This window comes from Puma concolor, chromosome B1 (genome assembly GCF_028749965.1).
Source record: "Puma concolor isolate L17-30 chromosome B1, mPumCon1.1.hap2, whole genome shotgun sequence".
NCBI classification, from domain to species: domain Eukaryota; kingdom Metazoa; phylum Chordata; class Mammalia; order Carnivora; family Felidae; genus Puma; species Puma concolor.
In genome coordinates, this window is record NC_141670.1 from 35,227,098 (window position 1) to 35,336,227 (window position 109,130).

General features: G+C 44.9%; 2 protein-coding genes and 2 long non-coding RNA genes across 6 annotated transcripts; 2 read left to right on the plus strand and 2 right to left on the minus strand.

Annotated features, from left to right (window-relative positions):
• Positions 1–8,635: 8,635 nt before the first annotated feature.
• CHMP7 (charged multivesicular body protein 7) lies at positions 8,636–21,869 on the minus strand. The gene is made up of 10 exons (XM_025933049.2): positions 21,319–21,869; positions 19,157–19,328; positions 13,216–13,401; positions 12,946–13,079; positions 12,033–12,081; positions 11,655–11,774; positions 11,270–11,368; positions 10,979–11,039; positions 10,314–10,493; positions 8,636–10,081 (listed from the first exon to the last, which is right to left on the minus strand). The coding sequence occupies exons 1-10, from the start codon at positions 21,615–21,617 to the stop codon at positions 10,029–10,031; spliced, it is 1,353 nt and encodes a 450-aa protein (XP_025788834.1). The 5' UTR covers positions 21,618–21,869; the 3' UTR covers positions 8,636–10,028.
• Positions 21,870–21,947: 78 nt separating this feature from the next.
• LOC147581567 (uncharacterized) lies at positions 21,948–80,482 on the plus strand. 2 transcript variants are annotated; one of them, XR_015250036.1, is made up of 5 exons: positions 21,948–22,125; positions 58,587–58,723; positions 62,673–62,776; positions 75,794–80,243; positions 80,355–80,482. It is a non-coding gene; the product is annotated as an uncharacterized LOC147581567 (long non-coding RNA). The 2 variants fall into 2 exon arrangements; XR_015250037.1 differs by having other exon boundaries at positions 80,038–80,482.
• LOC147581568 (uncharacterized) lies at positions 62,785–72,355 on the plus strand. Its single transcript, XR_015250038.1, has 2 exons — positions 62,785–65,666; positions 71,607–72,355. It is a non-coding gene; the product is annotated as an uncharacterized LOC147581568 (long non-coding RNA).
• RHOBTB2 (Rho related BTB domain containing 2) lies at positions 80,414–108,851 on the minus strand. Of its 2 annotated transcripts, XM_025932967.2 has the most exons (11): positions 108,831–108,851; positions 102,161–102,283; positions 94,348–94,549; positions 93,565–93,668; positions 92,860–93,045; positions 91,210–92,231; positions 90,784–90,902; positions 88,976–89,126; positions 85,388–85,476; positions 84,470–84,575; positions 80,414–83,163 (listed from the first exon to the last, which is right to left on the minus strand). In XM_025932967.2, the coding sequence occupies exons 2-11, from the start codon at positions 102,214–102,216 to the stop codon at positions 82,946–82,948; spliced, it is 2,253 nt and encodes a 750-aa protein (XP_025788752.1). In that variant the 5' UTR covers positions 102,217–102,283; positions 108,831–108,851; the 3' UTR covers positions 80,414–82,945. The 2 variants fall into 2 exon arrangements, with proteins under 2 accessions (XP_025788752.1, XP_086559579.1); XM_086703453.1 differs by lacking the exons at positions 102,161–102,283; positions 108,831–108,851 and adding an exon at positions 98,580–99,194.
• Between the last annotated feature and the right edge of the window lie 279 nt (positions 108,852–109,130).

Consider the following 109,130-nt stretch of genomic DNA (forward strand, 5'->3'; position numbering starts at 1 on the left):
TTCCTGGTTTGTTGTGGGTCTCTCACTCACAGGGAAGTGACTCCCCTTCTGAGCGTCACCTTGGAACTCTGGCCTGAAAGGTTCATTAACTTACAAAGTTCTGACTATCGAGCCTACCCTCTGATGGTTTTACCCCTAGGTCCACCCAATTATCCTTCCCCTGCCACCATTGCCATCATCATCACCACCACTGCCACCACCACCACCACTACGACTAACATCATCACCATTAGCACCACCGCCATCCCTATCACCGTCACCACCACCACCACCATCACCACCACAACTACCACCATCACCGTCATTACTGTCACCACCAGGCACCACCAATACCCCTACGACTACCACCAATTACCGCCAATACTATCATCACTATCACTACCACCCATCCCCAGTGGTAAACCCAGTTTGCAGGCTACACCCCAGCAGCAATGAAGGAAAGAGGCTGTTAGGCAGAACCAGCTCCCGGCCAAATTATAAAGTTTTTTTATCAGGGTCTCAATTCACTTGCTTCTCCGCCCTGTCTGCTTACACGCACAGACCCTTTCTTTCACGTCATCCTGTCCACTTTCTCAGTCTTTAGTCATTTACACTGTAGTGTAAATATAACACAGTGCATTGCCGCCCCCAAAGAATATTTGCATATAAAGCTTATGTGTTCGCTGTGGCACAAAAGACTTTGACTCCCTTCAAGGCCTGGAGGCATCAGAAAAGATATTTTTGATCAAGGGCTATATGCCTCGTCCAGCAAGACTCTGGAGTGAGGACTGCCTTGATGCCATATAATGAAAACTGGTTACAGCAACAAAAGGGAAAACTCAGAGATAGTCTTGTGATTCAGAGTCCAGAAACATGATACCAAAACGCCCTGTAGAACCCACAGGGCATCCCTGACACTGCAGAGGTGACCATAACTTAAGCCTCTCGGTTCCTCAGCTTTTGGTCTCCCAGACTCCACATGCTGGTTCCATGGCTCGCCTTATAACATCCTGCTTCGGCCTTTTGCTCAGAGCATATGGGAGTGCAGGAGGTGAACTTCTCCAGGAACAATGCCCTCTTCACTGAGGACCCTCCTCCAGGCTCGCTGTCAACTCATCCTCTAGAACCAGGGGATCTGGTTACAGAATGGGGGCCCCCACTGGAGAAGCAGCAGCCCTCTCCTTCATGTAGGGCATGTCCCTGCGCTAGGACACCGGCTCATCGCTGAAGATGACCATCTCCACCACAGCTGAGAGAACCTGGGGCAGCAGCCACAGCCCAGGAGTGAGACTCCCCGTTAAATGCATACGCCACAGGAGAGGGCTGAGTTAGCCCAGCCCACTACCCAAAGATGCTGAAGGTGTCTCCCCAACAAGCAGGGCGGGGGGGGCAACAGGACAGGTGCTGATAAGGGCCCCGTGCCCCCCCCCCCCCCTTACAGCCAGGTGCACTCACCAGCTGCAGCACAGAACAACAGGTGAGGTGGGAAGTGTGACTATAGGTGACCTGGATAACTAGCACAGAGATATAGAAGCTGGCCAGCGAGGAGGCCACCACATAGGTGTATCTGAGGCTGGGGTTGCATCTTCGCATCCACATAGGGGGCTCTGTATGGATAGGCGAGGTTCCACCCTATGCCACCTGCCCCACCTGCTGATGCCAGAGTGCAGCCAGATAGAGATGAAGGAGATAAGAACTGACATCAGCCAGGCTAAAGCAATGGCCACTAGAGCATCACCGGCAAAACCACCATAAGGTCCAAGATGACCAGGCAGAAAACAAGGACACTGGTGACCTTGGAGCACAGGTAGCAAAAGTTCAGGGTGGCAGCACACACAATGAACATTTCTCAGCACAATAAAAGCAATGAGGAGCCATAGGAGGCCTCTTCACCCCCCTGCTTCACCCCTGCCCCTACCCTCTGCTGAACGGGGACCTCAGTCACCTCTGGCACCGCCCTGAAGACTTAATGGCTGGGAGTTCTGGAGACTCTGGAACAGAGCTGAATTGGGACAAGGGTCAGGTGGTGAGGCCAGGATAGAGGCACCAGCCTTCCAAACCAGACAAATACCCCCTGGCTTTCTGTAGGGGTCTTTCTCCCGGCGCTGAAGAGGTGCCAGGGGCAGGATCCCGCCACTGGAAGAGGGGACGGGTCTCCGCATAGGGCAAAGATTGGATGTCCCAGACTTTATCCTGTGAAGCTAGCGGGGAGGTTTCGGTCAGTGGCTCCCGGGCTCCTCCCAGCGTCGGAAAGGGGCGACAGACAGGCCACAAACAGTGACTAAGGAAGGGCCCAGTGTCTGTGCCTGTGGACGGAGGTGAAGACACGAAGGATCTGGGCGCAAGAAACCGGCTGGAGAGAGAAGCGTTATCTGGGACGCGTGGAGGCAGAAACCCAGCTAGGAGATGCAGAAATCCCGTAAGACAGCGGACGTGGCGTCCTCCCCCGACTTTATCGCCGGACGGCTCTCAGCGCCCGGCACCCCGCGCTCCCGGCTCTGAAGCCCTGCGGCCAGGCGTCCACCCGCCGGCTTTCCCGGGGCGCAGTAGTCCCTCTCACCTCCTTCCCCCGGGGGCGCCGACCTTTGCTCCCAGAGGCCGGAGCTCCTCTCCCAGCCTGCGTAGACACAGTCCCAGAAAAAGCGCTAGTAGGAGCCAGAACCGGATCTCCCCGAGGGCCAGCGGCGCGCACTGCAGCTCTCAGGAAGCTCGAGCCCCGCCCCGCCGAGCCCCGCCCCGCCGAGCCCCGCCCCCGCCGAGCCCCGCCCTCTCCGGGCCTCCTGCGCAAAGGAGGCAACTGGGGTCCGCAGCACCCACTCTCAACAAAATCTCCGAACCGTATCTCTGAAACCTTTCCTTCTCAAGGGTCACTTTTCCCCTCCGCAGCCCCTCGCTGGTTTCGGAAGGACCAGAAGAAATGTACTCTTGCTGCAGTGGTGTTTCTGAGATGAAGGCGGCATCTGCAGGGGCCTGACACCTGAAAGCCATGTCTGCAGTATTTGGCGGCGAACTAGAACTATGCTATAAGGACTCTCACCTCAGCCCCTGTCGTCCTCTCATTAATGGCCAGGATGATGCCTGCCCCTCGCTTCCAATCCTGGAAGCTGGTAAAGACAGCTTGGATTTGGATCCATCCTGAAAAGCCACCCCCCGGCCCGTTTCTAAGCTCTAGTAAGTGCTCATGGTAAATAGAAAACAAAAACAAATTCAGTTCTGGTTTCTGGAAGTTTCTCTTCCAGGGCTCTCCTAATCAAAGGGACTTATTCATAGGAAATCTGAAAAGCTGCAGTCAACTTACAAGAGTGGAGACTGTATGTGTTTGAGTTTCATAAATTGGTAAGATGATCAGGGTGAGAGCCAACCTTCACCCTAGCTGGCATAAGAACAGAAAGAGGAAAAGTAAAAGAAAAATGCAGAAATTAGATGTACCTAGCCATCATTAAAACGGGTTCTACCCCCAATGCACTGTGTGGGGGCTTGGGGGAGGGTTCCTCACACTATTCAGCAATTCATGGACACCAGCTGGGTGTTGTACAATTCAACTCAATTCTGACACTGCATAGGTGGAGGTAGTATCTGATTCCACAGGTTAAAAGCTCGGTCCAGCAAGGGTGACCACCCCATCCACCGCCCCACTTCAACTACCTGTATTTCTCCCCAGCAGGCTATAAATCAGAAGTTTCCACGATACCCATCTTGGATTTGATTGATTTGCTAGGGCAGCTCACAGAACTCAGGAAACCCTTTGACTCGCTACACTATCAGTTTATTACAAAGGATATTAAAGGACACGAATCCACAGTCAGGGCAAGGTCCTGAACGAAGTAGCTTCTAGCCTTGTGGAGTTTAGGGCCCGGCATGGTGACATGTGGAAACATTCTGATTCCCTAACCTGGAAGCTCTCTAAATCCTATCCTTTTGGGGTTTTGTGGAGCTTTCATTACGTAGGCATGATTGATTAAACCATTGGCCATTGGTGATCGCATTCAGTCATCAGGTCCACTCCCCTTCTCCGGACAGGGTAAGGACTGAAAGTTTCAACACTCTAATCACAAGTTTGGTCCTTCTGGTATCTAGCCCCCATCCTTAGGTGCTTTCCAAAAGTCATCTCATTAACATAAACTCAGGTGTGGCTGAAAGGGGGTTGGTTAAGACACCTTTATTGCTCTCAACAGTTAGGAAATTCCTAGGGTTTTAGGATCTCTGCACCAGAAACAGGGATGAAGACCAACTATGTATGCCTTCTTATAAATCGCAATATTACAATCATCCACTGCTAACTTTGGACCATTTATTTACCATTTCTAAGCCTCCATTAACTCATTTGTGAAATAACTGCCCATCTCATTGGAATATTAGATCCATTCAAAGAGCCTAGCACAGTGGTGCCTGGGTGGCTCAGTCAGTTAAGCGTCTGACTTCAGCTCAGGTCATGATCTCACAGTTCGTGAGTTTGAGCCCCGCATCAGGCTCTGTGCTGACAGCTCGGAACCTTGAGCCTGCTTTGGATTCTGTGTCTCCCTCTCTCTCTGCCCCTGCCCCGCTCATGCTCTGTCTATCTATCTCTCTGTCTTAAAAAAAATAAAAAGAAAAAAAGAAATAAAAGAAAAGAAAAAAGAGCTTTAGAAAACAAAACAAACCAAAGAGCCTAGCACAATGTGGTAGTCATAGAGATGCACTGCCCAGGCCTCCCTTCAAGGTTTGCTGCCCAGCTGTGGTCAACCATCAGCCAGCCAGCTGTCAGCTCCTACAGGGGCTGCCCCAGCTGCAGAGAGCCACCCTAGCTGAGGTCACCCCCTTTCCAGAGGAATCTGATAACTGAGGGAGAGGGGTGATGATGGATGAAGTCCTGGCCATTTCTGCCTGACATGGGACACTAATGGGCAATACTCATTCTGGAATTCCCTTCCAGAGTGGCCAAGGCTTTTGGGGGGCCTGCATTGTGGATTAACTTCTTCCTCTCCTTAATCTTCTTCCTCTCTTTTCCCTTCATGGGTGGTGATCCTTGATACCCCAAACTCTTTTTCCAGGTCTGCTTCTGGAGAACCCAGTCTGTAATACATAGTATCCAGAAGACCATAAGTACCCAATAAATGTTAGCTTTTGCTTTTTTGTTACTGTTGTTGCATTAAAATAGGAGCTAGAGTCTAAGATTGGGCGTTCTGTTCCTGACCCATCCAAGCCCTGCTCTGTAAATGCTTAGGGCAGTACTAATCCTTCATTATGCAAACATCTTGGGATTTCTCTTTGTTATGGACTGAATGTTTGTGTCTTCCTGAAAACTCATATGTCAGAATCCTAACCTCCAGTATACTGGTACTATGAGGTCGGGGAGTAGGGGGAGACTTTGGCAGGTAATCAGGTCATAAGGGTGGAGCCTGCACGGATGGGATTAGTGCCTTTGTGAGAGAGACAGCAGGCAGTTCCTTTGCCCTCTTTCCACCAAGTGAGGATACAAGAAGGTGGCCATCTGCAACCAGACGAGGGCCCTCACCGGAACCAGACCATGCAGGCACTCTGATCTTGGTCTTCCAGCTTCCAGAACTGCAAGTGATAATATCTGTTGTTTATAAGCCATCTAGCCTGTGTTTTGTTGTTGTTGTTGTTGTTGTTGTAGCATTATCTGAACTAAGACACTCTTCCTCTGTACCTATACTAAGATACTCTTCTTTAAGTACCTGGAGGGCATGGAACCTGTCTAAAACGTCCTTCTTCCCTCCACTAATTTGTTAGCTCACACCTAATAGACACACCCTTTGAGTCTGTTGATTAATTTTTAGCTTTCCTGGGTTAAGGACTTCAGCATGATATTTTTGAATAGCTAAGTTTTCTTTCAACATGTATAATTTAAAGAAGTTTCTATTATCCTAGTCTACCTCACTATGTGCTAACCCAGTAAGCCAACCTACATTCATTATACCATTCACAGGGATAAAAATCCACTAGCCGAGGTTAGATCTACACTGCAGTTCACACTGTACTTTTGGGGGTACCCAGTCACCTAATTGCAGCATTGGCTATCTTACAAGGATTCTAAGTCTGGCTCCTTCGGAAAGTGCTTGGGATTTGTTTTCTGCACAGTTTGATGTGCTGGCTACAAGATATAAGTCAGGAGAGTTACCTCTGCGGTCACTATCAGCAGAGAAACGATGTGAAGACTGTCCTTGGCTTCCGTAAAAATTGGAAACTGGCCAGCCGGTATCTCTCGAGAGGCAACTTTCCATCGATAGTAGTCTGTGTAATTGTAGCACTGAGAACTGGAGGACACTCCTCTGCCAACCCAAAGTGTTAATACACACCAACCAGCAAACACAGGAAGTCCTTTTGGAGTTATGTGGTTTTTGAAAGTGTGCTTTTAAGGGTAGCCTGTTCTAACCGGGAGCATTCTGAATTGGAAGTCAACAACCTAAATTCCCCTGCCAGCCCTGTGTCCTCGGGCAGGTCACCCAAGCTTCAGTGTCCTAATCTGTAAAACAGAGGCTTTGCCTACAGCTGTTGAGGCTCCTCCAGCTCCCCTGTTCCAGGTGTCTGTGACTGTATATCATATCTGTGCAGGAGGAGAAAAGGACCCACGCTTTCCCCGAAGAGTGGCTGCAACTTGAATAAAAAACGAGACGTTGGCAGGGAAAACAAATACTTTAAAAGGAAGGGTTGCCAAGCTTACCTACAAACCTCAGAGCCATGCTTTGGTTGGATTCCTTGTGAGTCAACAGCTTTCCCAGTTGCCTCATCTTTCTTACAGCTTTGTTGTTCTTTCTCTTTTTGGATTGCCTTGATGACATTTACAGCAGATGGAACCACGATATCGTGACCTCTTCCTGGGAGCAGGGCAGGGGGCAGGAGCTGCTCGACCTTGGACTCTCAGCCATTCAGGCAGGCAGTGGTAAGTCAGGCCTCTCACAGTAGGAGTCTGACTTCAGAGCCCCCCCAGGTCCCAGGGCGCAGGCTAAGAGCCCCTTTCAGGGAGGCCCAAGAGAGGCTGAGGCCGTGCCCGCCCCCTTCCTCCCTCCTCCCCCAATGTGTACTCTTCCCCTCTCCTCATACCTGCTCTCACTTTGCACACTGCAACCCTGTTGCCCAGCTGGCAGTGACTGAGAACTGTCTAGTCACTTCTCCAGGCTTGGCTTCACTGTGGCACCCACTGCTCAGACTCCTGTCACCAGGCAGCAGGTGTGCAGGAGAAAGGAGAAGCAGACCATACACAGGGAGACTGAGACAATCAGAATTTCAGGAGCCATCTGGTCTGTCTGCTCTATCCTACAGATGGGAGATGAGAGGCTCGTGTGTCCAAAGCCATACAACTAGTTTGTGGCTGAGGCAAGAACCGGAACCAGGTTTCCTAATTCTGTCAGGACCAGTCACTACCTGGTTCGTATTTTCTCTCTGAACTTGATCTCAGCGGAATGACGGGTGGATGTTTCAGCACTCCTAGATTGCTTTACAAGATTTTGAACGCCCAAGAAAAATTCAAGGGACATGAAAGCTTGAATGTCCCCTCTTCAATGAAGAGTCCACCCGCTTGAAGAATTTATTCTGAGAACTTCCTCAGCCCTTTATCTGTACCCTGAAGGGTACTCCACTTTCAACAGGGCAGTGTCTGGCCTGATTCATCTGGGTCGGACATAGCTCCACGTATAAGAAAACTCACCAGTTCCCTTAATAAACCAAGCCCAGGGGCGCCTGGGTGGCGCAGTCGGTTAAGCGTCCGACTTCAGCCAGGTCACGATCTCGCGGTCCGTGAGTTTGAGCCCCGCGTCGGGCTCTGGGCTGATGGCTCAGAACCTGGAGCCTGTTTCCGATTCTGTGTCTCCCTCTCTCTCTCTGCCCCTCCCCCGTTCATGCTCTGTCTCTCTCTGTCCCAAAAATAAATAAACGTTGAAAAAAATTTTAAAGAATAAACCAAGCCCATTCCTCCAAGAGAATCTTGATGCAAGACTTGGGCCCCCACAGGGACCTCGTGTGGAAACACAGCCACCGCCAGCCCATGGCTCCTTGTTTTTACTCTGAACCAACCCAGACTCAACATCTTGTCATTTCTGCCAGCACAGCAGCTCTGGTCCATGAGAGGGAAAGAGTAACATGAGACCGGGTAAGACGAGTGGCACAGAGTCCAGCTCATTCAGTTTGACCGGGGGTTCCCTACGACATGCCTCCCTCAGAGAACTTGGCCTTATCTTTATCATGTTCTCTGTTCAAGCTGTTTCTGCTCTGGGTGTGTTGACTCACCCACAGCTGTGAACCCAGTGCTGTGGTAGACCTTCTAGCCTGTTCCTAGCTCTGCACTCGGCCTCAAAGCCTGTGTCCCCCAGGGCCGTGGCAAACACCAGGCACGTAACAGGTACAGGGCTAAAGTATGGTACGATCACACAGGCAGAGGAATCGGGCCATTAGAAGAGAACAGGCAATGGAAAATAATGGCAAACATGATGGCACAGGCCCTGAACCCAGGCCATTCAAACAATGCCTCCTCCCCAGAAGGGCATCCGTGTGAGAGCGGCCAGGCCTCCTGCCCAGCTTATGGCAGCTCGGTGCTCACACGGCAGCTACTGCACATTCTCCTGCAGCCTGCAGCGTGTGCGTCTGCTGGAAGTGGGAGCAGGGAGGCGTGACAGCACAAGAAACGTCATACGATGTAAAAAGAGACAAGGACAAGCACTCGGATTTTTTCTTTTAATTATTTACCAGATAAAAAAGAAAAAATAGTGATTGTTTCTCTTCACCCCCAACATTTCAGTTTACCAAGGTCAAGTAGGAGAGAAAATGCTGAACAGGAATTCATGCTCCTGGCCTGGAGCAAATTCCCTTGGCTCTACAGCACCTCAGGGAGGAGGGACAGGGCAAAGGGCTCCAGGCAGAAATACTTGTACTGTGGCAGCAGAGTGGCAGCGTGGCTGTCCTCCTTTCTCCTCCCCGTTGCCAGAACATTCTGACCTTCCTGTCTGCCCCCCTGCACCATCCTCCCCAATGCATCAAAGGAAGTAGGAAGACAGGACTTCAGGAGGCAGGACAGGTATAGCGCAGGACCGGGGAAGCACACAGCAGACATGGCGGAAGGCCACAATCTTCTGTTTCTATTGCACATCCTGGCTCAGATCCCCTGCCCTGAGCAGTGGGCTACAAAGTGAAATGCTTCTGAAGTTCAAACCAAGAACCCATGGTTGTGTGCCAGGCTCAAGAAGGGGAGGCGTGTGGTTGTGTGGTTTGTTCTGACACACACATGTAAGTTATATGAAAGTTACTCCAGGATGGGGGCAAGGCAAAGATTATGCCTCATTAAAAGAACATATGGAGTTTGGACACCTGGGGCCCTACGGTCACCTGGGCTTCTCCCCCTCAAGTTCAAAAGACTAAGAATAACTCTCCAGTCAGCAGATCATCTGCGTAAGACGGAAGAGGCAGCAGCATCCACCAACTACACAAGCCCCCTCTCCAGCTGTCACGATTCTGACACTCAGGGGTGACCTCTTTCTCTGAACACCTGGAGAATTTGGCCAGTGACCCCACAGGACAACAACCTTTCACACTGTATGTTTCTCCACCAAGTGGCAGCTATTAGATTCTCATTCTTCTCAATACCAAGGAAACCAGAGGGAGACTGGAACACGTTGTTTACCCAACCTTACAGAGTCCTCGAGAAAACAGTGGGGCAGGGAGAAGGGACTGATTTTGATTTGGCAAGGCTGCAACTCTTTCACCTTCATTGGCTGGAACAAAGCTGGTGGGTGAAGACAAACCTAACGGAGCCAATGGCAAGAACTGCAGGCTATGAGAGACGACAGGTCAAACACAGAACTGTATAAATTGTGGCACTATAAAGATGAGAAGGCAGGTCCATGACACCAGCTGGGAGCACGCCTTGGGAGCACGCTTCCAGAAATTACATCTGTCCTGTAGTAAGCGGTAGCATCCAGATAAATCAGAGTAGTTTTCCTTCCTCCTCTTCCCAACAAATTCTGAGAGTTTCTCATTTAAATAACTATGTACACACACACACAAGCCTGGTCTCTCTTTTACATGAGGGTCCTTCACTTGAGGGTCCTAGAATGGCTTTAGAGAGTCGGTTCCAATTGCCTTTTTGGAGATTTACTGCTTGGGACCAAACCTGCAAGGAGAAGAAATGACTGAATACTCTGCCAGGTGGATCTTTAAGGTGAAAGCATCCCAGTGTTTAAAGGATTGAGTCTTAATATAAATAATGAGCCCACAACTCCCTTATGGGGTTTGGCACCCTGGCAAATTGAGCAATTGGGCTGCAACTCACCAACCCCGTGCCTGGCTACCGTCAGCCAGAGGGCCCTGTGCCCACCAGCAATCCTGGGAATACAGTTCCCTACCTCCCTCTGATAAGGACAGTTTCTCAAGTTCGGCTTCAAGTTCAGCGTCCGAGATCCTAGGGTTAGGCACACTGTTGGTATAAAATGTCTCAGGGGGGTTTTCAGGCAGATCAAAATGTTCTTTGGTGGTATCCTGAAGAAGGATGTCCAATTCCTTCTCCAGTTCCTCACTGTCAAAATCTGCAAAGAAAAGATGACATGAGAACACATAAAGCCAAGGGAGGATGAGTCAAGGATTGAGTAAAGGCAAAACTAAGCTCAGCTTTGCAAAAACGTCCAGGCCTCCTTGTAGGTCAAAAAAAGCCTGTGAGTTGAGAGGAAGAGGGTGCCTTCAAGCAAATATTCTTCCCACACACAGAGCTAAGTCACCTAGAGGGTATATTTTGCTAACACCACAGAACTGACCCTGCTTTCCCTTGCCCTTGAAGAAGGATCTTCCATTCAGAAGTCTAATGAGTCAAGATTACTGCAGTCCAGAGGGGTCAACAGTATAGCCTACCAAGGGGGATGACAGTTCCTTCTAACTACTGCCACCAAGGAGCCCCAGAGAGAGGAGAGTGCTGCCTGCACCAGGAAAAGTGGATCTGTGATCAAAACTATCACAGCACACACAAGTGAAGGCCTCTTAGGAAGGAAGAAAGAAAAGAACTGTCATGTCAACTCACCTAAGCCATTGGTCACCCCACCCGCCAGAGTCTGAGAAACTTCATCCTGGGTGTCACACAGCTGTAAGAGAAAAGCGTAAGGCCTTGAACACTGAGCAGCATCTTGAAGGTCTGTCTTTTGGTCTCAATGTTCAGGGTTACCAAGTAATGCTGCCCCATCTGAGAATCAAAAAATCTTCCTCAAATTCACAAGGTAAAGAGTTAAGTCTGGGAAAGGATGAAGTATAGCAAAGTCACACCTGCCCTCAGTTACTTCCTCCTGTGATTTTCCTCCCTGGCCCCTTCCTGTACCTCTTGGATCTGATCCACAAGGCTCTCTGCCTTCTCCACTGTGACATCCTTCATGGAGAGTTTTAGCGCTCCTACCCCGGCCTGATAGGCATTGAAAACCTAAACAGAAAGCAAAGTTATCAGTGCAAATGAAGAACAATGGGCAAAATACATACAATAGTGTTGCATCTCCAAAAGATAATTTGGGGGTTTGTTTGTTTTAAACATCCACACTTGATTCCTCCCATGTTCACCGAGGCCAAAACTTTCCAACAGGAGAAGCAAAATCCCAACCATATCTTGAAAAAACCCAGGCCTCCTCCAAACATCAAAGCCACAGTGGAGGGAATGAGGAATGTATCCCGGAGAGACCACCCAGGTACTGGAGCAGAGGGGCAGTGACTACCATCTGATCTGTCTGGGAGGCATAGATCCGGTCCAGGATGCCTTGAACAGTGTCTAGCTTGGCATGAAGGGCTTCAATGCGCTTCTCTGTCCGTTGCTTGGCCTTGAGAGATCTCAGTGCCTGGATGGGGGAGGTGGGAGCATGGAGACTTGGTCAGGGTCAGTTAGGCAGGCCAGAGGGCCAGAGGCAGGCTTTCCCACATTATAAGACCATCTCAGGCCTCCTCCTCTCTCACTTGTAAAACAAGCTGTGGTACCCAGACCACCTGCAGACTCTTCCCCCCGAGACCCAAGCTCCGCTCTGAACCGCTGGGACACCACCTCCCACTGCCAGCCTGGGGCACAGGTACACAGCTGGAGGGGAAAAGAGAAAACTCACCAGTTGTTTCTTTCCTGCTCGGCATGCCCGGCGGGCTTCTTCTTTACACCTATGAAACACAGGGGACAGATCAAGATGACCATGGCATAGGATGGGGGTGGTAGTGTCCTGAAAAGTCCCTAAGAGCCCCACTTAGGTAAGGTAGTTTCAAATCTGAAAATCAAATCCATTCCACCCAAAGGCTAGAAAAATAATGCCCAACAGCCCACTGGCACACTCCTGCAGCAAGCTGAGACATAAACTTGAACATATGCGTGCAAGAAAGGCAAACTGACTAAGGATAGGCTGTTTCAGCCCACGGGGAGAGAGAATGTGCCAACAAGACACCTTAACAACAGATTCCCATTTCGGAAGCCAGGAGATAAGGAATCAAATCCTAACACCAACAATGACCTTGGACACAGTCCCTGGTTGTCCCACAATGTTGGGTTTCTCTTGCTGTAAGAAGGAGACAGCATTTTAATTCAATGTCCATATAGCCTACTTTTTGGAGAAGTGTTCATGTGCCTTTAGCAGGGATGCCTTGTATGGCCATCCACGGGGAAGAGCAGGAATCCCTCAGAAAGACCCTGGAAGGCAGAGACCTGTCTTGTTCACTACTGTATTTCCAAGTCCCTAAGTTAAGGCCTGGCTCAACGAACACTGGTTAAATGGATACCAGCATGGAAGTGCATAAACATAATGCTAACAGATGTAATCTCTGGGGGAAGAATAAAAATTCATTTTTTCTCTTTTATGATATTCTATTTTGCACAATTGCTGCATTGAGCAGTTAGTACTTTGTAATTAGTAAAAAAAAAAATAACCTTTCTCAAAAAAAAAAAAAAAAGAGCCCACAGACACCAATGCTTTGCTGGCTCTGAGGGCCAGCCAGGGGTGGGGGTCGGAGGGTGCTCAGCTCAGGGGTAGTTACCTCTCTGCTTCCTGGGATAAGGACTCCACTTTGCGTGAGAGCAGCTGTTCACTCTGCATCAGCTGGTATACCCCAACATCTACGTCGTTGACAGGAGAGACCTTGGCATGTGGCCCTCGGGCAAACTTCACAATCTGAGGGACAGGGACAAATTACTAGGGCCCCTACCATGAATGCTGAGAAGTCCCAGGCAGGAATGCTGGTGGGCATGTCAGTATACACTTAATAAGCCATTGGGGAGTCACTGGATGAACAACTGGACTTCCATACCTTTTCCCCGTTCTGCTCGAGAACCGTGACTCTCTTCTCTTTCTGCAGCTGCAGCAACACCAAGTAGAAGGTCCTCTCATCCGGGCAGGAGCCTGCACACAGGGTGCTCAGCTCGGACAGGGCCACCACAGGGTGGGAGGAGAGAGGGGAGTTCTGATACAGACGATACACCTCCTCGGCCTTCTCCTGCAGGGAAGGCGAATGTGCTTATGGGCCTGGCCACTCCTCATGGAGCCCAGAGAGTCCCGACCCCATGTTTCCAAACCGTGATCGTGCAGGACAAGAGCAGGGAGCGCTGGTCCTGCCCTCCCTGAAGTAGCAGCTTTGGAAAAGGAAAAAGGATTTGTGTTTTTTAAACCCTGGAGGAAATTTGGCGTATATGGATGAAACGAGGTACGATATCTCTGTCCTTGCACATCCACTTGGGACTTTATGTTTCTGTGTCTCCCGAGAGGCAAGGGAAGGAGGAGGAAGTGTGGTGTGCTGGCGCGGCCATGACCGAGACCTGAGGCTTGGTTTTAGGCCCTGCCTATCTGGCCCTGCACCAGTCAGTCTCACGGGTCCTCAGCATCCCTCTCACAAACTGAAGAAGGTGGATGAGATGGCGTCTGTGTTCCCTTCCAATGCTGGTCTTTCCATTTTTATGCCAACTTCTGACACTACAAACAAGAGCATTACTGAGTCTATAATGCGTCTCAAGAGAGAAGTATGTGACAACCAGGTAGGACAGGGTTTTTGTGAATAGCCTAAGAAATAGAAGTTTCAAGAAACAATGCCACCGTGTTCCTCCTACATGGAAATTACTCTCAGTCCTCTGCAAACAATATTTACTGAATTAGGCACAAAGTGCTATGAAATGTAGGGAAGGAATACCCAGGAGTTCAGAGATTGCTTGGGGGAGAAAATGGTTGTTGAGCAGAATTCTGAAGGGTGAGTAAGTCCCTAGGTGAGGTAGGTGGGAAGAGCATCTTAGGAAGAGGGACGGTCATGAGCAATGGCATAGAGTAGGAGTCAATAAGGTGTTTATGGGAGGGGACAGGAAGGGGAGAGACAGCAGAAGCACTTCTCTCTTACAGAAGGTGCAGCAGATTCTTTGCTGTCCTTTATCTGCAGATGGTGGGTAGTCATGGAAGGGAAGTACCAAGGCTGGAGTAACAGATCTAGCTGACAAGTGGGACAGGGTGGGTTATAGGAGGTAGGCTTAGAGGCAGAGAGACCATTTATGCAAGAGACTAGGAGAGACTGAACAGGGCAATGCCAGTAGGGACAGAGAAGGGATGGGTTCAAGAAGAATTCAGAAGATAAAACAAGCAGTCCATGGTACCTGGGCATGGGGTGGAAGGAGAAAGACGAGTCTGGGATGACTCCTGGGCTCTGGCATGAGTAACAAGGTGGATGTGATGCTATTAACTAACTAATAGCAAGAACACAGAAGGAAAAGCATATTTTACAGGAAAGACAAAACATTCCATTTTGGACACGTTTTTTGGGATGCTTGAGGTACATTCAAGAAGATACATACAGCAGATAATTGGGTACAAATCTGAAGCTCAAGGGAGACACCAGAACAGAACATATATGAAAGGACTCTGAAGGTCCTCAAGCATATAGAAGGTAATTAAAATCCCAAGTGTAAATGAGTTACCCAAGGAAATTCAGAAAGCAAAGTAATAAGCTGAACGAAGACCAATGTTTAAGAGATGAAGGAACTCATAAGAGCTACCCAGAGCACCACCAAGAACCCATAGTGTAACGACAACAAAATCAAAGAAATGGAAAATTTTAACAAGCAAGTAGTCCATAGTGTCAAAGGCAGCAGAAGAGTCTAATAAGATAGAAACTAAAGTTTTCATTTGGTTTACCTGCCCTGTCAAATAATAATGCTTACTATAAAGCTACATAGGAAGAACAGTGTGGTATCCAACCAACAGATTAACAGTAAACAACATTAATAAAGGTTAAAACTGGCTATCCACTTGGAAGAAAATAGTTTTTCCTCACCAGATACACAAAAACAAATGCCAAATTACTGAAATTTAAATTGAGGAAGTTTAACCTTGGGGTGCCTGGGTGGCTCAGTTGGTTGACTGTCCGACTTCAGCTCAGGTCATGATCTCATGGTTTGTGAGTTCAAGTCCCGCATCAGGCTCTGTGCTGACAGCTCAGAGCCTGGAGCCTGCTTGGATTCTGTGTCTCCCTATCTCTCTACTCCTACCCTGCTCACTTTCTGTCTCTCTCTTCTTCAAAAATAAATAAACATTAAAAAAATTTTTTTAATCTAATTAACCTTGAAGTAGAGGATGACTTTGTAAGCAAGACCAGAAATTCAGCAGCCATAAAGGAAAATTTTAGAGATGTGACTATAGAAATATGGAAACTTCTATATGGTAAAAGACATCATAAATAAAAACGAAAAGCAAACAAGAGACTGGAAAACAATATTTACATCCTTAATGCTAACTATATTATATCTACTCCTAATACATAAAAAATCTCCTATAAATATAAAAGACAAACAATCCAATATAAAAACAGGCAAAGGATATATATAGGCAACGCACAGAAGGAGATACATAAATGGCCAGCAGATAGGGGAAATGATGCTCAAATCCGAAATAGGAAATATCATTTTTATTTGTCGTACCGGCAAAATGTAAAAGACTCATGTTATCCAGTGCTGGCAAGGATGTGGGGACACTGAACACTTGAATGAAAGTGTCAATTAGCACAAACTTTTGAAAAGTAATTTGGCAATTTCTGTGCATAAGCATTTCTAGAAATTAATCCATAAAAATAAAAATGGAAGTACTGCACATAGATGTACACACAAGGCTGTCAAAGTATTTTTTTTTTGTAACAGAGAAATTAGAATAACTTAAATGTCCATCTGTGTGGACATAACTATTGCATAAACTGTGGCACTTCTATAGATTTTTATGCAGCCATCCAAAGGAATGAAGTACATCTATATTATATAGGGAAAGATACTTACACTAATAAGTGTAAAGAAAAAAAAAGGCAGGCTGCAGACCAATAAATAAAGTAAGATTCTATTTCTGGAAAAAAATGGAGCGTATGTGCATACATATTTTTGTACGTATGGGCATGTTCATTTATTTATTCAACATATGTTTATTGACTCTCTACTATGTAGCAGGCACTGTTCCCAGAGTTCCAGGGCCAATGGAACATCTCCTATCTGGTAGGAGAGACAGATTATAAACAAGTAAACAAGTAAATAACATTTTTAGAAAGCATTAAATGCTAACAATAAAATAAAACAGAAAGTAACGGTGTGGGGGCGCCTGGGTGGCTCCGTAGGTTAAGTGTCCGACTTTGGCTCAGGTCATGATCTCATTATTCATGGGTTCAAGCCCCACACTGGGCTCTGTCCTGACAGCTCAGATCCTGGAGCCTGCTTCAGATTTTGTGTCTCCCTCTCTCTCTGCCCCTCCCCTGCTCACACTCTGTCTCTCTCACTCTCCCTCAAAAATACATAAATGTTAAAAAAATTTTTTAAAAAGAGAGAAAGTAACAGTGTGAGACAGGATCAGTAAGAAAATATGTGAACATGCAAACACACGCATGTGTGTGCCCACACGAACAGAAAGGAATGTACCCAAAGAGACAGAAATGGGATGAACAGAAAGGAAACATTCATTTCCTTTTTATTTTAAATTATTTTTTAAATAGCAAAACTTATGGGCAATTTTTACTTTTTGGTTATTTTTATCAAATCAAATATAAAGTTATTGGCTTTCTGTGGCCAGACTTGGGAAAAATCAATTTACCTCAGAAGTAGACTTTGTTTTAAAAAAAATATCCAGATAAGACCCTTCAGTTTCACACATTAACACAAGATTCCACCCCAGGAAAAGACAGTGAAGTTACCATATATGTCACGGAATGAGCTTAAGTGTTGAGTGCTCTATTTAGTGATGTAAACTGGGCATAGACTTAACAGAACCAGGTCAGTGCGGAGCTAGATTTATTTTTCTACTTAAGTAAGATTAAACGGCACTGTGGTTAAAAAGTACTGTTGGTTCTTGGAAGATCTAGGTTATTTATTCCATTCCTGCCCCCTTTTCTGCCTTTGCTCTCAAAAGACTATGAATCCTAAACCACATCTGTGGGGGTAAATGGGTCTACCTCCCTTTACTCCAGTTGTAAAACACTTGAGGTAAGAGCCTGCAAAGAGGAATGGAGCTTGGCCCAGAACCACGCAAACCATCCTGTGGTTTCTGCGTAGCCTTGGCTAAGTCCTGGAGGTCAGGGCGCTGGGTGGGAGGATAACCATGTGGGTGGGAAAGGAGGAAGAGCCCTTCCTTTGAAGCATGCTGCTCGGTCCAATGGTGAGAGACAAGGAGAGGTGGCAAATTCTGGAAATCCCCACCTCAGTCTGAGGCAGAGAGGGTTGGGAGTCTGTCAAGGTGACAAGAAATCAGAGCCTCTCTTGGGGTAAGGGATGAAGATCGAGAGCTGGCTCCGGCTGTGTGGAAGCCTCCGGGACTATGCAAGGGTCCCGAGGTTGGGCTTGGTCTGTGAGTTTCAAAAGTAAGTGCTGTCGGGGCGCCTGCATGGATCAGTTGGTTGGGCGTCCTACTTTGGCTGAGATCATGATCTCACGGTTCGTGAGTTCATGCCCCGCGTCGGGCTCTGTGCTGACAGCTCGGGGCCTGGACCTGGCTTCGGATTCTGTGTCTCCCTCTCTCTCTGCCCCTCCCCCGCTTGCACTCGGTCTCCCCAAAATAAATAAATATTAAAGAAAAAAAAAAAAGTAAGTACTGTCTACAGCATACTTCTGCTACCCGGTGTTCAGTCGGTTTCGGTGGAGTGGTGTGCACTGCATTAAAGAGCGTGTGGAAGGTGAGGAAGTGGTGACAACAAAGCTTGGTCAAGAAGGAGAGAGACACAGCACTAACTAGGCAGCGGCCGGGTCCCACACAGGAGTCATTCTGTGATTGGAAAAACCTGAGCGGGTTTCGAGGCTGAGGAAGAAGAGGGAGATAGGAGACAGAATGTACAGATCAAGAGGCTAGCTGATGGGACAAGGGGACAGCAGGGTAGGGACAGACTCAAGAGCACATGTGGAAGAGAGGATGGACACTTCATCCTCTGAGCTTAGGGAGAAAGAAAGGCTCAGAAGACCATAAACTGGATGTAGGACAGAAAGCTGAAGGCCTGACAGGAGATCCTACCTTCTCAATGAACTGTCAGCAGAGTCGCAGAAGGGGAGAATGGAAGGCACGTGAGTGCGGGCTGGGAAAGGACTAGTAAACTGGGCTGAAGAGTGGCTGTGCGGGCCCTCCTGGAGCTGGGGACTGTGAAGGGGACCCCAGTCTTGGTGACAGCGTGATTCTGTCTGGCAGGGATGGCAGACTGCGGGGTTGGTCTAAGGCAGTACAAGTGCTGGTGTCTCTGGGGTGGACCAGGGGAGCCGCAAGAAGCTGGGTGCGTGCTGTAGGCTGGTTAGGGAAGACAGGCCAGGAGGAAGCTGACCGACCAAGAGGGCATGAAGGGACCACAGGCCTGGTGGCCTCTTCAGTGACCATCACTAAGGCCATCAGTAAGCTGGAAGGGGAAAGGGTGTAGTCACAGAAGAGGAAATCTGAACTTGGTGTGCTGATTTAAGGGAAGGCAAAGCTGAAGTCACAAGGTCCTCAGGAATCCTGAGAAACTTGCCAGTAAACTACAGAAGGCAAAGAATTTTCTACACTTTAGCTTATCACTAATTCACAGAAAATAATCAACCGTATGTTATGGACAATTCCTAGACAGAGTATCACCCTTGAAATGCACAAGTCCAACTAACAACTAAATAATGCTACAAAAGGTCAGTTATCAACTCTGTCATCATGTAAAAAAAGATATGCTCTTTTTCTAAGGATAGACACAGGAACGTGGAGGATCCGGTCATCACCTCTCCCTTCTGAGCACCCACCTTCAGCAGCTCCACAGCCACGAGCACCTCTTCAGCAGGAACCTTATTGTCCCCTAGCATGTTGGAAAGAGTCCACTTGAGGGGCTTCAGCAGGAAGACTCCAACCCCCCAGGAGATCCAGCTGCTGTCTACACTGGCCATGAAGTCTGACTCCCGCTGCAGCTCCCCCCGGCTGCAGGCAAAGAAAGAAAAGGACACGTAGTAGGCTTGATGCAATGTCCCGTTCCAGTCCCCACCTACCCTCTTCCCCCGAGAGAGAAATCTGATCATCACCATCATAAATACCATTATCAGGTACCTACTCCGTGCCAGCTATTATGAGCAGCATTGTTTCTGCTCCAGCTGTCAGCACCATTGACGACTCTGTGAGATGGATGTCGTCCTTGGCATTTTAGTTCATGAGAAAATGGAGGGACCGAGGTGAGAGGGGCCAACTCTGAACTATAATTTGGCTCCAAAGGGCAAGTGCTCCACTAAGGCTGCAGAGGCACAGCAGGCTATGAGGCCTATGTTGAGACCTTCGTTTACAAATGAAGTTCAATATGATAAAATGACAGTAACAGTAATGGATTACTGTCAATGCAAGACATGAGGAAATACACAAAGATGTTCAGAGAAAAGGTTTTCTGCTATTCCTGAGCTAGGGTGGAGATACGACCTAAGCATTCTATGGTACTGGTAATAAGCAGCTACATTTACTGAGCCCTTACCATGGGCCAATCACTATGCTAACGGGCTACATAAGGAATAGGATTTCAAATCCTCATAAGAAACCTAACTACAGATATCATCACCATCTTATACTTGGTCAAACTGAAGCTTTAAATAGAGGGGTACATAATTTAGCAAGTGGTACAGCCAGGGTGTGAGCCCAGAACCCTTGGCCCTCAAGCAAAGCTGTTAATTACTGTTATGCTGCTTCCATGGAGAGTTATCTTCCTCAAAAATTCTCTGGATGCCAGACCCCATCAAGCACCAGGAAACGTCAGCAGAGTGCCAGTAGCCAGGAGAGAAGATATCAAGGTCTTAAAGGTCTCTGGATGGGAAGAGGCAGGGACAGGTCCTACCGCAATAAAGAAGTCCAGACTGTTCTTGTCCCTCACCAACTTAAGCTATGTTCTCCTCCGTATCCTGCTTCAGGCAGGAACTCAAACTTTGCACAGTACGCTTTCTCAGAAAAAAGAAGTTTCAGAAACGGCTCGTCCCGCCAATGTCAGCCAATGGAAAGGTACCGGGGAGATAAATCAGGAAGTGCAGAAAACTCAAAGCAACATCAAAACGGACTTTCTTCTTCATTCATTGAAGGAGGTACTACGCTAGCCAGGCTGCTCTCAGTATATGCACCATGTGATGTGCAAATTATTTAGAATCAGGAGAGTAGGGGTCCAGTCCTGGCATTTCATCGAACTAGCTGTATAAACCTGAGTAAATCGCTCGACCTCAGTCTCGGTCTCCTGTTCTGTCTGCTGAGGATAATTCTATCATCTCGCCTGCAGGACTGCTGAGGAGGTCAGATGAAACGGGATGATATGCAAAGTATCTGCATACTATTAAGTGAGGTACCTTAGATATCCATGCTATCGCCTCAGGTATCTCCCAAACCCTGCACCTGTCGCACAGGTAGCACCTACAGGCCCTTCTCAGAGCACCAAGGTACTCGGTGAAGCCCTCAACCTCCTTTATGTCCTCTGCTTCAAACAGCCCGTGCCAAGGACAAGCCAAGACAGGCCAGACACATGACCTGTGCTGGGGGCTGCTGGCAAGATCCCCCACAGACCTCTTCCCCACGACTGCCTTCTTCTTAGTCCTGCCTTCCTTAGTTCAGTAAATCCTATCTCATAGACCTTCTGTCCAGGGTAATTCAAATTTGGAAGCCCCTACAAAATAACTACACAACGGGATTCCACTCCAGACAAGTCATTGTCACTTCTGCCAGGTAGGTTTCTCCTCCCACCGTCTGGATCTAATCTAATCGCACTATCCTGGACCCCCAATTTGCCAGATGCCCGTCTCCCTCTCCCTCCACACCCCTAACACAGCCTCCTTCTCGTCCTCCTTCGCCCACTGAACACACACAGACCTGCTTCTGCGGGCCAGACCCCGGCATGGGCGCGGTACCCTCAGGGAGCCACCCCCGCCCCCTTGCCCGGGCCCGCCCTCACCGTAGTAGGTCCTGCAGCACGGTGGCCAGCCCCAGCGGGACACTGCCCTTGCGCTGAAAGGCCTCCTGCAAGTCCCGCAGACGCAGGCGCACCACCCCCTGGCGGCGGCTGTGGCTCAGCACCAACGGAGCCCAGAAGCCCATCTTGCTGTCCCAGTCGGTGCTGTTCACCTCGCGACTCCTTTTGAAAGCGGAGAACAGAAAGGACATGCGCTCCTCATCCTCCTCCCACTCGGGGGGCAGTAGGCCCGCCGGGTCTCCCCCGGCTGGGGCCTCGGCCTCCCGCTCCGGGGACCACATCGGAACCCCAGCCCCGCCAAGGCTCCGAACACAACCCCGGCCCTGTTCCCCTTCCGCCCTACTTCCCTCCCGGCTTCCGTTCCTTGACTACCTCCTCCTCTGTCATTACGTCATCGCCACCCCTAGCGTGAAATAAGTCCCGCGCCTTCTCAAGCGCCTGCGTCTCTCTGCCCTCCCTGCGCCAGGAGCCGTGATGATGACCCTATTTTCTGAGAGGCTCAAAGCGCTTGCGCCGACCCCTTCTCCCACAGTCTTTGTGCGGAAAGAAGGGCTTCGCGCGTGCGCGGCGGGTAGGTGCGCGTCCCGCCCCCTACTGATCATAGAGTTTGGCGAAACATTATAGAGAGGCTAATGCTTATGCATCTAAATTGTGGTTTCAGGTAGTGGGACTGTAGAGTCCCGCTAAGGGGCGCCAGAGGCGTCAGGATCGCTGGTGAATCACAGTACGCCGCTCCTCGACCAGCTTCTACTTCAGACACTTAAACTTCCAAGACAGCTTCCTTTTACGGTAATATCAGCGGATGCACAATTGTCGGTCACTCAAGCTCTGTGACGATGTATATACTGATTTTGAAAGATATATGAGCTTCTATTACTCTTGCTTCCCACCTTCTGCCCTGGAGTGCCCTTCTTTTCTTTCTCAGGGCCAATATCCTGCTGATCCTCAAGATGGAGCTCAATTCTAATCTTCCCTGAAACCTTCCCCAACTGTCCTGACTCGTTGTTGATCTCTTTCCTGGATTGTACAGTTAGCATTTACTATTCTGTAGCCCGTTCCCTAACTCTCTCAGGACAATGGCTTAAATATGGTGCTACGATACATAGCGGTGCTGAAGAAATACTTCATAAACTAGAAGGTGCACAGCTTGACCCTTGCCGTTTAATATCTCAGAATCTTGTTGGAATGAATGAGAGCTCACATGCATGATAAGATTCTTACAAAAAAATCTTGTGAGCAATGAACATGTCCAGTGTGTTAAGAATATATAGATTTTCTTTTTAATTGAACGGTTTGAAAGATGTAAGGAGTTTCTTGTTTAATGGAACTGGGTAACAATCACTGGAGTTGTGTATGATTCTTGGCTCTGCCACTCATTGGCCGTGTGACCTTGGTCAAGTACCTAACTTTTCTGTTTGAAGGAAATATTATGATGTAGGTAAAGTACCTAGCACATAGTACATAGAATAGGTGTTATCACCAAATGGCAGGATGTTTAGTAGTTGGAACATAGTTGTAGGGAAGAATTTCAATAAGCATTTTGAAGGAGAGGAAGGGATAGGATTGGTTATATGAATTAAGGTGTCAACTGATATTGATGTGTTATATTTCTTCAAACATTTTCAGGGCAATATCTCATTTGGTATTTATAACAACTGACAAGAAGTCTCTCCCTGACCACACTCTAGATGGGTTCTTCTGAACCCTCTTCTTGACTAGGCCTGTCACCCTTGGCCTACAAAGGCCTCAACAAACATAGTTTCTAACAGCTCAAGGCCATATCCCTAGGATAAACCTAGCCCCCTTCAAAGTGCTGCCTCAGAAAACACAAGGTTGTCAAAAATTTTGACTGTCTGACCCTGTCTGCCAGCTTCTGCGGAAAGAGGAAGGCTATTCTAATTTCTACAAGTCAGTTGGCAAACCCAGACGGGTTTCACAGGGATCATCTCCCTTTCTAGCTTTTTGTAACTTATCACTGCCCTGACTCTACTGAGACCCCCTCATTCTCTTGCCTATTCCCTTATTTTCCCTTTGAAAGGCCTAGTCACCTCTGTATAAGGAAGGTAAGTAAAATTTGCACTGGACACTTTCCCTATTGTAATAGTATTACTGGTTAAAATCTATCCTTACCTCTTTAGTGCCCAGTTGTACCCTAAGAACCACATCTCTGCTGTGCCATCATGCTCAGTAAAATGGCTGGTTGGTTTGTGTCATGAGAGAAACCAGGTTGTTTTCTCATCTAGGTCTCTGAGTCTAAGTCAAAATAGTCCCGCTCCTAAGCATTTTCAGGAGAGCAACATTACGTACCTGGGGCCACCTGTACCTGAAAGTGCCACTGGGTTCCTGACACCTATAAGCCAAGGGTTCTCTGCTTCCACCTTTTGGAGATTGGGGGGCTACTGGAAGTAATGGAGAATAGAAAGAAAAGCTCCGCCGATCCTGAGGGGGTGACTAGGTATATGGCAAGCTCTTTCTCATCTCAGGGCCTCCAGCTGCTACACTCCCCTTTACTCTGCACAACTGGCTCCTTTTCATCTTTTAAGTCACAGCTTAAAGGTCACTTCCTCAGAAAGGCCTCGTCTGAACAATCTATCTAACATGGCACCTTGGAATTTTAGAATGGATGGATCAGTCTGGCAACACCTGCTGATTAATCGTAACATCACAGAAAGAGAACCAGACATTAATTACATGCCTCCTAATATGATAGCAAGTACGTAGAGCCACCTGTGAAGTATTGTCAAAAAATTGAACCTGAATGTGATCAAGCTACTAGATCTAAGTACTAGTTTATGGAAGTTAAAAAAAAAAAAAATTGAAAGGTAGAGGTACATGTTCAATGAAAACTAAGGTCACCATCAGCAAAATCTAGACTGGAGAATTCTACTAGCTAAAGACCTTATTTCCTCAACAAATAATGATAACAAAGAAACTTTTATTGTACAATGTTTTCTATCCAATTTGGATCCAATTTGCATAAATAATCATAAAAACTCATTTTGATGACTAGCACTTCCAATATTAACTGGATATTTGATGGTATTTAGCAAATTAAGGAATGATATGTAGGTTTTATTAAAAGTATTTATATTTTGAAGACATTGAAAGTATTTCTGAGTCAAACTGTATGATATTTGTGGTAGGAGGTTGGGTGGGAGAGAGTAGGGACGTATTGATGAGTATAAGTTTCTTACTCTGTACCTAGCAAATAGCCTGGGCACTTAGATTTCATTTAATTTTTTTTTTTTTATTAAATTTTTTTTTTCAACGTTTATTTATTTTGGGGACAGAGAGAGACAGAGCATGAACAGGGGAGGGGCAGAGAGAGAGGGAGACACAAAATCGGAAACAGGCTCCAGGCTCCGAGCCATCAGCCCAGAGCCTGACGCGGGGCTCGAACTCACGGACCGCGAGATCGTGACCTGGCTGAAGTCGGACGCTTAACCGACTGCGCCACCCAGGCGCCCCTCATTTAATTTTTTTAATGAATAAATAAATGACCTAGACCTGCATCCTGGTCTCTTCTCAGTAGTAGCCTAATGACCTCAGGCATGCAGGTTTCCTTGCAGATTCCTCCTCTGTGAATTAAAGGTTCTACATGCTGATCTTGACTTTTTTTCTAGCGCCCACTTTCTGATTCTAAATGTAATATCCGCTGTAGCTATGTGAGCGATTGCAGAAGCTCTTTAGTCCTGGAAAGTCTGAAGAACAGAATGCCACCGAAACATCACCATATCATTTCATGGCAGTGGTATTTATTTACTGGTGCCCCAATATGTCTTTGATCAGACGCCTAAGCAGCCTTACTCCTGCTATAATGCACAAACGTTGCAGAGGCTTTAAACCCTGCAACACCTCTATAAAGCTACATGTTACCTCTCCTGCTTGCTTGCGGAGGCCTCATTATTTCTGTAGAAAATATGCCTGCCTTCCTACATTATCCAGTTATTTCTAGTTCTCATCTCTTGAATTCACAGCCTTTAGAACTTGGCTAAAAGAGGAATAGAAAATACATTATTCATAATCTATGAGATTTATAGGAGGAGTAGCTAGACTTGTTAATATTCTGTTCAGGTACCACTGTGTTCTAGAAGCCTTTCTTGGTCTCTTTCTTTCCTCTTCCTTCCTTCCTGCTCCATACTATATCGGGTGTCTTTTCTTATCTTTCTGTACCCTGTGTACCTGTCTATCATTCCATGTCCCACATTGTTTTCCTAAGTTGCCATTTATGTGCCTGGCTCTCTAACTAGGTTAAGTGCCTTGCTGGCAGGGACTGTTCTTAATTGTGTTTGTTTCTAGCACAGTGTGTGCACATCTTAAGGACTCAGTTTGTTGAGTGAATAAATGAATGAATGTAATCAAATCATGCGTTTGAAGAAATAATATCATCAAGATCTATCCTTTATATCATAACATTTATCCAAATATAATGTACTAATACAGTAGTTGAACCTTTTATTTATTTGAACGATTTACTTGTTTTTTAGCCAGTTTGAGCTGAAATGCCTCTAAATTTAATTGCCAACATGCTCAGACAGAGTGGTTAGAGCAATTATAGCTGTGGGAACTCCCCTGCTTCTCTCTTCAAAGCATGCAAATCACAGGAGACTGTTGCTATCTACCTGTTGATGACTATAATCTTCTAGAATGCCTTAGTAACCATTTGTGAAATTGTTCAATTTTGCTGCAAATAATTTATCCCTTTTTAAGCTCATTGTCTTCTCTTCCACTCTTCCATTTTATTTATTTATTTATCAAAAAAATTTTAAGTTTATTTATTTATTTTTGAGAGAGAGAGACAGAGAGAAAGAGAGAGGGAGAACGAGTGGGTGAGGGGCAGAGAGAGAGAGGATCCCAAGCAGGCTGTGCACCAATAGTCACAGTGCAGGGCAACACAGGGTTCGATCCCATGAACCGAACCATGAAATTATGACATGAGCCAAAATCAAGAGTTGGATCCTTTACCAACTGAGCCACCCAGGTGCCCCAAGCTTTGCTTTTCTTTTTCAAGATTGCTTTGGCTACTCGGGGTCTTTTGTGGTTCCATACACATTTCAGGATTGTTTGCTCTAGTTCGGTGAAAAATGTTGTTGGTATTTTGATAGGGATTGCATTAAATGTGTAGATTGCTTTGGGTAATATAGACATTTTAACAGCCTTCCAATCCATGAGTATGGAAAGTCTTTCCATTTCTTTGTGTCATCTTCAATTTCTTTCCTCAGTGTTTTATAGTTCTCAGAGTATAGGTCTTATACCTCTTTGATTAGGTTTATTCCTAGGTATCTTCTTTTTAGCGCAATTGTAAATTGGATCATTTACTTAGTTTCTCTTTCCACTGCTTCATTATTCAGTGTATAGAAATACAACAGAAGATTTCTGTACATTGATTTTTGTATCTTGTGACTACTGAATTTGTTCATCGGTTCTAGCCGTTTTTTGGTGGAGTCTTTAGGGGTTTCTATATATAGTATCACGTCATCTGCAAGTAGTGGAAGTTTTGCTTTGTTACTGATTTGGATGCCTTTTGTTTCTTTTTGTTTTCTGATTGCTGTGGCTAGGACTTCCAGTACTCTGTTGAGTAGAAGTGGTGAGAGTGGAACCCTTATCTTGTTCCTGACCTTAGAGGAAAAGCTGTCAGTTTTTCTCCACTGAGAAAGATGTTAGCTGTGGGTTTTTCATATACAGTCTTTATTATGTTGAGGTATATTACCTCTAAACCTAGTCATTGAGGTTTTTACCACGAATGGATGTTGTACGTTGTCAAATGCTTTTTCTATGTCTGTGTAATGATCATATGGTTCTTTTCCTTTCTTTTATTGATGTGACGTATCACGTTGATGATTTTTGAATATTGAACCACCCTTGCAACTCAGGAATAAATTCCACTTGATTGTGGTGAATGATTTTTTTAATGTATTGTTGGATTTGCTTTGCTAGTATTTTGTTGAGGATTTTTGCATCTATATGTGTCCATCAGAGATATTGACCTTTAGTTCTTTTATTTATTTATTTATTTATTTATTTATTTATTTATTGTAGTGTCTTTATTTGGTTTTGGTATCAGGGTAATGCTGACCTCATAGAATGAATTTGTAAGTTTTCCTTCCTTTTTTATTTTTTGGAATAGTTTGAGAAGAAAGGTATTAACTTTTCTTTGAATGTTTGTTAGAATTCACCTGTGAAGCAATCTGGCTCTGGACTTTTGTTAGGAGGTTTGTTTGTTTGTTTGTTTTTTAATGTTTATTTATTTACCTTTGAGAGACAGAAGGAGACAGAGCATGAGCAGAGCATGGGCAGAGAGAGAGGGAGACAGAATCTGAAGCAGCTCCCAGGAGCCTGATGCGGGCTCAAACCCATGAACCATGAGATCATCATGACCTGAGCCAAAGTTGGATGCTTAACCAACTGAGTCACCCAGGCCACCCCCGGAGCTTTTTGATTACTGATTCAATTTTTTTGCTGGTTCAAATTTTTTATTTCTTACTGTTTCAGTTTTGGTAGGTTATATGTTTCTAGAAACTTATACATTTCTTCCACATTGTTCAATTTGTTGGCATATAGTTTTTCTCTTATATTCTTTTATAATTATTTGTATTTCTATATTTTTGTATTTATCCTCTGTCATTAGTGACTTTATCTATTTGAGTCCTTTCTCTTTTTTCTTGACAAGTCTGGCTACAAGTTTATCAAATTTATTGATTGTTTTTGAAGAACCAGCTTCTGGTTTCATTGATCTATTCTGTTTTTGTTGTTTTGTTTTGTTTTGTTTTTAGTTTCTATACCATTTATTTGTGATCTAATCTTTCTGCTGTTTTAGGTTTTGTTGGTTGTTCTTTTGGTAGCTCCTTTAGGTGTAAGTTTAGGTTGTTTATTTGAGATTTTTTTTGCTTCTCAAGGTAGGCCTGTATTGCTGTAAACTTCCCTCTTAGAACCACCTTTGCTGCATTCCAAATGTTTTGGACCATTGTGTTTTCACTTTCAGTTGTTTCCATGTACTTTTTAATTTATTTTTATATTTCCCTGTTGACCCATTCATTGTTTAGCAGCATTTATTTAACTTTCATGTATTTATGGCCTTTCCATATTTTTTTCTTATGGTTGACTTCTAGTTTCATACATTGTGGTGTGACCTTTATCTTCTTGAATATGTTGAGGCTTGTTTTGTAGCCTAATATGTGATATATTCTTGAGAATGTTCCATGTGCACTTGAAAATAATGTGTATTCTGCTCTTTGGGAATGGAATGTTCTCAATATATCTGTTAAGTCCATCTAGTCCAGTGGGTCATTCAAAGGCATTGTTTCCTTGTTGATTCTCTGTTTAGATGATATGTTCATTGATGTAAGTGGAGTGTTAAAGTCCCCTAATATTGTTGTATTATTATTGATTAGTTCCTTTATGTTTGTTACTGTTTTATGTATTTGGATGCTTTTATGTTGGGTGCAAAAATATTTATGATTGTTATATTTTCCTGTTGGATTGCCCCCCCCCTTTTTAACAACTATTTTCCTTTTAATAAAGTAAATGTAATGACACTGAAGAATAGGAAGGTGACAAACACATTAGTATATATTTTTCTTTTGACCAGCCTCTTCTTTTGCTGCACCCGGGTCAACAATCATGCAGAAACACGTTTTTCATATTCCTGTTTGTTCTCCTGGTACAGGTGAGCAGCCTAGTTGTTTGCTGGACTATTGGGATTGGGTTCATCCAATAGCGACTGTATGGATGTTAAACTAGAAGACACGTCATAGGTTGGACTCCAGTGGTTCTGAAGTATGTCCAGACATACACTATCATCTGCATAGACATTTGGATAGAATATCTCAGTGGCGGGGGCACCTGGGTGGCGCAGTCAGTTAAGCGTCCGACTTCAGCCAGGTCACGATCTCACGGTCCGTGAGTTCCAGCCCCAGGTCAGGCTCTGGGCTGATGGCTCAGAGCCTGGAGCCTGTTTCCGATTCTGTGTCTCCCTCTCTCTCTGCCCCTCCCCCGTTCATGCTCTGTCTCTCTCTGTCCCAAAAATAAATAAACATTGAAAAAAAAAATTAAAAAAAAAATATCTCAGAGGCAAATCTAACGAGTGGCTTATTTGGATATTATTATATTGTCCTTTTTGTCTCTTTGTTTTATTTATTTATTTATTTATTTTAATTTTTAATTTAATTTTTTAAAAATTTACATCCAAATTAGTTAGCATATAGTGCAACAATGATTTCAGGAGTAGATTCCTTAGTGCCCTTTACCCATTTAGCCCATACCCACTCCTACACTCCCTCCAGTAACCCTCTGTTTGGTCTCCATATTTATGAATTTCTTATGTTTTGTCCCCCTCCCTGTTTTTATATTCTTTTTGTTTCCCTTCCTTTATGCTCATCTGTTTTGTCTCTTAAAGTCCTCATATGAGTGAAGTCATATGATTTTTGTCTTTCTCTGACTGACTAATTTCACTTAGCATAATACCCTCTAGTTCCATGCACGTAGAAGTTCCATGCACGTACCAAGAAGATGTGGTATGTATGTGTGTGTATATATGTATATATATATATATATACATATATACACACACATACATACCACATCTTCTTTATCCATTCATTCACCGATGGACGTTTGGGCTCTTTCCATACTTTGGCTATTGTTGATAGTGCTGCTATACACATTAGGGTGCATGTGTCCCTTCGAAACAGCACACCTGTATCCCTTGGATAAATGCCTGGTAGTGCAATTGCTGGGTCATAGGGTAGTTCTATTTACAGAGTTTTGAGGAACCTCCATACTGTTTTCCAGAGTGGCTGCACCAGATTGCATTCCCATTGTCTTTTTGTTTTAAGGTCTGTTTTGTCCAATATAAGTATTGTTTTTCCAGCTTTCTTTTGACATCTATTTGCATGATTGATGTTTCTCCATCCCCACACTTTGAATCTGCAGGTGTCCTTAGGTCTAAAATAAGTCTCTTGTAGGCAGCACATAGATGAATCTTTTTTGTTTGTTTGTTTTTATTCATTCTGTCACCCTATGCCTTTTGATTGGAGTGTTTAGTTCATTTATATTCAAAGTAATTATTGATAGATACCTATTTATTGCTACTCTATTACTTGTTTTGTGATTGTGTCTGAAGATTTTCTCTGGTCCTTTCTTGTCTTTCTCTCTTTCATGGTTTGCTGGTTTCCTTTAGTGATATATTTGGGTTTCTTTCTCTTATTCTTTACACATTGATTAGTGGTTTCTGATTTGTGGTTACCATTAGGTTTGTATATAGCATCTTCTGCAAATAGCAGTCTATATTATAAGTTATAGTCATTTTAGTTTGAACTCACTCCTTACTCCTCTCCTACCCATGTTTGAGATATATATTGTCATATTTTATATCCTTTTATTTTGTGAGTTCCTTGACTGATTTTTACAGAAATATTCATTTTTTCCAATTTTATGTTTCCTATCTTGATACTGTTACTTGGGTCTTTCCACTCAAAGCATCCCCTTTCATATTTCTTACAGGGCTGGTTTAGTGGTCATGAACTCCTTTAGTTTTTGTTCATCTAGGAAACGGTATTTTCCCTTCCATTCTGAATGGATAAACCTTGCTGGATAGAGTATTCTTGGCTGCAGATTTTTCCCATTCAGTACTTTGAATATATTATGCCACTCCCTTCTGGGTTAAAATGTTTTTGCTGAAAAACCTGCTAATAACCTTATGGGGTTTACCTTCCTGTGTTACTGTTCTCTTTTCTCTTGCTGCTTTTCAATTTTTTTCTTTATCACTATATTTTGCCAACTTAATTACAATATGTCTTGGTGAGGATCTTCTTTTGTTGATTTGGTTGGGTGTTCTCTGTGCCTCTTAAATCTGGATATCTGTTTTCTTCCCCAGATTAGGGAAGTTTTCAGCTATTATTTTTTGAAGTATATTTTCTACCCCGTTTTCTCTCTTCTTCTGGGACTCCTAAAATACCAGTGTTATTACATTTGATAGCATCACTGAGTTCCCTATGTCTATTCTCATTGTGCATATTTTTTCTCTCCTTCGTTCAGTTTGATTACTTTCCATTACTCTGTCTTCTAGATCATTAATTCGTTCCTCTGTTTCTTCCATCCTGCTGTTCATTACATCAAGTGTTTCGAAACTTGTTTATTGTACTCTTCGTCTCTTGTTGGTTCTTTTTTATTTCTGGGTTAAGGGTCTTACTGTTGCCTTCCACTCTTTTCTCAAGTCCAGTGAGTATCCTTATGATCATTGCTTTAAGTATTCCATCAGGCATTTTACTTATATCTGTTTCACTTAGATCTCTGGCTGTGGCTTTGTCCTGTTTTTTCACTTGGGACTAATTTCTCTGTCTTCTCATTTTGTCTAAGTCTCTGTACCTACTTTTATATGTTAGGATAATCAGCTACATCTCCTGTTCTTGAGGATAATTGTCTTATGAAGAAGAGGACCTGTAGTGCTCTGCTGTGTAGTGACCCCTGTTTCCCAGGGCCTGGTGCTTCAGGAAGTGTCTCCAATGTGTGCTGCATGTGCTGTGCCATTGTGTTTTGGCCACTTTATCCTTCAGGTCAGTCATCTGCAGAGGCTCTCTTTTTAAAAAAATTTTTTTTTCCTTAATGTTTATTCATTTTTGAGAGAGAGTGGTGGGGGGAAGGACAGAGAGCTAGGGAGACACAGAACTTGAAGTAGGCTCCAGGCTCTGAACTGTCAGCACAGAGCTGGACATGTGGCTCAAATTCATGAACCATGAGATCATGACCTGAGCCAAAGACGCTCAACTGACTGAGCCACCCAGGTGCCCTTGCAGAGGTTCTCTTTGCTCTCGTGGGCAGTGTTTGGTTCCTGGCCTGAATGTGATGGGTTTTAACTAGGTGTGCTCTAGTCTTCTTGTAAGATGAGACGTGTCACCGCTGCCACCAGAACTGAGGCCCTGCAAAACTTCTGCATTAGGAAATGTGTTGTGGCGGGGATTTGGGCGGGTCTTTGGAGGAAGGAACCTGCTGCACTGGGACTCAGGCAAGCCTAACTGGGATGGGCAGTTTCACCGGAGTGTAGGGAGGTGGGGCTTGGTGTAGGCAAGGAGTCTTCTCTACACTAGTTCCTGCAAGTGGCCCTGTGCTTATGCTGAGAGGTAGGGGAGGGAAATGGTGCTTGCCAGTTCCTTTGTTCCTGGAGGGGGCCTCTCTGTAAATGCTACCTCTCTGGGACTTGCTCTGAGCTGAGCAAATAACCTACCCACTGTATGCCCCAGGTGCTCTTCAGATTGCTGTTTCCATGCTGTGTGTCCGTAGGCTCTTTGTCCTGCCTTCTTCTCCAAGAGCAGTCCCAATGCGCTATGGGCTCTATCTGAGCTTTAAAGCTCCAGGCATTAAGCATTGCTGGTTGTAAGAACTCATGAAATTTGGCCCTTCTCACTTTCCAAGTCAATTGCTATGAGGATTTGTTTCCCCTGTGCACTCTTCTGTGTGCTATTCCATCTCTTGCCCTTCTCCACAACCATGTTTCCCTCCCCATTGTGGTAGCCATGATCTGTTTCTCTCCCAAACTGTATCTCTATGCTTCCTACCTTCTTTTTCCTTTTAATTTTTTGTTTTTATTTTATTTTTGAGAGAGAGACAGAGTATGAACAGGGGAGGGGCAGAGAGAGAGGGAGACACAGAATCCAAAGCAGGTTGCAGGCTCTGAGCTGTTGGCACAGAGCCTGACATGGGGCTAGAACTCACAGACCACAAGATACGACCTAAGCTGAAGTCAGATGCTCAGCCGACTGAGCCACCCAGGCACCCCCCTATGTTCTTTGATGTAGCCTCTTCTCTACTTTTAGTTGTAGAGCTTGTTCTGCCAGTCTTCAGGCCAATTTCTGGGGTATTTAAGATGATTTGATAATTATCTAGTTGCATTTGTAGAATGAGGTGAACCTAGGGTCCTCTTACTCTGCTGCCATCTTTTCCTCCCTTTTAAATAGCTCTATATTTTCAGTCAGCATGTAAGTAACTTGGCAGTCATCACTGTATCCTAACAACATGTAAAAAGCTGAACAAACTAAAACTCAACAACTCTTCTTAGATCCATCAGAGAATTGAGACCAAAGGACAAACTACTACAACAAAGTTTGGAGAAATGGACAGATAGAAAAACAGAATCACAACATAGTGGAGCAGAGAACTACAAGCAAAAATTTCCTTGGGAACCAGTACCAGAGTAGGACATTTGACTGAAGTTGTTGTTCTCTTCTGTTGTTTTCTGAAGCACTTCTTTCTCATGTTTTACCCTCTCAGCAAGCTGCTTCAAGACTTGAGCTTCATGGGACTTGCATTTTTCTTCTACACCTTCTCATTTCTTTTGAATTCCTTCCAGGGAAAGATTATTCTTCTTTGGAAGGAAAAGAGGACATTTTGAGATTATTCTTTTGATCAGTTCCTGGCCTGAGGCACACTTCTCCAATATTTAACCTAGATATCAGAAGAAGTTATGGTGAACAGAGAATAAGAGAATGGTAGTATATTCTACACAGTCCACTGACAAAGAAAATCTGCTTTGTCGATGTTTATCATGGTGGAAAACAAAATGGTCAAGCTAATATTCATCAATAATGCTGAACTCCTGTTGTTCCTGGGATTTAAGCTCCTGTCCAACAGTGGGCAAAATTAATTTTACAAACCTCTAGACTTTAGATTGTAATTTTTGTTGCCTTATATCATGAAAAATTATACATCCTTTTCTGAATTTTTTAGGGTCATGATTCTTGTAGACCCTGAGAACTGCTGGAAATTACACAGCTTGAAATTTTGCTGCAAAGCTTGAACTTTGCTGGAAATTCACAACAGCTGGAAATTAAAATTAGAGGTAGTGGAATGGTCTAATCCCAGCAAAGCATTAGATGCAGTACCAAGCCCAGGATAGGTATGATCCTGCTCTAGGCTGGGAAAGTTGGGTAGAGTCCCCACCCCCAGTCAGAGTATGCCTTGTGTTCTGGGTCCAGCCCTTCCTTCCTGACTTTACTGGATCTCCCCAAACTGTCAACACCCTAGAACCAGCCACAGTTTAGAGACAGTATTTTCCCAGAACCTATTCTATTAGGGTTTTATTAGCATTGAACTGACTTGGAGGAGGAAAATACCCAACTTGCACTTCCTCTAGCCATCCTATCCCTCTGAAGGTTGGGAAGGGGGCTACTGAGAAGCACTTGTGAAGTTTATAATCCAGAGGCACAGATTCACTATAAAACTGAGGCCTAATCATAGGTCTATGGAACAGTTTCCTCTCCTCCCCACACCTTATCACCACATTACTAAGGCCTATTTACCACATGTTATTTCACCTTGTACATCATGTCTTGCTTTCAACAAAAAATTATAAGGCATGCTAAAAGGCAACCTAACAAAACCCAAAACAAAAACACAGGTTAAAGAGACAGAGCAAGTATCAGAATCAGAGTCAGATATGGCAGGGATTGGAATTATCAGACCATCAATTTAAAGTAACTAAGAATTCTAGTAGAAAAAAAAAACAGACAACATGCAAAAACAGGTCAGTGATATAAGCAGAAAGATGGAAATTATAAGAAATAATAAAAAAGAAATGTTAGAGACCAAAAACACTTAACATAAATGAAGAATGGCTTTGATGAGCTCATTAGTATACTAGATATGGCTGAGGGAAGAATCCTTGAGTTTAAGGATATGTCAACAGAAACTTCCAAACAGAAAAGTAGAGAGAAAAGAAAAACAAACAAACAAAAAGGAACAGAATATTCAAACATTATGGGACAACTACAAAAAGTATAATATACGTACAATGGGATGTAAGAAGAGGAAGAAAGTGAGAAAGTAATAGAAGAAATATTTGGAGTAATAATGACTGAGTTTCCCAAAACCAATGTCAGATACCAAACCACAGGTCCAAGACTCTCAGAGGACACTAAGGATAAATGCCAAAGTAACACTACAACTAGGCATATCATATTCAAACTGTAGAAAGACAAAGATGAAGAAAAGATCTTACCTATAGAGGAGCAAAGATAAAAATTACATCTGACTTCTTCTCAGAAAGCATTTAAGGAAAAAGAGTGGAATAAAATATTGAACATATTGAGAGGAAAAGAACTATACCAACCTAGAATTTTATGATGTTTATTTATTCTTGAGAGAGAGGGAGAGACAGAGAGTGAGTGGAGGAGGCGCAGAGAGAGGGGGAGACACAGAATCCAAAGCAGGCCCCAGGCTCCAAACTGTCAGCACAGAGCCAGATGCAGGGCTCGAACCCACAAACCACAAGATCACGATGTGAACCAAAGTTGGACGCTCAACCGACTGAGCCACTTAGATGTACCCCAACCTAGAATTTTATACCCAGAAAAATTATCCTTCAGAAGTGAAAGAGAATAAATCTTTCTCAGGCAAACAGGAACTGAGGGTATTTGTTGCCAGTAGACCTGCCTTGCAAGAAATGTTAAAAGAAGTTATTCAGAAAAGAGGAAAATGATACAGGTCAGAAACCCAGACTTACATTAAAAAAAGGAATAGTATTAGAGAAGGAAGAAGTGAAGGTAAAATTAAAAATTTCATTTTTCTTATTCATTTTTAAAATTTTTTAAAGATTTTATTTTTAAGTACATCCAACATGGGACTTGAACTTACAATCCTGAGATCAAAAGTCACATGCTCCACTGACTGAGACAGTCAGGTGCCCCTATTTTTCTTATTCTTAACTATCTAACAGGTAACAGTTTGTTCAAAACAGTAAATTCAGTGACTGCAGCTTATGTATAAGAGAAATGAATGACAGCAATGATACAAAGGAGAGGGTTAAGAAATTAGAAATACTCTGTTATTATAAGGTACTTTCACTACCTGTGAAGTAGTATAGTGTTATTTGAAAATGGATTTGGATTAGTTGTAAATGTATCTTGCAAATTTTAGGGTGACTGTGAAAAAAGCAAAAAAGAAGTATAATTGATATACTAAGAAAAGAAAGAAAGTGGAATAATATAAAAATAATTAAAACCACAGATAGAAAAAATTGGAAGACAAAAATAGAAACAAATAACAATGGCAATGAGTAGAATACAGTAACAAATATGGTAGGTATTAACTGTATCAATAAACATTGATAGTCTAAATACACTAAGTAAAAGCTAGAGACTGTCACAGTGGATTCAAATACAAGACCCAACTATTTGTTTGTCTACAAGAAACCAACTTTAAATATAAGGACACATATAGGCTAAAGAGAAAGGAATAAAGATATAACATGTTAATATTAATAAGAAAGAGCAGCAGTATTTCAGACAGACCAGACTTCAGAGCAAGAAAAATTATCAGGGATAAGAAGGAGCATTTCATGATGACAAAGGGATCAATTCTTGAAAATGACATAACAATCTATAATGTGTTTGCACCTAGCAACAGTGTCAACATATGTGAGGCAAAAACCAATAGAAATGCAAGAAGAAATAGATAAATGCACTATTATAGCTGAATACTTCAACAGCCCTCTACCAGTAATGGACAGATCCATTAGGCAGAAAATCAGTAAGGACATAGTTGAAGGCAACAACACTATCAATCAACTGGTAGCTATTATGAATAGATACTGACTATCCACCAACAGCAAAATATACATTCTTCCCAAGCTCACATGGAACATTCACCAACATAGACATGGCCTGGCCATAAAGCACACCTTAACAACAACAAAAACGTTCCTTGACAAATTTAAAAGAATAGAAATAATACAGTATCTCCTCTCAGACTCGATGGAATTAAAATAGGAATCTATAATGGAAAGCTATCTGGAAAATCCCCAGATACTTTTGAGATCAACAACACACTTCTAATTAACATATGAGTCAAAGAAAGGATCTCAAGAGAAATTTTAAAATATTTTTAACTAAATGAAAATGAAAAAAACAACTTACCAAAGTTTGTGGGATGAAGCAAAAGCCATGCATGGAGAGAAATTTATAGCATGAAATGCATATATTAGAAAAGGAGAAAAATCTAAAATTAATTCTCTAGGATTTCATCTTAGGAAACTAGAAAAAGAAGAGCAAATTCAATCCAAAGTAAGCACAAGAAAAAAAATAGAGCAGAAATAGGTGAATTTGAAAACAAGATATCAATCTAGAACATCAACAAAACCGAAAGCTGGTTCTTTGAAAAGATAAATGAAGAGATTTATTTTTATTAATCTCAAACCAAACTAAGAAAAAGAGAGGACACAAATTACTAATATCAGAAATAAGGAATACCATTATAGACCCGATGGATATTAAAAAGATATGAGTGACTGCTATGAAAAACCATATGTTCATAAATTGGGTAATTTAGATAAAATGGATCAATTCCTTCAAAGAAACAATCTACCAAAACACACACAAGAAGAAACAGACAATCTGAATAGGCCTCTATCTGTTTAAAAGAATTTTTTTAAATTTATTTATTTATTTTGAGGGTAGAGGGGTAGAGAGAGAATCTCAAGCAAGCTCCCCACTGTCAGCACAAAGCCTGACACAGAGCTTGATCTCACTGTGAGAGATGAACTGAGCTGAAATCAAAACTCAGGCGCTTAACTGACTGAGCCACCCAGGCACTCCAGGCCTAGATCTGTTTTAAAAATTGAATCAAGGGGCGCCTATGTGGCGCAGTCGGTTAAGCGTCCGACTTCAGCCAGGTCATGATCTCGCGGTCCGTGAGTTTGAGCCCCGCGTCGGGCTCTGGGCTGGTGGCTCGGAGCCTGGAGCCTGTTTCCGATTCTGTGTCTCCCTCTCTCTCTGCCCCTCCCCCGTTCATGCGCTGTCTCTCTCTGTCCCAAAAATAAATAAAAACGTTGAAGAAAAAAAAAAAATTTTTTAAATTGAATCAAAATTAACTTTCAAAAACATAAGACATCAGATCCAGATGGTTTCACTGGTGAATTCTACCAAACATTTAAGGAAAAATTTATACCAATTCTTTGCAATCTCTTGTGGAAGATAGAAGCAGAGAGAATACTTCCTAACTCATTCTATACGGCCAACATTAATATCAAAACCAGACAAAGACATTACAAGAAAGACAACTATAGACAATTATCTCACAAAAGATGCAGAAACCCCCAAGAAAATATTAGTAAATCTAATAAAAAACACATAAAAAGAATCATACACCACAGCCAAGTAGGATTTATCCCAAATATGCAAGGCTGGTTCAATACTTGAAAATTATTAAATGTAATCCACCATACCAACATACTAAACAAAAAAAAATCATATGATTATATCAGATGATCCAGAAAATGATTTTGTGAGATTCAGCACCTAGATAACCTTAGGGATGTGATAACTTTTTAGATATAACACCAATCCATGATAAAAAAAATAATAATAAGCTGGATATCATTGAAAGAAAAACTGTTGATCTGTGAAAGATAGTCAAAAAAATGAGACAATAGGCCACAGACTAGGAGAAAATATTTTTAAAGGACACCTCTGAAAAAGAACTGTTATCTATGGAAACCAATTTGACAATAAACTTCATATATTGAAAAAATTTAAAACAAAGAAAAAAATTTAAAAAAAACCAACTTATCAATATATACAAAGAATTCTTAAAGCTCAACTATAAGAAAACAAATAATACAGTTAAAACATGGGTAATATATCTGGACAGACACCTCATCAAAGGAGATATATAGATGATTAAATAAATATATGAAAAGGTGTTCAATATCATATGCTGTTAATGAATTTCACATTAAAGTAACAATGAGATTTCACTACACATCTGTTAGAATGGTGAACATCCAAAATACTAGTGACACAAAATGCTGGTGAGGATGTGGAGCCACAGGAACTGTTATTCATTGATGATGGGAATACAAAAATAGTACAGCCATTTTGGAAGGCGATTTGACAGTTTCACACAATACTCAACATTCTCTTACACAATCCTGCAGTTCTTGGCATTTATCCAAATGAGTTGAAAATGTATGTCCCTACAAACACCTGCACATAGTTATTTATAGCAGCTTTATTCATAATTGCCAAAGTTTAGAAGCAGCCAAAATGTCCTTCAGTAGGCGATTGGATAAATAAACTGTGATACATCCAGACAATGGAATATTGTTCAGCAGTATAAAAAATGAGCTATCAAGCCATGAAAAGACATGGAGGAAAAAAAATTTTTAAGTAAGCTCTACATGGGCAACTGGGTGCTTGGTTTGTTGAGTGTCTGACTTCGGCTCAGGACATGAACTTACCATTTGTGAGTTCAAGCCCCATATCAGTTTCTCTGCTGTCAGCGGCAGAGCCCACTTCAGATCCTCTGTCCCCCCCTGCCTCTCTACCCCTCCCCAACTCTCTCTCTCTCTCAAAAATAAAATATTATAAAATAAGTACAAGTAAGCTCTACACCCAACATGGGTGGGGTTTGAACTCACAGGCCAAGATCAAGAGTTGCATGCTCTACTGACAGCCAGCTAGGTGCCCCAGCATGGAGGAAATTTAAATGGCATATTACTAGGTGAAAGAAGCCAATCTGGAAAGGCTACATAATGTATGAGCCCAACTATAGGACATTTTGGAAAAAGCAACACTATGGAGATGGTAAAAAAGATCAGTGATTGCCAAGAGTTGGGAGGGTGGGAGGAATGAATAGGAGCACAGGAATTTTAGGGCAGTGAAGTTATTCTGTGTGATAATATCATGGTGGATACATGTCATTATATATGTGCCAAAACCCAAAGAATGTACAACACCAAGAACAAACCTTAATGTAAACTATGGACTTTGGTTGATAATGATGTGTTGATGTAGGATCTTTGATTGCAACAAACAGTACCACTCTGGTGTGGGAGGTTGATAGGTGGGGAAGCTGTGTGTGTGTAGGGGGAGGTATATGGGAACTCTGTACCTTCACTCAATGTTGTCGTGAAGCTAAAACTGCTCTGTTCTAGGAGAAATCTTTTATTTCCTATAATTCAGTGCTTAGGAAAATGAACAGGGAGTTTCCTGCAATCATTTTCTGGCCTAAAAACATTCAGCATGATTCACTGCTCTGGAATTACAAAGAGTCAGAACCATTAAAATCACCTCTTCAAGCAAGGTACAGACTAGTAGAGTATAAACAGGAAAAGTAAGTATCTCTGAAAAAGTCTTGAACCATCTTTATGCCACCTTACCAGAAACAATCACTCAACAACAGATACCCATCCAACACATGAACCCTGATGGAATTTTACACTTCAGACATGAAATTGCCAATGAGTTCTTTCCATTTGGACTACGTTCATCCTTTGAGAAGTGAGAAAATTAACCTTTAAGAAGTGAGGAATGGAATGGTGTGGGAGGAGAGAAGAGAGAAGTATTCACCAACATAAAAGCTGGTTCTGGTTATCACCACATGTTCCCTGACTGGGAATGTTTTTCCATATTTCAAAAAGGTGGATCCTTGTGTCTCGGTCTAAATCACTAACGGTTTGTACACCAGACCTCTAAGGAACAGGTCCAGGTGTGACAGCTCACAATCTTCAGCTTTTTTGCATACTTTGTTTTGGGTTTACCTTTTAGACACAGTATTTATATAGTAGCTATATCGTTTATTTTCTTTGTATTCTACTTTTTAGTTTTGGCAGTCTCAGAGGAAGTGTAAGCAACTGCACGTGGTGCAATGCCAGCAATCAGCTTGATTCATGATGTGGCTTTTTCTAAAGTAGACACTGTCTTAGTCTACTCTGGCTGCTATAACAAAGTATTACTGGGTGGCTGTGTGGCTAACTTTGCTGGAGGCTAGGAGTTCCAAGATCAAAGTGCTGACAGATTTGAGTCTTTGCGAGGGCCCTCTACCAGACTCATAGACAGCTGCCTTCTCACTCTGTGCTCACATGGGCTTTCTTTGGTGTGTGCAAATGGAGAAAGGGAGCTCTGGTGTCTCGTCCACCACTTGTAAGGACGCTAATCACATTACAAGGGCTCTACCCTCATGACTTTATCTAAACCTAATCACCCCCAAAGGCCCCACCTCCTAATACCATCACATTGTGGTTAGAGCTTCAACATACGAATTCGGGGGAGGGACACAAACATCCAGTCCATAACTTTGCTGGCAAGGTAAGAAGCTTTACATATTTATATACAGTATTTACTGATTCTCATGGAAATATGTTTTTTTTCCTTTAAGACAATAGAATTTTATTCTTTCACAGTTTGGGAGGCTAGAAGTCTGAAATTGAGGTAGTAGTAGAGCCAGGCTCCCTCTGAAGCCTCTAAGGGATCATCCATCCTTGCCTCTTCCGCTTCTGGTGGCCCTAGGTGTTCCTAGGCTTACAGTAGCATAACTTTGATCTCTGCCTCCATTTTCACTTGGCAAACTCCCTATATTCTGCATCTTCATAAGGACGGCTTCCTATAATAAGGACAGTGGTCATATTGGATTAGAAGCCCAACCTACTCCTGTATGAGCTCATCATTTTTTTTAAAAATTGTGGTAAAATGTACACAAATGAAATTTAACATTTTAACCATTTTTAAATGTATATTTCAGTGGCATTAAGTACATTTATATTGTTGTGCAACCAGAACCTTCATTTATCTTCATAACTATTTTCATCCTCCATATTGAAGCTTTATATTCATTAAACAGTAACTACCCATTTTTTCCTCCCACATCCTTGATAACCAAAGTCCTCCTTTCTGTCTCTCTATGAATTTGGCTACTTTAGGTATCTCGTATAAGTGGAATCCGACAGTATTTTTCTTTACCAGTGGTTTATTAATTTAGCATAATGTCTCCAAGTTTCTTCCACGTTGTAGCGTGCGTCAGAATTCATTCCTTTTTAAGGCTAAATAACATCCCATTGTGTGTTTTTGTTTATGCATTCATTTGTTCATGGATATTTGAAACACCTTTTTGCTTATGTGAGTAATACTGCTATTAACATGGGTGTATTAATATCTGTTCAGTTCCTGCTTTTAATTCTTTTGGGTGTATACCTAGAAGTGGAATTGCTGTATCATATGATAATTCTATTTTAAAATTTTTTCAGGAACTGCCACATTATTTCCTATAGTGTCTACAACCATTTTACATTCTCACCAGCAGTACAGAAGTGTTCCAGTTTCTCCACATTTGCCAACATTGTTATTTTGTTTTGTTTGTTTTAAATAATAGTAATCCTAATAGAAATGAAATGGTACATTGTTATGGTTTTGATTTGCATTTTATTAATAATTAGTGATACTGGGTTTTATCATGTGCTTATTGGCATTTGTGTATCTCTTTTGGAGAAATGTCTGTTCAAGTTCTTTATCTATTTTGGGGGTCACCTGATTGGCTCAGTTGGTAGAGTATGTGATGCTTGATCTTGGGGTTGTGAGTTTGAACCCCATGTTGGGCATGGAACCTACTTAAAAAGAATAAATAAATTTAAAAATTGTTTTTAATATTTTTTAACCACTTTTAAAATTGGGTTTTTTTAATTGTTGAGATGTAAGAGTTTTTTTATTTTTTAAAACATATTCTGGATATTAGCCCCTTATTTGATATATGATTTGCACATCTGTATTTTCCCATTCAGTGAGTTGTACTTTCATTCCGTTGATGGTGTACTTTGCTGCAAAACTTTTTTTCAATTATGATAAAGTCAATTTATCTATTTTTTCTTATGTTATCTGTGTTTTGGGTATCATATCCAAGAAATCATTGTTAAATCCAATGTTATGAAGTTTTTCCCATTTTCTTCTAAGGTTTTAGTTTTTATGTTTAGGCCTTTGATCAATTTTCAGTTAATTTTTATATATGGTGTAAGGTAAGGGTCCAGCTTCATTCTTTTGCACATGGATATCCAGTTTGCTCAGCACCATTTATTGAAAAGCCTGTCCTTTCCCCATTGAATGATCATAGGACTTACGTTGAAATATTTTACAGTATAAATGATGGTTTATTGGGGGGGCTTGATGCACTATTCCATTGGTCTATATGTCTTTTTCTGCCAGTACCACCCTGTTCTGATTACTGTAGTTTTGTGGTAATTTTTGAAATCAGGAACTATGAATCTTCCAACTTTGTTCTTCTTTTCCAATATTATTTTGGTTATTTGGGGCCCCTTGAAATTTCATCCATTTTACGATGGGTTTTTCTATTTCTGTGAAAAACATTATTGGGATTTTTCTTTTTTTTTTTTTTTTTTTTTTTTAATTTTTTTTTTCAACGTTTTTATTTATTTTTGGGACAGAGAGAGACAGAGCATGAACGGGGGAGGGGCAGAGAGAGAGGGAGACACAGAATCGGAAACAGGCTCCAGGCTCCGAGCCATCAGCTCAGAGCCCGATGCGGGGCTTGAACTCACGGACCGCGAGATCGTGACCTGGCTGAAGTCGGACGCTTAACCGACTGCGCCACCCAGGCGCCCCCATTATTGGGATTTTGATAACAACCACATTGAATCTGTAGATTGCCTTGAGTAGTAGAATTCAGTAGTAAAACCTTGTGGTCCAGGTCCTTTCTTTGTTGGAGATTTTGGTTACTGATTCAGTCTCCTTACGAGTTCTAAGTTTATTCAATTTTTCAATTTTTTAAAATAAATTAATGTTTGCAGGTTTTGTGTTGCTAGTAATTTGTCCATTTCACCTATGTATCCGATTAGTTGGTGTACCATTTTTCATAGTACTCATAATCATTTTTATGTCTTTATAATCTAATGTCCCCACTTTCATTCTAATTTTGGTAGAGTCCTCTCTCTCTTTTTAGTCAGTCTAGCTAAAGGTTTATCCACTTTGTTGATCTTTCCAAAGAATCAATTTCGGGTTTCATTGATGATTTGTTTTTAATGTTTCTCTGTTTTCTACTCTTTTTCTATTTGGGGGGCTTAATTCTTCCTTTTATAATTTCTTAAGGTGTGAAGTTAGAAAATTGATTTTAGATCCTAATGTTTTTATAGTAATAGTAACTTTACTATAAATTTACTATAAAATTTTACTATATTTGTAATAAAATGTAGTAAAAATATTTTACTATAAACATTTACCACTATAAATTTTCCCCTCAGCACTTTCACTGCATCCCGTGAATTTTGATACATTGTGCCTTTTATTTAATTTGTCTCAAGATATTTTCTAATTTTCCTAGTGATTTCTTCTTTGACCCGTTGATTGTTTAAAATTGTGTTGTTTAATTGTCATTTATTTGTGGATTTTACAGTTTTCCTTCTGCTATTGATTTCTAGTGTCCTTTCAAGTGATCAGAAAAGATATTTTGTATGATTTCAGTCTTTAAAATTTATTAAGACTTGTTCTGTGGCCTAACATATAGTCTATCATGGAGAATGTACCTTGTGTTTTTGAGTATTCTTCTGTATGTGGTGTTTTGTGTATACTGATCTTTTTATAATTTCTGTTTATTTGTAAATATTTTTATTTTGTTCATGTATTGATTTCCTGATTTCCTTTAGATCTTTGTGTTTTCTGAATTGGAAACAACTGATATCTTGACAATATAGAGTCTACCTATCCGTGCACATAGAATATCTCTCTATTATTTGGCTTTTATATTTTTTTCATCAGAGTTTTGTAGGTTCACTTATGTAGATCATACTGTTTTTTTAAGATGTATATCTAAGTATTTTCTTTTAGGGGGAGTTGCTAATATAAATGGTATTGTATTTTTTTTATTAAAAAATTTTTAATGTTTATTCGTTGTTTTTTGAGAGAGAGACAGAGATAGAGTGTGAGTGGGGGAGGTGCAGAGAGAGAGGGGGACACAGAATCTGAAGCAGGATCCAGGCTCTGTGCTGTCAGCACAGAACCTGATGCAGGGCTCAAACTCACAAACCACAAGATATGACCTGAGCTGAAGTCAGGTGCTTAACCAACTGATCCATGGAGGTGCCCCAGTGATATTGTGTTTTTAATTCACATTCCATGTATTCATTGTTGGTATCAAAGAAGACAATTGACTTTTAATATTAACCTTATATCCTGCAACCTTGTTATAATCACTTGTTCTTCTAGGGATTCTTTTACTGATTCTATTGATTTGTTCAGATTTTCTATGTAGGCAATCATGTCATCTGTAAACAAAGAAAATTTTATTTTTTCCTTCTCAATATGTATACCTTTCAATTCCTTTTATTGTCTTATTGCAATAGCTAGGATTTCTTGTACCATGTTGAATATAAGTGAACATTTTTGCATTGTTCCTGATTTTAGTGGGAAAGTATCTAGTTGTTTGGTTGATGTTTTTTGTTAAGTTCCCCTCTCTTCCTAGTTTGCTGAGAGTTTGTGTGTGTGTGTGTGTGTGTGTGTGTGTGTGTGTGTGTGTGTGTGTTTTAATCATGAACTGGTGTTGGATTTTGTCAGATGTTTTTTTCTGAATCTGTTGATACAATCATAGGATTTTCCTTCCTTAGCCTGCTGATGTGATAGATTATAGTAATTGATTTTCAAATGCTGCTCCAGCCTTGTATACCTGGAATAAATTTCACTTTGTCATGGTGTACAATTCTTTTTATAAGTTTATGAACTCAATTTGCTAATATTTTTTTGAAAAATTTTACATCTATGTTCATGAGAGATATTGTTCTGTAGTCTTCCTTTCTAGTAACATGTTTGTTTGATTTTGATATTAGGGTAATGCTGTTCTCATAGAATGAGTTAGTAAGTATTCTCTCTGCTTCTGTCTTCTGCAAGAGATTGTAGAGAATTGGTGTAAGTTGTTCCTTAAATGTTTGGTAGAATTCACCATTAAACCCATCTGAACCTGTTGCTTTCTGTTTTTGAAGATTATTAATTATTGATCCAATTTCTTTAATAGAAATAGGCTTATTTTGACTTTCTATTTTTCCTTGTGTGAGTTTTGGTAGATTTTATCTTTTAAGAAATTGGTCCATTTTATCTAGGTTATCAAACTTATGGGCATAGAGTTGTTCAAAACATTTTTTTATTTTGTTAATGCTTCTGGAATCAGTAGTTAGAGTCCTTCTTCCTTTTTTGATATTTGTAATTTGTGTCTTCTTTCCCTCTTCCTCCTTTCCCACCCCCCCAACCTCCCCCTCTTTTTCATAAGTTAGTGTAGCTAGAGGTTGTCAATTTTATTGATCTTTTCAAAGAACCAGCTTTGGTTTTGTTGATATTCTTTATTGATGTTATATTTTCTTTTTTTAAAAATGATTATTTATTTATTTTGAGAATGAGAGAGAGAGAGTGAGGAGAGAGAGGGAATCCCAAGCAGGCTCTCTACTGTCAGCACAGAGCCTGACACAGGGCTCAATCTCATGAACTGTGAGATCATGACCTGAGCAGAAATCAAGACTTAACTGACTGGGCACCCAGGCTCCCCAATTGATGTCCTATTTTCAATTATATTGATTTTTGCTCTGATTTTTATTTTTTTCTTCTTACTTTGAATTTAATTTCCTCCTCTTTTTCTCATTTCCTAAGGTGGACTCTTATTCTATTGTTTTAGATTTTTTTCTTTTTAATATCTGCAGCCATTGCCATAAATTTCCCTCTACGCACTGCTTTTGCTGCATACCACAAATTTTAATACATTTTATTTCATTTACAACGAGTTTAAAATATTCAATTTCTCTTATTAATTTTTTTATCAACCATGTGTTATTTAGAGGTTATTGTTTAATTTGCAAGTATTTGGGGGTTTCCATTTATCATTCTGTTATAGATTTCTAGTTACATTTTATCATTGTCTGAAAGCAGGTATGTATGATTTTTATTCTTTCAGATTTGCTAAAGGATGTTTTATGGCCCAGAATGTGGTCTATCATGGTGAATGTCCATGTGAGCTTGATAAAAATATATGTTCTGCTGTTGTTGGATCAAGTAGTCTATAGATATCAGTTAGATGCGGTTTATTGATCTTATTGAGTTCAGCTATGTCCTTACTGATTTTTGCCTGATGGATCTATCCATTACTGTGAGAGGGCTGTTGAGAAATTCAACTGTAATAGTGGCTTCATCTATTTCTTCTTGCATTTCTATTAGTTTTTGCCTCACATATGACATTATGCTTCACATTAAGGATTGTCATGTCTTCTTGGAGAATTGACCTTTTTTTGTCATATATTGCCTCTTTAACTTGGAGTCTGCTTTGTTTGAATTTAATAAAGGTATTCCACCTTTCTAGTGTTAGTGCTAGCATGATGTATTTTTCTCTATGCTTTTATTTTTTCTGTGTCTAAATTGCCTTTCTCTTTCTTTCTTTCTTTTTTCTTTTTCTTTTTCTTTTTTTGTGAAGACATAATATAGTTGGGTGTTGTTTGTGTTTACCCACCCTGATAGTCTCTTTTAGCTGGTGTATTTAGACTACTGACGTTTTAAATTATTGTTCATATGCTTGGATTAACATTTACCATATTTGTTACTGTTCTCTATTCATTGCCTTTGTTCTTTGTTTCTTGTTTTTGACTTCTACTCTTTTCCTGGTCTGTGAGTTTCACTGAGCATATTATGTGATTTCATTTTTTATCCTCTGTTAGCATATATTTTACTTACTTGTTTACTTTTTTTAGTAGTTGCACTTAAGTTTACAATATTCACTTAAAATTAGTCCAAGTTATTTTTCAAATAACACTTTGTCACTTCACAGGTACAGCAAGTATAGCAGTGTAGTACCATTTCCTCCCTCCCATCCTTCATTTATTTCACTCATTAAAAAGTTATCATTACTGCTGAACTTCTTTTTTTTATGAAGAGATTTTTTAAAATGTTTATTTATTAGAGAGAGAGAAGCATGCTTAAGTGGAGGAGAGGCAGAGAGAGAGGGATACAGAAGATCCAAAGCAGGCTCTGCACTGACAGTGGCAAGCCCAATGTGGGACTCAAACTCACAAACTGTGAGATCATGACCTGAGTCAAACACTCAACTCACTGAGCCACCCAGGCCCCCATTACTGCTGAATTTCTGACCTAAGTCATTTTTGTTCTTTCTGAAGAATTTTTTAAAGTATGTCTTGCATGTCAGTGCTATTGGCAACAAGTTCTCTCAATTTTTGTTTGTCTGAGAAGGTCTTCATTTCTCATTTCTTCTTAAGGATAATTTTGCTGGATATTAAATTCTAGGTTGGTGGGTTTTTTCCTTTCACACTTTAAATATTATACTCCACGTTCTTTTCTTTGCATGGTTACTGAAGAGAAAGTCATCATAATTCTTATCCTTCCTCCTCTATAGGTTAGACAGTTTCTCCCTCAGGCTTCTTTTAATATTTTTTCTTTCATATTCTGCAGTTTGAGTATGATAGGCCTATACATAGAATTTTTTTTTAATCCTGCTTGGTGTTCTCTGCGTTTCCTAGGTATGTGGTTTGCTATCTATCATTAATTTGGGAAAACTTGTTTCCCAAATTAATATTTATTATATTATTATTATTATTATTATATTGCTATTGTTATTACTGCTTCAAATATTTTTTCTGTTCCTTTTCTTTTTCTTCTACTTCTGGTATTTCCATTATGTGTATGTTACTCTGTTTTTAATTGTCCCACAGTTCTTCAGTATTCCATTCTGGCCTTTTCATTCTGTTTTTTTTTTCCTCTTGTTGCTTTGGTTTTAAAAGCTTCTATTGACATTTCTTCAACCTTACTGATTGTTTCCTTGGTCATATCCAGTCTATTCATGAGCCCATGAAAGGCATTCTTCATTTCTATAACAGTATTTCTTATTTTTAATTTTTTTCTTAGTTTCCATCTCCCTGATTACATTTCCCATCTGTTCTTGCAATTTGTCCAATTTTCTCCTAGAATCATTAGCATATTATTCATAGTTCTTTTAAATTCCTGTATGGCAATTCCAACATCTCTGCCATATTGGTCTCTCATTCTGGTGCTGGCTCTATCTCTTCAAACTCTTGCTGTTTTTTGTCTTTTAATATGCTGTCTTTGATTTTTTTGTTGTTGAAAACTGAACATGATATACTGGGTAAAAGGAACTGAGCTAAATAGGCCTTTAGTGTGAGGTTTTATTTTTATCTGGCTAGGAGTTAGAATGTGTTTACTGTTTGCTATAGCTTTTGGTGTCAGAGGCTATAATTTTCTTTCTTATCCTTATCTTTATATCCTCTGTTGTTTTTGGGTTTCTCTTAAGACTTGTTTTTTTTTTTATAGATAGTGAGGACAGGAGTAGTGGGGGGAGAGAGAGAAAGGATGTGGGGCTCAATCCTACAATCCTGGAATTATGACCTAAGATGAAATCAAGAGTCCAATGCCCAACTGACTGAGCTACCCAGGCACCCCCCCCCCCCTTTAAGACTTCTTTATAAATAAAGTGTGAGACATTCCTGTGTTCATTTTTCTTCCCTTCTCCTTTCCCACATTCTTCTTCCTGGTTATCCTACTTTTTCTTCTCAAAATAAAAAACTCCTTTGTGATATGAGCATTTAAAAAATTTTTTTAATGTTTATTTTTATTTTTGACACAGAGAGAGAGAGAGAGAGAGAGAGAGAGACAGAGCATGAGCAGGGGAGGGGCAGAGAGAGAGGGAGACACACAATCCAAAGCAGGCTCCAGGCTCTCAGCTGTCAGCACAGAGCCCGACGCAGGGCTCAAACTCACACTGCGAGATCATGACCTGAGCCGAGGTCGGACGCTCAACTGACTGAGCCATCCAGGCGCCCCTGAGCATTTTTAATATGTCACGTCAATACCACATTTTATTATAGTTGTTTTACTGTCTTCCTACTAGATTGCAAGTCCCTTGGAGCAAGTGCAGCATATTTTCATCTTTGTATATTATGCCTGGTATATAATCAATGCTTAATCAATATTTATAAAGTTATTATGTGCAGTGCTAATAAACATTTTAGCATTGTCTGCTATTGATACTCCCCATTATATATCTCTTCCTTCCAGATTGAGTTTATTCCTATCCAGTGGTTCTTAACTCTGATTCATAATAAAATCGCTTTTAGCGAGAGATTTTAGTTTAGTTTAGTTTAGCTTATTTATTTATTTTGAGAAAGAGAGCAAGAGAGAAGAGGGGAGGGGCAGAGAGAGGAAGAGACAGAATCCTAAGCAGGTTTCACACCATCAGCAAGGAGCCTGTCATGGGGCTTGAACTCACAAACCGTGAGATGATGACCTGAGCCAAGATAAAGAGTTGGATACTTAACCAACTGAGACACCCAGGTGCCCCTAGGAAGAGATTTCAAAATATATGTTCAGTCTATAGAAAAGATTGTCAATATGATTAGAAAATAGAATATCTCAGCACAGAAATGGCAAGTATAAAACAAGAATCAAAATAGAATAGAAAAGATTGTCAATATGATTAGAAATAAATAAATAAATAAATAATAAATAAATAAATAAATAAATAGAAAAGATTGTCAATATGATTAGAAAATAGAATATCTCAGCACAGAAATGGCAAGTATAAAACAAGAATCAAAAACAAGAATCAAGATTTAGAACTGATAATTCCATTATCTGAAATGAAAAATTTAGTTGGATGTTATTAACAGTTTGAACATTGCAGAAGAAAGAATGACTGAACTTGAAGAGAGATCAATAGGAACCATTCAATCTGAAGAACAGAGGCAAAAAAGAATTGAGAGATAATAAGGAACAGAGTCTTGGTGACCTGGTTGGGGGGGGGGGGCAATATCATGCAATATATGTGAATTTGGAGAGTTAGAAGAAATGGCTTAACAAATGAGAAAAAATTGGCTGCAATTTTATCAAATGTAGTGAAAAACATCAATTTACATATTCAAATAGCTCAGAAAACCCCAAAGAAAGATAAATATAAAGAAAATACCACCTGTGCACATCATAGTCAATGACAAAGAGAAAACTTTGTGCATGAAAAAATTTTTTTTGCATTCAGAAGAATGAAAACTGACTAAAAAAACCCCTGAAGCCCAGAATCTTCAAAGTGGTAAAAACAAAACAAAACAAAACCCTATTGCCCCATTATTCATTTACGTCCAGTGAAAATATCCTTTAAGAAAAAAGCAAGGGGCACCTGGGTGGCTCAGTTGGTTAAGTGTCAGACTCTGATTTCAGCTTAGGTCATGATCTCACAGTTGTGAGATCAAGTCCCACATCAGGCTCTGCACTAGGCACGAAGCCTGCTTGATATTCTCTCTTTGCCCCTTCCCTGCTTGCACATGCACTCTCTCACTCTCACTAAATACATACATACATACATACATATATACATATCTGTGTGTGTGTGTGTGTATATACATATACATATATATATATATATATATATATATATGAAAAAAGTAAAATGAAAAATTATGGCAGATCATATTTTCCAAATATGGCCATAACAATAAATGTAACTAGAATAAACACTAATTACATGACTAAAATTCTCTGAAAAAAAATAGCAAGCTGAAATTATAAGCTGTCTAAAACATACACACTTTAAATACAGAGTCCCAGATAGATTGAAAGTAAAAGATGGGAAATGATATACAGTGCAACCAGTAAGCATAAGAAAGCTTGGTGTGGCTATCTTAATGCCAAATAAAGTAGATTCAATATAGGGCCTATATTAGCAAAGGTAAAGAGGGATAAATACTCATAAAAGGGTCAATTCATCAGAATGACGTAGCACTCAATATGTATGTGCTTAATAACAGAGTAAAGAAGTGAAGCAGAAATTGACAGAATTAGTGGCAGAAATAGACAAATCTACAGTCACAGAGATTTTTAATACCCCTTGCACAACAATTCATAAAACAACTTGTCAGAAAAAAGATCGGTAAAGTCATAGATGTGAAGAATTCATCAATCACCTTGATCCCACTAGCATTTATGGAGCACTATACCCAATAACTGTAGAATGTTTATTCTTTTTAAATGCACATAGTACATTCACTAAGGTAAGCCATATTTAGACTATAAAGCAAGTCTCAAGTTTAAAAGAATTAAAATTGTACCACAGTACATTCTCTGATTGCAATGGAACTGAATTAGAAATCAATAGCACTAAGATATAAATAAAAGACCAGCATATTTGGAGTTTAAAGAGCATACTTCTAAATAATCCCTTGGGTCAAAGAAGAAACTTACATGGAAATTAGAAAGTATTTCCAACTGAATGATAATGATAATGTAATGTATTAAAATTTATGGGAAGCAGCTAGAGCAAGTCTTACAGAGTGTGAATGTTTAAATTAGTAAAGAAAGGAATATAATCAGTTATCTAGTTTGCTACTTAAAAAGCTAGAAAAAGAAGAGCAAAGTAAGCCTAAGATAAGTAGAAGAAAAGTAATAAAGAGAAGAAATCTATGAAGTAAAAAACAGAATAAACTGAAAAACAGAGAAAATTAACATAGGTAGCATAGTTATTTGAAAGATTAATAAAATTTATAAATCTCTAACAAAATTCATCAAGAGAAAATACAAATTACCAAAATCAGAATAAAAAAAGGATATCACTATGATCATTAAAGATAACAAGGGAATAGTGTGAACAACTCTATGCCAATATATTTGACAACTTAGATAACGAATTCCTTTCAAAACTTCACTTGTCAAAATAGACACATAAAGAAATAGAAGATGTGAATAGCACCACTTCTATTACAGTATTTGAATTTGTTATTAAAAATTTACCCCCACTGGGGCGCCTGGGTGGCGCAGTCGGTTAAGCGTCCGACTTCAGCCAGGTCACGATCTCGCGGTCCGTGAGTTCGAGCCCCGCGTCGGGCTCTGGGCTGATGGCTCGGAGCCTGGAGCCTGTTTCTGATTCTGTGTCTCCCTCTCTCTCTGCCCCTCCCCCGTTCATGCTCTGTCTCTCTCTGTCCCAAAAATAAAAAATTAAAAACGTTGAAAAAAAAAAAATTTAAAAAAAAATTTACCCCCACCGTCTCTCTCACACACACTCCTCCAAACAAAAACGACAAACTTCTAGGTCTAGCTGGTGGCATTGGTGAATGCTGTCAAACGTTTAATGAAAGCAAGGAAGAAATAATACCAATCTTATACAACTCTCAAGAAAATTGAGCTTATTTTATAAGGCCAACATAACTCTGATACCTAAACCTTACAAAGACATTAGAGAAAGAGAAAAGTATAGACCAATATCCCTCACAAAAGATACACAAAAAAATCCTTAGGAAAGTGTCATCAAATCAAATCTAGCAATATGTATAAAGGACATATTGGCAAGTGAAAATCTCTCCATCCATGTCATCCCAAATGGCAAAACTTCATTTTTTATGGCCAAATTAATATTTCATTGTATATATATGTATATACACCACATCTTCTTTATTCACTCATCATTGATGTAAATCCATCAATTTGATTTATCATTTTAGTAAAGGACACAAGTCATATAATAGCTCAATAGATTAAGAAAAATATCTGGCAGTAATCAAGACAATGCTATATTGATACACATAATAGATCAATGGAACAGAATACAGAGTCCAGGAATGGACCGTATAGATGGTCAATTGAATTTCAACAAAGGTGGTAAGACTATTCAATGGGGAAAGAAAGTTTTTCAATAAATGATGTTGGAGCAACTGGATAAATGTATGAAGACAAACGAACTTGAACTCCTACTATCCTGGAACACACAAAACTGATATGAGTGGAGCTGGAAGCTTCCTTGGGTTCCCTTCTCTCCTACCCCCTGCCCACCCCTTAAATCACTCTGTGAGCATTACAAAAGCAGGATCTAGACTTGTGTGGCTTTGAGAATACTGGACCCCACCACCCCCACCAACTTGGGCCCAGCAGAGCGCTGAGTGGGGACAACTAGTAGAGACTGACCCATGAGGGGACTCCCCTTCTTGGCCCACTGAGTTTCATATGGCAGTTAGTCACCAGCAGTTCTACATTCCAAGAGCTTTAAACAGTCTAACAGGGAAGGAAATCCAGAAGAAAGGTGGAAGTGGGTTTTTCCAGTTTGTTTAAGCAGGTGCTGTAAGGTTGAGATGAGAACATGAAAACCTGAAAGACAGATGATGGACCTGGAAGTACCCAAATGTGCAGAGTGGTGATTGGGGAGATGTGAAAGCCTACTGGCCATCTGAATTCCTAACCCACAAGTCATTGCCTCTGTGTCCATTCCAATCACCCATCTGCTTTATGCCAGGCAACTCCTATTGAGATACTAAGATCAAGCCTCTGACTGAGAAGCCTCACACTGGGACAGAGCTGCAAAGTGACTCTGGATAAGTGACATCCATGCACCTGGTCAATGAGGAGCAGAAGCTGAGAGTGAGCAGAAAATGGTAGAGGAAGGGAGGAAGTTCAGGGTTTATGAACAGGTGAGATATTGGCCCTAGGAAGGGGTCTAGAACAGGAAGGGCCTTGAATGCTGACCTTGAGCCTAATTTCCCTGCTCAGACCAGAAAGTGCAGCACCTCCAATTGGCCCCACACTGACTGGGTAATACCAACTGGTGTGAAAGTAGGTGAGGCCAATGGGCTCCTGGCATTCACAGAGAACAGTGCATGGGGATAGAGGCAGCTCCTGACTGCCAGGTGCCTGGTGGCTGAGTGGCTGGGACAAAGAACACTCCTTAAAGGCTTGGAGCAGTGGGGACTCAGAGCACACTGACAGCCTTGGACACCCAAGGAAAGGTGAATCCAGATGCCATTGCCAACTCAGGAGGGTGGGGGGCAGGCCTCCACATTGGGGCGCCAGGACCGTTGTCTTCCTCGTTTTCAGTGTCCTGCTGCTGGTGAGCCCCCACCGTGGTTCCTGGCCCAGGAAGGTGGGCCTGGTGGCCAGGAGCTGGCAGGGGGAGTGGGGGACATGGTGTGGTGGCAGTGCTTGCCCCAGTCATCAGCAGCAAAGGCGAGTCAGGGCAGGACCAATAGTGGGCAGACCCTGGGGAACAGCCTTCTGGGCAGCAGAACCTACCTGGACCCATAGAGAGAAGAACTAACACCCCTCCTCCCCCTCCCCCCCCCCCATCCTGGTCCCAAGCAGGTCTGGCTGCCCCAGAATGAATTCCAGAATCCAGGAAGACTCCACTGTGTGAACGGTGAAATAAAATGGAGTCCCTTATGTCAAGGGGCTTTAAAATGGAGTTAGAAGGCCTTTCAGGAGATGCACCTCCTTATAATCCTTAGTAGGTAGAACCATGAATTTTTTAACTGGAGCAAATTGCAAAGATTGCAAGGATTCTGCAAGAACACCTACAACTTGTTATAGTAAAGGACTTTTGCTTATTGATAGCCCTAGGAACCAATTATGTTTAGCCAAGATTAGCTTTCTGGCACCAACACTGTAGCTGTGGCCCAAGGGTGCAAGATTCAGCCACTCCCTGCGAACAAAATCCAAAGGCAGAGAGACCGGGAGTGGTGAAACAAGAAAGGAATTTATTTCAGTGAGACCCAACACTAGGAAGGTAGTGACTAGTGTCCCCAAAACAGTCCCCAAAGTGCTTAAAATTCTGTAAAGAAAATGTGGGACAGGGGCGCCTGGGTGGCGCAGTCGGTTAAGCGTCCGACTTCAACCAGGTCACGATCTCGCGGTCCGGGAGTTCGAGCCCCGCGTCAGGCTCTGGGCTGATGGCTGATGGCTCAGAGCCTGGAGCCTGTTTCTGATTCTGTGTCTCCCTCTCTCTCTCTGCCCCTCCCCCGTTCATGCTCTGTCTCTGTCCCAAAAATAAATAAACGTTGAAAAAAAATTAAAAAAAAAAAATGTGGGACAAAGGTTAGTGGATATGTTCATGTCTGTGGTAAAGGTCAAGTCCATCACTTTCTTGGAGTCAATCACATGGAGTCTTTATTGCTTGAGGGGTAGATTGGTTTTTGTCATGGGATGCTTAGCCAGTGGGGTCTTTTGCCTGAGTTAGAAGATAAGCTGGGGCAGAAAAAGAAGCTGGAAAGAAATTAATCAATTAGAAAGTACAGACAGAGGTAAAAATGGAGTTAGTGGAAGTCCTTTCAACACAATAAAAATTCTTGTAGGCAACAAACACAACTTTTTCTTTTTGTCTTTAGAAACCCCTAATTTTTGCTCCCTAGTGGGACATTATTGGGTTGTTACCCAAATATGTGTACCCCGAATGGCAATTCTTTGATCCTAAATAAATTCTTTTGCTTAAATTATTGCTTCTTGACAATTTTAGGTTGACATTAGCAAGACTTGATGTGGCCTTTCTCTTCCTTTCCCTTTCCTTTCTTCATGCCTCTGTTTTGTGAAAATTAATAAAGGGAAACCTCACTAAAATGGAGTCAGGAGGTTCAGCCAGAAAAACTCTCATGCCCTACCACTCCTCCTTAACTGCAGACTCAACAGGAAGAGACAGACCTTGAAGTGGATAGTAGTTCACTATTCCAGTAGGAGGATGGAAGGCAGCCCACCAGCCTAGCCAATGAGAGCCACAACTGATGGACAGCCACTATACTTTCAGCTCCCAGTTTACTCCAGTAGTCTTTGCATTTATAAGAACTTTCCCAGCTTCCTGCTTTCCTCATAAAAGAGCATTCTCCAACTTTGTTGGGGGAAGCTGCCTATGGTTTTACTCTGGCTTTCTTGTTCTGGATTGCAATTATCTGTTATCCTCAAATAAACCCAGCTTTTGCTGGTAAAATAGCTAATAGTTTTATATTTAAGGTTAACAGTTTACATTCTAAAACATGCAAACTGTGTCTATTTTTCCAATCAATTTTTACAGAAAAGCAACTTTCCCACCTACTTTTGATTCAGTTCCCCTGAGTGGCCACTGTGAGCAACTTACCGATTTTTTTCCAGTCACTTCCATCCATAGGAATGCATACAGGGCTCACAAGGTAAACCACCAATAATCATACAGCAGGACCCAAGATCTATCTTAGTTTAGGAGGCTGGTGTGAAGCTCTTGTTTTGATTTTGATTTTGATTTTGAGAATGAAACTGGTAAGGATGTGCATCCTGAAGACACTTATTATGGAAATATATGCATACTTGGAATTATTTTCCAAGTTAGTGGAAACTCCAGCCAATTACCCTTTTCAAGGTTACTTTTACGTTAAAAAAAAAAAAAAAGACAAACCCAAATCAAGGATATAGAAATCATAAAATTGTAAATGTTTTCATTGAATAAATCAGCAAAAAATTCAGAAAAGCAGTAATATTTCAGAATTTATTTTTAAAATATCAGTTTATATTAGGTAGGGCCTGTGTTTACACTGCATGATGAATGGCTTATTTTAGTAAGGCTGTATTACTCCAGGATAAATGTAAGGATGACCTATGTAGACAAGGTCAAAAAATCTGGATTTGATGGTTTGGGGAATGTAAGCCCAAACACGCCTGTTAGCCTCCCATAAGTCTTGCCTTTTTCTATGCATTTAAGATGCACTTCTTAAAGCTAATAACAAATTACATTAGCTGTTTTATGTCAGTACATTCATATTTATCTTCATTTTTTAAACAGTGGTATTTTATTGCATGATAGAACCAAAGATTATTTTATTCTTCCCTTTTATGCATAGCTGCTTAGATTATACACTGGTTTTGGTTTTGCTAATTCCAACGTCATGATAGTAATTACACTTGTATTGATATGAAAAATGATTTTAGGATTTTGTTTTTATATCGGTAAATTCTTCTCCAAAAGAAAGTTGTTCCAGTTTTACACTCACATCACACATGCATAAGTGTAAGCATCCAGATCGAGGAAGCACCGAGAGCCCCCAACAAATTTAACCCAAGGGGGTCCACACCAAGACACATCATTAAAATGGCAAAAGTAGTGATAAAGAATTTTAAAAGCAGCAAAGGAAACAGTTACATACAAGGGAAACCCCATAGGGCTATCAGCTGATTTTTCAGCAGAAACTTTGCAGGCCAGAGGGAGTGGCATGATATTCAAAGTACTGAAAGGAAGAAAAGCCACAATCAAGAATACCCAGCAAGGTTATCCTTCAGAATAAAGGAGAGATAGGGTTTCCCAGACAAACAAAAGTTAAAGGAGTTCATCACCACTGAACCAACCTTACAAGAAATGTTAAAGGGACTTATTTGAGTGGAAACAAAAGTTCATAATCAGGAGTAAGAAAGCTATAAAAGGAAAAAAATTCATAGGTAAGTGCAAATATATAATGCAAGTAGTAGATTAATCACTTATAAAACTAATATGGAAGTTAAAGCACAAAAGCAGTAAATTCAATTATATCTACAAAAGTCAGTCAAGGGATCCACAAAATAAAAAGAAGTAAAGTGTGACATTATATACATAAAATATGATGGGGGAGTAATAAAATTTAGTGCTTTTAGAATGGGCTCAAACTTAAGTGACCATCAATTAATATAGACTGCTATACATTATATATGAATCTAATCTAACCACAAACTCAAAACCTATAATAGATATGCAAAAATCAAGGAGAAAGGAATCCAAGCACGATAAAGGAAGCCATCAAACCACAAGGGAAGAGAGAAGAAAGAGAAGAAGAAAGGAACAGAAGAACTACAAAAGCAACCATAATACAAGTAACAAAATGGCAGTAAGTATATACCTCTCAATAATTACTTTAAGTGTGGATAGACTAAATGCTCCAATCAAAAGGCATAGAAGGACTGAAATGGATTAAAAAGCAAAACCCATCTATGTGCTGTCTCCAAGAGACTCACTTCAGACCTAAAGATCCATGTGGATTGAAAGTGAAGGGTTGGAAAAATATTTGCCATGCAAATGAATGTGAAAAGAAAGCCAGGGTAGGGGCGCCTGGGTGGCTCGGTCGGTTAAGTGTCTGACTTCAGCTCAGGTCATGATCTCACGGTCTGTGAGTTCAAGCCCCACGTCGGGCTCTGTGCCGACAGCTCAGAGCTTGGAGCCTGTTTCAGATTCTGTGTCTCCCTCTCTCTCTGCCCCTCCCCTGTTCATGCTCTGTCTCTCTCTGTCTCTGAAATAAAATAAATAAAATAAAATAAAATAAAATAAAATAAAATAAAATAAAATAAAATAAATAAAACTTAAAAAAAAAAAAAAAAAAGCCAGTGTAGCAGTACTTGCAACAGACAAAACAGACATTAAAACAAAGACTGTAATGAGACAAAGAAGGACACTACATAACGATAAAGGGAACAATCCAACAAAAAGTTGTAACAATTGTAAATATTTATGAACCCAATTTGGAAGCACCCAAATACGTGTAACTACCATTAACAGACATAAAGGAAGAAATTGACAGTAATACAATAATAGTAGGGAACTTTAACACCCTACTTACATCAGGGGATAGATCATCCAGGCAGAAAATCAACAAGAAACAGTAGCTTTGAATTTCACATTGGACCAGGTGGACCTAACAGCTATATCAGAACATTTTGTCCAAAAACAGTGGAATACACATTCTTTTCAAGTACACATGGAACATTTTTCAGAATAGATCACGTTAAGCCACAGAATAACTCTCAATTTTAAAAAAAGGAATGCATAATTGTGCCTGATTCCTTTTACCCTTGTTACACTAAACTTCATTCTTTGCTAGTCTAAGAGGTACAAAATGATGCACTACCGTTGTGGTTTTGATTCCTTGGTGCTAACAGAGGTTTACAAGGATCCATGAGATTTCTGGGAGAAGATGATCAAGATACCTTGATTAGGTGGCAGGGGAGTGGAATCCCAGTCGTTCACCTGAACTATGTCACCTGGGGCCAGTTACTGGCCACAGCTCTGCCTGTAATGAGATGTCACCCATGTCCTGGGGCTGTTGGAAGGATTACATCAGTTGGGACCCAATGCTGAGCTCTTTCCTAACCCTGCGTCTTTACTCTGCATGTGCTAGAATGGTCCCACTTCTATTCTGGGTCTTTTCCTTCCAGCTCCCTCTCTCTATGACAGTAGGAATTGTGAGCTTCAGAGGCTCAGAAGCTCAGTTAGGCTGAATGGGCTCTGATATTGGAGCTGGACACAGTGGCCCTGCTCTGCTCCTTTCCAGCTTTGGGAGCCTGGTGTGGCCCTGCTTCTTCAAGTGTAGAATGGGGAGGAGAAGAAAGCCTGCAGGGCCCTTTGTTAACTGCTGAGGGCTGTGTGGGCACTTCTGTGAGGCTGTGTGGGAGTTCAAATCACATCCTCAGGGAGGTGTCAGTCACTATGATGTTGACAGGGTCACAGGGCCACATGGTTTCCACCCCGGCAGTGGCTGCCACCTGCTTGTATTGGCCCCTTGGTATGGGCTCCCTGAGGTGGAGGCAGGAGCTTCTGAAAAGCTTCTGAGGGCTGCAGATGACTGGTCGCCAATTATGGCAGCTTAAAAGTTTCACAATCTGATGACAGTTAACTAGAGAACCAGGAAAGCAAGTGGTTTAATTCAGTCAGAGTTTGAAGCCCTGAGAACCAGAGGAGCCAATATGTAGAGTCTAGTTTAGATTGAAGGCCTAAGGACCAGAAGTTCCAAGGGCAGGAGAAGACGGACATCACAGCTTTAGCAGTCAGGACCTCAAAAGATTACATGATGCTCACCCACTTTGGGAGGGCAAACTGCTTCACTGAGCCACCAATTCACATGTCAGTTTCGTATGGAAACACCCTCACAGACACACACAGAAATAGTATTTAGCTGAATATCTGGACACACTGTGATCCAGTCAAGATGACACATAAAATTAACCATCAGAGTGTGGTTTTCTTTATATTGCAGTTGGTTGGATTTCTTAGACCTTTGGCTTTATAATTTATATCCAATTTGGAAAAATTTTGACCATTATTTCCTCAAATATTTTGCCCATTTTTTCTCTTTACTGGGTCTCCAATTGCTTGTATGTTAAATCCTTGATACTATTTCAGAGCTAATATAGGATCTGTTCATTTTTCCCTTATTTTTTCTCTGTTTCATTTTGGGTCTTCCTATTGCTCTGTCTACAAACTCACTGACATTATGCAGTATCTAATTTGCTGTTAATCCCGTTCAGTGTATCTTTAATTACAGACAGTGTACTTTTTTAATATCTAGAAGTTTCATTGGTGTTTTTAATACCAGCCATTTCCTCCTGATCGTATTCAGGAGATTTAATACACTGAAGAATATTAAAAGATTTAGATTAGCTGTTTTAAGTTCTTCATTTAAATTCCATTATTTCTCTTATTTTTTTTTTATTGTTTCTATTGATTGAATTTTTCCTGTTTGTGGAGTTTTTTTTTTTTTTTGCCATTTTTGATGTCTGGTAATTTTTTTATTAAATAGTAGACATTGTTAAATTTACTTTGTTGGGAATTGAACTTTGTAATATTCATTTAAAGAGTGTTGGGTATTATTGTCATCAAAATTAAGAAAACTGAGTATCAGTTGGATCATCTGATAGTGCCTTTTAAACTTTATGGCTTGGGATACAGTTACCTTACTTGGGCTAATTTTAACTACTAAGACTCTAATAATAAACTTCTGATAACCAGCTGGCATCCCTTTATGCAGTTCATCCATTCTGATGAATGGGAGCAAAAACAATTCCAAGACCTGGGCAAGCCTCAACCCTTGTCCAGCCTGCTGATTTCTGATGGTCTCTTCTCTGCCTGGGTGGGTCCCTGTCATGCATGCACAGATGAGCACACATCCAGACACTGGACATCTGCAGAACACTTTCTGTTCAGCATCTTCTCCAGCCCTCTGCACTGCATTCAGCCTCTTGGAACTTCTGCCTGTGTCTCCTCAACAGAAGTCACAGGGCTCCCTTTGGGTCCCCTCCCTGTGCTGCAGCCTGGAAACTTTCCTTAGGGATTGCAACAAGGCCATCCCTAGGCTCACCTTCTTTGTTTCCTAAGAGAAGGTGTTCTTATTAACCCGCCAAGCAGCTAACAAGCCCTTTACTCAGGGAAAGTCTGGGCCCTTGGGGAGGGAAACAAATGACCCATGTTTATCCTAGTCCTGGGAGCTCACAGTGTGGTGGAGGAGATGAGATCAAGGACCTAAATAACTAAAGGAAAATAGCATGGGGTCTCGTCATCCTCACCTTATCCCATCTCCAGAGAGGCTGCGATGGTGTTGGGGAATGTTATTCACCTGTATTTGGACTCTGACAGAGTTGTTGCAAGATCCCAGGTTATAATATTGCTGGCCTGGAGGATGTGATTTTAATTAAAGTCAACCTTGTGGCTAATGTTTATACCAGTCACAACATGTACTTACAAACAGCACTTAACATGTGCCAAGCTCTGTTTTTCTGCCTCCCTCTCTTATACATATACCGAACCATGAGCCCACGTCTACAGGTTGGCACAGTCGATCTCTGGCTACACCCTCGGTCTCCAGAAGCAGAGATAACCACAAACTAGAATGGCTTATCCTCTACTCTGCCCATTACTTTGACTTCTCTCTTGTCTGATCCTGTTCCTGTGGACTTTCCCCTGTATGTCCACTAGTGTCCCTACACCCGTGGCATTGTCACCTCTGCCTGGGCAACCCCTCCAAGCCCTTTTCACTGTTGTCAACCTTGTTATCTGTGTGTCTGCCTCAGCTCCCTGTGACCTGGATCTTTCGTAAGGAAAGGAAGGCCCATGTCATGTCACTGATGCTCCTTCTACAGTGTTGATCACCAGGCTCAAGACATGCCTTCCCCAGGTGAGTGGGTGGCTTGGGCTCTAATTCTCTGTACTGACACTGACATGATCTTGTCCTGTTGTAGAGTATATTTAATGTGGGTGGTGGGAAATATGACAGGTAGGTTGAGGATAGAAAAGAGGTCAGTGAATATCATCCAGAGGAACTGCCCAGATCCATGAGCTCCAGGAGCCAGGTGTCAACTTTTCAGTGGGTGAGCCCTGATCACACTAGCACCATTACAGATATTTGTTTATAAAAATAAAATTGTTTGCTCTTTGGATGGGGGACGAGATGTGTGAACTCAGATGTGCCCTGAGGAGCATTTGGTACATGTCTTAGTGGTTAGGGTAAGTGTTTAGGTTGTATCAGCCTGAAAAGGAAAGTGGCAGGTGACACTGATGTGAGGGAAACAATTATGATAACACTGGCAGGGGATGAATTGGGTTCAGTAGCCCAGGTTTCCTAACCTGAGAGGTGGCAGAGGTCATTAACAAAGTCAAAGAGCACCTGGGTGGCTCTGTCAGCTGAGCATCCAACTTCAGCTCAGATCATGATCTCACAGTTTGTGGGCTCAAGCCCCACATTGGGTTCTCTGCTGTCAGCATGGAGCCCACTTGTCTCCCTCTCTCTCTGCACCTCCTGCACTCACGCTTTCTCGCTCTCAAAAATAAACAAACAAAAAAACAAAGTCAAAGAGTAAATCGGTAGAAAAGGGCTTAAGAATTAGGACTATGAATGTGATTTTGGAGACAGTAGTAGCATTTCATTGCCAGAAGACTGAATGAAGGTTTCAGGTCGAACAATGACAACAAATGGAAGTGTGCATGTTGAGAAAGGAAGAAAGATCACCAGAAATAGAAAATATGAACCAAATGTAAAGGACTGTTATATCCTCTTAATTTCTTAAAAGTATATACAAATATTGTTACATTGTTTGTGTGGTTTATAACACTTAGATAGGCAATTCCTAGAACAGCTACTGCAAAAAGAATGGGAAGCGGTAATGAATTGATCTATCTTGTAAGTCTCTTACTTTTTACACTAATATTATGCTATGAAATTCAGCAATGAAAAGGCATGAAGTATTGAAATACAGAACATGTATGAATTTCAAAATAATAGTTTGGAGTGAAAGAAAACAGAGAGAAAGGAATACATCCTCTCTGATTCCACCTATGTGAAAATCTACAAACTTCAAACCATTCTATTGTGACAGAAAGTAGATCAATAGTTCCCTGGGTCCAAAAGGGTCAGGGCAGAAGGGAGGATTATCAAGGGGCAAGAGGAAACTTTAGGGGTGATGACATGGTCATTAGGCTGATTGTGGTGGCATTTCACAGATGCATGTGTCAAAATCTATCAAATTGTGTAATTTAATGATGTGCAGTTTACCATATGTCAATTATTCCTCAATAATCTCTTTTTAAGAGCCTGTCAATAGACTGAAAACAATTAAGGTCGTGTATTTTACTACCTATACCAATTGTATATTCATGATGGAAATATGTATAGTGGCACCTGGCTGGCTCAGTTGTAGAGCATGCAACTCTTAATCTCAGGGTCATGAGTTCAAGCCCCAACTGGTTATGGAGCCTACTTAAAATTAAAAAAAAAAAATAGAGATGATGAAAATATGTATAGATGAAAAGCCAATACACATACAAAATGGAATTCTAAAAAATAATTAACATCAAAGTATGCAGGGAAGGAGGAACATGGGGTGGGGGGAAGACTGGACAAACAAAACAAATGGTAACTTATACAGCTATTTCAACCATATTAATTTTTATGTTTACTATAAATCCCATAAACACTGCAATTCAAAAGTAGAAGAGGTTAGAGGAATGAGAGAGTGAGACCAACTACATAATGTCAATTAGAGATGCAATTTTTTTTAAGTTTTTATTTATTTTGAGAGAAAGAGTGAGCAGGGGAGGGGCAGAGAGAGAGGAGAGAGCAAGAATCCCAAGCAGACTCTGTGAGTGCAGAGCCCAATAGGAGCTCAATTCAGGACTCGAATTCACTAACCGTGAGATCACAATCTGAGCTGAAGTTGGATGCTTAACCTTAACCAACTGAGCTACCCAGGCATCCCTAAAGACACAATCTAAAAGCATGACACAGATATATTGAAAATAAAAGGATGGAAGAAGATATACCATTCAAATAGTAGAGGTAAGAAATCTGCTGTGGCCATCTTAATGTCAGATGAAGTTGACTTCAAGACAAAGAATATCCTGAGAAAAAAAGAAGGAACTTTATTTGTCCTAATGGAAGGGGAGGCAGAGGGTGTGGACACTGGAGCCAAATGCGTGGGGAGATTCCCTGAATGGAGCCCATGGAAGTTTTCTACAGAGAGCTACTTTCTCCCTTAGGTTAAGAAGTAAAGTCATTTGCTGAGACTGAAAAGCAGTGAGGAGGTGCTGGAGGAGAAGAGTAAGTGTGAAATGGTTTTTACAAAGCAGGAGAGTAAGGGGTCTGGGGACTCAGTGGCTCCAGAGCAGCAACAGGCCCATGTGTGGTTGCTGCATGTGTGGAGGTGTTTTGTTTTTGTTTTGTTTTTAATGGAGAGATCATTGACACATGACATTATATTAGGTTCGGGTGTATGACATAATGATTTGATATTTGTGTATATTGTGAAATGATCGCCACAATAAGTCTAGTTAACATCCATCACCACACAGTTACAATTTTTTTCTTGTGTTGAGAACTTTTAAGGTCTACTCTCTTAGCAACTTTGAAATATGCAATACGGTATTATTAACTATAGTCACACTGCTGTACATTACACCATCAGGACTTATTTTATAACAGGAAGTTTATATCTTTTGACCATCTTCACCCATTTCATCCATCCCCCATGGCTACCACACCTCTGGCTACCACAAATCTGTTTGCTGTGTCTGTAAGTTTGTTTTGTTTTGTTTTTTAAGATTCCACATATAAGTGAGATCACATGGTGTTGGTCTTTCTCTGACTTATTTTGTTTATCATAATGCCCTCAAAGTCCAGCCATGTTATCACAAATGGCAGGATTTATATATATATACATGATATGTATACAAGATAATATACATACCTCAATTTTGTATTCATTCATAAATGAATAAGCACTTAAGTTGCCTCCATGTCTTGGCTATTGTAAATAATGTTACAGCAAACATGGGTGTGCATATGTCTTTTCAACTTAGCATTTTCCTTTTCTTTGGAGAAATATCCAGAAGTGGGATTGCTGGATTATATGTTGCTTCTATTTTTAACTTTTAAAGGAAATTCCATACTGTTTTCCATAGTGACTGCACCAATTTACAGTCCCACCAGCAGTACACAAGGGTATTCTTTTTTTCTCCACTTCCTTGCCAGTTCTTGTTATTTCTTGTTTTTTGTTTGTTTGTTTGTTTGTTTTTATAATAGCCATTCTAACAGGTGTAACGTGATACCTTATTGTGGTTTTGATTTGCATTTCTATTAGTGATGTTGAGTATCTTTTCATGTCTCTGTTGGTCTCTGTCTTTGGAAAAATGGTGGTTCAGATGCTCTACTTTTTATTTTACTTTTTGAGAGGGAGAGAGGGCACAAGTGAGCGAGGGTCAGAGATAAAGAGAGAGGGAGAGAGACAGAGGTAGAGAGAGAAAGAGAGAGAGAGAAGCAGGGCTCACCCAGGGCTTGTGTTTTACCCAAAGCAGGGCTCTTGCTCACCCAATGTGGGGCTTATCTGTCTACTTTTTAATTGGATTGTTTGTATTTTTGCTATTGAGTTGTATGTGTTCTTTATATTTTTAGGCAATAACCCTATATCAGATATATGATTTGCAAGTATCTTTTCCCAGTTGGTAGATTGCCTTTTCATTTTCTTGATAGTTTCCTTTGCTGTGAAGAAGCTTTTTAGTTTGATGTAGTCCCACTTATTTATTTTTGCTCTTGTTGCCTTTGCTTTTGGTGTCAGATTCAAAAACTAATCACGAAGACCTATGTCAAGGAGCTTATCACCTATGTTTTCTTTAGGAGTTTTATGACTTCAGGTATTATGTTCAAAGTCTTTAATCCACTTTGAGTTAATGTTTGTGTATGGTATGAGATAATGATCAAGTTTCAGTCTTTTGCATGTGGCTGTCCAGTTTTTCCAATATTATTTATTAAAGAGACTGCCCTTTCTCCGTTGTATGTTCTTGGCTCCTTTGTAGTAAATTAATTGATCTTAGATGTTTGGGTTTATTTCTGGGTTCTCTGTTCCATTCCATTGGTCCATGTTTTTATGCCATATCTGTTTTTATACCAATACCATACCATTTTGATTTCTATAGCTTTGTAAGAGTGAATTTTTTGTAATATTAACAAGATCAATTCATCAAGGAGTCATAATAATCATATATGTACATGTAACTCATGCAGTTTCAAACTACATGAAGGAAAAATCTACAGAATGAAAGGGAGATTATAACACCCCTTTATAAGCAACTGATAGAATGATTACATGAAAACTCATTGAAGTCATAAGAAATCTAAACATTATAAAGCATGTTGATTTAATTAACATTCATAGAGCACACTTGCAGTATCTACTTTAGATTCATTCTTTTCTAGTGAACATGGTACATTGACTAAGATATACCACGTCCTGGGCTATAAAACAAGTCTAAATTAAATGTAAGCACATGAAATCATACAAGCACCATTCTCTAACTCAATGAAACTAAAGTGGAAATGAGTAACAATATCTAAGAAGACCCCCAAAATTTGTATATCAAGCAACACACTTTTAAATTATCCATGATTCAAAGAAGAAAAGGAACTTTAAAAACTTCTCTCAATAAATGCCAATGAAAATATAACACATCAAAATATGTCAGATGCTGTGAAAACCAGCAATCAGATTAAAATGTATAGCTTTCAGTGCCTTTATTAAAGGGACAGAGGGTTAGAGGCAACAGAGTATGATTACTAATGGTTTCTTTTGGGTGTTAAAGAATATTCCAGAATTGATTCTAGTGATGGTTGTGTAACTCTCTAGTTATAACAATTGAAATGTATACTTTAAATGAGTGATTTATATAAAGAATCATAATTATTAATTGTGTGAATTATATCTCACTAAAGCTGTTAAGAAGAAAGGAAGAAATATATAAAATCTGTGACCTCAAGATCAGCATTAATGAGCCATAGAGATAAATACAAATTTAAACCAAGTGAAGTAACAAGCATAGAAATCAGTGAAATAGAATATTCTGACACTGATTACTAGGAGTTGGCGCAGACTCCACAGGTTAAGGGCTTGGTCCCACATGACCATCCCCACTTCAGGCATCAGTCACAAGCAGTGGGCTCCCACGTGATCCACACTTTTGTCTGACTTGGCTGTAAATTGGGGGTTCCCATGACCCTCTCCTCAGATTCAATAATTTGCCATAACAGCTTAAATAACTCTGGGAAACATGTTTATCGATTTATTATAAAGGATACAAATGAGTAGACAGATAAAGTACATTGGGTGAGGTCCAGAAGAGTCCAGAGTGCAGGAACTTCTGTCCCTGTGGAGTTGAAATGTACCACCCTCCCAGCACATGGATGTGTTCACCAACCTGGAAGCTCTCTGAACCTCATACTCTTGGGATTTTATGGAGGCTTCCTCACACAGTGCACTGTCAATTATTATCTCAATCTCTACCCCTCTCACTTTCCCCAGAGAATGGGGGTGAGGGGCTGAAAGTTTCAAACTTCTAATCATGGCTTGGTCTTTCAGTGACCAGCTTTCACCCAGAAGCTGTCCTGCAGCCCACCTAGAGTGGCCTCATCAGAAAAAAAGACACTCATATCGCCCCCATCACTGAGGAAGTCATAAAAGTTCCAGGATCTCTGTTTCAGGAACTAGGGGTAGAGACTACACACACACACACACACACACACACACACACACACACACACCCCACACACTTCCATTATGTCACAGATACAAACAATAAAAAATACTACTGACAAAATGGAAAGTTGGTTTTCTGAAAGATCATCAAAAGTAATAAACTTCTAACTAGACTAACAAAGGAAAAAAGAGAACACAAAATTCCAGTGTCAGGAATTAATGATTAATGTCACAACAAATTCTGCATCCATTAAAATGATATCAAGGGGATCTAGGGCACCTGGCTGGTTCAGTTGGTGAAATGTGCAACTCTTGATCTTGGGGTGGTGAATTTGACCCCCATATTGGGCATAGAGATTACTTAAAAATAAAATCTTAAAAAGGGGGTCTAACAAACAAATTCATGCCAATAAATGAGACAACTTGGATAAAGTGTATAAATTCTTTGAAAAATACTACTTAGCAAAATGGACACAAAATGAAAATATAATCTGAATTATCTTGTACCTAGTTATGAATTGGGATTCATTATTTAAAAACTTACCACAAAGAAAACTGTAGGCCTGGGCTGCTTCACTGGTAAATTCTATAAATATTTATGGAAGAAGTAACACTAATCTTACACAAATTCTTTCAGAAAATATAGGAGTTCTTCAGTGGTTTATGAAGCCAGCACAGCCCTAATGCCAAAACCTGACAAAACATTTCAAAAGAAGAAATATACTAATTAATATCCCTCCTGAAATTAGATGCAAACATCCTGAACCAAAGTGAACTAAATTCAGCAATATTTAAATAAGATAACATATCAGCCAACTGGGGTTAATCACAGGAATAAGTGTTGCATTAACATTTGAAAAATTAATCAGTGTTTTTCACTATATTAACAGTATAAGAGGAAAGATTATATGAATAGATGAAAGGATGCAGAAAAAGCATTTAACAACATTGAATCCCCCGTTCATGCTAAATGCTCCTATTATGTTAGGACGTCTGATAAAGACCATTTTCTCATGCATTCATATAGCAGATTAGGATAAGATGGAGCATGAGGCAATTTTCTGAAATAATGCTTATGTACCATGACCTCATAGGGCATTTGGGCTACACACACGATTGCATTTTTCAAAGCTCTTTGAGTGGTGCCCTTAAGAACTGGGCATTTCTCTCTTTGTAAGTTTTACCATGAAGAAAACTGTCAACAAATATTGAACCCTAGTTATTGAAATATATGATGAAGTATTAAGAGAAATGTACTGATATCTACAATATCTACAATGTACTGATATCTACAATTTCATCAGATGAATGGGCAGAGGGATGGATATGGAAAGAAATATGGAGTAAAGCAGATTTGGCAAAATCTTGGTTATAGAATCTAGGTGGCGAATATATGGGAGTTCATTATATAAGTCTTTAAACTCTACTGAATTCTTAAAAATGTTCATAATAAAATACTGAGGGAAAGAGTCTGAGGAGGAGAACTGGGAAAGACAGGAGGGAAGAGCATTATGGGAGAAGAGAAAGGAGACCCCGCATTCCCCGGACTCAGAGGAGGCTCAGCCTGGAACAGGGAGGACATGAGGGACACACGGGAGCTTAGATGTCACCAAATGCTTGGCAGGCTTTATGTGGGAGAGGTCTGCATTTTACCTCGTTTAGATACAGTCGATTGAACTGGGCTCAAAATAAGCTGTTTTTTTTTTTTTAACTTTTTCTTTTCTTTCTTTCTTTCTTTCTTTCTTTCTTTCTTTCTTTCTTTCTTTCTTTCTTTCTTTCTTTCTCTCATTTAATTTAACTTTCTAATTTAAAACACTCTCATGTTAAAGGAAAGTTCCAAAAACTGCAAAAACCCTTGTCGTGAACCATTTGGAAAAGAGCTGTTGACATGATCAATGACTGAATGCTTTAGTGTATGTTTTCAACAAATGAGAGCATTCTCTCCTGTAACCACAATACAACCCTCAAAATTAGAACATTAACATTAAAGGGCGCCTGTGTGTCTCAGTCAGTTAAGTGTCCAACTCTTGATTTTGGTTCAGGTCATGATTTCATGGTCATGAGATTGAGCCCCATGTCAGGCTCTGCACTGAGCGTGGAGACTGCTTAAGATTCTCTCTCTCTCTCTCTCTCCCCCCTCCCCCAAAAAACAAAACAAAACAAAAAACCCATTAACATTACTAGTTATTCCTATAATATTTCTTTGACTGTCCTCATGATGCCATTTTGAACAGAGAGACCCTGACCCAATTTCCTGTGTTGCTATTTTCTCTTTTTCTGTATGACTCTTTGGTATTTTGTGAGACACTGGCAAGCTCCTTTGGGGTGAGCTTGTCAGGTTAAAGTCAGAAGTTCGTTACTTAACATGTGATCCCATATCCTGATATTTGTTTGTTTGTTTGTTTGTTTGTTTGTTTGTTTTTAAGTAGGCTCCATGCTCAGTGTGGGGTTTGAACTCATGACCCTGACATCAAGGGTCACATGCTCTACTGACTGAGCCCACTAGGTTCCCCTCTATGTCCTGATTTTTAAAAAGTGTGCTCATAATATAACCCTTAAATGTAAATATGTGTGTGTGTGTGTGTGTGTTGTGTGTGTGTGCAAGAGAGAGAAAGAGGAAATGAATTCACACATAAGGTCAAATAAAACAACTAAAAAGAACAAAATAATGTTGTCTCTAATTGAGGACATCACATGTGGTTTCAGGTTCTTATAAAAACTTTCCTTGCCCATGTTTTCTGGAATAAATACATTTTATTGTATTACAAGAGAAAAAAATACTGGAAAAATTTTTCTGGTGTGAAATTAACTTGTTAGCACCGAAGGCCAAGGGACAAACATGAATACAAAAGAAAGAGAGTATAGAGCAGGAGGAAATGTCCCAGTCTGTTTGTTTTTTTTGGCTGGGGTGGAGAGAATGTGAGAAGCATCCCAAGAGGGAGGAGAGTCTGGCTGCCACTCATGCCTGTCTTTACCTTGTCCCCACAGGCCCTAACTTCCTCAGCCATTCTGCAGGGCAAGACAGAGTTCACCAGGATTAGCTGCCCCACAGAGATGCGAGCCCAGCCCCTGGGAGGGGTTGTGTCCAGCAGGTACATTGGAAGACTGATTTCCAAGCCTTACCCTGCCCTTGTCTTCGTGTCCCTCTGGTCTTCTGATGCCTGCAGGTCCTGGTCCTTTATTTCCCTGGTGTTTATTGGATGTCTCCTGTGTGCCAGGCACTGTGTTAGTGGAAGACATGGGGCCCCTGCTTTCTGGAACTCTCCTTCTGGGATGGCATCCAGACAGACAGAAGAATGTGTCAGTTAAGACATACTAGGAACCCCAAGGATAATTGGGTGACAGATGGGACAGAGACTAGGAACCCCAAGGATAATTGGGTGACGGATGGGACAGAGACAGATGGGAATGGTGACTTTGATACAGAGCCACTGTCTCTGGTGCAGAGAGCCAGGGAGAGGTCCTAAGAGGGCCCCCCAGGAACTATTGCCCCTGAGTGCAGGGACTGGACTTCTTTGAGCAAAGCTGGAGGGCAGCTGGGGTGAGTGGAGGGTGAAGAAGTCAGAAGGACAAGTAGAGGCAGATCACATACCCTGGACACCATGTAGGGAGCATGGGTTTTATTTTTTGAGTGAAATATTAAAGAAAGTAAAACATCTGAATGTTTTATATGGATTACATATTGAAATGATACTATGTTGGTTATTTTAGGTTAAAAAATATATTGTTCAAATTAATTTGACCTCTCTCTTTGTACTCTTTTAGAGTGGTAACTGAATTCAAATTTAATGTGTGGCCTGTAATATACTTGTGTTGGCGGTGCTGGTCTAATGTACGTGGTAGATGCAGGATCAAAAAGACCATGGTCAAGTGCAGGAGAGTTGCTTGTTCAGATTCCACTGGCGACCAAAAGCTGAGTGCCCAACCAGCACTGCCAGCCACCGGGAATCCTGTGGGGATTCATTCACCAGCTTCCCCTCCTTCCCGGACCCATGCATCAGAAGAGAAGAGAGATTGTAACACATGCACACAAGGAGTGGGTTTTACCAATTGTTCGAATACTCCCTTTTCTGCATGCCCTGCAAATATGTCACTCAGGCACAGAACCTGTGGGCCCCACGCCCAGAGGTGGATGCAAGGTGGTAATTGCATGGCAGTCATGGCCAACCTGAAACCTGGATTCCAACTGGGTCTCCATCATGCCCTGTTATACAGTGATGCATTAGCTCCATAAAATAAAATAAAAACAGAAATTACTTTTATAACGCATGCCTCCTGGTAGGGAAATCTTCTAGAACATCAGCTGGACAGAGCTCATCATTGGAGCTATATAGGTGCAGCTAGGCCTGGCCAAGTGGAAAAGTGCTAGGTTTGAGCTATGAGGTGGGCCTGGGTCTGGGCCAGGCCCCACTTAGCCCCATGCCTTGTGCTTGTGGCAGGTGCGGGGCTCTCTCTGCCTTCACAGCTCAGGGCCCTGTGCCTCTCCAGTAGGGCTGGGCTTGGGGAAGCCACCCAAGGTCTCCTTTCCAGCTGGAGCCCCATCTCTTGCTACCGATCCTGTGATCTAACAGATTTTTCACCCCAATCCTGATGTAATAAATAATGAAGAGTTGTACTTTTTATACATCTGTTAGTGACAGGTGAGTGGTGATTGTCCTTTGTGTGCCCCATGTATGTTGCTGCAGAAAATGGCTCCCTCAAATTACTTGGTCAACTGAGTCAAGCTGAGTGGAAGAGGGTTTGAGTGGTGATGAAGGATTGAGGGTCGTGAGGGAAACATGTCACCAAATATTTATCCCTTGTCTCTAGATGAGACGGTTAAATCCATGCAGCAGGACCACAGGCATGGAGTGTCCATGCAAACCTGGTTACTCTTCTTGGAAAAGATTCTCCTGAGTTCTGTCAGAAGTGCTCACTAGGTGAGATGTGGGGGCCTCGGGGGCTCTTAACCCACAGAAGACCCGAGTTTCCTTGTACCCCTTTCTCCATCCTGGTTTCATGCAGCCCTGCCATCCCCTCAGCATCTCCCTGTTCCCTGAGCCTGCAGTGGCCCCTGTCTGTCCATTTTTTTTGCATGGCCCCACACTGCCCCCAGCAGTGGCACCTTCCCACACCTCCTCAGCACCTTTTCCTCCTGGCCAGTTGAGTTTTCCACTGGGCATAGTAGACCGCTTTTTAGGGCACTTGATCATTTATTTCCTTTTGAAATATGAAGCAAAAAATTGAATAGAGTATGACCTGGTTTATGTTCATCTTTATTTCAATTCAATCATAAGATTCATTTTTAACACTTCATTATTCAGGAGAAGGCCGACGAGGACAAACGTGGCCAACAGCCTACAAAGTCATAGTAGGACCAAGCTTGTAGCTCCCAAAGTTTCCTCATCCCAGGCCCCCTTCCCTCTTTAAGATGCGTCTCTTCCCCACTTTTTGGATTCAGGGGCAAAGTGTAATTGTTCTTCTCTGACACTGCAGTTCTGGCTGTGATTGTAGGAACAGTCAACGGGTGGGGGACAAGAAGTTCCTGCACTAAGGCTGACTGGAGGATGGGGTTCAGCTTGAGAACAAAGGGGCTTCTGATCCCTGACCTGGACAGATTCCCCTTCACAGGGGCCCCCCTACAGCCCGGGAAAGCTCCATGTAGGTCTTGAAAGGAAGCCCAGCTCCTGAAGGTGCAACTCTGAACACTTAACAGGGCCCTAGGGATTGAAGCGCGCAGGCCCAGATCCCTCCCCACCCAAACAGGGGGAGTGAGGGGACCCGGCCCTCCAGGCTGTTCTGCCCCCACTCTCTTGTCAGGGACACTGGGCCCCTGGAGCTTGCTCCCCCTTCCTCCTCAGCTTTCCAGCCTTCCCTTGCGGATCCCCTCCCTGTGCCTGTACCCAGGTGCCCGATGGGATGGTCCAGGACAGTCCCTGCACCCTCAGGAGCAACCTCAAGTGTGTCAATCAAGAGTCCAGTACCTGGCCCATGGGGAGCCAGTGACCACTGGCCTGAGGCTGCCCACCACCAGCTCTGTCTCAGGTTCATGCTCACCTTAGCTCCCCGACCACATCCAGGATGGCAAGCTGGTCCCTCAGGTCTTCAGGGCCCCCAGCTGGGACAGAGAGGTAGTCAGTATCTTGAATGAGTGGCAAGAGTCAGGAGGAAAGGGTCGGGGGCTTATACAGCTTTGGTCAGAGCAGAACCCAACAGATTTTGTGTTTATTTTCACTTCATCCCTCCCCCCTTTTTCTCTCCCTTCCCTAAGGGTTCACCAGAGTTGGAATGCCCCTCCTGTCACCAGGTCCCAGGGGCTCCTTGTTCAGTGTCTGAGGCCCCAGCCCATACCATGTCCTCCCACCATCCTTGTGGAGAGAGATGAGGCAGAGAGGGCCCTCCCCTCTGCTAAGGTGAATGCCCCCTGTCTTCTAGGCTGTGAAGTGGACCCCAAGTGCACAGACAGAGTGAGTTAGTTTCTCCAGGACCCGTTGGCATGAGACTGTCAGGATCTGCTTGCTGCCCACAATAAGGTCCTGGGTGGATGCAGGCCTCATCTGTCCTGCACTGACCCTGGCTCTCTAAAGTGGCCTGGGGGCTCTGGCTGGCTGTATGAGGGCACCTGGCCCATTGGGACCAGCCCCCTGGCTGGTTGGCCATGCTGAGCCATGTCCTTCCTCATGCTTGTGAAACACCTTCACCCTACAGCCCTGCACTCTGGAGCATGGAAGGTGTCAGGCAGGGGTGCTGAGCGTCCCTTAGCACAGGTTCAGAGTGTGGTGTCAGCTCTGTGCACAGGTGCCGGTGCAGTCCTGGGACCTCCCTCTCACGATCCATGTAGTTTCCCTCCTTTGAGGACCTGTTGCTCCCACAGGCTGTCCTACCCTCTGACTCTTACCACATTCTGCTTTCTCACTCCATAACCCATCTATCCTCCCAGATGGGCAATCAGCCCTGCCTTAGGGCAGGATTATCTGTTGACCTTGACTCCCCCAGGGCCTCCTGCTCAGGTGAGGCCCAGGCAGTGTGGCCTGATTTTCTGCTGATGGGATGCCCATAAGGAATGCAGAACAGCAGGCTCACCAGCAGGGGGAGCTCATTAGGTTCCACTCCTGGGTCTAGGCTTGACTGCACATCATCTGTCCTTTCTGAAATGTGTCCCAACTCACTGTCTCTGTGGCTTTCACCCAACCTAGGCTGAAACTCATCTCTGATGACTTTCCAAACTTGTGTTCTTTAATTCCTGGAAACTACTCATGCGGCAGATGGACCTCCAGGACAATGAGATCCCTGCGGCCAGGGCTCTTACTTTAGGCATGCAGGGTGCCTTGTATGAAATGCTGGTGACCTGGCTCAACAAAACAAGGCAGGATGTTTCAATCAACACCCTACTGCAGAGAATCCAGGACTGCCTGGTAGGCCCCAGAAAGTGCATCTATGAAGAAGGCGGGACAGGCTCTGCCGTGTCCTGAGTGGAAAGACTCTTTTTAAGAATCTGAGCTTCCCTTTTTGCCTTTTCTACTTGAAGGGGAAGTATAAGTGGACACCAGCCTGGAAGAAGGAGCAGATACTTGATGAATACTTGAAGAAATTCTAATTCAAAAGCATACAGCTCTTCACAAGAGACTCTTTTTAAAATGTTTATTTATTTTTGAGACAGAGAGAGAGAAAGCAGGCTAGTGCATGTGCACCAGCAGGGGAAGAGCAGAGAGAAAGAGAGAGAGAATCCCAAGCAGGCTCTGCACCATCAGCACAGAGCCCAGCACAAAGCCCAACTTGGGGCTCTAACCCACGGTCTGTGAGATCATGATCTGAGTCGAAATTAAGAGTTGGATGCTTAACCAACTGGACCACCCAGGTGTCCCCACAAGAGACTCTTAATGATAGAGAACAAACTAAGGGTTGATGGAAGGGAGGTGAGTGGAAGATAGGCTATATGGATGATGGGTACTAAGGAATGCACTTGTTGTGATGAGCACTGGGTGTTGTATGGAAGTGATGAATTATTGAATTCTACTCCTGAAACCAATATTGTACTGTATGATAACTAAAATTTAAATTAAAACAAACAAACCATACAGCTCTTGGAATATTCTAGAACTTTTTCAATGTGCTTGGAATAATTTTTATGAAATGTTGAGTGTGATAAGTGAACTGTGGTAATGTGTACAGTATGATTCTATGTGGATTATAGTTATAGGCATACCTTATTCTACCATGTTTCCCTTTATTGCACTTCAAAGATATTTCATTTTTTACAAACTGAAGTTTTGTGGCAACCCTGAGTTGAGCAAGTCTATTGGTACCAGTTTTTCAATAGCATTTTCTGACTTTGTATCTCTGTGTCACATTTTGATAACTCTTGCAATACTTAAAACCTTTTCATTATTACTAATTTTGTTATAGTGATCTACAATCAGTAATGTTTGATGTTATTACTGTAATTATTTTGGGGTGCCACGAATTGCACCCATATAAGATTGTGAACTCAATTAGTAAATGGTGTGTGTCTTCTGACTGGTCCACCAGCTAGCCTTTCCCCAATCTGTCTTCCTCTCCTTGAACCTCCATATTCCCTGACTTACAACATTATTGAAATTAGGCCAATTAATAACCCCAAAATGACCTCTAAGTGTTGAAGTGAAAGTATCAGTCACATGTCTCTCACTTTAAATCAAAAGCTAGAAATGATTAATTAAGCTTAGTGAGGAAGGCACGTCGAAAGCTGAGATAGGCCAAAAGCTGGGCCTCTTGCACCGAGCAGTTAGCCAGGTTGTGAATGCAAAGGAAAAGTTCTTGAAGGAAATTAAAAGTGCTTTCCGGTGAACACAGGAATGATAAGAAAGCGAAGCAGCCCTGTTGCTGTTACTGAGAAAATGTGGGTGGTCTGCATAGAAGATCAAACCAGCCACAACATTCTGTTAAACCAAAGCCTAATCCAGCACGCCCTGACTCTCTTCAATTCCGTGAAGGCTGAGAGAGGTGAGGAAGCTGCAGGAGAAACTTTTGAGGCGGCAGAGGTTGGTTGACGAGGTCTGAGGACAGAAGCTGTCTCCGTGACATCAAGGTGCAAGGCGAAGCAGCAGGAGCTGATGTGGAAGCTGCTTCAGGTTCTCCAGAAGATCCGGCTCAGATGATTCATGAGGACGGTGACACTGAACAACAGGTTTACAACATAGTGAAGCAGCCTCTGTTGGAAGAAGATGCCACCTAGGGCTTTCACAGCTACAGAGGCAAAGTCAATGCCTGGCTTCAAAGCTTCAAAGGACAGGCAGCTGGTGACTTCAAGTGAAGCCAGTGCTCATTTACTATTCTGGAAGGCCGAGGGCCCATAAGGATGATGCTAAATCCATCCACTCTGCCTGTGCTCGGTACATGGAACAACAAAGCTTGAATGACCACACTTCTGCTCACTGAGTGTTTTAAGTCCACTGCTCGCTGACAGTGCATGGGTCACCCATGAGCGCTGATGGAGATGGACGACGAGGTGAACGTGGTCTTTGTGCTTGCTCACACAGCATCCATTCTGCAGCCCATGGGTCAAGGAGTCATTTCAACTTTCAAGTCTTATTATTTAAGAAATGCATGTTGTAAGGCTATGGCTGCCGCAGACAGGGATTCCTCTGATGGATCTGGGCAAAGTAACTTGAAACCTTCTGGAAAGGAGTCACCATTCTAGGTGCCATTAAGATCATTCGTGACTCACGGGAAGAGGTCAAAATAGCAACATGAACAGAAGTTTGGAAGAATTCGATCGCAGCCCCCATGGAGGACCGTGAGGGCTTCCGGACTGTGGTGGCGGAGGTGTCTGTGGGTGTGTGTCGGGGGGAACGGCGAGAGAGCCGGGACTGGAAGAGGAGCCTGGATATGGCACTGAATTGCCGCCGTCTCGTGAGCAGACTTGAACGGATGAGGAGTTGCTCCTTCCGGATGAGCAAAGACTATGGTTTGTTGAGATGGGAGCCACTCCTGGTGGAGATGCTGTGAAGATGCTTGAAATGACAACAGAGGGGTCAGAACATGACATAAACTCAGTTGATAGAGCAGCGGCAGGGTTTGAGAGGCTTGACTCCAATTTTGAAAGAAGTTTTGTTGTCAGTAAAGTGCTATGAAACAGCATGGCGGGCTGCAGGGAAATCGGAAGACTCGATCAACACGGCAGATTTCATTGTATTATCTTCAGGAATTGCCGCAGCCACCCCGACCTTCAGCAACCACCGCCCTGATCAGTCGGCAGCCACTGACATAGGGACAAGACCCTCCACCGGCAAAAAGATTATGACTCGCTGGAAGTGTGGATGATGGTTAGCATTTTTTAGCAATAAGGTATTTTTTAATGAATACGTCGTTTTGGACATAATGCTATTGCACATTTCAATAGACTACAGTATAGTGTAGACATAACTTTGGATGCACTGGGAAACCAAATAATTCATTTGACTCGCTTTATTGTGATCGTCGCTTTATCCGGGTGGTCTGGAAGCGAACCTGCAGTATCTCCAAGGAATGCCTGCTCAAGTTTGCATGTGCACTGCGAGTTGTTTTAGGGTGGCATTCTTTTCAATTCGTGGCACTTTGTCCTCCTAACAGCATTGCACGTTTTACTTGCATTTATTATATTGTAAGATGCAGTCATGTCGGATGTGTGCATTTACTTATGCGTAACTATTAAGGCTACAAGGTGTGTATCTTCCGTTTTTATATTTTTGTATAGATTTATATGAGCATGAAGAACCTTTTGAAATGTACTCATTAGTTGGATTACCCAAGTCACCTGAATGGGAGGAGGCCACCATGAAATGAGGAGGAATACAAAGGGGGAAGATGAAAAAGCCCACTTCTAGGGATGGCACTGGTGGGTTCGGTGCTCCCTCTTACCCAGTTAGCGCTTTCCAGGATTAGACGACCATAAACTTCTAAAGTGCCCACTCTTTTCAACATGATAATTTTGTGGCTGTCTGAGTATTTATGTTATTTCTAGGCAGATGTTTCCAAGTAAGGAGAGTGAGGGGAAGTGGTATCCACATGCAGCCCTGTGTTTGGGTGCTCCCAAACACACTGAGGGCAGTCAGGCGTGGGCCTCCTTCTCACCTATGGATGGGGTGGGGGCGGGGGATGGGTTAGATCTGAGCGGCAAATAGGTTCTATGTCATGTGTCACTGCAGGTCACAGGAGTAACCCTTCAGCCCCATTTTCCTTCTCCAGTCCTTCCAGCATATCTATATTCCAGTCATGGCGGGATAATGTTATAGAGGTCATGCTTGGGGCTCTTGGTTTTTTCCATCTCAAAGGTCTGTGTGTCCCCAGACTGGTATGGCTGGACCCAAACTGGAATCGCCTGAACGTCTGGGCACTTTCAGGGTCTCGGTGTTCTAGTAGAGTTCTGTGGGGGCACAACCCTCACAGCCTTGCTGTTTGTCTCTCTCCCACTTCCTTCCAGAGGCCCCGCCCTGTCCCTTCCCTTTCCTGAAAGACGCGAGTGTTTCCTGCCTCTGCTGTCCCTTCTGTGTGGGGCACTGTATCTTCAGGAGGAGCCAGGAATTTTTGTCAGTCAAGGTTCAGCTCACCCGTCCCTTTCCCAAGAGGACTTGAGCGCCCATCCAAAGGATTAGCCTCATCAGTGTTTGTCATGCTTACTTATTTAAGGTAAGCTGCGTCAGAGGACGAAGCCGATCCAGTCCAAATGGCACTTGGCGCTCAATAGGCACTTGATACGTGTTTCATTAGTGATTGGTGTTCTTTCGTGCTTCTCTCCAGGGGAAGGTGCCACCTTTGAAGAGGTTGTTGGACAATATCAAACAATACAAGGAAGGCCATTAGGTACAAAATACTCATGTATTTATGAATTCATGACCAAATTAAATATGAAACCTTATATAAAAAGAGGTGTGTGTGTTTTTTCTCCCCCACCCTCCCAGTCTCCACTAAAGCAGCTTTGAGTGACACAAGTACAGGGGTGTGTGTTCTTGTGACTTGCCCTTCCTGTCTCCTGGGGGACTGGAATTAAGCCCCTCCTCCCTCCCTTCCCCCTGGGAGGACACTAGCCCTGGTCTGGCTCCCCCAAGCCTCCCCAGGTGGCATCTCTGGCTTGCCCCTGGGCCTGCTGGGTTCCCACAGAGCAGCTAGGAAGAGGCAGCGGGTCCCTGAGGGGTGAGCCCACCCTGGTTGCTGAGGTGGTCCTGTGGCTCCTCTGCTGTGGGCTTCCTGCACCTCCTGGGCCACCCTGACTTTCCCTCCCCTTGGCCTTCCTGCATCCTCATCAGTGGGCCACACTGCTCAGCCCTGCAAGCTCGCAGACACCCATTTCCCCTCCCCTTGGACGTGAGGTCTCTGTCCTCCCTCTCATCAAGAGTTCCTGGGAGGCCCCGGGCCCCACCTCTGGCTCCCTTCTCCAAGAGCCAAGGTGCAGAGTTGCACCCCCCTTGCACACTCCCTCCTGCCCCTGCTCGTTGGCTCATCAAGTCAACCTCGCCCTGAAGCCAAGGGTGAGAACTCAGCAGGCAGGAGCACAGGTCTGGCTTGCCAGCCAGCCAGCCTAGAGAAGGGGAGGCAGCCGTGGCTCTGGAGAAGTCTGCAGCTCAGACAACAGAGGTCATGGCCACTCCAGACCTGCCACGTCCTGCTGCTTCTCCTGATGACTTACCATCAGATCTCTAGGTCTTGGCACCACAAAGCTGTTGCAGACTTTTCCTCGGTTTCTGGGTTTGCTTGATCCCAGACCTAAAGCCAGGGTCTTGCTGGTAGAGCCCACACCAGGCTTCCACCCATCATCAGCGGGACTCTGACTTTTAAGTCTAAAAATGGTGTGGGGGGTGAAATATGGGTCAGGATCACGAAATAGGGAGAGGTCAATTGTGGCCCAGCTTTTCCCCATGGAGCTGCAAGCTGCTGTCTTAACCCCCACAATCCTCCAGTCTTGTCCCTCTCTTCCTGGGACTGACCTTGCTTTGCCCCCTCCTTCCCTTTTACCCCAAACCACCGCTAAGTGAGGTTATGTCCTGTGCTCCTTCATTACAGGGACTCCTATTCTCCAAGTTGGTGTCCTTTCCCCTGACCTTTGACCCCCAACACATTCACATCCTGTGAAGTCACTCTCTGAAGTCGAGGGGGATAACTGATTCTCAAGATGGGCAAAGTAGGGGTCCAATGCCACGTTTGAGCCCTGAGACCACCCCGCCCCTGCCCCTGAAGCCTCAATCCCAGCATGTTAAGTCAGAACTTTTGCTGTCCTCTGAGCAAGCCTGCAGGGCCAGGGCATCCTCAGTCACAGCCGGTGACAAGTCCTTGCCTGACAGGCACTGAATCAATTCCACAACCTAAACTTCTATGTCATCAAACATGGAGGCCCCTGTGCGTAAGCTATACAGGATCTTCTTGTATTTTTCTTCCTTTGAGGGAATAGAGAGGCTAAAGTGTTTTGGTTGGTGGTGATTTTGTTGTTGTTTGGGGGTTTGTTTTTTTGTTTTTGCTAATTTGGCCCCACCGTGCTAAGAAGCCATGCTAACCAGAGGCAGGAGGAGGAGCCCAGGAGAGCCTGGGGTTGCTGCGCCCAGACCCCACCACCCACGTTCTCCTCTCCCCCTGTCCCAGCTGTTTCCTTTGGTTCCCACCTCAGGATCTGAGTGGGGAGGGATGGGGGAGGGAGAGGTTTCCCACTGCACCAAGAGGCACGGCTCTGAGGCCTGAAGCTCTGAACAGTCTCTGCCATCCTTTATCAGGCCCAGACGCCTACCGCCTAGGGAGGGCAGGATGGCTGCAGAGTGCAAGCCTTCCACCTGTGGCCTCGGCAGCTGCACCCCAGGATGTGGAAGCCTGGAGTTGGGCTGAAGGCTTAATTTCTACCCTGACTTCTCCAGTGAGGATCTGAGTAGGCGCCGTGTGGAAATGCCCACAAAACATCTGCAACCCTCAGGTCCATTGATGGAAAGAAGTGGCCAAGAGAGACAGGACCTTCCCTGCGCGCTGCCGCGTCCTGGGAGGGGGCCGCCTCCGCAGACCAAGACACATAGCCTCATGGCCGGGAGAGTTTCGCTCGGGTGCCAGCGGTCTCCAACCCAGAGTCAGATGCCAGAGCTCTCCATTCCTTCCCTGCTCCCCACCTCCCAGCAATCGTCCGCCTCCTGCCCTGCTTTGGAACTGGGGACCCCCGCAGGGGTCCCTGTCCTGATCCACAAGGCCCCCCTCCTCTCTTGCTGAGCTGCGTTGGCTGGTGAGAACAGCCCTGCCCTTTGGGTCCTGGTTACGCGGGTCCCCTTGTCCCTGGGAGGTGGAGGGGGCGATGCAGAAGAGCAGAGGGGCGAAGGCGAGTGGGGAGAACAGCAGCGGGATCAGGAGAGGGTGGCAGCGTCTCAGACCACAGCCGAGGAGGAAGATGGGGACGACGAGGAGGCCGCAGAAGAGGACGGTGAGGACGGACTGTTCCAGAACAGCCAACGCCGCTTGGGCTGCCGTTTCAGGTGGAGATAGTCCTCCTTCTCACGTTCCTTCCGTGCCCGCTGGTAGTGATCTTCTTCCTTTAGGTACCAGACAGGCGGCCACCGGTGCTTCTCAAAATACTCCTGGTTTTCTGGAGCAGAACAGTAGGGCCGTAGTTAGAGGGCAGGAGAAGGGGAGAGAGGAGGGCTGGGGCATGGAGGGTGTCCAAGGGATGCCCGCGGCGGCCCCCACACTGCCACGGGGACTTGCAGCGGCCCCCAGCCGGGTAATGAGCCCTGCTTTCAGAGCCCCCGGTGCAGGTGCAGGGCTTCCTGAAGAAAGTCAATGCCAGCAGTGGGGCCGACAGCGTTGGGAAAAGGTCCTTCCACTATGCTGCACTTTAAAGGCAGAGGGCACACCCAGATGGGCTTCACATGCCCTGGCAATGAACCAGGCTGGGATGGAGCACGAGGAGGGAGGAGGGCAGCAGGGTGCTGGGCATGGCACAGGTAGTTGGTGGAGCTGGGTTCTGAGGGAAGCATCGGGAGGGAGGGCTGCAGGAGTACAAAGAGGGTCAGCCTTTAAAGGAAAGGCTAGGCTGAGGGGTTCGGACTGATCCTGGAAGGCGTGAGGGGGCATGCAAGGTTTAGACCGGGGCAGTGATGTGGCTGGAGCTGTGCCCTACACAGAAAATGCCACAAGGGTGCAAAGGAGAGACCAAGGGTAGGAGGACGGAAGGGTGCAGGGACAGCCTGGCAGCAGGGAGGAGGGCACCACAGCGTGGAGGGTGCCCAGTGGAGACCTGAAGAAATGGCTGGCAGGAACCTGGGGAGGCCAAAACATCTCTCCCCGGCGCTCGGGCAATTCCTTTCGGGCGCCAGGACTTCGAGACATTCATTAAGCAGAGGTAGGACCGCAGGGACCTCAGAGGATACCAGGACCTGTGTTGTCCAAGCTGTGCCCTTTCTAGGTTGTGAAATCAACGTGGTGGGTCATGAGCAGCATTTAAAAACAATTTGTATAGTTTTTTATATGTGTACCATTCCCCAACATAAAATGCATTTCTTATTGTGGAGTCTTGTCTGAAAAATACCAACTCTGGAAAAAAAAAAAATCAAGTCTGAAATACCAAAATACCAAAACAACTAAAAAACACACAAAAAAACCCAAGTCTGAAAAACACCAAAAGTCCAACACCCTCTTTGTACTCGTGAGAAATAGAAGCCCAGAGAAGTTAAGTGAATCGCTCGACGTCCCCAGCTGCCCTGCCCTTTGCCTGGGCTTCCCTCTGCTTGGCTGGATACACCTTTGCAGGCTGCTCCCCACCCGCAAGGTCAAGTTCAGCCCAAGGATCTTGGGCAGCCATCAGATGCCCTCAGGTCGAGTCAGAGATCTGGACCCAGGTTGAAGCCCCTTCAGCAGACGGGTGGAGCAAAGGTCCTGCGGGAGATGCTCACCTGGGGACATGGCCTTCATGTCTCGCGGGAACTTGCGGCACACGTTGTTGTAATTGGTGCAGATGTGGTGAAGACACCAGTCGGCCAACTGGTACGCACAGTGGAACTGGGGACAAACAGGAGAGCATCTGTGCTGGAACCCCAGAGCAGGGTCTGCACAGACACCTAGTGCTGTCTTCAGAGCCACAGATTTGGTGTAGACAGGCAGTGGCCCTGCAGTTGTAAAGGGCCCATCTCGAGAGGCAAACCCACGCAAAAGTGTAAGAAAACATTTACTTTGCTCTTTGGCACCACCACCACCATCACGTCACCTCTGTCCTGCCCCCAGCATCCAGGACATCCACAGCTGTGTGTGGTGCCTTTCTACCGTGTCCTTCCTCCTTAGATCCCACCGCAGAGATGCCCCCCCTTCTCCCGTCAGGGACCAAAGCAGTCTGCATTAAGGTGTAGACACCCAAGCGTAGAGAGCTGACCTTCCCAGCTGCGTCTAAATGCCTCAGAGCCGCAACTCCAACTTCATCAACTAACTTCTGGTGGTAGAATTCCTACACTCAGAGGGCCGAAGTGGGAGATTTCGCTTGTTTGCTTGGGGATGAGGAGGTGGGCAGCTAATATTAGAGGAAGGGTCCTCAATAACCGAAGGCAGGCTGAAACCATGTCTACACGCGAGACTGGGCTTCCTTCCCCTGCCTTATGGTTGCACGATGCCTCAGTCCCTTCCCGCCATGGCCAGCCTCTCCTCTCGGCATGTATCCTCTGGCAGGAAGGATGAGACGGGCTCTGCCGAATCAGGGAACCAAGTCTACAAATGGGCTCCCTTCCTGCCCTCCGCCTCCCAGGCTTCCCCAGTCGCTGCCAATGAGCATACAGAGCCCAGAGTCAAGAATGTTGGAGAGATCCCTTCCCCAGCCGTCATACCTGAGCCAGTTCTAGGAACACAAGGACATCTCCATCAATGTCCACCATCATCTGAGTTGCTTCCATCAGCCCGGTCACTGTGTACTGCTCTGTGACACACACAGCCAGGAATTAGCCGAAGAACCACACGAATGGATATGTACTCATTTATACCCCCCGGCAGGGACCCCACTGCAGGGCAAAGAGAGATGAGGCCAGGTGGAAGTCCCAACAGGCCGAGAAAGGCCACAGCCAATTTAAGTCTGCTCCCACCAGTGAGGAAATTGGGATTACAACAAGACTTTCCCAGTGCAGTGGGGATGGGGAGTGAAGGTGGATGTCAGGATCATGTAAGAGAATTGTTCAAACTACGTATGTCGTACCCAGTAGTCTGATATATGTAGGGTAAAAGCCCCCAGTGGAACCAGCCATTGATACGGACGGGAGACAGCAGTAAGTCTCAGAGTTCTCTCTTTTGCCAAGAACTACAAATTAGAACTATGGATTAAACCTAAGTGTTTGTATTAATTTAGATTTTAGAACAAATTGTGTACTAACCTTACATTTTATGTTAAAACATTTACATTGAAAAAGTAAACACTCTTAATCCTGAAGTTTAACTGTATCAGTATAGACTCATGAGGTATCTTTAAAATATACTTCCCAGCTCAGTCCATGGAAAAAACCTAGAAACAAGAGCTCGAAATGATACATTGGTAATGGGCATCCCTCATGCACAGATTATAGCCTGGAAATACCATTTCCTATAAGAAGCAGACTTCTTAGAGAAATGGCTGATTCCAGGTCCAGGGCAGGAAATGTACAAAACGAACCTGGAACATCTTGTCATTCCACATAACCAGAAAGCTCACTCCGATGCCAACTTGAAGAGATCCCTGCTGGCAAAAGGTGCGGTGCAGTACTTTAGCGTTAATAAAGTAACTGCAATTATTTGAAACCGATCAAGTACATTCAAATCTAAAAGCTGGTAGTAATCCTTAAAAATAAAAACTAACGGGGCACTCTCCAAAGGTGATGGGAACCAAAATCTTGAAATCTTGAAATCTTGAAATCTGGTCAGTGAAGAGGAAACAGTCAAGCATACACCTGCCCCTCCTGTATGAAACCATACTACTCGGTAAACAAAAAGTAGGAGGGAAGCTTCTCTCCTTTTAGAAGGATTCCAACAGATAAAGAAGGAATGCCTGAATTGGAATATTACCATTTCACAACACCTAATAAATCAGCGGACCCACTGACACTCAGTGGCTGCTAACATCGCAAAAAGAGAGAAAGCTTCTTGATGAGAAATAGAAATGGGGCACCTGGCTGGCTCAGTCAGTGGAGCATGTGACTCTTGATCTTGGGGTTGTGAGTTCGAACGCCATGTTGGGTGTAGAGATTACTTAAAGATAAAATCTTAACAAACAAACAGACAAACAAAACAGAAACAACCTATGAAGTAGTTTTAGCAAAAGAAAATTGAATACGAATCTAATCTAGCCTCTAGAACCAATGACCAATCAGTGAAATCTAGATTTTCTAGAACATCAGTGGGCCTTTCCCAATAGATAAGTTGCAAGGGGGGGAAAAAAATCATGGACAAGGAACCTTTAGATTAGAAGAAACTTAAAAGGCATATAAAAAATAAGACCATGCTATAGTGTTTAAGGGTGCACACTTAGAAGATAAAACTATGAAGAGTAAGGCAGTGAGGCCATAAAAAATACCCTACAAAAGACTAATAGGTAAAGTGTTACTCCTGAGGAGGGAGAAGGACCCGGCACTCGGGTGGACAGGCAGGGGGCTTCTGCTGTGGCTGGCAAGGGCCTAGCTCCTGATATGGGTCATTTGAGTCTATAATAATTCATGAAGCTAAACATACAGTTCATGTATTTGTGTTATACTGAACAATAAGAAGTTTTAAGCTTGAATTAATAACTTCATAGAAAGCATACCTCATGAAACATAAAGCATCACCAACTGTACCACGCTCAACACTTGCTGCTAATCCGTGACAAGGTACATACACAACACATGCTTGTATGTTTTGTAGTGTTTATGGGCCATTTCCCAGGATGAGTCATTCAACGATATTTTCTACAAGCCTTTCCATGTGGCAGTGCAGTGTAACATTTTTGATGGCTCACTTGTTTCTGATTGCCCACCATGATAAGGCAAACTGACAGAAATATCTTTATACATATTTTGCCTTTGGGTCATTTCTTTGGAGATAGTCTTTCAAAAAAGTTGAATTACTCGGTCCAAGAGTTCGGGAGCTGTCTGTGCTCTGTGAAGACCACACCTCTTTTCACAGGCAGTCCTGGTGGACTTACTGTTTCAGCTGTGATCTTTAGAAGCCTCTCTCTTGCTCCCCACCCTAAAGCCCTCTGTGTCTCCCACTAGGCTCCCAACTAACATTCCAATTCTTTTTTTTTTTTTTTTTTAACGTTTATTTATCATTGAGAGACAGAGACAGACCATGAGCAGGGGAGGGGCAGAGAGAGAGGGAGACACAGAATCGGAAGCAGGCTCCAGGCTCTGAACTGTCAGCACAGAGCCCGATGTGGGGCTCGAACTCACCAACCGCGAGATCATGACCTGAGCCGAAGTCGGACGCTTAACCGACTGAGCCACCCAGGCGCCCCTAACATTCCAATTCTGATCGGCAATTTCTTCCTTCTCCCTACGACCCAGCCCCATCTTATTTATAACTAATTTCTCATCACGGTTTTGCTGTTTTCCTCATCTGTAAGTCCCAGTCTTCATCACCTATACAGTGCCCCAGCAGCTCTAAAGCTAGGTCCTTCCCTTAACCTCAGCTCAATATCTTAGGCCCTGCTCTCTGCCCCTTGACCTGCCCAAGAACATGAACCCCGATATCAACACCAGCACAGGCACCAACACCAACACCAACACAGCACAAATGCCAGTTCCAACCTCAACGGGAGCCTTCTGCCTGCTTGCATCACTGGCCCCAGACCCCCTTCATCTGGACCATTCCTGTCCTGCAGCCCCTTGGCCCCCAACAGCCTGCTGCTCAGTGTCCCTGTTGCCTCAGGCCCTGCTCCATCCCGAGGACCTCTGTATTTGGCCTTTTCTAAAAGCTGAGCTCTCATGGTCTTTCAAGGAACTAGGCAGGTCAATGTTTATTGTCTGTTTCTGGGAGAAGAACCAGAAAGCGAAGGTGGAAGAGAAGGAGAAGGAAGAGAAGAAGGAAGAGAAGAGAAAAGAAAGAAGGCAGAGGAGGAGGAGGAGGACCCAAGAGGGGATGGGGAGTGAGGAACTGCGTTCTATTCCTCTTGACTTGAGCTTGCCAGAGTGAGACCCAGCTGGGAGAACACCAGGTGCTGTCATCTGCCGGAGACAAGACGGTTGGGCCCAAAACCCTTCGCGGAGAGCCTACAACGTGACACCACCAAGCACGTCTCTCTCACTTCTTTACATCTGTGTCCTCTCCAAACCCCAATACGCATCGACATATTTCACTGGGTGTAAACACATTCCCTTGGGGCTAGCAGCCTGTCCCTTGGGAGGAGACAGGCGAGAGAAGAAATAATGACTTCTGGGGGTTTCCCTGGCTTCTCCCCCAGGGAGATCCTCTCGTACCTGTGAGGGCAACCAAGTGTGGCAGGCAGAGGCGGTTGGCCAAGATGATGAGCTTCATGTCGTCCAGGTCGGGACTGGAGGTGAACATGCCCGTGTAGAGGTATTCCAGCACTGCCCTCATGCAGCTCTTGCTCGTGTAAGGAAACACCACCTGCAGGGGGAAGGAAGACAGAGGGCCTCAGTAAGGTCCAGCTTTTGGGAAGGAGGAACTCAGGTCTGAGAAACTGAAAAGGCCCTGGTCCACACGGGCCGGGCTCCCCCAGGCTGGCCAGCCATCCCGCCGCTGCCCCCGTACCGACTCGGGAAGCCCTCAAAGGCCTGCATCCCAGAGCAAAACCCTGCACGGAGCCCACGTGCTGACAGCACCAGTGAGCAGGGCTCTGACAGCTTTTAAAAGGAACTAGATTCTCACTGGCATGCTTCCAAAGCCATGCTGGCTTGGAAGGTGTTTGAAGGAATCCTTCCTTTCACCTGAACCCACACCCCAGCCCCTCCTGGCCTTGCAGAGGGCAGTGCGAGTGGGATCGGCTTCTCTCTGGCTGCCTGAAGAGGCTGCTTTGGGCCCCTGGGATCTCTTCAGAGCAGTGCTGCAACAAAAACTGCTTTCTCATCAGGCACAAGTCTCCCCAGGCGGCGTGCAAATCGTCTGGAGCTTTGAAGCTGCTTCTATGGTACCCAGAAGTGCGCAGGGCTGGCTGCCCCTGGGGCTCCGGGGAGCGCCTGGTCTCACACTCACAGAAGCCAATCCCACTCACGCTTCAAGGTTCAGAGACCAACTCACATCTCAATCCCTCCACTTAGCCTTCCGGAAGGGCTTCCTTCCCAGAAATGTTAAGAAATTCCTATTCTGTGTCACAGGACGCTATGCTGTGTTAGTCCTAGTGCAGTCTTTCGCTCAAGTGTTTGGTGAGCTCTACTGAGGGACCAGTGTGGATGGGGGGTGGGGTGGGGTGGGGACGATTTGGCGCAAGTGCAAGAGCCGGTCCCCACACTTGAAAGAAATCCCAGACCAGTCGAGAAAACTGTGTGGATACTCCGAACCTCGTGCGGTTGCACAAACTTGTACCTTGTTAACTGCGAGGCTGAATGATGGACAATTAACGGTATGGGAGCTTAAAGAAAATAGAGAAGGGGCGCCTGGGTGGCTGAGTCGGTTAAGCGTCCAACTTTGGCTCAGGTCATGATCTCACCGTTTGTGAGTTCGAGCCCCACATGGGCTTTCTGCTGTCAAGACGGAGCCTGCTTCAGTTTCTCTGTCCCCCTCTCTCTCTGCCCCTCCCCTGCTCTCTCACACACGTGCTCTCTCCCTCTTCTCTCTCAAAAATAAAAAAATAAACCTTAAAAAAAATAATGGATTCATTTTAGGACACACAGAACTTTTTCCAGTTGGTTCACATGTGTTAGGGAGAAAGCAAAATACAATGTATAGAGCCAAGGAATTGGAAGTCTCGAAGTCCGAACCTCTCCTTTCTACTTACATAACTTTGTACCAGACGCTGAACTCCTCAAGGGCCTCACTTTCCCTATAAAGTGGGAACACTATGCCATATGTGTGAGGTGATACAGGAGATAATGTATCAAAAGTGCCTTCTAAACCATAGAGTGATGATGTTACTATAACTCCCTAATATATCGTAAAATCCTTGGCTATGGGAACCATCTCATCATAAACGTCTCTGGAGTTGGTCACTCAGCGGTTAGCAAGCACACAGTCGGTGCCGAAGAAAGTACCAATAAATAGCAGCTGCCTCAGGTGCGAAGTGTGTAGGTCTGGCTCTCCCTCCCACCCAGTCCCATCCTGGCCTTACCTCCCTGGTGGAACTCTCCACAAATGGCCCCCCAAACATGGCAGCCATCCAGTCACAGCTGGAAATCAACAGGGGCTTATGGGCGCTGATGGTGCCATCATCCAGGATGAAAGTCACATCTGTCCAGGAGGAGAAGAGGCATCACGTGAGGATGTGGTGAAAGAATGTGGGACAACCAACCCCAAAGACTGCCACCGTGCCCAGACAACCCACTTCCTTCCGAAGCCACGGCTGTGGAGTGCTACGTGACCAAGCTCTCAGGCTTGGGGGACTAGGCTTCAGGAGCAGAGCCACTACATCTCCAGGACATCAGCAGCTGAGATGAATGACTCAGAATGCTAATCAGACCAACCTGGACTCTTGAGAAGGCAAACTGGAGGGAACTTCCCTGACTTCTGGCAGTCAGTTCCTAAGCACAATCCGTACCTGAGAAGGTGCCCTTTGCCAAGCACTCCTTAACCCGGTTGGTCCGACGGACATGGAAGGCCTTAGTGATCTCTTGGTTCATGAAGGCCTCATTGTTGAGAATGTTGGCCACCATCATGCGTAAATCAAAGACCTCAAGCAGTTCAGCAATGTGGGCGATGTGCATGAGGTCCCGCTCGTTCTCATCCAGCTCCCCGGTGTACAGGTACTTGAGAACAGCCCGGAAGGGCCCCGGCTGGATGGAGTTGTCCATTTTTACCACCACCATCAGCCGGGATTTGTAGGTCAGAGGATCTTCAGCCATCTCTTCCTGGATGCTCACAAAAGCTCGGCTCCAGGAAGACAGTACTCGACCCCTCCCTGGCAGATACCCTGTTCCATTGCCCCGCAAGATCCCATCGCTGGTTGAGGCGCGGAGCCCAGCAGGACCGGAGCCCCCGCCCTCCTCCACGCTTTCGCATACGTCAAAGCTGGCCGCCCGAAGCAGAAAGTCCCGGCCATGGTGGTGGTGATGGTGATGGTGGTGGTGGTGATCAGGGTGACCCCGGTGGTCCTCTGGGCGGGGGCCCCCTGGCCCCGAGGGGCCCCCCAGCTCCCCCTCACTCAGGTCCATGAGGAACAGGTCGTAGAACTTGGAGGAGGAGGTGGAGAGGTAGATCTTGTGGGCAAAGATGCGCACCCGCTCCTGCAGCACCAGTATGACATCCGCGCACAGCGGGTCCTCCAGGAGGTGGGCGGGGCACTCCTCGCTGCTGGAGGGGGGATCTGGCACCACGATGATGGGGGGAGGCGGCTTGGGAGGCAAGAAGGGCGCCTGCAGCAGAGGCCGCTGCACATTGCGGAGGTGGGATTTCCAGAACTGCAGGTGCCGGCGGGAGATGAGTGCGGCGCGGATGGCGTTGTCAAAGACGTCCTTGATGCCGAACTGGGCCACCACGCTGGTCTCGTAGTAGGGGATGCCCAGCTCCTTGGCTACCTCCCGACCCTTCTCTGGGGGAAGGATCTCATTGGGCTTGATGGGCCTGGGAGGTTCAAGAAGGAAAACTAAACATGTTGGTGGGGGAAGAGAGGAGGGGTGGGGCAGGGAGAGGCAGCTCTCCAGAGCCTGCCTGTTCTCCAGGGGGCTGGAGAGTCTCTGCTCAAGATCTGTCTCTGCCCCACTCCTGCCCTTTCCTCCTCTGTCTAGTCAAATCTTACTAGTCCTTCAAGTCCCCTTCCAATCCCCTCTTCTTGCAGGAAGGCTTCCGTATTTCTGCCAGAGCCCCCGTCCCACCCGCTGCCAGAAACTTCTGGCAATGAGCATGCAATGTTCCACATTGGTTTTTAACATGTTCAAACATCGAGTTCATCTCTCAGCATGATCATAAGTCCCTTTCATGCAAAGACTACCTCTTTTTCACCTTCTCTCCCATAGTGCTTAGCCCAGTATTACCCACACAAGGTATAAGAGATGAATGAATAAATGAATGGATGGATGAATGAATGAATAAATGAATGGGAACTCTTTCTGGCCCCCTATATGGCTTGCTTCAAACGGAGGGTAAGGTGTGAGGCTGAGTGGATTCCATCAGAGCTGAACAGGGAGCCATGGAGATGCACCCCCTCCCTCTGTCTTCCTCTTCCCCCTCCCTGGGCACCCACACCCCTCACCTAGCCAAGGGTCGCCTGGCCCTATTGACGGCCTCCAGGTCAGCATAGCGCAGGTCCAGCTGGCAGCCCACCAAGATGACAGGTGCTCGGGGGCAGAAGTGCTTGATTTCTGGGTACCACATGGTCTTGACATGGTGGAGGGAATTGGGGTTGGCAATGGAGAAGCACAGAACCACCACATCGGATCTGGGGGCGGCAGAGTGAGGTTATGGGCAGAGAAAGCTAGTGGTAGGTTACCTGCTCCTGGAAGAAGGGAGAACACACATACCCACCCCACCCCTATGCTACAGTCCCACATCTGTCATATGTATCTGCTCACATGACTTTACACAGAATGCATTACGACAGCACTTCTAATGTAGCATTTGAGAGCTTTCAAAAACCCTCGTTTTGACCTCACAGCTATCTTACAGTTTAGAAATTACCATTTCACAAACCATGGCTGAGAAAATCATTTAGAACAGTTCCCCTAATTGCTCATAGTCACAGAGCTGATAGGTAGCAGGGCTCAGAGTCTAACCTGGCCTCCTGACTCCAAATCCAGCTCCTTCCACCACCCCGGGCTGCCTCCCCTGTGAGGGTTTGCCATGCTGTTTTCTCTGCTCCCTCCTCCCAGGTTAAATTCCACAGTGTTACTCCCTCCTTGGGAAAGCAGAGAAAACCTACCCACTTGGCTTCCTGTAGGCAACCAGAGGCCTTACCTACCTCCCATAAGCAAAGCGGCGGTCTTTGTGGTGGTCTCCAAAGGTGTCCCAGAGGCGGAGGGAGACGCTGACATCATCTACCACATCTCTGGAGCGTTCCAGCACCTGTGGGGTGGGCCAGGGGAGAGGAGTGGGAATCGAGGGCAATAGTTCTAGGGGCCCCCCACAAGTCAGCTCAGGCTGGTGCCAACTCAGCCCTGAGGGTCCCAGACAGCATGGGGGTGGAGGGACAGAGCTAATATCTCTGTCTGTGTGTCCTGCCCAGCACTATATCCAGGGGCCACCTCTGCAGACTCAATGGCAAGAGCGGCCTCTAAGCTGGCCAGCCGGGAAGGGACTCTAAGAGGGCCGACTGTCATGGTGTGGAAGGGGGCCTGCCCCGTTCCCAGCTTTACCTGCAAATAACAAGCCTCTGATTTTGGTCTTGGCCGACAGCTTCTCTCTTCCTCTCTGCCCTCAGCTCTCCAACGCCTCCCTCCCCTCAGTGCTCCCCATTACTGGGGGCTGTGATTATACAAGATGCTGCGTCCCAGGCAAAGCTTGGGTCTTAGGCACCAGCCTGGCCACGCAAACCCCAGATGGTTAAGGATCCCTTCGCTGGGGTGGGCTCACCTCAGACCTTTCTCCAGGGGCTCCTTCCTCTTCAGCTGCCTCCACCCCATCCCCGGGGGCCTCCGTGAGCTGAGCACAGGCCCGGCCGAGTTTGGAGACACTGAGCCATGGTTTGGGAAGAAGCCCAGATACGCAGGGTGGGACCCCCAGCCAAGTGGCCTTGCAGCCTTACCTCCTGGCACACCCGATACTGGTCGATGGCCCAAACCGTGGGCACATGGGTGGCAAGCAGCTGGTACTGGGTGAGCGTGGCATTGCAGGCCCGGGCACAGATGAGCCTGGTCTTGCCCACCGCGTTGTCTCCCACCACAACGCACTTGATGGTCTCTACGTTTGGCCTTTCATAATCCATGTCAGAATCCATTAATTGGGACCTGAGGAACAGGAGCATAGTGGTCAAGGTGGCTCCACACACCAGCCCCCTGAGGGCCAGGGCCAGCGGCTCTCCTCAGCCGGGACCGGCCCCTCTGCCAGCATTTGAGCAGAGAGGGAGAGAAAGGAGCAGGCAGCCATCTGGGCAATAGTTCTGTGGGGCCTAAGAAACGGGGGGCCCATTCAGGCCGAGAGGAGTGGTTCCACCACATCAACCACTGGTCTGCCTCCTGTTGCCACCATCCTCCCGCTGGGCTCCTGGCTGGGGGAGGCCTGTGAGAGAACCCTAGGCAGAACCTGCCTCGGGCCTGTCCCCACTCTCCCAGGAAGAGGAGAGTCCGCCTGGGAAGCGCACTCATCATCCGCTCTCCTCCTCTAGGCAGCAGAACAACAAACAGCTGAGAGAAGCAGAGTCCCGGCCAGGTCCCCCCACCTTCCCAGCATGCCTGAGGGTAGGGCCACTTTAAAATTTAATGGACTTGTCAAAGCTGGGTGGCAGCTCTCCTGGCCTCCACTTTTGCCTGTCTCCCTCCCTGGTGGTAGGTTTTCAAACCCTGGCTTGTCTGTGGCTCCCCTTCAATGCTAGTCCTCAGCCTCTTTCAGGGAGATGCCAGAGTTTTTCTTCCCAGTCCCTCTGGGTTGGAGAGGCTCCTGGACGCACCTGGGCAGCCCATGGGCCTCCCCTCCCCTCCTCTGGGCCTGTCATGTTGCCTGGATGGCTCGCGCGGCTGCAGGCCCAGTTTTGAGATGGCAGAGGGGATAAACATGGGCCTGTGACTGTATACTCCATGGTCAGGGGGCCTGGCCACCCGTACTCAGGTGTGCCCTGTAAGCACCTGCAGGCAGGCTCAGGGAAAGGGAGATACGCCCCCTTCCACACTCCCCGTTCCTAGAGAGGAGGGCTCTCAGGCTGGAAGCCCCCAGACAGCTGGCGCTCCTGGAAGGGTGCTCGCTCAGTTGGCTGCATGGGTGATGGGACTGCTGGGAGATGCAGAGGACCAGAAACTTGGACCGGAATGTCCAAGCAAATGCTTGCCTCGGTTTCCTTCTGTGTTGGGCACAGAGGGAGGGCTTATCCACCCACAGAGAGGGATGGCTCAAATTAACAAACAGAATGCCCTTTGGTAGTCGAAGTGTCATATCAGTGTTTAAAAGCTGTCACCAGGAAGGGCCCCTCAGCTTGAGGGCTTAGGGGGCTTTGGGTGGCAGTCGCCCAGTGGTATCTACTCTCCTGAAAGGGGAGAGGGGAGGGGGATGGGGTTGGGCAAGGCAGGCATTATTAGGAAACTCAGTTTCACCTAGGTCACTGGCCTGTTCACAGTCCCTGGGTGCACGAAGTCAGCCGGGGGCTGGAGCACACTAGAGGACTCCTTCCTAGGCCAAGGAAGGCTGAGCTCATAAGAGTCCTGGAGGCAGTCCAGGTGCCCTCACTGCTGAGCCATCCAGCAAGAGAGCAAGGCCACCAGCAGCAACAAAGCAGCTCCATTCCTGCCGGGCTGTAACTGGATGCCAGCCTGCAGGAATGCAGAACTGAAATATCCAAGTAACGATGGCAACTGGGATTTGCGCGAGTAGATACATCTCAGCAACCTAAGCAAAAAGTGCAGCAAGGACTTTTCAATGAGACAAGCACCCCCTCCTTCTTGGAATTTTACAGGAACTGGACTCTAAACAACAAGGGGTCTCCATGCAGTCCCTCCCCGCTCTCCACAGCAGGATTCCTCCTGCCTCCTCTACCCACCTCACCCTCCTCAGGGGCAGCCATTATTCTAACCACCACCTTGCCTCCACCCTGCTCTCTCCTGAGCTGAGGACCAGGAACCCCACTTTGATGGTTCCTGGTCTCAAGTCAGACAACTGGGAAGGAATCATCCGGGCTGTAGTTTCTGTTCTATAAATTGAAGAACAAAACTGACCGAATCCCAAATACAAATACGATTAGCTGTAGGAGACTAAAACCCACTAGCCCATAGAACTTCCTTCTCAAATTTAGGTTCTAATGGCATGTGGGTGTGTAAGCAGAAGGGGGGATGGGGAGGCATGGAAGAGGGGCATCAGTTCTTCAATTCAGGAGCATCTGGAAGGCGAGGAGGATGCCAGAACACCAGCAGAGCAATGCAAGTTCAAAATCAGAGAGTTTATGATTAAAATACCCCTGCACACCTCATGCACCTCGAGGGTTAAGTAGGGGACAGCCAACCAACAAGTAGGAGAGGAACACTGCTGTGAGTTTAGACAGCAGACCTGCTGGGTGCTACTCAGGCTGGACAGCCTCTCCTCATCCCTTCTTCGGCTGCTCTGCAGCCTTCCCCCGCTTGTCCTTGGACCTCCTCCTTATTTTTACCATTTTCACCCACTCCACCCCTGTCCTGACTGCGGGACTTCATTTCTAGGAAACTTCATACCTAGGAAAGGGCAAATCACTTCACTTCTCTAGGCATCAGTCTGCCCTTCTGGAAAATGGGTATGAGGGCTTTGGAAGAAAGTTTCCCAAATCGTGGTGAATTCGTGCCAAGAGAGTCTGGGCAGAAAGGAGGTATTTGTCTTCTTATGTAATCTGGTATTATATAATGCTAGATTACATATCTATATATGTAATTCTATCTCTTTTTAAGATACAGACTGGCCCAATTAAGCCAGCAGACAAAACTCTTAGTCGAATCAGGCCCGTCTTAAAGGCGGATCCTGCACTGGAGACAGCATGCCAAAGCCACCAGTAATGTAATTTTTTTGCTCTAGAATATTGCTACTTTACTGTACCATTGCTGATGTATGATGATACAACCCATTCAATGAGCTTCTCAATTTCCGTTTCCCTGGCACTCTCCTTCAATGACTCTAGACTTTTCCACATCCTCATTCTTTCCGAGCCTCTAGACTAACCACCATAAACTATGGCTTCCTTGCCATCCAGCCCTGGGTATCACAACCCCCAATTCATTCCTCTCCTTCAGTGATCCCAGAATCACATAGATACTCCCTCCCCACCCTGTCCCATGATCCCTGTCCCTCTCTCCACAAACAGCCTCCTATCCACTGTTCTCCTAGATCTTTGTACTCAGGCCAGGCCAAAAGGCAAGGTGTGCTCAGATTAGCTACAACCCTCAGCGGCTCCCAGTCCCACCCCCACACCCCTACACACACTCTTTGCAGAGCCCAGAAAAGCCCCCCTTTCCCTCCCACAGCTGATAGGAGGCTTGTTCATCTGTAGCTGCCCTAGTCTGGTTGTCAAGGAAACAACAGAATCTCCCTGGGAGCCTGGCTTGTCTCCTAGCAACCAATATCCCACATCCTGCATCTTACAAAATGCAAAAGGGAGGAATATCCTGAAAATGAAGGTAAAAATCGAGGAGGATGGATAGGAAGGGAGAATCGGGAAGAGAAGACCAGAGAGGGTGGCCTTGGAATTAAAAGAGGCTGCCAGTGGGTTGCTGACATTGTAATATCGGGAAAGGTGGGGAGATGAATCCCTCCTGCAGATCCAATGGGCAGCAAGACTCAAAGGGATCTTGAATGATCGTATTAACAAAAAATGCAAACCTAAACACATGAAAAAGCCTTCTCAGACATCAACAAACAACGCTAAGCATCTCTCCCATAGTTTGCCAGAACTCTGATGCACAGACTGCAATGGAGTTGGGTTGAAAGAAACATGTCCGGAACGGCGAGCAAAACATCCAAATTCCATTGGTTTTTAACAGAAACATTTCCACCACTCTGGACCTTTTTTCCTGACACGCTGCTCTGCACACACACACGAAATAAAAATAATTTATTTTAAAGATGGGGAGAGGGGAAGGCCACGACACGCCAAAGCAATCAAGTCATCCGCCTTTCCCTAGAAAAGCCCGGAAAAGGTTAGTCCCACGCCCCCCGAGACCCCAACAGCCAAAGCTATACCGAAGGGGAGAAGGGGAGCGGAGGGAATGTCAGAAGGGAAGCAGATAGGGCCGGGAGGGCACAGGAGGGCGAAGCGGCGCGTTTCCAGGTAGCTTGCAACCCGGCCATAACAGAAATTAATCATTTACTTACACCACTACATGTGACGGGGTAATTTCTAGTGTAAGGAACACATCTCTTCCTGCTAAGCACGCTCATTTTAGTGAAATGTCTGGGGGTCACTCCGCGCGTGCAAGTTAGGACGATGCCGGCGCCGCCGCGCTGCTGCTGCTGCTGCTGCTGCTGCTGCTGCTGCTGCTGCTGCTGCTGCTGCTACAGGCTCCGGGCCCGGGTCGCGCTAGATCAGAAACTCTGACAGAGCAGCCCAGGCCGGACGGCGGGCCGGGAGCGGCCGCGCGCGCGGCACTGCAGCCATTGCCTCTTCCGGATCAGCATCTCCCCGCGCCCCGGGCGCCCAATGTCATGGAGGCACGCCGGAGTGGGCTGTGCGCGGCCGCTCAGACCTCGGGCGGCTGGGCCGCGCCGCCGCCGCGGGTCCTCTGGCTGCGGAGGCTGGAAGCGACGCGCAGTTGAGGAGAGGGGCGAGGCCGCCGCCGCTACGCGCCCGGCCCGCTCCGAAGGCGCGGCCGCGAAGACGCCTAGCGCTGCAGTCCCGGGGACCGCTCACGACCTCCTTTTTTCATTCACAAAAAAAGGAAAGGGAAAAAAAAAAAAAAGAAAGGGAGGAAGAGAAGGGGGAAAAAAAATCGCACCCAGGGCGACGGCCGTGACAGGCTCCGCCCACCGCGGAGCTCGGTTGGTGGAAAGGGGTCTGGGGGCGGGGAGGGGGCGGGGAAAGAAGGGGATTGGGTGCCCTGCGGCCCCGCCCCCGGCCCCGCCCCGCGGGGGCCTCTCTCTCTCCCTCCCGCCCTCCCTCCCTTCCCCCAGCCCGGAGGCACGCGGCTGGGAGGGTCTCGGCTCACCACCGGTGGCGGTCTCCTCCCTCTACCTGGCAAGGGGCAATACCGCGCTGGACTCCCACGGGGTTTTCCCCTTTCCTCCGGGAAGCTGACAAAGAACTCTGAGACGCATCTTAGCCCTGGAAGGGATGCCGGTTAGGGAAGGGGAACTTGACATATTTTCCTTGTCCCTTAAACCCAGGCCTCCACCCCTTGCCCCTGGGGAGAGGAACACAGCGTTTCCATACAGGCCCTACTCTGGCTTGAGAGTTTTCCTGGCACTTGAGGGCCTTCCTCCCTTGATCACCACCGTGCAGCTAAAGCCTGTGCCTCCGACTGCTGTGGCACATGAGTTTTAGAGTGGGTCACTGTATCGCCTGTATCTTTTCCCATCGAGAACTTCTCCTCCTCTTCAGCAGTCTCTGCTTCCATCCCACCCCCATCCTATTGCCACCTAGAGTTTACCAGTATCTTCTGACCTCTTAAAAGAAATGCCATGAAGACACTAGCCTCAGAGACAGTGCCTAAGACACCTTTGAGTTCTCCATCTCGATTTACTCCTCTGTAAAACAAAGAGATTATAAGGGGTGACATCTGTAATATGAGCAGTCCCCAAAGGAAGTTTATATGTTCAAGGCTGGTTTGATTATGATGATCGTGACTACTGGTAATTACAGCAGCCAGCTCAGTCCAGTTTGATCCATCTTGTCATAACCTCTGGACAATTTTTAAAGTCGAGACTGACATGCCTCCCACCTAACCCCCTCCAACTTGTGCTCTGAGAATGCAAATCCACTTTAATACTAGTTTATGCAAGATATGATCAGGAAGAGAAATCCATTGCCAAAAAAAAAAAAAAAAAGCCGAATAAAACATGAATTTTGTATTCTCTGAAGCATGCTTTCCATCCATGAATGCATATAATTGGAAGCTGCCCATTAAGGTATTTGTGATAAATGTGCTTTCTGGCCTGGTCCATGTTCATTCAATAAGTGCCTGATTGGTGGGGGATGCTACCCCTGCTCCTTCTGAATCCACCCAGAGCTGGAGAAGAGGTTAAGAATGACTGAGGGTGCCGCTTGACCCCTCTAGTGAGGATTCAGTCTCCATAAGAACAGAAAGTATTGGTTGGAATACACGCGTTGGAAAGAAACTTAACCATGTACAGGTGTGTTCTTCCCACATGTTTGGCATTGAAGAGCCTCAGCCCATCTTCTGTGTGCTAGAGGTCCCTGCCCCAGAGGACAGCATAGCATGACATCTCTGTGTGGGTGCCACAGAGGCCATGGCCTCTCCCACTGACACCCGCTTGCCCCCACCCAGCTCCAGAGCGCCAGCCTGTTGGCTTCACGTTTCACACAACACAGAAGGAAAACAGAACTGCCCTCTGCCCAAAACCATGGGCGCCTAGGCCTGCCTCTATGGAGCCAATGCCTCCTCCCTCTTTGGGAAAAGAGCCAGATGAGCCTGCGAACGCCCCTGCCCAACCGGGCTACCCTGTGGGGATTCAAAGGTGTAAGCCTGGCCAAATGAAATTGCACCCCCTGTTCCCATTTGGCAAACTGCCTCAGGCAGAGCCAGGGTCTCCCGCTGAGGGACAACAACTTAATTCCCTGTCTTGCTTTTTGCACACAATCTTCTTTCTCAGCTTTTCTTGAAATGAGAGTCCTCCCTGACAGCATCACCTCTCCGGCATTCCCAGTCAGAGCCTCCTCCAACATCCCTTCCCTCACCAAAGCCCTCTTGTGACTCCTCCTTCCCAGTGACGTAAACCCCTTGAGCCTGTCCCCACAAGGCACCCTCTCCAACTAGCCCCATAACCACCCTCCTCAAGGACATCACGAGCTGCCATTTTCTGAAGCTGGTGAGCAGGAGGCCCAGTCTGGGGAGAACACTCTCCTTCTTGGTTCTCAAGAAGGCACCCATGCAGCAGGCTCTCAGCCAACGCCACAAGCCCTCCTCTCTCTGCGGCTCTGAAGGCGCCTCTTCAGTGCCAGCCCAAGCTCTGCAGACCCTGCTTGGTGCGTCCTCCTCCACCCTGCACGTTCCATTTGTTTCACAGGCAGCTCCAGCCTTTCTACGGTTTGTAGGCTACTGGTCTCTCTTCTCTCTACCCTCTCCTGGAACACTCAACCCTCTGCAAAGCCCACCCCACAGGCCTTCTGACATAAAATCTGCCCCCCTCCCCAGCAGTGTGCAGTCTGGGCCACATGGCATTGCCACCCTGTGTTTGGGACCAGCTGAGAGCAAAAGCAGAGGCATCTCAACATGCAGAGCTGGTCAGGGTGAATGAGCCAAATCTGGAAAGTCTAGAGTCTTTCAGCCTCCTTGCCCAGGGCTCAGGGGACACCACCAGGTACTCACAAGAGACAGAACCCTTCTGCACCTTTGCTCAAACAGTTCTCTCAGCCTGAACACTGTTCTCCTTCCCATCCCTCCACCTGGATAATGCTTACTCATCCTTCAAGCCTCAGCCTAGATGTCACTTCTTCCAGAAAGCCTACCATGAATACTCCCTAAAAGTCTGCAAGTTTCCCTCCCCTTCTTCTGTGCTCCCCTAATAATACCAATCACAATGTTCTATCATTGGGTCTCTCTCTCCCTCACAGTACTGAGAACTGTTTAGAGAAGGGACCATGCTTGTTCAAGAGCTTCCTTCTTGCTGGTGTGGCAACTAGTATGTAATAGGAACTCAATAAATGCTTGATGGAAGAACGAATGTTTGGGTGGGCAACCTGATGAGGAGGGACTTGACACCACCCAGTGGCTACTCACATGCTGTCCAGAGAGGTCTTCCACAGCTTGTACTGGCCTTGTCTTTGGGTAGCCATTGCTCTGTGTTCCCTCCGGGTTCCTGCCTGGGCTGGACAGAAGTGAATGGGACAGCCCAGGGGAAGACTGTGAGAGAAGTAATAAATAGCTGTAAGTTACCCAAAGTAGTGCCCAGGTCAGTCAGCCCAAAACAGAGGATCTACTCAGGGCAGGAGTGTGGCTCCTTCTGTTCAGGCCCACTGGGCTGAGACACAGCCTGGAGGCCAAGACAGAGGCCACCCCAGGGAATCAAGAGGCTCCTTGAGGGACAAGAACTGGGTTCATGGTCCATCCCATGCTGTGCATTCTGAACTGGTTTTGGTAATTTGAAAAGAGCACTCGGTTGTCCACTAGGAGGCCTGGATTCTGTCCTCACACAGCTATGGGACGTTAGACAGTTCCCTCCTGTCTCTGAATCTGTTTTCTCATGTACAAGGGTTGGGTCAGGTTCATCCAGCAATGATATCTAATAAGGGCTCCTAGCATGGAAGACCTATGTTTTATTAGCCATCCTTCTTCCTGAAGAAGCTCCTGACCCAAATTGGATTCAGCAAAATATCAGCTGATGGCCACAAAGGCTTAGAACGGAAGAGGGAAATATTTGGGGGCGGAGCGAGGAGGGAGGAATTGGAAACATAGTTAGAGGCAGAGATTCCCACTTTCAGCTTCCTTAAATGGTCAGTCACAATCTTGGGAACAGTTCAGCCAAAGAAAATTCTAGAATTTTAGGAGAGATAAGGAATAATCTAGGGAGGGCTTGGAGAGGCCAGTTGGATACCTCTGGAAGCAGGTTAAAGGGTAATGGAGGGGCATCTCTGTGACAGCCCTCCAGGGACAGGGGACAATAAGGTAAAAGCTAAGGCAAGAGAAGGCTCCCCACCAAGCCCAGTAAGGGCAAGGATGTGGACAGTAGGATCCCCAAGAGTCCCAAATAAAAAAAAAAAACAAAGTAGAGGAGCAGCCATTGCAGTAATTTGTGCCAACCTTGGTTCTAGTCTCCCCTTTACCAGAAATTGGCTGTGTGACTTTGGGCAAGGAATCTAATCTCTCTAGTTTCCCATTGGAATAATGTTACTTGCCAGAAGACAGGGGATGGCCAGGTGATCTTCTCATGGCCCCTTCCAGGTCTGAGATCAGAGATTCTGTGATCCCTCTAACTCTTCCTTCATTTCTGCTTGCTCCCCGTCACAGACTTATGCTCAGTATCCCTGTGTAAAGGGGGACTTGGGAGGTAGGTGAGAGATAGGCTAGATGGGTGATGGGCATTAAGGGGGGCACTTGTGATGAGCACTGGGTGTTGTATGTGAGTGATGAATCACTAAATTCTACTTCTGAAGCCAATATTGCATTGTATATTAACTAAAGTTTAAAAATAAAGAGAGAGAGAGAGAGAAGGGATGGGAAGGGATAAAGCGGGACTCAACCCCCATTTGTGCCTACGCTACCTAGGTCCCCTATGGTGATCAGACAGCACAGAGGGTGTGGAATTCTGACAGTCTAACCTACCAGGGTTGGAAAATCCCATGCCCACCTTGGCCCTGGTGCCCAGTGGGTCTCCTGAGAAAATGAACAAACAGGTGAGGCAGTGAAAGGAACACAAGTGAGAATTCTGCTTGGGATCTTCAAAGCACACCCAGCCCCTTGCAACCTTCCTACACCACACTGTGTGGGTGCTGGTGGGGATGCTCAAACCAGGAGCTGAAGAATCTACTCCCAGTCTGGCCTGGCCAGGCTGCAGCCAGCCCCTGCTGGCAGACAGCTGAGCATGCACACCCCTCTGCCCACTCACCCAAGCCCCTCCACCCTAGCCCTGCCTCCTAGGAAGCCAGAGCTTGCTGAGGCCTCCACGCAGCATAGACTGCAGCTTTGAAGCAGCTCTTCGCTCAGCAGAGAAACCTGAGCACTTGTTGGCTTATATGCTTTAAGAGCTGCAAATACTACCACCACTAATGCCACTGGGGAAATGCATGATCCACCCCAAGTCTCCTGGGGTGTTGATTTCTCAGGACAGTACACCAGAAGCCACCACTAGATAGGCCTCCAGCAGAAAGAAGCTACATGGTGTTACTACTGTCCTGTTTCATAGGCAGAAAAGTTAGAAGTGGGGGGCAAAAATGCACCCCCTAGCCTGTGCATCCAAGGGCCAAGATCCTTCACTTCAAGCAGGCTGCAGAGCTTCTGAGAGAGGACAGGCTCGTTCCTGGAGCCCCGCAGAGCTGCAAGTGAGAAGCTCTGAGGAGGCTGATCACCCCAAAATAGACTTGTTTCTTTTCACAACTTTTTCATGAGGCATTGGCATCTCTTGCAAGCATGGAAAAAAAATAGCCTCAACTGTTAACAAATAAAGATTATAAAAAGCCCCAACTGTTCCCCATGGGTTTCCATGTGGCTGCGGTGTTCTAGAGGGGGGCAGGGAGGAGGCTGAGAGGGAGGCCAGGGGAGATGGGCGTCCAGGAGCCCCCTATCTCCTTTCCTCTGACCCACTTTTCTCCCTAGGTAGCTAATTCTGCTAGAGCTCATAGGGATAACAATCCATGTGAGAGATGGAAAAGATTTCTGTTGGCCTGCAGAGGTGGTCCACTGTGCATGTGTATTATTGTTTATTTACTGCTTCCAGACAAAAGAATGCACGGCATGGAACAGGGAATCTTAAAAACTAAGAAGAGGACAGGGTTTGTTTAGTAAATACTTAGGAGGCTCAGTATTCTCAGCTTAGTCTGAACTTGGACCCCACCCTGGGCATGGCAGCATGTCAGTAACCAGACAGGAGTTTGGGGGCCGTAGCTGCTTTTGAACCAGGTTAAAGGATTGTGTGGGGCTTCCCCAGAAGGGTCCTGGCCCTCACCCACACTCTGGGTTCCCCTTGCAAGGCTCCAGGCCGGACCTTGCAGAGCACCCATGCAACCTCTGTCCTAGCCCTGGAGCCTTCACTTTTTACTTGAACCTCCAACAACAGAAGAAGGGAAATGGTGTAAAAGGCACTGGAATGGAGTCTGGAACTGGGTCCCCGTCCCCTAGGAGTTCTCAGGAAAATCAGGTAGTTGACCTGGATGATATCTAAGGAGCCTCTGGCCCTGACTTCCTGTAACCAGAGGGAGAGAATTCCCCCAGCTCCCAAAGCTCCATGTCCTCCACAAAGTCTGGGATCAGCCAAAGACCTACCCTACCCACCGTTATGGCATTCTTTCTCTTCTCCTCTCCTCCTTACCTCTTGTTCTTCCCTTCCTTTGCCTCCCCTATTCTTCCCTCTCCCTTCCCCCCACCTCCTCGGCAGAAATTTCTATAAAAATATCCTCACATGGCTCTGGCTAGGTCAAAGATAGGAGGACAGCCAGCTGGCGAACAGGCAATGCACCAGGGACCCTCATGGGCATTATTCAGCTTTGGATGGTCCCCCCGAACAGGCATCTGGGGAATGCTGGGCAGAGCTTTCCTGAGGTGGTGACAGTGGTGAGGGACCAGCAGGGCAACTGCATTGTCTCTGGACTCCTCTGGACCCAAAAGTCTTCTCTCGGGCTCCACCAGCCAGAGTTAGTAGCCAGCTACCCTGGGAAATTGCAGCCCCTTCCAGGGTCATGGTTGAATAAGGGGGTGGCTACAGACAGGGTCCAGTGTCACCACGTCAGTCAAAGCATTGCACCGCAGGGTGTGGCCATTCCTAGCTTAGTAGCCCCTCAGGGCAAGGCATGAAGTAAGGTGGGGTGGGGCCTGACACAGAGACAGAGGGTGAAGGAGGTGGTGCTCCGAGTTGGAAGCTTCCCACAGAAGCTTCAGTCCTTTAGATAGCCGGTGGCATGGGTTCCTGGGCAGATGGGAGGGTGTGGCCAGTTGCTGCTATGCAGCCCCCTGGAAACAGTCCAGGGCACCTCAAAGGCCACTGAATGCATGCCTCAGCTTAGGCTGGTAGTTTGGACAGTTCATCCCCGCTTCCGCTGCCTTTCTCCCAACCACCTTCTTCTTTCTCCTATAGGATGTGTGCTGAGAGCTGTCCGGGGCTTGAGCTGTGGGTGGAATTCTGGGGCTGGAGGCAGCCCCCAAAGGAGACTCTTGTGCTGCCATCTCCACACCCCGACAGGAAAGCCTTTAAGGTGGCCAAGCGGCTCGAGCAGACTTTGGCTCACAGCCAAACCATCCATCTTGTACACGTGGAAGTGAGGACCGTGGAGCCGTGGTCCCAGGAGGGATCAGAGTGCCGACCACACTCAGCCTCTGCGCGGGCCGACCAGTGGCCACGCTGCAGCCAGAGGTGGCATGGGCCACTAACAGCCTTGCCAGGCCGAAGGCACATGACAGGGCTCATGCAACCCAAGTTACATCGCCTACTTACCCTGAGACTCTGGGGCAAAACTGAGGTTTGTCTGCTCACTCATTCACTTATCTTTTGTTCTGTTGATCACACGCGTGTTAAACTCCTACTAGTGCCACGCTGGCGATTGGGAGGACTATAAAATGATAATGATGCCATCTTGGCCATCAAGATGCTTAAGCTTATCATAATAATCAGAATTTATCAAAAGTTTATTATATGCCCAGTATTGGGCTAACATACTACTTCATTTACAGTTCAAAACAATCCTCTGAGGAGGTACTATTAGTGTTTATTTTTTTTTGAGAGAGAGAGAGAGAGAGAGAGAGAAAGCAGGGGAGGGGCAGAGACAGAGGGAGACCCAGAATCCAAAGCAGGCACCAAGCTCTGAGCTGTCAGCACAGAGCCTGAGGCGGGGCTCGAACTCAAGAACTGGGAGATCATGACCTGAGCGGAAGTTGGACGTTCAATAGACTGAGCCACCGGGCGCCCCACTGGGGAGGTACTATTATCGCTACTTGGTAGATGAAAGAAACTGGAGCTTCAAGAAGCGATGTGACAGTCCATGGTCGCAAAGCAGGCAGGCCCAGAGCCTCTTGGAGGAGATAGCACAGCCCCTGAGCCCCCACCACCCCCATGCTCTGATTTTAGAGCATTAATAGGTTGTTCTTAATTCACAGCAAAATAACTATCTTACAGTTGGGAAAATTGAGCCAGAGCAGAAAACAGCTCTGTGCAAAGTCACACAGGGAGTTTACGGTTATGTCAGGCTCAGTGCTGTCGCCCTTTCCTCAGACTTTGTCTCTGTGGGCCTCTGTATGAGACCAGGTGGTTCTGGTGGATGATCCCCACCGATTTTGAGATTCTGACTGTGTGATCTTATTAGGTGACATGTTTTCTGCCATCAGAGAGGATCGTTGTAGGGAGACAGAAGGCAGAGGAGCAGGAATGGACCAGCTGAGGCTTGTCTCAGAGCCTTCCCAGCCCACGTTCGCCCCACAACCCCTGCCCCAGGGGGAGTCGAGAATGTGGGAATGTTTCATGCCTCAAGGCATGGGCATTTTAACTCAGTGATGGAATATATATATATATATATATATATATATATATATTTCATATATGTCAGAGAAACTGACAGGGCTTCACAGCTGGAGGGAAAGAAATATGCCCTAGAAGTGAAGGCACAAGGAGGAGACATACAATTAGAGCCCAGGGCAAAGGTCACCTGTAAACAGGGGCAGCTGGAGCCTTAAATGGTCCCTTCACAGAGCCCCCCTCGGCCGGGCTCTGTCCAGGGCTGTGCTGTTCACCTTCCCTAGGGCCCACGGCCGCCCACCTCTCAGCATCGGCCCCTTGTCTGAGTTACCAAGCAGGACATCCTCAGGCCCCAAGAAGCCTGTCTCAGCCCCGTCCCTTCCTAAAGCAAAAGGAGCTCCCTCACTCGGCCACTCCTTTGCAAGGAGGTGGAGGCTGGCTGGGGGATCTCAGCTGCCCTGGAAGGCCTTCCTTGCGCAAGCCTGAGTACTTGGCCAGGTGTGACTAGAAAGAAGGGCCAGACTGGGCTGGCGAGGGCAAGAGAGGGCGAGGATTAGAGTTAAGGATGCTGCTCCATTTCTTTTTGGAGAAATGGATCCCGCTGCCTGAAGGATCAGGCAGCTCCTGGGGTGGGGAGGGAAGATCAAGGGGCTGGACAGGGCCCTGGGGTGAGCAGTGAGGAAAAGCCAGGGGCAGGAAAACCAGCAGAGGGGGGCATCCCTGGTATTGGGAGGGGCCCCTCAGACTGGAGAGGGGCAGAGGTAGAGCAGGTTTGAGGGCTGAGGTGGCCCCAGAAGCACAGGCTTTATTTAGTGTGCTCCACCCTGGCCACTGGCAGCTTGGAGTCGTATGAAAAGGGCTCTTGGAGGAGGAGAGACCCCTGCACCCCTTCCCTCCTGGCTAGGTTCCAAGGAGAGAGTGAAATCCAAGTGTGCCCTGGCTCATGGCACCTGTAGACACTGCCCCTTGATGCTCCCACTGCATGTGGAATCGCACCCTCCCCACACACAAAATTTCTGCCTTGGAACTGGCTGCCTTGGGTTGCTGCTCCACAGTCAAGAGGCTGCTACACCCCTAGTTAAGACACCTAATTCCTTAACCCACCTTCCCTCTGCCTCCACATCTCCCTCCTCCTGAGGAGATCCCATTCTGAGAACTGCTCATTGTGCTGAGTTCTGGAAGGCACCAGGTGAGGACAGGGGGAGCAGCCAGAGCTGGAGTTCCTCTCCCCTAGGCACAGAAAAAGGGCCCAGGGGTGGTCTCGGGATGGCGGAGCGTGAGTCACAGACTTACCTCCTGCCTTTCCTCTGGGGCCCAGCTGGCCTATCACTATTCCCTGTCCGGAAGCAGTGTCCTGGGCCAGGTCAGGGGGAGGCAATGCATGAGGAAACAATACACGGATTTTAAGGGCTGGGATCCAAAGCCCAGCCTATGGGGAGCCAGGTAAGGGTCATGGTTACTGTATCCAGGGGTGGGACTAGTAGGCTGGCCTCCCGGTCACTTCCCTCCTCATCCAGGTCTGTGTGGAGTCCAGAGATAAGCCACCTGGGCAGGAGGCCCCACTCCCATCTTTGGACAGACGAGCATTCTTGG

What these genes read in the sequence shown, in the direction of transcription:
- CHMP7 (XM_025933049.2), bottom strand. Translation starts at nt 21,617, where the DNA reads ATGTGGTCCCCGGAGCGGGAGGCCGAGGCCCCAGCCGGGGGAGACCCG. An exon ending in TCGAGCAGAACGGGGAAAAG is followed by an intron (nt 13,080 to 13,215) that starts GTATGGAAGTCC and finishes CCTGTCCCTCAG; the next exon opens with ATTGTGAAGTTTGCCCGAGG. An exon ending in GAGCAGGAAAGAAACAACTG is followed by an intron (nt 11,775 to 12,032) that starts GTGAGTTTTCTC and finishes TCCCCCATCCAG; the next exon opens with GCACTGAGATCTCTCAAGGC.
- RHOBTB2 (XM_025932967.2), bottom strand. Translation starts at nt 102,216, where the DNA reads ATGGCTACCCAAAGACAAGGCCAGTACAAGCTGTGGAAGACCTCTCTG. An exon ending in CGCCGCTTTGCTTATGGGAG is followed by an intron (nt 93,046 to 93,564) that starts GTAGGTAAGGCC and finishes TGCCGCCCCCAG; the next exon opens with ATCCGATGTGGTGGTTCTGT. An exon ending in GGCAAAGGGCACCTTCTCAG is followed by an intron (nt 90,903 to 91,209) that starts GTACGGATTGTG and finishes CCTCCTGGACAG; the next exon opens with ATGTGACTTTCATCCTGGAT.